At 36.2% G+C, this 144,179-nt stretch overlaps 34 non-coding genes across 34 annotated transcripts; all 34 read left to right on the forward strand.

The window, feature by feature from the left end:
- The first annotated feature begins 55 nt into the window (after positions 1–55).
- Positions 56–129, forward strand: Trnai-aau (transfer RNA isoleucine (anticodon AAU)). The gene has a single exon. It is a non-coding gene; the product is annotated as a tRNA-Ile (tRNA).
- Positions 130–4,403: 4,274 nt separating this feature from the next.
- Trnai-aau (transfer RNA isoleucine (anticodon AAU)) lies at positions 4,404–4,477 on the forward strand. The gene has a single exon. It is a non-coding gene; the product is annotated as a tRNA-Ile (tRNA).
- A 4,274-nt stretch (positions 4,478–8,751) lies between these two features.
- Trnai-aau (transfer RNA isoleucine (anticodon AAU)) lies at positions 8,752–8,825 on the forward strand. Its single transcript has one exon. It is a non-coding gene; the product is annotated as a tRNA-Ile (tRNA).
- A 4,274-nt stretch (positions 8,826–13,099) lies between these two features.
- Positions 13,100–13,173, forward strand: Trnai-aau (transfer RNA isoleucine (anticodon AAU)). Its single transcript has one exon. It is a non-coding gene; the product is annotated as a tRNA-Ile (tRNA).
- A 4,274-nt stretch (positions 13,174–17,447) lies between these two features.
- Positions 17,448–17,521, forward strand: Trnai-aau (transfer RNA isoleucine (anticodon AAU)). The gene has a single exon. It is a non-coding gene; the product is annotated as a tRNA-Ile (tRNA).
- Positions 17,522–21,795: 4,274 nt separating this feature from the next.
- Positions 21,796–21,869, forward strand: Trnai-aau (transfer RNA isoleucine (anticodon AAU)). Its single transcript has one exon. It is a non-coding gene; the product is annotated as a tRNA-Ile (tRNA).
- Positions 21,870–26,143: 4,274 nt separating this feature from the next.
- On the forward strand, positions 26,144–26,217 carry Trnai-aau (transfer RNA isoleucine (anticodon AAU)). Its single transcript has one exon. It is a non-coding gene; the product is annotated as a tRNA-Ile (tRNA).
- A 4,276-nt stretch (positions 26,218–30,493) lies between these two features.
- Trnai-aau (transfer RNA isoleucine (anticodon AAU)) lies at positions 30,494–30,567 on the forward strand. Its single transcript has one exon. It is a non-coding gene; the product is annotated as a tRNA-Ile (tRNA).
- Positions 30,568–34,841: 4,274 nt separating this feature from the next.
- On the forward strand, positions 34,842–34,915 carry Trnai-aau (transfer RNA isoleucine (anticodon AAU)). The gene has a single exon. It is a non-coding gene; the product is annotated as a tRNA-Ile (tRNA).
- A 4,274-nt stretch (positions 34,916–39,189) lies between these two features.
- On the forward strand, positions 39,190–39,263 carry Trnai-aau (transfer RNA isoleucine (anticodon AAU)). The gene has a single exon. It is a non-coding gene; the product is annotated as a tRNA-Ile (tRNA).
- Positions 39,264–43,537: 4,274 nt separating this feature from the next.
- Trnai-aau (transfer RNA isoleucine (anticodon AAU)) lies at positions 43,538–43,611 on the forward strand. The gene has a single exon. It is a non-coding gene; the product is annotated as a tRNA-Ile (tRNA).
- Positions 43,612–47,885: 4,274 nt separating this feature from the next.
- On the forward strand, positions 47,886–47,959 carry Trnai-aau (transfer RNA isoleucine (anticodon AAU)). Its single transcript has one exon. It is a non-coding gene; the product is annotated as a tRNA-Ile (tRNA).
- Positions 47,960–52,233: 4,274 nt separating this feature from the next.
- Positions 52,234–52,307, forward strand: Trnai-aau (transfer RNA isoleucine (anticodon AAU)). The gene has a single exon. It is a non-coding gene; the product is annotated as a tRNA-Ile (tRNA).
- A 4,274-nt stretch (positions 52,308–56,581) lies between these two features.
- Positions 56,582–56,655, forward strand: Trnai-aau (transfer RNA isoleucine (anticodon AAU)). Its single transcript has one exon. It is a non-coding gene; the product is annotated as a tRNA-Ile (tRNA).
- A 4,274-nt stretch (positions 56,656–60,929) lies between these two features.
- Positions 60,930–61,003, forward strand: Trnai-aau (transfer RNA isoleucine (anticodon AAU)). The gene has a single exon. It is a non-coding gene; the product is annotated as a tRNA-Ile (tRNA).
- A 4,273-nt stretch (positions 61,004–65,276) lies between these two features.
- Positions 65,277–65,350, forward strand: Trnai-aau (transfer RNA isoleucine (anticodon AAU)). The gene has a single exon. It is a non-coding gene; the product is annotated as a tRNA-Ile (tRNA).
- Positions 65,351–69,624: 4,274 nt separating this feature from the next.
- On the forward strand, positions 69,625–69,698 carry Trnai-aau (transfer RNA isoleucine (anticodon AAU)). The gene has a single exon. It is a non-coding gene; the product is annotated as a tRNA-Ile (tRNA).
- Positions 69,699–73,972: 4,274 nt separating this feature from the next.
- On the forward strand, positions 73,973–74,046 carry Trnai-aau (transfer RNA isoleucine (anticodon AAU)). Its single transcript has one exon. It is a non-coding gene; the product is annotated as a tRNA-Ile (tRNA).
- A 4,273-nt stretch (positions 74,047–78,319) lies between these two features.
- Trnai-aau (transfer RNA isoleucine (anticodon AAU)) lies at positions 78,320–78,393 on the forward strand. Its single transcript has one exon. It is a non-coding gene; the product is annotated as a tRNA-Ile (tRNA).
- A 4,274-nt stretch (positions 78,394–82,667) lies between these two features.
- Trnai-aau (transfer RNA isoleucine (anticodon AAU)) lies at positions 82,668–82,741 on the forward strand. The gene has a single exon. It is a non-coding gene; the product is annotated as a tRNA-Ile (tRNA).
- Positions 82,742–87,015: 4,274 nt separating this feature from the next.
- Trnai-aau (transfer RNA isoleucine (anticodon AAU)) lies at positions 87,016–87,089 on the forward strand. Its single transcript has one exon. It is a non-coding gene; the product is annotated as a tRNA-Ile (tRNA).
- Positions 87,090–91,363: 4,274 nt separating this feature from the next.
- Trnai-aau (transfer RNA isoleucine (anticodon AAU)) lies at positions 91,364–91,437 on the forward strand. The gene has a single exon. It is a non-coding gene; the product is annotated as a tRNA-Ile (tRNA).
- A 4,274-nt stretch (positions 91,438–95,711) lies between these two features.
- On the forward strand, positions 95,712–95,785 carry Trnai-aau (transfer RNA isoleucine (anticodon AAU)). The gene has a single exon. It is a non-coding gene; the product is annotated as a tRNA-Ile (tRNA).
- A 4,274-nt stretch (positions 95,786–100,059) lies between these two features.
- Positions 100,060–100,133, forward strand: Trnai-aau (transfer RNA isoleucine (anticodon AAU)). Its single transcript has one exon. It is a non-coding gene; the product is annotated as a tRNA-Ile (tRNA).
- Positions 100,134–104,407: 4,274 nt separating this feature from the next.
- Trnai-aau (transfer RNA isoleucine (anticodon AAU)) lies at positions 104,408–104,481 on the forward strand. Its single transcript has one exon. It is a non-coding gene; the product is annotated as a tRNA-Ile (tRNA).
- A 4,274-nt stretch (positions 104,482–108,755) lies between these two features.
- On the forward strand, positions 108,756–108,829 carry Trnai-aau (transfer RNA isoleucine (anticodon AAU)). The gene has a single exon. It is a non-coding gene; the product is annotated as a tRNA-Ile (tRNA).
- A 4,274-nt stretch (positions 108,830–113,103) lies between these two features.
- Positions 113,104–113,177, forward strand: Trnai-aau (transfer RNA isoleucine (anticodon AAU)). The gene has a single exon. It is a non-coding gene; the product is annotated as a tRNA-Ile (tRNA).
- Positions 113,178–117,451: 4,274 nt separating this feature from the next.
- Positions 117,452–117,525, forward strand: Trnai-aau (transfer RNA isoleucine (anticodon AAU)). Its single transcript has one exon. It is a non-coding gene; the product is annotated as a tRNA-Ile (tRNA).
- A 4,274-nt stretch (positions 117,526–121,799) lies between these two features.
- On the forward strand, positions 121,800–121,873 carry Trnai-aau (transfer RNA isoleucine (anticodon AAU)). Its single transcript has one exon. It is a non-coding gene; the product is annotated as a tRNA-Ile (tRNA).
- A 4,274-nt stretch (positions 121,874–126,147) lies between these two features.
- Trnai-aau (transfer RNA isoleucine (anticodon AAU)) lies at positions 126,148–126,221 on the forward strand. Its single transcript has one exon. It is a non-coding gene; the product is annotated as a tRNA-Ile (tRNA).
- Positions 126,222–130,495: 4,274 nt separating this feature from the next.
- On the forward strand, positions 130,496–130,569 carry Trnai-aau (transfer RNA isoleucine (anticodon AAU)). Its single transcript has one exon. It is a non-coding gene; the product is annotated as a tRNA-Ile (tRNA).
- Positions 130,570–134,843: 4,274 nt separating this feature from the next.
- Positions 134,844–134,917, forward strand: Trnai-aau (transfer RNA isoleucine (anticodon AAU)). Its single transcript has one exon. It is a non-coding gene; the product is annotated as a tRNA-Ile (tRNA).
- A 4,274-nt stretch (positions 134,918–139,191) lies between these two features.
- Positions 139,192–139,265, forward strand: Trnai-aau (transfer RNA isoleucine (anticodon AAU)). Its single transcript has one exon. It is a non-coding gene; the product is annotated as a tRNA-Ile (tRNA).
- Positions 139,266–143,539: 4,274 nt separating this feature from the next.
- Positions 143,540–143,613, forward strand: Trnai-aau (transfer RNA isoleucine (anticodon AAU)). Its single transcript has one exon. It is a non-coding gene; the product is annotated as a tRNA-Ile (tRNA).
- Positions 143,614–144,179: the final 566 nt, after the last annotated feature.

The raw sequence follows: 144,179 nt of genomic DNA on the forward strand, positions 1-144,179 counted from the left end.
AGTATGTACTCCATCTGTATTTCTAGATTGTGTAGGAGGATTTTGATTAGCAAGTGGCCGCATAGCTCAGTTGGTTAGAGCGTCGTGCTAATAACGCGAAGGTCGTGGGTTCGATCCCCCCTGTGGCCAATAGTTTTCATTTTCGTTACTATTTTCCTCTCTATTTCTTTATTTACCTTTATTTTTTCTCCTTCTCTTTCATTTCTTATCTGGAGTAACGAAATAAAGTCTGTGCTATTATTTTTTAAAAGTTTAACAATTCAATATCAAAACTTTATGTTACCAAAATAATGATTCAATATACGTTATATTTGAGATCTAGAAGGTGAAGTGAAAGATCCACAATCAGCTGAAGCACACTTTGGTATGTGTCTTATCTTCGTTATAGCAGTGAGCACGAGGAGTAATTCATAAGTTTACCTTAAACCTAATATAGAAAGCTATCAGTTAGAACTTTAGGCAAACATGAAAATAAATAATAAACATATTTTGGGGTATTGCACAGTAATAAAGTAAAGGTGTGTTCTCGATGTCTAGATCCGAGCCAGCTTATGAAAAGGTGACTGGATTTTGTGTGCTATAAGTGTGGGGAGAAGAGCCATGTAGCTATGAATAGCAAACGGCAAAGATTTGACAGTTGTGGAAGGTTTTCTTTATGTGTCAATGAAGGATATGCGACAAATGCCACAAGGAAGCCCAAACATGTACATGTTACAGAGAGGACATTGTGGAAGTGAATCCGCAGATTGGTGATGCTAAGAGGGAGGAACAATCATTGGAGTTACAGCTTGCCGAAGATGATGAAGAAGACGTTGAGAATTAAATACAGGATAATTATAGTGAAGAAAGAGGGGAGGAAACTGTGGGAAGCAGAGTCGATAAGACCGAACAAGAAATAGAATCGGAGGAAGAACGAAACAACAGGCGTACTGTTAGTGATAGATCGGTGACGGATCCAGGAAGTGATGACAGTAGGATGGTAGTTGAAGTCGCTGTTGAAAGGCAAACGATGTTCAGAGTTTTCAGGTAAACGGAAATGGAAATAACAGTACTGATATAGACACTTTCAAAGTCATACACAGTTGGAGAAGACGGTTTAATACAGTACCTAGACTGAAAACGAATAGCATGCGTCTCAAATCCATTAAATAATTTCTAGTATTCATGGAAATGATAAAACATGCGACATAATTTAATACTTTAAACACACTAATCATTATAATGGCCTTATATATTGTATCTCTAATTGTAAACGGCATGCTAGATTTGAATAAGCGAAAGTCTGTTTTAGAAATATTTCTAAAAAATAAGAGGCCATATTTTATTATTGCAAGAAGCCTTTTGGGATGATGAGTTTACTGAATGTATCAGAGAAAATGAGATTTGTAATGGTGACATATTTGATAGCAATGCCGTCATTAGGAGGGCTGGTGTTGATGTTTTAGTAGTGAGAGAGGTGAAAAATCAAGTGGCACATGAAATGTTTCATAAGGGTAGAATTTTACATTTAAAATAGATCTTGATGAAGAGTGGTTGATTTAATCAATATTTATGCTCCAAATCTTGTGCGAGTAAGGTATACCTTTTAATGAGATCAAACACATATTTGCATAACAATACTAGCGATAACACTATCTTGGTTGGTGCGTTCAATAACGCTTTATCTGGAATTGATCGACATAACAAAACCTTAACAGGGCTTTCTAAAATTAGTTATGATAGAAATACAAAACGACACACATTGTCGCATTTAACCTACTCGACACACTATTGACATTCGGTCCCAGACTATTTGGAATCAGGTCACAATTAGTACTTCGAGTTCAGTACCCACCATTGTAGTTCTAGCAGTTTTCGTCTATTTTCAGTACATTTTTTCCTCTTATTTTGGTGGGGATAGAAGAGTTATATATATGCATTTCTTGTAGGGATTTAAAGGTAATTGTTTATTCTGAAGAATATGAGTTCTAGGTGTGGTTTTCTCTTTGTATATTGGCGACAGTGACTAGTGTGTTATAAGGCTATGGTGATGGTCCTGAAGTGAAATATGTGTTCTATTTACATGCTGCTCTGTTGACAGTCCAGCCTCTCAAACAAATGCAGGTCAACCTTTGACAAGAACTTCACCGTGATATCATCTTTGACGGTATCTTAAATTAACATATGATTGTATTGATTGTCACACAGTGGAAAGGTCAGTATTGAGAAACAAATGTAGTGAACATATAGAAAACTAAATTGTATTCTATGTCCACGTTGCTGTAAAGGACAAACTGTGCCTCAGCCAACAAAGGCGACACACTATTTGCATCCGGTTCCAGACTGTGCATCTAACTTATTTAGCATTGAACTCTATAACGCAAACCTGGGTATGGTTCCGAACTTTGACTGGATGCACAACATCATTAACACTTCGGTGCGTCAAAATGAACAAATTTGAAAAACTATTAACTTACTTTTCTGTGCAAGATTAGTTTGGAAAATGGGATTATTTGAGTCAGAGGTTATGCGAACTATGATAAATTGAATATTTATGCTGCCGAGTGGTCTAAAGCGCTGTCCGTCACTGATCACTGCCATCTCACCTCTGTCTGCGTGGGTTCGAGTCTCGGGCTCGGCAAATGTGGATACGTGAGAAAGCTTGCCGTTAGCTTCTCGTGGGTCGGTGGTTCTTTCCGGGGTTTTCCCGGTTCTTCCTCCACCATTAATACTGGCCGCCATGTATAGCCTCTCTTGTGCTGAAAAATGGCGTTAAACCCTATAACAACAACAACAATATTTATGCTGATTTTCACAAGCCATTGACCATCAAATATATGGTCTGCATATTTCAAAATATTATATTTCATTATTTTGAGGACTACATTTTGTGAGAAAACACATACAAGCCTGGACGTTGTATAATAAGATGTTTTGGCTTTTATAATTCTTTTGCTTTGTGCTTTTATAATCTAAATAAGAACGGTTGTGGTGAACACACCATTTCTTGACACTACAATACATTGGAGACATCTAGTAGCTGAAGAAGGCGTGAGCTGTCCATATATTCCATTTTATTTGGTCTTTACCCTTGATACGTTACAGTATGACAGTGGAGATCTGATTTTAATCATGCTGAGTTAGGCTTGTCTCTTTTTCTTTCTTGACGATAAATTTACTCTTACTATTATTATTAATATTATCATTATTAAAACTGCTAGGAGTAGCAGTAGTTCATATGTCAGTTCCAGTAGTAGGTAATTATTTACTGGTCAATTTGAATCGATCAGGGCTTTAGGGCGGGATGCTAGATAGTAAATATGCTAGAGCTGAATTTGCATCAGATAACTCCTGAAAGCGTAGTCAACATGATAAAACCTTGCCTATTAGCTTCGTGATCTGTAGATTTCCCACCATGAGGCACACTAGTTTCTGGATACTGTAGGCATGTCTACTTCATTTGTTTCATAATTATCATCATGGTTGCCTGTCGTTTCGCCAAATATTACAGATTGCTTAGCGATTGCTGCTGTTATATTTCTTATCACGTTATACTTTATAGACGAGTGTGTCCTAAGTAAAAATGAACTTGATGAACTTTGGTAAATTATTATTTTAACTTACCATACTGCCAATGTTCATTTCCCAATCAGTTGGTAATAAGAATGCACATTCATAGAAATCAGTATAGAGCATAGCAACTGTTTAACCTCAACAATTTTTGCTGAAATCATATTGTCAAACTGTATATTGAAGTGTCCAAGAGGATAGTAAGATATGTTTTCTTTTATAATTTCCGAATTATGCATTTTACATTGGTTCAATAGATTTTTATAATGATAACACACACGTTGACCATGCGAAGTTCGTGGCTTCGATCGCCCCTTTACCCATACTTATTTTATTTTCTCATACGTCTCTTTCATTTCTATTCTGCAGCACAAATTTCAATTTCCATTTGTAAAGGCACAAAATCTGTACCTAGTTATCTCGTAAAACTATATTATTCAATTCTAAAAGCTGCGTTAGTCTGCTACCCAAAACCTGATTCAGAGGACCATCTAAGATATATATGAGACCTGCAAGTGGAAGTGAGACATCCACGACTAACCAAGAGCCACCTTGGTATGTGTCTTATCTTCGTTCTCTCCAAAAGCTCGAGGAGTAATTTATGACTTTACTTAAAACAACACGCAATGTGTTAACGTTAGCACATTCGGCAATTATGAAAAGACCAATATTTGTTATAATATGGGAGTTATGCATTTTACATTATTTCCATATATTTTATACTATTAACATACACGTTGGCAATGCTTTTACGTACCCTAATTGTGTGGTTCCTTTTGCTAATCATTCATTGTGTGAAAGTATGTACTCCATCTGTATTTCTAGATTGTGTAGGAGGATTTTGATTAGCAAGTGGCCGCATAGCTCAGTTGGTTAGAGCGTCGTGCTAATAACGCGAAGGTCGTGGGTTCGATCCCCCCTGTGGCCAATAGTTTTCATTTTCGTTACTATTTTCCTCTCTATTTCTTTATTTACCTTTATTTTTTCTCCTTCTCTTTCATTTCTTATCTGGAGTAACGAAATAAAGTCTGTGCTATTATTTTTTAAAAGTTTAACAATTCAATATCAAAACTTTATGTTACCAAAATAATGATTCAATATACGTTATATTTGAGATCTAGAAGGTGAAGTGAAAGATCCACAATCAGCTGAAGCACACTTTGGTATGTGTCTTATCTTCGTTATAGCAGTGAGCACGAGGAGTAATTCATAAGTTTACCTTAAACCTAATATAGAAAGCTATCAGTTAGAACTTTAGGCAAACATGAAAATAAATAATAAACATATTTTGGGGTATTGCACAGTAATAAAGTAAAGGTGTGTTCTCGATGTCTAGATCCGAGCCAGCTTATGAAAAGGTGACTGGATTTTGTGTGCTATAAGTGTGGGGAGAAGAGCCATGTAGCTATGAATAGCAAACGGCAAAGATTTGACAGTTGTGGAAGGTTTTCTTTATGTGTCAATGAAGGATATGCGACAAATGCCACAAGGAAGCCCAAACATGTACATGTTACAGAGAGGACATTGTGGAAGTGAATCCGCAGATTGGTGATGCTAAGAGGGAGGAACAATCATTGGAGTTACAGCTTGCCGAAGATGATGAAGAAGACGTTGAGAATTAAATACAGGATAATTATAGTGAAGAAAGAGGGGAGGAAACTGTGGGAAGCAGAGTCGATAAGACCGAACAAGAAATAGAATCGGAGGAAGAACGAAACAACAGGCGTACTGTTAGTGATAGATCGGTGACGGATCCAGGAAGTGATGACAGTAGGATGGTAGTTGAAGTCGCTGTTGAAAGGCAAACGATGTTCAGAGTTTTCAGGTAAACGGAAATGGAAATAACAGTACTGATATAGACACTTTCAAAGTCATACACAGTTGGAGAAGACGGTTTAATACAGTACCTAGACTGAAAACGAATAGCATGCGTCTCAAATCCATTAAATAATTTCTAGTATTCATGGAAATGATAAAACATGCGACATAATTTAATACTTTAAACACACTAATCATTATAATGGCCTTATATATTGTATCTCTAATTGTAAACGGCATGCTAGATTTGAATAAGCGAAAGTCTGTTTTAGAAATATTTCTAAAAAATAAGAGGCCATATTTTATTATTGCAAGAAGCCTTTTGGGATGATGAGTTTACTGAATGTATCACAGAAAATGAGATTTGTAATGGTGACATATTTGATAGCAATGCCGTCATTAGGAGGGCTGGTGTTGATGTTTTAGTAGTGAGAGAGGTGAAAAATCAAGTGGCACATGAAATGTTTCATAAGGGTAGAATTTTACATTTAAAATAGATCTTGATGAAGAGTGGTTGATTTAATCAATATTTATGCTCCAAATCTTGTGCGAGTAAGGTATACCTTTTAATGAGATCAAACACATATTTGCATAACAATACTAGCGATAACACTATCTTGGTTGGTGCGTTCAATAACGCTTTATCTGGAATTGATCGACATAACAAAACCTTAACAGGGCTTTCTAAAATTAGTTATGATAGAAATACAAAACGACACACATTGTCGCATTTAACCTACTCGACACACTATTGACATTCGGTCCCAGACTATTTGGAATCAGGTCACAATTAGTACTTCGAGTTCAGTACCCACCATTGTAGTTCTAGCAGTTTTCGTCTATTTTCAGTACATTTTTTCCTCTTATTTTGGTGGGGATAGAAGAGTTATATATATGCATTTCTTGTAGGGATTTAAAGGTAATTGTTTATTCTGAAGAATATGAGTTCTAGGTGTGGTTTTCTCTTTGTATATTGGCGACAGTGACTAGTGTGTTATAAGGCTATGGTGATGGTCCTGAAGTGAAATATGTGTTCTATTTACATGCTGCTCTGTTGACAGTCCAGCCTCTCAAACAAATGCAGGTCAACCTTTGACAAGAACTTCACCGTGATATCATCTTTGACGGTATCTTAAATTAACATATGATTGTATTGATTGTCACACAGTGGAAAGGTCAGTATTGAGAAACAAATGTAGTGAACATATAGAAAACTAAATTGTATTCTATGTCCACGTTGCTGTAAAGGACAAACTGTGCCTCAGCCAACAAAGGCGACACACTATTTGCATCCGGTTCCAGACTGTGCATCTAACTTATTTAGCATTGAACTCTATAACGCAAACCTGGGTATGGTTCCGAACTTTGACTGGATGCACAACATCATTAACACTTCGGTGCGTCAAAATGAACAAATTTGAAAAACTATTAACTTACTTTTCTGTGCAAGATTAGTTTGGAAAATGGGATTATTTGAGTCAGAGGTTATGCGAACTATGATAAATTGAATATTTATGCTGCCGAGTGGTCTAAAGCGCTGTCCGTCACTGATCACTGCCATCTCACCTCTGTCTGCGTGGGTTCGAGTCTCGGGCTCGGCAAATGTGGATACGTGAGAAAGCTTGCCGTTAGCTTCTCGTGGGTCGGTGGTTCTTTCCGGGGTTTTCCCGGTTCTTCCTCCACCATTAATACTGGCCGCCATGTATAGCCTCTCTTGTGCTGAAAAATGGCGTTAAACCCTATAACAACAACAACAATATTTATGCTGATTTTCACAAGCCATTGACCATCAAATATATGGTCTGCATATTTCAAAATATTATATTTCATTATTTTGAGGACTACATTTTGTGAGAAAACACATACAAGCCTGGACGTTGTATAATAAGATGTTTTGGCTTTTATAATTCTTTTGCTTTGTGCTTTTATAATCTAAATAAGAACGGTTGTGGTGAACACACCATTTCTTGACACTACAATACATTGGAGACATCTAGTAGCTGAAGAAGGCGTGAGCTGTCCATATATTCCATTTTATTTGGTCTTTACCCTTGATACGTTACAGTATGACAGTGGAGATCTGATTTTAATCATGCTGAGTTAGGCTTGTCTCTTTTTCTTTCTTGACGATAAATTTACTCTTACTATTATTATTAATATTATCATTATTAAAACTGCTAGGAGTAGCAGTAGTTCATATGTCAGTTCCAGTAGTAGGTAATTATTTACTGGTCAATTTGAATCGATCAGGGCTTTAGGGCGGGATGCTAGATAGTAAATATGCTAGAGCTGAATTTGCATCAGATAACTCCTGAAAGCGTAGTCAACATGATAAAACCTTGCCTATTAGCTTCGTGATCTGTAGATTTCCCACCATGAGGCACACTAGTTTCTGGATACTGTAGGCATGTCTACTTCATTTGTTTCATAATTATCATCATGGTTGCCTGTCGTTTCGCCAAATATTACAGATTGCTTAGCGATTGCTGCTGTTATATTTCTTATCACGTTATACTTTATAGACGAGTGTGTCCTAAGTAAAAATGAACTTGATGAACTTTGGTAAATTATTATTTTAACTTACCATACTGCCAATGTTCATTTCCCAATCAGTTGGTAATAAGAATGCACATTCATAGAAATCAGTATAGAGCATAGCAACTGTTTAACCTCAACAATTTTTGCTGAAATCATATTGTCAAACTGTATATTGAAGTGTCCAAGAGGATAGTAAGATATGTTTTCTTTTATAATTTCCGAATTATGCATTTTACATTGGTTCAATAGATTTTTATAATGATAACACACACGTTGACCATGCGAAGTTCGTGGCTTCGATCGCCCCTTTACCCATACTTATTTTATTTTCTCATACGTCTCTTTCATTTCTATTCTGCAGCACAAATTTCAATTTCCATTTGTAAAGGCACAAAATCTGTACCTAGTTATCTCGTAAAACTATATTATTCAATTCTAAAAGCTGCGTTAGTCTGCTACCCAAAACCTGATTCAGAGGACCATCTAAGATATATATGAGACCTGCAAGTGGAAGTGAGACATCCACGACTAACCAAGAGCCACCTTGGTATGTGTCTTATCTTCGTTCTCTCCAAAAGCTCGAGGAGTAATTTATGACTTTACTTAAAACAACACGCAATGTGTTAACGTTAGCACATTCGGCAATTATGAAAAGACCAATATTTGTTATAATATGGGAGTTATGCATTTTACATTATTTCCATATATTTTATACTATTAACATACACGTTGGCAATGCTTTTACGTACCCTAATTGTGTGGTTCCTTTTGCTAATCATTCATTGTGTGAAAGTATGTACTCCATCTGTATTTCTAGATTGTGTAGGAGGATTTTGATTAGCAAGTGGCCGCATAGCTCAGTTGGTTAGAGCGTCGTGCTAATAACGCGAAGGTCGTGGGTTCGATCCCCCCTGTGGCCAATAGTTTTCATTTTCGTTACTATTTTCCTCTCTATTTCTTTATTTACCTTTATTTTTTCTCCTTCTCTTTCATTTCTTATCTGGAGTAACGAAATAAAGTCTGTGCTATTATTTTTTAAAAGTTTAACAATTCAATATCAAAACTTTATGTTACCAAAATAATGATTCAATATACGTTATATTTGAGATCTAGAAGGTGAAGTGAAAGATCCACAATCAGCTGAAGCACACTTTGGTATGTGTCTTATCTTCGTTATAGCAGTGAGCACGAGGAGTAATTCATAAGTTTACCTTAAACCTAATATAGAAAGCTATCAGTTAGAACTTTAGACAAACATGAAAATAAATAATAAACATATTTTGGGGTATTGCACAGTAATAAAGTAAAGGTGTGTTCTCGATGTCTAGATCCGAGCCAGCTTATGAAAAGGTGACTGGATTTTGTGTGCTATAAGTGTGGGGAGAAGAGCCATGTAGCTATGAATAGCAAACGGCAAAGATTTGACAGTTGTGGAAGGTTTTCTTTATGTGTCAATGAAGGATATGCGACAAATGCCACAAGGAAGCCCAAACATGTACATGTTACAGAGAGGACATTGTGGAAGTGAATCCGCAGATTGGTGATGCTAAGAGGGAGGAACAATCATTGGAGTTACAGCTTGCCGAAGATGATGAAGAAGACGTTGAGAATTAAATACAGGATAATTATAGTGAAGAAAGAGGGGAGGAAACTGTGGGAAGCAGAGTCGATAAGACCGAACAAGAAATAGAATCGGAGGAAGAACGAAACAACAGGCGTACTGTTAGTGATAGATCGGTGACGGATCCAGGAAGTGATGACAGTAGGATGGTAGTTGAAGTCGCTGTTGAAAGGCAAACGATGTTCAGAGTTTTCAGGTAAACGGAAATGGAAATAACAGTACTGATATAGACACTTTCAAAGTCATACACAGTTGGAGAAGACGGTTTAATACAGTACCTAGACTGAAAACGAATAGCATGCGTCTCAAATCCATTAAATAATTTCTAGTATTCATGGAAATGATAAAACATGCGACATAATTTAATACTTTAAACACACTAATCATTATAATGGCCTTATATATTGTATCTCTAATTGTAAACGGCATGCTAGATTTGAATAAGCGAAAGTCTGTTTTAGAAATATTTCTAAAAAATAAGAGGCCATATTTTATTATTGCAAGAAGCCTTTTGGGATGATGAGTTTACTGAATGTATCACAGAAAATGAGATTTGTAATGGTGACATATTTGATAGCAATGCCGTCATTAGGAGGGCTGGTGTTGATGTTTTAGTAGTGAGAGAGGTGAAAAATCAAGTGGCACATGAAATGTTTCATAAGGGTAGAATTTTACATTTAAAATAGATCTTGATGAAGAGTGGTTGATTTAATCAATATTTATGCTCCAAATCTTGTGCGAGTAAGGTATACCTTTTAATGAGATCAAACACATATTTGCATAACAATACTAGCGATAACACTATCTTGGTTGGTGCGTTCAATAACGCTTTATCTGGAATTGATCGACATAACAAAACCTTAACAGGGCTTTCTAAAATTAGTTATGATAGAAATACAAAACGACACACATTGTCGCATTTAACCTACTCGACACACTATTGACATTCGGTCCCAGACTATTTGGAATCAGGTCACAATTAGTACTTCGAGTTCAGTACCCACCATTGTAGTTCTAGCAGTTTTCGTCTATTTTCAGTACATTTTTTCCTCTTATTTTGGTGGGGATAGAAGAGTTATATATATGCATTTCTTGTAGGGATTTAAAGGTAATTGTTTATTCTGAAGAATATGAGTTCTAGGTGTGGTTTTCTCTTTGTATATTGGCGACAGTGACTAGTGTGTTATAAGGCTATGGTGATGGTCCTGAAGTGAAATATGTGTTCTATTTACATGCTGCTCTGTTGACAGTCCAGCCTCTCAAACAAATGCAGGTCAACCTTTGACAAGAACTTCACCGTGATATCATCTTTGACGGTATCTTAAATTAACATATGATTGTATTGATTGTCACACAGTGGAAAGGTCAGTATTGAGAAACAAATGTAGTGAACATATAGAAAACTAAATTGTATTCTATGTCCACGTTGCTGTAAAGGACAAACTGTGCCTCAGCCAACAAAGGCGACACACTATTTGCATCCGGTTCCAGACTGTGCATCTAACTTATTTAGCATTGAACTCTATAACGCAAACCTGGGTATGGTTCCGAACTTTGACTGGATGCACAACATCATTAACACTTCGGTGCGTCAAAATGAACAAATTTGAAAAACTATTAACTTACTTTTCTGTGCAAGATTAGTTTGGAAAATGGGATTATTTGAGTCAGAGGTTATGCGAACTATGATAAATTGAATATTTATGCTGCCGAGTGGTCTAAAGCGCTGTCCGTCACTGATCACTGCCATCTCACCTCTGTCTGCGTGGGTTCGAGTCTCGGGCTCGGCAAATGTGGATACGTGAGAAAGCTTGCCGTTAGCTTCTCGTGGGTCGGTGGTTCTTTCCGGGGTTTTCCCGGTTCTTCCTCCACCATTAATACTGGCCGCCATGTATAGCCTCTCTTGTGCTGAAAAATGGCGTTAAACCCTATAACAACAACAACAATATTTATGCTGATTTTCACAAGCCATTGACCATCAAATATATGGTCTGCATATTTCAAAATATTATATTTCATTATTTTGAGGACTACATTTTGTGAGAAAACACATACAAGCCTGGACGTTGTATAATAAGATGTTTTGGCTTTTATAATTCTTTTGCTTTGTGCTTTTATAATCTAAATAAGAACGGTTGTGGTGAACACACCATTTCTTGACACTACAATACATTGGAGACATCTAGTAGCTGAAGAAGGCGTGAGCTGTCCATATATTCCATTTTATTTGGTCTTTACCCTTGATACGTTACAGTATGACAGTGGAGATCTGATTTTAATCATGCTGAGTTAGGCTTGTCTCTTTTTCTTTCTTGACGATAAATTTACTCTTACTATTATTATTAATATTATCATTATTAAAACTGCTAGGAGTAGCAGTAGTTCATATGTCAGTTCCAGTAGTAGGTAATTATTTACTGGTCAATTTGAATCGATCAGGGCTTTAGGGCGGGATGCTAGATAGTAAATATGCTAGAGCTGAATTTGCATCAGATAACTCCTGAAAGCGTAGTCAACATGATAAAACCTTGCCTATTAGCTTCGTGATCTGTAGATTTCCCACCATGAGGCACACTAGTTTCTGGATACTGTAGGCATGTCTACTTCATTTGTTTCATAATTATCATCATGGTTGCCTGTCGTTTCGCCAAATATTACAGATTGCTTAGCGATTGCTGCTGTTATATTTCTTATCACGTTATACTTTATAGACGAGTGTGTCCTAAGTAAAAATGAACTTGATGAACTTTGGTAAATTATTATTTTAACTTACCATACTGCCAATGTTCATTTCCCAATCAGTTGGTAATAAGAATGCACATTCATAGAAATCAGTATAGAGCATAGCAACTGTTTAACCTCAACAATTTTTGCTGAAATCATATTGTCAAACTGTATATTGAAGTGTCCAAGAGGATAGTAAGATATGTTTTCTTTTATAATTTCCGAATTATGCATTTTACATTGGTTCAATAGATTTTTATAATGATAACACACACGTTGACCATGCGAAGTTCGTGGCTTCGATCGCCCCTTTACCCATACTTATTTTATTTTCTCATACGTCTCTTTCATTTCTATTCTGCAGCACAAATTTCAATTTCCATTTGTAAAGGCACAAAATCTGTACCTAGTTATCTCGTAAAACTATATTATTCAATTCTAAAAGCTGCGTTAGTCTGCTACCCAAAACCTGATTCAGAGGACCATCTAAGATATATATGAGACCTGCAAGTGGAAGTGAGACATCCACGACTAACCAAGAGCCACCTTGGTATGTGTCTTATCTTCGTTCTCTCCAAAAGCTCGAGGAGTAATTTATGACTTTACTTAAAACAACACGCAATGTGTTAACGTTAGCACATTCGGCAATTATGAAAAGACCAATATTTGTTATAATATGGGAGTTATGCATTTTACATTATTTCCATATATTTTATACTATTAACATACACGTTGGCAATGCTTTTACGTACCCTAATTGTGTGGTTCCTTTTGCTAATCATTCATTGTGTGAAAGTATGTACTCCATCTGTATTTCTAGATTGTGTAGGAGGATTTTGATTAGCAAGTGGCCGCATAGCTCAGTTGGTTAGAGCGTCGTGCTAATAACGCGAAGGTCGTGGGTTCGATCCCCCCTGTGGCCAATAGTTTTCATTTTCGTTACTATTTTCCTCTCTATTTCTTTATTTACCTTTATTTTTTCTCCTTCTCTTTCATTTCTTATCTGGAGTAACGAAATAAAGTCTGTGCTATTATTTTTTAAAAGTTTAACAATTCAATATCAAAACTTTATGTTACCAAAATAATGATTCAATATACGTTATATTTGAGATCTAGAAGGTGAAGTGAAAGATCCACAATCAGCTGAAGCACACTTTGGTATGTGTCTTATCTTCGTTATAGCAGTGAGCACGAGGAGTAATTCATAAGTTTACCTTAAACCTAATATAGAAAGCTATCAGTTAGAACTTTAGGCAAACATGAAAATAAATAATAAACATATTTTGGGGTATTGCACAGTAATAAAGTAAAGGTGTGTTCTCGATGTCTAGATCCGAGCCAGCTTATGAAAAGGTGACTGGATTTTGTGTGCTATAAGTGTGGGGAGAAGAGCCATGTAGCTATGAATAGCAAACGGCAAAGATTTGACAGTTGTGGAAGGTTTTCTTTATGTGTCAATGAAGGATATGCGACAAATGCCACAAGGAAGCCCAAACATGTACATGTTACAGAGAGGACATTGTGGAAGTGAATCCGCAGATTGGTGATGCTAAGAGGGAGGAACAATCATTGGAGTTACAGCTTGCCGAAGATGATGAAGAAGACGTTGAGAATTAAATACAGGATAATTATAGTGAAGAAAGAGGGGAGGAAACTGTGGGAAGCAGAGTCGATAAGACCGAACAAGAAATAGAATCGGAGGAAGAACGAAACAACAGGCGTACTGTTAGTGATAGATCGGTGACGGATCCAGGAAGTGATGACAGTAGGATGGTAGTTGAAGTCGCTGTTGAAAGGCAAACGATGTTCAGAGTTTTCAGGTAAACGGAAATGGAAATAACAGTACTGATATAGACACTTTCAAAGTCATACACAGTTGGAGAAGACGGTTTAATACAGTACCTAGACTGAAAACGAATAGCATGCGTCTCAAATCCATTAAATAATTTCTAGTATTCATGGAAATGATAAAACATGCGACATAATTTAATACTTTAAACACACTAATCATTATAATGGCCTTATATATTGTATCTCTAATTGTAAACGGCATGCTAGATTTGAATAAGCGAAAGTCTGTTTTAGAAATATTTCTAAAAAATAAGAGGCCATATTTTATTATTGCAAGAAGCCTTTTGGGATGATGAGTTTACTGAATGTATCACAGAAAATGAGATTTGTAATGGTGACATATTTGATAGCAATGCCGTCATTAGGAGGGCTGGTGTTGATGTTTTAGTAGTGAGAGAGGTGAAAAATCAAGTGGCACATGAAATGTTTCATAAGGGTAGAATTTTACATTTAAAATAGATCTTGATGAAGAGTGGTTGATTTAATCAATATTTATGCTCCAAATCTTGTGCGAGTAAGGTATACCTTTTAATGAGATCAAACACATATTTGCATAACAATACTAGCGATAACACTATCTTGGTTGGTGCGTTCAATAACGCTTTATCTGGAATTGATCGACATAACAAAACCTTAACAGGGCTTTCTAAAATTAGTTATGATAGAAATACAAAACGACACACATTGTCGCATTTAACCTACTCGACACACTATTGACATTCGGTCCCAGACTATTTGGAATCAGGTCACAATTAGTACTTCGAGTTCAGTACCCACCATTGTAGTTCTAGCAGTTTTCGTCTATTTTCAGTACATTTTTTCCTCTTATTTTGGTGGGGATAGAAGAGTTATATATATGCATTTCTTGTAGGGGTTTAAAGGTAATTGTTTATTCTGAAGAATATGAGTTCTAGGTGTGGTTTTCTCTTTGTATATTGGCGACAGTGACTAGTGTGTTATAAGGCTATGGTGATGGTCCTGAAGTGAAATATGTGTTCTATTTACATGCTGCTCTGTTGACAGTCCAGCCTCTCAAACAAATGCAGGTCAACCTTTGACAAGAACTTCACCGTGATATCATCTTTGACGGTATCTTAAATTAACATATGATTGTATTGATTGTCACACAGTGGAAAGGTCAGTATTGAGAAACAAATGTAGTGAACATATAGAAAACTAAATTGTATTCTATGTCCACGTTGCTGTAAAGGACAAACTGTGCCTCAGCCAACAAAGGCGACACACTATTTGCATCCGGTTCCAGACTGTGCATCTAACTTATTTAGCATTGAACTCTATAACGCAAACCTGGGTATGGTTCCGAACTTTGACTGGATGCACAACATCATTAACACTTCGGTGCGTCAAAATGAACAAATTTGAAAAACTATTAACTTACTTTTCTGTGCAAGATTAGTTTGGAAAATGGGATTATTTGAGTCAGAGGTTATGCGAACTATGATAAATTGAATATTTATGCTGCCGAGTGGTCTAAAGCGCTGTCCGTCACTGATCACTGCCATCTCACCTCTGTCTGCGTGGGTTCGAGTCTCGGGCTCGGCAAATGTGGATACGTGAGAAAGCTTGCCGTTAGCTTCTCGTGGGTCGGTGGTTCTTTCCGGGGTTTTCCCGGTTCTTCCTCCACCATTAATACTGGCCGCCATGTATAGCCTCTCTTGTGCTGAAAAATGGCGTTAAACCCTATAACAACAACAACAATATTTATGCTGATTTTCACAAGCCATTGACCATCAAATATATGGTCTGCATATTTCAAAATATTATATTTCATTATTTTGAGGACTACATTTTGTGAGAAAACACATACAAGCCTGGACGTTGTATAATAAGATGTTTTGGCTTTTATAATTCTTTTGCTTTGTGCTTTTATAATCTAAATAAGAACGGTTGTGGTGAACACACCATTTCTTGACACTACAATACATTGGAGACATCTAGTAGCTGAAGAAGGCGTGAGCTGTCCATATATTCCATTTTATTTGGTCTTTACCCTTGATACGTTACAGTATGACAGTGGAGATCTGATTTTAATCATGCTGAGTTAGGCTTGTCTCTTTTTCTTTCTTGACGATAAATTTACTCTTACTATTATTATTAATATTATCATTATTAAAACTGCTAGGAGTAGCAGTAGTTCATATGTCAGTTCCAGTAGTAGGTAATTATTTACTGGTCAATTTGAATCGATCAGGGCTTTAGGGCGGGATGCTAGATAGTAAATATGCTAGAGCTGAATTTGCATCAGATAACTCCTGAAAGCGTAGTCAACATGATAAAACCTTGCCTATTAGCTTCGTGATCTGTAGATTTCCCACCATGAGGCACACTAGTTTCTGGATACTGTAGGCATGTCTACTTCATTTGTTTCATAATTATCATCATGGTTGCCTGTCGTTTCGCCAAATATTACAGATTGCTTAGCGATTGCTGCTGTTATATTTCTTATCACGTTATACTTTATAGACGAGTGTGTCCTAAGTAAAAATGAACTTGATGAACTTTGGTAAATTATTATTTTAACTTACCATACTGCCAATGTTCATTTCCCAATCAGTTGGTAATAAGAATGCACATTCATAGAAATCAGTATAGAGCATAGCAACTGTTTAACCTCAACAATTTTTGCTGAAATCATATTGTCAAACTGTATATTGAAGTGTCCAAGAGGATAGTAAGATATGTTTTCTTTTATAATTTCCGAATTATGCATTTTACATTGGTTCAATAGATTTTTATAATGATAACACACACGTTGACCATGCGAAGTTCGTGGCTTCGATCGCCCCTTTACCCATACTTATTTTATTTTCTCATACGTCTCTTTCATTTCTATTCTGCAGCACAAATTTCAATTTCCATTTGTAAAGGCACAAAATCTGTACCTAGTTATCTCGTAAAACTATATTATTCAATTCTAAAAGCTGCGTTAGTCTGCTACCCAAAACCTGATTCAGAGGACCATCTAAGATATATATGAGACCTGCAAGTGGAAGTGAGACATCCACGACTAACCAAGAGCCACCTTGGTATGTGTCTTATCTTCGTTCTCTCCAAAAGCTCGAGGAGTAATTTATGACTTTACTTAAAACAACACGCAATGTGTTAACGTTAGCACATTCGGCAATTATGAAAAGACCAATATTTGTTATAATATGGGAGTTATGCATTTTACATTATTTCCATATATTTTATACTATTAACATACACGTTGGCAATGCTTTTACGTACCCTAATTGTGTGGTTCCTTTTGCTAATCATTCATTGTGTGAAAGTATGTACTCCATCTGTATTTCTAGATTGTGTAGGAGGATTTTGATTAGCAAGTGGCCGCATAGCTCAGTTGGTTAGAGCGTCGTGCTAATAACGCGAAGGTCGTGGGTTCGATCCCCCCTGTGGCCAATAGTTTTCATTTTCGTTACTATTTTCCTCTCTATTTCTTTATTTACCTTTATTTTTTCTCCTTCTCTTTCATTTCTTATCTGGAGTAACGAAATAAAGTCTGTGCTATTATTTTTTAAAAGTTTAACAATTCAATATCAAAACTTTATGTTACCAAAATAATGATTCAATATACGTTATATTTGAGATCTAGAAGGTGAAGTGAAAGATCCACAATCAGCTGAAGCACACTTTGGTATGTGTCTTATCTTCGTTATAGCAGTGAGCACGAGGAGTAATTCATAAGTTTACCTTAAACCTAATATAGAAAGCTATCAGTTAGAACTTTAGACAAACATGAAAATAAATAATAAACATATTTTGGGGTATTGCACAGTAATAAAGTAAAGGTGTGTTCTCGATGTCTAGATCCGAGCCAGCTTATGAAAAGGTGACTGGATTTTGTGTGCTATAAGTGTGGGGAGAAGAGCCATGTAGCTATGAATAGCAAACGGCAAAGATTTGACAGTTGTGGAAGGTTTTCTTTATGTGTCAATGAAGGATATGCGACAAATGCCACAAGGAAGCCCAAACATGTACATGTTACAGAGAGGACATTGTGGAAGTGAATCCGCAGATTGGTGATGCTAAGAGGGAGGAACAATCATTGGAGTTACAGCTTGCCGAAGATGATGAAGAAGACGTTGAGAATTAAATACAGGATAATTATAGTGAAGAAAGAGGGGAGGAAACTGTGGGAAGCAGAGTCGATAAGACCGAACAAGAAATAGAATCGGAGGAAGAACGAAACAACAGGCGTACTGTTAGTGATAGATCGGTGACGGATCCAGGAAGTGATGACAGTAGGATGGTAGTTGAAGTCGCTGTTGAAAGGCAAACGATGTTCAGAGTTTTCAGGTAAACGGAAATGGAAATAACAGTACTGATATAGACACTTTCAAAGTCATACACAGTTGGAGAAGACGGTTTAATACAGTACCTAGACTGAAAACGAATAGCATGCGTCTCAAATCCATTAAATAATTTCTAGTATTCATGGAAATGATAAAACATGCGACATAATTTAATACTTTAAACACACTAATCATTATAATGGCCTTATATATTGTATCTCTAATTGTAAACGGCATGCTAGATTTGAATAAGCGAAAGTCTGTTTTAGAAATATTTCTAAAAAATAAGAGGCCATATTTTATTATTGCAAGAAGCCTTTTGGGATGATGAGTTTACTGAATGTATCACAGAAAATGAGATTTGTAATGGTGACATATTTGATAGCAATGCCGTCATTAGGAGGGCTGGTGTTGATGTTTTAGTAGTGAGAGAGGTGAAAAATCAAGTGGCACATGAAATGTTTCATAAGGGTAGAATTTTACATTTAAAATAGATCTTGATGAAGAGTGGTTGATTTAATCAATATTTATGCTCCAAATCTTGTGCGAGTAAGGTATACCTTTTAATGAGATCAAACACATATTTGCATAACAATACTAGCGATAACACTATCTTGGTTGGTGCGTTCAATAACGCTTTATCTGGAATTGATCGACATAACAAAACCTTAACAGGGCTTTCTAAAATTAGTTATGATAGAAATACAAAACGACACACATTGTCGCATTTAACCTACTCGACACACTATTGACATTCGGTCCCAGACTATTTGGAATCAGGTCACAATTAGTACTTCGAGTTCAGTACCCACCATTGTAGTTCTAGCAGTTTTCGTCTATTTTCAGTACATTTTTTCCTCTTATTTTGGTGGGGATAGAAGAGTTATATATATGCATTTCTTGTAGGGATTTAAAGGTAATTGTTTATTCTGAAGAATATGAGTTCTAGGTGTGGTTTTCTCTTTGTATATTGGCGACAGTGACTAGTGTGTTATAAGGCTATGGTGATGGTCCTGAAGTGAAATATGTGTTCTATTTACATGCTGCTCTGTTGACAGTCCAGCCTCTCAAACAAATGCAGGTCAACCTTTGACAAGAACTTCACCGTGATATCATCTTTGACGGTATCTTAAATTAACATATGATTGTATTGATTGTCACACAGTGGAAAGGTCAGTATTGAGAAACAAATGTAGTGAACATATAGAAAACTAAATTGTATTCTATGTCCACGTTGCTGTAAAGGACAAACTGTGCCTCAGCCAACAAAGGCGACACACTATTTGCATCCGGTTCCAGACTGTGCATCTAACTTATTTAGCATTGAACTCTATAACGCAAACCTGGGTATGGTTCCGAACTTTGACTGGATGCACAACATCATTAACACTTCGGTGCGTCAAAATGAACAAATTTGAAAAACTATTAACTTACTTTTCTGTGCAAGATTAGTTTGGAAAATGGGATTATTTGAGTCAGAGGTTATGCGAACTATGATAAATTGAATATTTATGCTGCCGAGTGGTCTAAAGCGCTGTCCGTCACTGATCACTGCCATCTCACCTCTGTCTGCGTGGGTTCGAGTCTCGGGCTCGGCAAATGTGGATACGTGAGAAAGCTTGCCGTTAGCTTCTCGTGGGTCGGTGGTTCTTTCCGGGGTTTTCCCGGTTCTTCCTCCACCATTAATACTGGCCGCCATGTATAGCCTCTCTTGTGCTGAAAAATGGCGTTAAACCCTATAACAACAACAACAATATTTATGCTGATTTTCACAAGCCATTGACCATCAAATATATGGTCTGCATATTTCAAAATATTATATTTCATTATTTTGAGGACTACATTTTGTGAGAAAACACATACAAGCCTGGACGTTGTATAATAAGATGTTTTGGCTTTTATAATTCTTTTGCTTTGTGCTTTTATAATCTAAATAAGAACGGTTGTGGTGAACACACCATTTCTTGACACTACAATACATTGGAGACATCTAGTAGCTGAAGAAGGCGTGAGCTGTCCATATATTCCATTTTATTTGGTCTTTACCCTTGATACGTTACAGTATGACAGTGGAGATCTGATTTTAATCATGCTGAGTTAGGCTTGTCTCTTTTTCTTTCTTGACGATAAATTTACTCTTACTATTATTATTAATATTATCATTATTAAAACTGCTAGGAGTAGCAGTAGTTCATATGTCAGTTCCAGTAGTAGGTAATTATTTACTGGTCAATTTGAATCGATCAGGGCTTTAGGGCGGGATGCTAGATAGTAAATATGCTAGAGCTGAATTTGCATCAGATAACTCCTGAAAGCGTAGTCAACATGATAAAACCTTGCCTATTAGCTTCGTGATCTGTAGATTTCCCACCATGAGGCACACTAGTTTCTGGATACTGTAGGCATGTCTACTTCATTTGTTTCATAATTATCATCATGGTTGCCTGTCGTTTCGCCAAATATTACAGATTGCTTAGCGATTGCTGCTGTTATATTTCTTATCACGTTATACTTTATAGACGAGTGTGTCCTAAGTAAAAATGAACTTGATGAACTTTGGTAAATTATTATTTTAACTTACCATACTGCCAATGTTCATTTCCCAATCAGTTGGTAATAAGAATGCACATTCATAGAAATCAGTATAGAGCATAGCAACTGTTTAACCTCAACAATTTTTGCTGAAATCATATTGTCAAACTGTATATTGAAGTGTCCAAGAGGATAGTAAGATATGTTTTCTTTTATAATTTCCGAATTATGCATTTTACATTGGTTCAATAGATTTTTATAATGATAACACACACGTTGACCATGCGAAGTTCGTGGCTTCGATCGCCCCTTTACCCATACTTATTTTATTTTCTCATACGTCTCTTTCATTTCTATTCTGCAGCACAAATTTCAATTTCCATTTGTAAAGGCACAAAATCTGTACCTAGTTATCTCGTAAAACTATATTATTCAATTCTAAAAGCTGCGTTAGTCTGCTACCCAAAACCTGATTCAGAGGACCATCTAAGATATATATGAGACCTGCAAGTGGAAGTGAGACATCCACGACTAACCAAGAGCCACCTTGGTATGTGTCTTATCTTCGTTCTCTCCAAAAGCTCGAGGAGTAATTTATGACTTTACTTAAAACAACACGCAATGTGTTAACGTTAGCACATTCGGCAATTATGAAAAGACCAATATTTGTTATAATATGGGAGTTATGCATTTTACATTATTTCCATATATTTTATACTATTAACATACACGTTGGCAATGCTTTTACGTACCCTAATTGTGTGGTTCCTTTTGCTAATCATTCATTGTGTGAAAGTATGTACTCCATCTGTATTTCTAGATTGTGTAGGAGGATTTTGATTAGCAAGTGGCCGCATAGCTCAGTTGGTTAGAGCGTCGTGCTAATAACGCGAAGGTCGTGGGTTCGATCCCCCCTGTGGCCAATAGTTTTCATTTTCGTTACTATTTTCCTCTCTATTTCTTTATTTACCTTTATTTTTTCTCCTTCTCTTTCATTTCTTATCTGGAGTAACGAAATAAAGTCTGTGCTATTATTTTTTAAAAGTTTAACAATTCAATATCAAAACTTTATGTTACCAAAATAATGATTCAATATACGTTATATTTGAGATCTAGAAGGTGAAGTGAAAGATCCACAATCAGCTGAAGCACACTTTGGTATGTGTCTTATCTTCGTTATAGCAGTGAGCACGAGGAGTAATTCATAAGTTTACCTTAAACCTAATATAGAAAGCTGTCAGTTAGAACTTTAGGCAAACATGAAAATAAATAATAAACATATTTTGGGGTATTGCACAGTAATAAAGTAAAGGTGTGTTCTCGATGTCTAGATCCGAGCCAGCTTATGAAAAGGTGACTGGATTTTGTGTGCTATAAGTGTGGGGAGAAGAGCCATGTAGCTATGAATAGCAAACGGCAAAGATTTGACAGTTGTGGAAGGTTTTCTTTATGTGTCAATGAAGGATATGCGACAAATGCCACAAGGAAGCCCAAACATGTACATGTTACAGAGAGGACATTGTGGAAGTGAATCCGCAGATTGGTGATGCTAAGAGGGAGGAACAATCATTGGAGTTACAGCTTGCCGAAGATGATGAAGAAGACGTTGAGAATTAAATACAGGATAATTATAGTGAAGAAAGAGGGGAGGAAACTGTGGGAAGCAGAGTCGATAAGACCGAACAAGAAATAGAATCGGAGGAAGAACGAAACAACAGGCGTACTGTTAGTGATAGATCGGTGACGGATCCAGGAAGTGATGACAGTAGGATGGTAGTTGAAGTCGCTGTTGAAAGGCAAACGATGTTCAGAGTTTTCAGGTAAACGGAAATGGAAATAACAGTACTGATATAGACACTTTCAAAGTCATACACAGTTGGAGAAGACGGTTTAATACAGTACCTAGACTGAAAACGAATAGCATGCGTCTCAAATCCATTAAATAATTTCTAGTATTCATGGAAATGATAAAACATGCGACATAATTTAATACTTTAAACACACTAATCATTATAATGGCCTTATATATTGTATCTCTAATTGTAAACGGCATGCTAGATTTGAATAAGCGAAAGTCTGTTTTAGAAATATTTCTAAAAAATAAGAGGCCATATTTTATTATTGCAAGAAGCCTTTTGGGATGATGAGTTTACTGAATGTATCACAGAAAATGAGATTTGTAATGGTGACATATTTGATAGCAATGCCGTCATTAGGAGGGCTGGTGTTGATGTTTTAGTAGTGAGAGAGGTGAAAAATCAAGTGGCACATGAAATGTTTCATAAGGGTAGAATTTTACATTTAAAATAGATCTTGATGAAGAGTGGTTGATTTAATCAATATTTATGCTCCAAATCTTGTGCGAGTAAGGTATACCTTTTAATGAGATCAAACACATATTTGCATAACAATACTAGCGATAACACTATCTTGGTTGGTGAGTTCAATAACGCTTTATCTGGAATTGATCGACATAACAAAACCTTAACAGGGCTTTCTAAAATTAGTTATGATAGAAATACAAAACGACACACATTGTCGCATTTAACCTACTCGACACACTATTGACATTCGGTCCCAGACTATTTGGAATCAGGTCACAATTAGTACTTCGAGTTCAGTACCCACCATTGTAGTTCTAGCAGTTTTCGTCTATTTTCAGTACATTTTTTCCTCTTATTTTGGTGGGGATAGAAGAGTTATATATATGCATTTCTTGTAGGGATTTAAAGGTAATTGTTTATTCTGAAGAATATGAGTTCTAGGTGTGGTTTTCTCTTTGTATATTGGCGACAGTGACTAGTGTGTTATAAGGCTATGGTGATGGTCCTGAAGTGAAATATGTGTTCTATTTACATGCTGCTCTGTTGACAGTCCAGCCTCTCAAACAAATGCAGGTCAACCTTTGACAAGAACTTCACCGTGATATCATCTTTGACGGTATCTTAAATTAACATATGATTGTATTGATTGTCACACAGTGGAAAGGTCAGTATTGAGAAACAAATGTAGTGAACATATAGAAAACTAAATTGTATTCTATGTCCACGTTGCTGTAAAGGACAAACTGTGCCTCAGCCAACAAAGGCGACACACTATTTGCATCCGGTTCCAGACTGTGCATCTAACTTATTTAGCATTGAACTCTATAACGCAAACCTGGGTATGGTTCCGAACTTTGACTGGATGCACAACATCATTAACACTTCGGTGCGTCAAAATGAACAAATTTGGAAAACTATTAACTTACTTTTCTATGCAAGATTAGTTTGGAAAATGGGATTATTTGAGTTAGAGGTTATGCGAACTATGATAAATTGAATATTTATGCTGCCGAGTGGTCTAAAGCGCTGTCCGTCACTGATCACTGCCATCTCACCTCTGTCTGCGTGGGTTCGAGTCTCGGGCTCGTCAAATGTAGATACGTGAGAAAGCTTGCCGGTAGCTTCTTGTGGGTCGGTGGTTCTTTCCGGGGTTTTCCCGGTTCTTCCTCCACCATTAATACTGGCCGCCATGTATAGCCTATCTTGTGCTGAAAAATGGCGTTAAACCCTATAACAACAACAACAATATTTATGCTGATTTTCACAAGCCATTGACCATCAAATATATGGTCTGCATATTTTAAAATATTATATTTCATTATTTTGAGGACTACATTTTGTGAGAAAACACATACAAGCCTGGACGTTGTATAATAAGATGTTTTGGCTTTTATAATTCTTTTGCTTTGTGCTTTTATAATCTAAATAAGAACGGTTGTGGTGAACACACCATTTCTTGACACTACAATACATTGGAGACATCTAGTAGCTGAAGAAGGCGTGAGCTGTCCATATATTCCATTTTATTTGGTCTTTACCCTTGATACGTTACAGTATGACAGTGGAGATCTGATTTTAATCATGCTGAGTTAGGCTTGTCTCTTTTTCTTTCTTGACGATAAATTTACTCTTACTATTATTATTAATATTATCATTATTAAAACTGCTAGGAGTAGCAGTAGTTCATATGTCAGTTCCAGTAGTAGGTAATTATTTACTGGTCAATTTGAATCGATCAGGGCTTTAGGGCGGGATGCTAGATAGTAAATATGCTAGAGCTGAATTTGCATCAGATAACTCCTGAAAGCATAGTCAACATGATAAAACCTTGCCTATTAGCTTCGTGATCTGTAGATTTCCCACTATGAGGCACACTAGTTTCTGGATACTGTAGGCATGTCTACTTCATTTGTTTCATAATTATCATCATGGTTGCCTGTCGTTTCGCCAAATATTACAGATTGCTTAGCGATTGCTGCTGTTATATTACTTATCACGTTATACTTTATAGACGAGTGTGTCCTAAGTAAAAATGAACTTGATGAACTTTGGTAAATTATTATTTTAACTTACCATACTGCCAATGTTCATTTCCCAATCAGTTGGTAATAAGAATGCACATTCATAGAAATCAGTATAGAGCATAGCAACTGTTTAACCTCAACAATTTTTGCTGAAATCATATTGTCAAACTGTATATTGAAGTGTCCAAGAGGATAGTAAGATATGTTTTCTTTTATAATTTCCGAATTATGCATTTTACATTGGTTCAATAGATTTTTATAATGATAACACACACGTTGACCATGCGAAGTTCGTGGCTTCGATCGCCCCTTTGGCCATACTTATTTTATTTTCTCATACGTCTCTTTCATTTCTATTCTGCAGCACAAATTTCAATTTCCATTTGTAAAGGCACAAAATCTGTACCTAGTTATCTCGTAAAACTATATTATTCAATTCTAAAAGCTGCGTTAGTCTGCTACCCAAAACCTGATTCAGAGGACCATCTAAGATATATATGAGACCTGCAAGTGGAAGTGAGACATCCACGACTAACCAAGAGCCACCTTGGTATGTGTCTTATCTTCGTTCTCTCCAAAAGCTCGAGGAGTAATTTATGACTTTACTTAAAACAACACGCAATGTGTTAACGTTAGCACATTCGGCAATTATGAAAAGACCAATATTTGTTATAATATGGGAGTTATGCATTTTACATTATTTCCATATATTTTATACTATTAACATACACGTTGGCAATGCTTTTACGTACCCTAATTGTGTGGTTCCTTTTGCTAATCATTCATTGTGTGAAAGTATGTACTCCATCTGTATTTCTAGATTGTGTAGGAGGATTTTGATTAGCAAGTGGCCGCATAGCTCAGTTGGTTAGAGCGTCGTGCTAATAACGCGAAGGTCGTGGGTTCGATCCCCCCTGTGGCCAATAGTTTTCATTTTCGTTACTATTTTCCTCTCTATTTCTTTATTTACCTTTATTTTTTCTCCTTCTCTTTCATTTCTTATCTGGAGTAACGAAATAAAGTCTGTGCTATTATTTTTTAAAAGTTTAACAATTCAATATCAAAACTTTATGTTACCAAAATCATGATTCAATATACGTTATATTTGAGATCTAGAAGGTGAAGTGAAAGATCCACAATCAGCTGAAGCACACTTTGGTATGTGTCTTATCTTCGTTATAGCAGTGAGCACGAGGAGTAATTCATAAGTTTACCTTAAACCTAATATAGAAAGCTATCAGTTAGAACTTTAGGCAAACATGAAAATAAATAATAAACATATTTTGGGGTATTGCACAGTAATAAAGTAAAGGTGTGTTCTCGATGTCTAGATCCGAGCCAGCTTATGAAAAGGTGACTGGATTTTGTGTGCTATAAGTGTGGGGAGAAGAGCCATGTAGCTATGAATAGCAAACGGCAAAGATTTGACAGTTGTGGAAGGTTTTCTTTATGTGTCAATGAAGGATATGCGACAAATGCCACAAGGAAGCCCAAACATGTACATGTTACAGAGAGGACATTGTGGAAGTGAATCCGCAGATTGGTGATGCTAAGAGGGAGGAACAATCATTGGAGTTACAGCTTGCCGAAGATGATGAAGAAGACGTTGAGAATTAAATACAGGATAATTATAGTGAAGAAAGAGGGGAGGAAACTGTGGGAAGCAGAGTCGATAAGACCGAACAAGAAATAGAATCGGAGGAAGAACGAAACAACAGGCGTACTGTTAGTGATAGATCGGTGACGGATCCAGGAAGTGATGACAGTAGGATGGTAGTTGAAGTCGCTGTTGAAAGGCAAACGATGTTCAGAGTTTTCAGGTAAACGGAAATGGAAATAACAGTACTGATATAGACACTTTCAAAGTCATACACAGTTGGAGAAGACGGTTTAATACAGTACCTAGACTGAAAACGAATAGCATGCGTCTCAAATCCATTAAATAATTTCTAGTATTCATGGAAATGATAAAACATGCGACATAATTTAATACTTTAAACACACTAATCATTATAATGGCCTTATATATTGTATCTCTAATTGTAAACGGCATGCTAGATTTGAATAAGCGAAAGTCTGTTTTAGAAATATTTCTAAAAAATAAGAGGCCATATTTTATTATTGCAAGAAGCCTTTTGGGATGATGAGTTTACTGAATGTATCACAGAAAATGAGATTTGTAATGGTGACATATTTGATAGCAATGCCGTCATTAGGAGGGCTGGTGTTAATGTTTTAGTAGTGAGAGAGGTGAAAAATCAAGTGGCACATGAAATGTTTCATAAGGGTAGAATTTTACATTTAAAATAGATCTTGATGAAGAGTGGTTGATTTAATCAATATTTATGCTCCAAATCTTGTGCGAGTAAGGTATACCTTTCAATGAGATCAAACACATATTTGCATAACAATACTAGCGATAACACTATCTTGGTTGGTGAGTTCAATAACGCTTTATCTGGAATTGATCGACATAACAAAACCTTAACAGGGCTTTCTAAAATTAGTTATGATAGAAATACAAAACGACACACATTGTCGCATTTAACCTACTCGACACACTATTGACATTCGGTCCCAGACTATTTGGAATCAGGTCACAATTAGTACTTCGAGTTCAGTACCCACCATTGTAGTTCTAGCAGTTTTCGTCTATTTTCAGTACATTTTTTCCTCTTATTTTGGTGGGGATAGAAGAGTTATATATATATGCATTTCTTGTAGGGATTTAAAGGTAATTGTTTATTCTGAAGAATATGAGTTCTAGGTGTGGTTTTCTCTTTGTATTTTGGCGACAGTGACTAGTGTGTTATAAGGCTTTGGTGATGGTCCTGAAGTGAAATATGTGTTCTATTTACATGCTGCTCTGTTGACAGTCCAGCCTCTCAAACAAATGCAGGTCAACCTTTGACAAGAACTTCACCGTGATATCATCTTTGACGGTATCTTAAATTAACATATGATTGTATTGATTGTCACACAGTGGAAAGGTCAGTATTGAGAAACAAATGTAGTGAACATATAGCAAAATAAATTGTATTCTATGTCCACGTTGCTGTAAAGGACAAACTGTGCCTCAGCCAACAAAGGCGACACACTATTTGCATCCGGTTCCAGACTGTGCATCTAACTTATTTAGCATTGAACTCTATAACGCAAACCTGGGTATGGTTCCGAACTTTGACTGGATGCACAACATCATTAACACTTCGGTGCGTCAAAATGAACAAATTTGGAAAACTATTAACTTACTTTTCTATGCAAGATTAGTTTGGAAAATGGGATTATTTGAGTTAGAGGTTATGCGAACTATGATAAATTGAATATTTATGCTGCCGAGTGGTCTAAAGCGCTGTCCGTCACTGATCACTGCCATCTCACCTCTGTCTGCGTGGGTTCGAGTCTCGGGCTCGTCAAATGTAGATACGTGAGAAAGCTTGCCGGTAGCTTCTTGTGGGTCGGTGGTTCTTTCCGGGGTTTTCCCGGTTCTTCCTCCACCATTAATACTGGCCGCCATGTATAGCCTATCTTGTGCTGAAAAATGGCGTTAAACCCTATAACAACAACAACAATATTTATGCTGATTTTCACAAGCCATTGACCATCAAATATATGGTCTGCATATTTTAAAATATTATATTTCATTATTTTGAGGACTACATTTTGTGAGAAAACACATACAAGCCTGGACGTTGTATAATAAGATGTTTTGGCTTTTATAATTCTTTTGCTTTGTGCTTTTATAATCTAAATAAGAACGGTTGTGGTGAACACACCATTTCTTGACACTACAATACATTGGAGACATCTAGTAGCTGAAGAAGGCGTGAGCTGTCCATATATTCCATTTTATTTGGTCTTTACCCTTGATACGTTACAGTATGACAGTGGAGATCTGATTTTAATCATGCTGAGTTAGGCTTGTCTCTTTTTCTTTCTTGACGATAAATTTACTCTTACTATTATTATTAATATTATCATTATTAAAACTGCTAGGAGTAGCAGTAGTTCATATGTCAGTTCCAGTAGTAGGTAATTATTTACTGGTCAATTTGAATCGATCAGGGCTTTAGGGCGGGATGCTAGATAGTAAATATGCTAGAGCTGAATTTGCATCAGATAACTCCTGAAAGCGTAGTCAACATGATAAAACCTTGCCTATTAGCTTCGTGATCTGTAGATTTCCCACTATGAGGCACACTAGTTTCTGGATACTGTAGGCATGTCTACTTCATTTGTTTCATAATTATCATCATGGTTGCCTGTCGTTTCGCCAAATATTACAGATTGCTTAGCGATTGCTGCTGTTATATTTCTTATCACGTTATACTTTATAGACGAGTGTGTCCTAAGTAAAAATGAACTTGATGAACTTTGGTAAATTATTATTTTAACTTACTATACTGCCAATGTTCATTTCCCAATCAGTTGGTAATAAGAATGCACATTCATAGAAATCAGTATAGAGCATAGCAACTGTTTAACCTCAACAATTTTTGCTGAAATCATATTGTCAAACTGTATATTGAAGTGTCCAAGAGGATAGTAAGATATGTTTTCTTTTATAATTTCCGAATTATGCATTTTACATTGGTTCAATAGATTTTTATAATGATAACACACACGTTGACCATGCGAAGTTCGTGGCTTCGATCGCCCCTTTGGCCATACTTATTTTATTTTCTCATACGTCTCTTTCATTTCTATTCTGCAGCACAAATTTCAATTTCCATTTGTAAAGGCACAAAATCTGTACCTAGTTATCTCGTAAAACTATATTATTCAATTCTAAAAGCTGCGTTAGTCTGCTACCCAAAACCTGATTCAGAGGACCATCTAAGATATATATGAGACCTGCAAGTGGAAGTGAGACATCCACGACTAACCAAGAGCCACCTTGGTATGTGTCTTATCTTCGTTCTCTCCAAAAGCTCGAGGAGTAATTTATGACTTTACTTAAAACAACACGCAATGTGTTAACGTTAGCACATTCGGCAATTATGAAAAGACCAATATTTGTTATAATATGGGAGTTATGCATTTTACATTATTTCCATATATTTTATACTATTAACATACACGTTGGCAATGCTTTTACGTACCCTAATTGTGTGGTTCCTTTTGCTAATCATTCATTGTGTGAAAGTATGTACTCCATCTGTATTTCTAGATTGTGTAGGAGGATTTTGATTAGCAAGTGGCCGCATAGCTCAGTTGGTTAGAGCGTCGTGCTAATAACGCGAAGGTCGTGGGTTCGATCCCCCCTGTGGCCAATAGTTTTCATTTTCGTTACTATTTTCCTCTCTATTTCTTTATTTACCTTTATTTTTTCTCCTTCTCTTTCATTTCTTATCTGGAGTAACGAAATAAAGTCTGTGCTATTATTTTTTAAAAGTTTAACAATTCAATATCAAAACTTTATGTTACCAAAATCATGATTCAATATACGTTATATTTGAGATCTAGAAGGTGAAGTGAAAGATCCACAATCAGCTGAAGCACACTTTGGTATGTGTCTTATCTTCGTTATAGCAGTGAGCACGAGGAGTAATTCATAAGTTTACCTTAAACCTAATATAGAAAGCTATCAGTTAGAACTTTAGGCAAACATGAAAATAAATAATAAACATATTTTGGGGTATTGCACAGTAATAAAGTAAAGGTGTGTTCTCGATGTCTAGATCCGAGCCAGCTTATGAAAAGGTGACTGGATTTTGTGTGCTATAAGTGTGGGGAGAAGAGCCATGTAGCTATGAATAGCAAACGGCAAAGATTTGACAGTTGTGGAAGGTTTTCTTTATGTGTCAATGAAGGATATGCGACAAATGCCACAAGGAAGCCCAAACATGTACATGTTACAGAGAGGACATTGTGGAAGTGAATCCGCAGATTGGTGATGCTAAGAGGGAGGAACAATCATTGGAGTTACAGCTTGCCGAAGATGATGAAGAAGACGTTGAGAATTAAATACAGGATAATTATAGTGAAGAAAGAGGGGAGGAAACTGTGGGAAGCAGAGTCGATAAGACCGAACAAGAAATAGAATCGGAGGAAGAACGAAACAACAGGCGTACTGTTAGTGATAGATCGGTGACGGATCCAGGAAGTGATGACAGTAGGATGGTAGTTGAAGTCGCTGTTGAAAGGCAAACGATGTTCAGAGTTTTCAGGTAAACGGAAATGGAAATAACAGTACTGATATAGACACTTTCAAAGTCATACACAGTTGGAGAAGACGGTTTAATACAGTACCTAGACTGAAAACGAATAGCATGCGTCTCAAATCCATTAAATAATTTCTAGTATTCATGGAAATGATAAAACATGCGACATAATTTAATACTTTAAACACACTAATCATTATAATGGCCTTATATATTGTATCTCTAATTGTAAACGGCATGCTAGATTTGAATAAGCGAAAGTCTGTTTTAGAAATATTTCTAAAAAATAAGAGGCCATATTTTATTATTGCAAGAAGCCTTTTGGGATGATGAGTTTACTGAATGTATCACAGAAAATGAGATTTGTAATGGTGACATATTTGATAGCAATGCCGTCATTAGGAGGGCTGGTGTTGATGTTTTAGTAGTGAGAGAGGTGAAAAATCAAGTGGCACATGAAATGTTTCATAAGGGTAGAATTTTACATTTAAAATAGATCTTGATGAAGAGTGGTTGATTTAATCAATATTTATGCTCCAAATCTTGTGCGAGTAAGGTATACCTTTCAATGAGATCAAACACATATTTGCATAACAATACTAGCGATAACACTATCTTGGTTGGTGAGTTCAATAACGCTTTATCTGGAATTGATCGACATAACAAAACCTTAACAGGGCTTTCTAAAATTAGTTATGATAGAAATACAAAACGACACACATTGTCGCATTTAACCTACTCGACACACTATTGACATTCGGTCCCAGACTATTTGGAATCAGGTCACAATTAGTACTTCGAGTTCAGTACCCACCATTGTAGTTCTAGCAGTTTTCGTCTATTTTCAGTACATTTTTTCCTCTTATTTTGGTGGGGATAGAAGAGTTATATATATGCATTTCTTGTAGGGATTTAAAGGTAATTGTTTATTCTGAAGAATATGAGTTCTAGGTGTGGTTTTCTCTTTGTATTTTGGCGACAGTGACTAGTGTGTTATAAGGCTTTGGTGATGGTCCTGAAGTGAAATATGTGTTCTATTTACATGCTGCTCTGTTGACAGTCCAGCCTCTCAAACAAATGCAGGTCAACCTTTGACAAGAACTTCACCGTGATATCATCTTTGACGGTATCTTAAATTAACATATGATTGTATTGATTGTCACACAGTGGAAAGGTCAGTATTGAGAAACAAATGTAGTGAACATATAGCAAAATAAATTGTATTCTATGTCCACGTTGCTGTAAAGGACAAACTGTGCCTCAGCCAACAAAGGCGACACACTATTTGCATCCGGTTCCAGACTGTGCATCTAACTTATTTAGCATTGAACTCTATAACGCAAACCTGGGTATGGTTCCGAACTTTGACTGGATGCACAACATCATTAACACTTCGGTGCGTCAAAATGAACAAATTTGGAAAACTATTAACTTACTTTTCTATGCAAGATTAGTTTGGAAAATGGGATTATTTGAGTTAGAGGTTATGCGAACTATGATAAATTGAATATTTATGCTGCCGAGTGGTCTAAAGCGCTGTCCGTCACTGATCACTGCCATCTCACCTCTGTCTGCGTGGGTTCGAGTCTCGGGCTCGTCAAATGTAGATACGTGAGAAAGCTTGCCGGTAGCTTCTTGTGGGTCGGTGGTTCTTTCCGGGGTTTTCCCGGTTCTTCCTCCACCATTAATACTGGCCGCCATGTATAGCCTATCTTGTGCTGAAAAATGGCGTTAAACCCTATAACAACAACAACAATATTTATGCTGATTTTCACAAGCCATTGACCATCAAATATATGGTCTGCATATTTTAAAATATTATATTTCATTATTTTGAGGACTACATTTTGTGAGAAAACACATACAAGCCTGGACGTTGTATAATAAGATGTTTTGGCTTTTATAATTCTTTTGCTTTGTGCTTTTATAATCTAAATAAGAACGGTTGTGGTGAACACACCATTTCTTGACACTACAATACATTGGAGACATCTAGTAGCTGAAGAAGGCGTGAGCTGTCCATATATTCCATTTTATTTGGTCTTTACCCTTGATACGTTACAGTATGACAGTGGAGATCTGATTTTAATCATGCTGAGTTAGGCTTGTCTCTTTTTCTTTCTTGACGATAAATTTACTCTTACTATTATTATTAATATTATCATTATTAAAACTGCTAGGAGTAGCAGTAGTTCATATGTCAGTTCCAGTAGTAGGTAATTATTTACTGGTCAATTTGAATCGATCAGGGCTTTAGGGCGGGATGCTAGATAGTAAATATGCTAGAGCTGAATTTGCATCAGATAACTCCTGAAAGCGTAGTCAACATGATAAAACCTTGCCTATTAGCTTCGTGATCTGTAGATTTCCCACTATGAGGCACACTAGTTTCTGGATACTGTAGGCATGTCTACTTCATTTGTTTCATAATTATCATCATGGTTGCCTGTCGTTTCGCCAAATATTACAGATTGCTTAGCGATTGCTGCTGTTATATTTCTTATCACGTTATACTTTATAGACGAGTGTGTCCTAAGTAAAAATGAACTTGATGAACTTTGGTAAATTATTATTTTAACTTACTATACTGCCAATGTTCATTTCCCAATCAGTTGGTAATAAGAATGCACATTCATAGAAATCAGTATAGAGCATAGCAACTGTTTAACCTCAACAATTTTTGCTGAAATCATATTGTCAAACTGTATATTGAAGTGTCCAAGAGGATAGTAAGATATGTTTTCTTTTATAATTTCCGAATTATGCATTTTACATTGGTTCAATAGATTTTTATAATGATAACACACACGTTGACCATGCGAAGTTCGTGGCTTCGATCGCCCCTTTGGCCATACTTATTTTATTTTCTCATACGTCTCTTTCATTTCTATTCTGCAGCACAAATTTCAATTTCCATTTGTAAAGGCACAAAATCTGTACCTAGTTATCTCGTAAAACTATATTATTCAATTCTAAAAGCTGCGTTAGTCTGCTACCCAAAACCTGATTCAGAGGACCATCTAAGATATATATGAGACCTGCAAGTGGAAGTGAGACATCCACGACTAACCAAGAGCCACCTTGGTATGTGTCTTATCTTCGTTCTCTCCAAAAGCTCGAGGAGTAATTTATGACTTTACTTAAAACAACACGCAATGTGTTAACGTTAGCACATTCGGCAATTATGAAAAGACCAATATTTGTTATAATATGGGAGTTATGCATTTTACATTATTTCCATATATTTTATACTATTAACATACACGTTGGCAATGCTTTTACGTACCCTAATTGTGTGGTTCCTTTTGCTAATCATTCATTGTGTGAAAGTATGTACTCCATCTGTATTTCTAGATTGTGTAGGAGGATTTTGATTAGCAAGTGGCCGCATAGCTCAGTTGGTTAGAGCGTCGTGCTAATAACGCGAAGGTCGTGGGTTCGATCCCCCCTGTGGCCAATAGTTTTCATTTTCGTTACTATTTTCCTCTCTATTTCTTTATTTACCTTTATTTTTTCTCCTTCTCTTTCATTTCTTATCTGGAGTAACGAAATAAAGTCTGTGCTATTATTTTTTAAAAGTTTAACAATTCAATATCAAAACTTTATGTTACCAAAATCATGATTCAATATACGTTATATTTGAGATCTAGAAGGTGAAGTGAAAGATCCACAATCAGCTGAAGCACACTTTGGTATGTGTCTTATCTTCGTTATAGCAGTGAGCACGAGGAGTAATTCATAAGTTTACCTTAAACCTAATATAGAAAGCTATCAGTTAGAACTTTAGGCAAACATGAAAATAAATAATAAACATATTTTGGGGTATTGCACAGTAATAAAGTAAAGGTGTGTTCTCGATGTCTAGATCCGAGCCAGCTTATGAAAAGGTGACTGGATTTTGTGTGCTATAAGTGTGGGGAGAAGAGCCATGTAGCTATGAATAGCAAACGGCAAAGATTTGACAGTTGTGGAAGGTTTTCTTTATGTGTCAATGAAGGATATGCGACAAATGCCACAAGGAAGCCCAAACATGTACATGTTACAGAGAGGACATTGTGGAAGTGAATCCGCAGATTGGTGATGCTAAGAGGGAGGAACAATCATTGGAGTTACAGCTTGCCGAAGATGATGAAGAAGACGTTGAGAATTAAATACAGGATAATTATAGTGAAGAAAGAGGGGAGGAAACTGTGGGAAGCAGAGTCGATAAGACCGAACAAGAAATAGAATCGGAGGAAGAACGAAACAACAGGCGTACTGTTAGTGATAGATCGGTGACGGATCCAGGAAGTGATGACAGTAGGATGGTAGTTGAAGTCGCTGTTGAAAGGCAAACGATGTTCAGAGTTTTCAGGTAAACGGAAATGGAAATAACAGTACTGATATAGACACTTTCAAAGTCATACACAGTTGGAGAAGACGGTTTAATACAGTACCTAGACTGAAAACGAATAGCATGCGTCTCAAATCCATTAAATAATTTCTAGTATTCATGGAAATGATAAAACATGCGACATAATTTAATACTTTAAACACACTAATCATTATAATGGCCTTATATATTGTATCTCTAATTGTAAACGGCATGCTAGATTTGAATAAGCGAAAGTCTGTTTTAGAAATATTTCTAAAAAATAAGAGGCCATATTTTATTATTGCAAGAAGCCTTTTGGGATGATGAGTTTACTGAATGTATCACAGAAAATGAGATTTGTAATGGTGACATATTTGATAGCAATGCCGTCATTAGGAGGGCTGGTGTTGATGTTTTAGTAGTGAGAGAGGTGAAAAATCAAGTGGCACATGAAATGTTTCATAAGGGTAGAATTTTACATTTAAAATAGATCTTGATGAAGAGTGGTTGATTTAATCAATATTTATGCTCCAAATCTTGTGCGAGTAAGGTATACCTTTCAATGAGATCAAACACATATTTGCATAACAATACTAGCGATAACACTATCTTGGTTGGTGAGTTCAATAACGCTTTATCTGGAATTGATCGACATAACAAAACCTTAACAGGGCTTTCTAAAATTAGTTATGATAGAAATACAAAACGACACACATTGTCGCATTTAACCTACTCGACACACTATTGACATTCGGTCCCAGACTATTTGGAATCAGGTCACAATTAGTACTTCGAGTTCAGTACCCACCATTGTAGTTCTAACAGTTTTCGTCTATTTTCAGTACATTTTTTCCTCTTATTTTGGTGGGGATAGAAGAGTTATATATATGCATTTCTTGTAGGGATTTAAAGGTAATTGTTTATTCTGAAGAATATGAGTTCTAGGTGTGGTTTTCTCTTTGTATTTTGGCGACAGTGACTAGTGTGTTATAAGGCTTTGGTGATGGTCCTGAAGTGAAATATGTGTTCTATTTACATGCTGCTCTGTTGACAGTCCAGCCTCTCAAACAAATGCAGGTCAACCTTTGACAAGAACTTCACCGTGATATCATCTTTGACGGTATCTTAAATTAACATATGATTGTATTGATTGTCACACAGTGGAAAGGTCAGTATTGAGAAACAAATGTAGTGAACATATAGCAAAATAAATTGTATTCTATGTCCACGTTGCTGTAAAGGACAAACTGTGCCTCAGCCAACAAAGGCGACACACTATTTGCATCCGGTTCCAGACTGTGCATCTAACTTATTTAGCATTGAACTCTATAACGCAAACCTGGGTATGGTTCCGAACTTTGACTGGATGCACAACATCATTAACACTTCGGTGCGTCAAAATGAACAAATTTGGAAAACTATTAACTTACTTTTCTATGCAAGATTAGTTTGGAAAATGGGATTATTTGAGTTAGAGGTTATGCGAACTATGATAAATTGAATATTTATGCTGCCGAGTGGTCTAAAGCGCTGTCCGTCACTGATCACTGCCATCTCACCTCTGTCTGCGTGGGTTCGAGTCTCGGGCTCGTCAAATGTAGATACGTGAGAAAGCTTGCCGGTAGCTTCTTGTGGGTCGGTGGTTCTTTCCGGGGTTTTCCCGGTTCTTCCTCCACCATTAATACTGGCCGCCATGTATAGCCTCTCTTGTGCTGAAAAATGGCGTTAAACCCTATAACAACAACAACAATATTTATGCTGATTTTCACAAGCCATTGACCATCAAATATATGGTCTGCATATTTTAAAATATTATATTTCATTATTTTGAGGACTACATTTTGTGAGAAAACACATACAAGCCTGGACGTTGTATAATAAGATGTTTTGGCTTTTATAATTCTTTTGCTTTGTGCTTTTATAATCTAAATAAGAACGGTTGTGGTGAACACACCATTTCTTGACACTACAATACATTGGAGACATCTAGTAGCTGAAGAAGGCGTGAGCTGTCCATATATTCCATTTTATTTGGTCTTTACCCTTGATACGTTACAGTATGACAGTGGAGATCTGATTTTAATCATGCTGAGTTAGGCTTGTCTCTTTTTCTTTCTTGACGATAAATTTACTCTTACTATTATTATTAATATTATCATTATTAAAACTGCTAGGAGTAGCAGTAGTTCATATGTCAGTTCCAGTAGTAGGTAATTATTTACTGGTCAATTTGAATCGATCAGGGCTTTAGGGCGGGATGCTAGATAGTAAATATGCTAGAGCTGAATTTGCATCAGATAACTCCTGAAAGCGTAGTCAACATGATAAAACCTTGCCTATTAGCTTCGTGATCTGTAGATTTCCCACTATGAGGCACACTAGTTTCTGGATACTGTAGGCATGTCTACTTCATTTGTTTCATAATTATCATCATGGTTGCCTGTCGTTTCGCCAAATATTACAGATTGCTTAGCGATTGCTGCTGTTATATTTCTTATCACGTTATACTTTATAGACGAGTGTGTCCTAAGTAAAAATGAACTTGATGAACTTTGGTAAATTATTATTTTAACTTACTATACTGCCAATGTTCATTTCCCAATCAGTTGGTAATAAGAATGCACATTCATAGAAATCAGTATAGAGCATAGCAACTGTTTAACCTCAACAATTTTTGCTGAAATCATATTGTCAAACTGTATATTGAAGTGTCCAAGAGGATAGTAAGATATGTTTTCTTTTATAATTTCCGAATTATGCATTTTACATTGGTTCAATAGATTTTTATAATGATAACACACACGTTGACCATGCGAAGTTCGTGGCTTCGATCGCCCCTTTGGCCATACTTATTTTATTTTCTCATACGTCTCTTTCATTTCTATTCTGCAGCACAAATTTCATTTTCCATTTGTAAATTCACAAAATCTGTACCTAGTTATCTCCTAAAACTATATTATTCAATTCTAAAAGCTGCGTTAGTCTGCTACCCAAAACCTGATTCAGAGGACTATCTAAGATATATATGAGACCTGCAAGTGGAAGTGAGACATCCACGACTAACCAAGAGCCACCTTGGTATGTGTCTTATCTTCGTTCTCTCCAAAAGCTCGAGGAGTAATTTATGACTTTACTTAAAACAACACGCAATGTGTTAACGTTAGCACATTCGGCAATTATGAAAAGACCAATATTTGTTATAATATGGGAGTTATGCATTTTACATTATTTCCATATATTTTATACTATTAACATACACGTTGGCAATGCTTTTACGTACCCTAATTGTGTGGTTCCTTTTGCTAATCATTCATTGTGTGAAAGTATGTACTCCATCTGTATTTCTAGATTGTGTAGGAGGATTTTGATTAGCAAGTGGCCGCATAGCTCAGTTGGTTAGAGCGTCGTGCTAATAACGCGAAGGTCGTGGGTTCGATCCCCCCTGTGGCCAATAGTTTTCATTTTCGTTACTATTTTCCTCTCTATTTCTTTATTTACCTTTATTTTTTCTCCTTCTCTTTCATTTCTTATCTGGAGTAACGAAATAAAGTCTGTGCTATTATTTTTTAAAAGTTTAACAATTCAATATCAAAACTTTATGTTACCAAAATCATGATTCAATATACGTTATATTTGAGATCTAGAAAGTGAAGTGAAAGATCCACAATCAGCTGAAGCACACTTTGGTATGTGTCTTATCTTCGTTATAGCAGTGAGCACGAGGAGTAATTCATAAGTTTACCTTAAACCTAATATAGAAAGCTATCAGTTAGAACTTTAGGCAAACATGAAAATAAATAATAAACATATTTTGGGGTATTGCACAGTAATAAAGTAAAGGTGTGTTCTCGATGTCTAGATCCGAGCCAGCTTATGAAAAGGTGACTGGATTTTGTGTGCTATAAGTGTGGGGAGAAGAGCCATGTAGCTATGAATAGCAAACGGCAAAGATTTGACACTTGTGGAAGGTTTTCTTTATGTGTCAATGAAGGATATGCGACAAATGCCACAAGGAAGCCCAAACATGTACATGTTACAGAGAGGACATTGTGGAAGTGAATCCGCAGATTGGTGATGCTAAGAGGGAGGAACAATCATTGGAGTTACAGCTTGCCGAAGATGATGAAGAAGACGTTGAGAATTAAATACAGGATAATTATAGTGAAGAAAGAGGGGAGGAAACTGTGGGAAGCAGAGTCGATAAGACCGAACAAGAAATAGAATCGGAGGAAGAACGAAACAACAGGCGTACTGTTAGTGATAGATCGGTGACGGATCCAGGAAGTGATGACAGTAGGATGGTAGTTGAAGTCGCTGTTGAAAGGCAAACGATGTTCAGAGTTTTCAGGTAAACGGAAATGGAAATAACAGTACTGATATAGACACTTTCAAAGTCATACACAGTTGGAGAAGACGGTTTAATACAGTACCTAGACTGAAAACGAATAGCATGCGTCTCAAATCCATTAAATAATTTCTAGTATTCATGGAAATGATAAAACATGCGACATAATTTAATACTTTAAACACACTAATCATTATAATGGCCTTATATATTGTATCTCTAATTGTAAACGGCATGCTAGATTTGAATAAGCGAAAGTCTGTTTTAGAAATATTTCTAAAAAATAAGAGGCCATATTTTATTATTGCAAGAAGCCTTTTGGGATGATGAGTTTACTGAATGTATCACAGAAAATGAGATTTGTAATGGTGACATATTTGATAGCAATGCCGTCATTAGGAGGGCTGGTGTTGATGTTTTAGTAGTGAGAGAGGTGAAAAATCAAGTGGCACATGAAATGTTTCATAAGGGTAGAATTTTACATTTAAAATAGATCTTGATGAAGAGTGGTTGATTTAATCAATATTTATGCTCCAAATCTTGTGCGAGTAAGGTATACCTTTTAATGAGATCAAACACATATTTGCATAACAATACTAGCGATAACACTATCTTGGTTGGTGAGTTCAATAACGCTTTATCTGGAATTGATCGACATAACAAAACCTTAACAGGGCTTTCTAAAATTAGTTATGATAGAAATACAAAACGACACACATTGTCGCATTTAACCTACTCGACACACTATTGACATTCGGTCCCAGACTATTTGGAATCAGGTCACAATTAGTACTTCGAGTTCAGTACCCACCATTGTAGTTCTAGCAGTTTTCGTCTATTTTCAGTACATTTTTTCCTCTTATTTTGGTGGGGATAGAAGGGTTATATATATGCATTTCTTGTAGGGATTTAAAGGTAATTGTTTATTCTGAAGAATATGAGTTCTAGGTGTGGTTTTCTCTTTGTATTTTGGCGACAGTGACTAGTGTGTTATAAGGCTTTGGTGATGGTCCTGAAGTGAAATATGTGTTCTATTTACATGCTGCTCTGTTGACAGTCCAGCCTCTCAAACAAATGCAGGTCAACCTTTGACAAGAACTTCACCGTGATATCATCTTTGACGGTATCTTAAATTAACATATGATTGTATTGATTGTCACACAGTGGAAAGGTCAGTATTGAGAAACAAATGTAGTGAACATATAGAAAAATAAATTGTATTCTATGTCCACGTTGCTGTAAAGGACAAACTGTGCCTCAGCCAACAAAGGCGACACACTATTTGCATCCGGTTCCAGACTGTGCATCTAACTTATTTAGCATTGAACTCTATAACGCAAACCTGGGTATGGTTCCGAACTTTGACTGGATGCACAACATCATTAACACTTCGGTGCGTCAAAATGAACAAATTTGAAAAACTATTAACTTACTTTTCTGTGCAAGATTAGTTTGGAAAATGGGATTATTTGAGTCAGAGGTTATGCGAACTATGATAAATTGAATATTTATGCTGCCGAGTGGTCTAAAGCGCTGTCCGTCACTGATCACTGCCATCTCACCTCTGTCTGCGTGGGTTCGAGTCTCGGGCTCGGCAAATGTGGATACGTGAGAAAGCTTGCCGTTAGCTTCTCGTGGGTCGGTGGTTCTTTCCGGGGTTTTCCCGGTTCTTCCTCCACCATTAATACTGGCCGCCATGTATAGCCTCTCTTGTGCTGAAAAATGGCGTTAAACCCTATAACAACAACAACAATATTTATGCTGATTTTCACAAGCCATTGACCATCAAATATATGGTCTGCATATTTCAAAATATTATATTTCATTATTTTGAGGACTACATTTTGTGAGAAAACACATACAAGCCTGGACGTTGTATAATAAGATGTTTTGGCTTTTATAATTCTTTTGCTTTGTGCTTTTATAATCTAAATAAGAACGGTTGTGGTGAACACACCATTTCTTGACACTACAATACATTGGAGACATCTAGTAGCTGAAGAAGGCGTGAGCTGTCCATATATTCCATTTTATTTGGTCTTTACCCTTGATACGTTACAGTATGACAGTGGAGATCTGATTTTAATCATGCTGAGTTAGGCTTGTCTCTTTTTCTTTCTTGACGATAAATTTACTCTTACTATTATTATTAATATTATCATTATTAAAACTGCTAGGAGTAGCAGTAGTTCATATGTCAGTTCCAGTAGTAGGTAATTATTTACTGGTCAATTTGAATCGATCAGGGCTTTAGGGCGGGATGCTAGATAGTAAATATGCTAGAGCTGAATTTGCATCAGATAACTCCTGAAAGCGTAGTCAACATGATAAAACCTTGCCTATTAGCTTCGTGATCTGTAGATTTCCCACCATGAGGCACACTAGTTTCTGGATACTGTAGGCATGTCTACTTCATTTGTTTCATAATTATCATCATGGTTGCCTGTCGTTTCGCCAAATATTACAGATTGCTTAGCGATTGCTGCTGTTATATTTCTTATCACGTTATACTTTATAGACGAGTGTGTCCTAAGTAAAAATGAACTTGATGAACTTTGGTAAATTATTATTTTAACTTACCATACTGCCAATGTTCATTTCCCAATCAGTTGGTAATAAGAATGCACATTCATAGAAATCAGTATAGAGCATAGCAACTGTTTAACCTCAACAATTTTTGCTGAAATCATATTGTCAAACTGTATATTGAAGTGTCCAAGAGGATAGTAAGATATGTTTTCTTTTATAATTTCCGAATTATGCATTTTACATTGGTTCAATAGATTTTTATAATGATAACACACACGTTGACCATGCGAAGTTCGTGGCTTCGATCGCCCCTTTGGCCATACTTATTTTATTTTCTCATACGTCTCTTTCATTTCTATTCTGCAGCACAAATTTCAATTTCCATTTGTAAAGGCACAAAATCTGTACCTAGTTATCTCCTAAAACTATATTATTCAATTCTAAAAGCTGCGTTAGTCTGCTACCCAAAACCTGATTCAGAGGACCATCTAAGATATATATGAGACCTGCAAGTGGAAGTGAGACATCCACGACTAACCAAGAGCCACCTTGGTATGTGTCTTATCTTCGTTCTCTCCAAAAGCTCGAGGAGTAATTTATGACTTTACTTAAAACAACACGCAATGTGTTAACGTTAGCACATTCGGCAATTATGAAAAGACCAATATTTGTTATAATATGGGAGTTATGCATTTTACATTATTTCCATATATTTTATACTATTAACATACACGTTGGCAATGCTTTTACGTACCCTAATTGTGTGGTTCCTTTTGCTAATCATTCATTGTGTGAAAGTATGTACTCCATCTGTATTTCTAGATTGTGTAGGAGGATTTTGATTAGCAAGTGGCCGCATAGCTCAGTTGGTTAGAGCGTCGTGCTAATAACGCGAAGGTCGTGGGTTCGATCCCCCCTGTGGCCAATAGTTTTCATTTTCGTTACTATTTTCCTCTCTATTTCTTTATTTACCTTTATTTTTTCTCCTTCTCTTTCATTTCTTATCTGGAGTAACGAAATAAAGTCTGTGCTATTATTTTTTAAAAGTTTAACAATTCAATATCAAAACTTTATGTTACCAAAATCATGATTCAATATACGTTATATTTGAGATCTAGAAGGTGAAGTGAAAGATCCACAATCAGCTGAAGCACACTTTGGTATGTGTCTTATCTTCGTTATAGCAGTGAGCACGAGGAGTAATTCATAAGTTTACCTTAAACCTAATATAGAAAGCTATCAGTTAGAACTTTAGGCAAACATGAAAATAAATAATAAACATATTTTGGGGTATTGCACAGTAATAAAGTAAAGGTGTGTTCTCGATGTCTAGATCCGAGCCAGCTTATGAAAAGGTGACTGGATTTTGTGTGCTATAAGTGTGGGGAGAAGAGCCATGTAGCTATGAATAGCAAACGGCAAAGATTTGACAGTTGTGGAAGGTTTTCTTTATGTGTCAATGAAGGATATGCGACAAATGCCACAAGGAAGCCCAAACATGTACATGTTACAGAGAGGACATTGTGGAAGTGAATCCGCAGATTGGTGATGCTAAGAGGGAGGAACAATCATTGGAGTTACAGCTTGCCGAAGATGATGAAGAAGACGTTGAGAATTAAATACAGGATAATTATAGTGAAGAAAGAGGGGAGGAAACTGTGGGAAGCAGAGTCGATAAGACCGAACAAGAAATAGAATCGGAGGAAGAACGAAACAACAGGCGTACTGTTAGTGATAGATCGGTGACGGATCCAGGAAGTGATGACAGTAGGATGGTAGTTGAAGTCGCTGTTGAAAGGCAAACGATGTTCAGAGTTTTCAGGTAAACGGAAATGGAAATAACAGTACTGATATAGACACTTTCAAAGTCATACACAGTTGGAGAAGACGGTTTAATACAGTACCTAGACTGAAAACGAATAGCATGCGTCTCAAATCCATTAAATAATTTCTAGTATTCATGGAAATGATAAAACATGCGACATAATTTAATACTTTAAACACACTAATCATTATAATGGCCTTATATATTGTATCTCTAATTGTAAACGGCATGCTAGATTTGAATAAGCGAAAGTCTGTTTCAGAAATATTTCTAAAAAATAAGAGGCCATATTTTATTATTGCAAGAAGCCTTTTGGGATGATGAGTTTACTGAATGTATCACAGAAAATGAGATTTGTAATGGTGACATATTTGATAGCAATGCCGTCATTAGGAGGGCTGGTGTTGATGTTTTAGTAGTGAGAGAGGTGAAAAATCAAGTGGCACATGAAATGTTTCATAAGGGTAGAATTTTACATTTAAAATAGATCTTGATGAAGAGTGGTTGATTTAATCAATATTTATGCTCCAAATCTTGTGCGAGTAAGGTATACCTTTTAATGAGATCAAACACATATTTGCATAACAATACTAGCGATAACACTATCTTGGTTGGTGAGTTCAATAACGCTTTATCTGGAATTGATCGACATAACAAAACCTTAACAGGGCTTTCTAAAATTAGTTATGATAGAAATACAAAACGACACACATTGTCGCATTTAACCTACTCGACACACTATTGACATTCGGTCCCAGACTATTTGGAATCAGGTCACAATTAGTACTTCGAGTTCAGTACCCACCATTGTAGTTCTAGCAGTTTTCGTCTATTTTCAGTACATTTTTTCCTCTTATTTTGGTGGGGATAGAAGAGTTATATATATGCATTTCTTGTAGGGATTTAAAGGTAATTGTTTATTCTGAAGAATATGAGTTCTAGGTGTGGTTTTCTCTTTGTATTTTGGCGACAGTGACTAGTGTGTTATAAGGCTATGGTGATGGTCCTGAAGTGAAATATGTGTTCTATTTACATGCTGCTCTGTTGACAGTCCAGCCTCTCAAACAAATGCAGGTCAACCTTTGACAAGAACTTCACCGTGATATCATCTTTGACGGTATCTTAAATTAACATATGATTGTATTGATTGTCACACAGTGGAAAGGTCAGTATTGAGAAACAAATGTAGTGAACATATAGAAAAATAAATTGTATTCTATGTCCACGTTGCTGTAAAGGACAAACTGTGCCTCAGCCAACAAAGGCGACACACTATTTGCATCCGGTTCCAGACTGTGCATCTAACTTATTTAGCATTGAACTCTATAACGCAAACCTGGGTATGGTTCCGAACTTTGACTGGATGCACAACATCATTAACACTTCGGTGCGTCAAAATGAACAAATTTGAAAAACTATTAACTTACTTTTCTGTGCAAGATTAGTTTGGAAAATGGGATTATTTGAGTCAGAGGTTATGCGAACTATGATAAATTGAATATTTATGCTGCCGAGTGGTCTAAAGCGCTGTCCGTCACTGATCACTGCCATCTCACCTCTGTCTGCGTGGGTTCGAGTCTCGGGCTCGGCAAATGTGGATACGTGAGAAAGCTTGCCGTTAGCTTCTCGTGGGTCGGTGGTTCTTTCCGGGGTTTTCCCGGTTCTTCCTCCACCATTAATACTGGCCGCCATGTATAGCCTCTCTTGTGCTGAAAAATGGCGTTAAACCCTATAACAACAACAACAATATTTATGCTGATTTTCACAAGCCATTGACCATCAAATATATGGTCTGCATATTTCAAAATATTATATTTCATTATTTTGAGGACTACATTTTGTGAGAAAACACATACAAGCCTGGACGTTGTATAATAAGATGTTTTGGCTTTTATAATTCTTTTGCTTTGTGCTTTTATAATCTAAATAAGAACGGTTGTGGTGAACACACCATTTCTTGACACTACAATACATTGGAGACATCTAGTAGCTGAAGAAGGCGTGAGCTGTCCATATATTCCATTTTATTTGGTCTTTACCCTTGATACGTTACAGTATGACAGTGGAGATCTGATTTTAATCATGCTGAGTTAGGCTTGTCTCTTTTTCTTTCTTGACGATAAATTTACTCTTACTATTATTATTAATATTATCATTATTAAAACTGCTAGGAGTAGCAGTAGTTCATATGTCAGTTCCAGTAGTAGGTAATTATTTACTGGTCAATTTGAATCGATCAGGGCTTTAGGGCGGGATGCTAGATAGTAAATATGCTAGAGCTGAATTTGCATCAGATAACTCCTGAAAGCGTAGTCAACATGATAAAACCTTGCCTATTAGCTTCGTGATCTGTAGATTTCCCACCATGAGGCACACTAGTTTCTGGATACTGTAGGCATGTCTACTTCATTTGTTTCATAATTATCATCATGGTTGCCTGTCGTTTCGCCAAATATTACAGATTGCTTAGCGATTGCTGCTGTTATATTTCTTATCACGTTATACTTTATAGACGAGTGTGTCCTAAGTAAAAATGAACTTGATGAACTTTGGTAAATTATTATTTTAACTTACCATACTGCCAATGTTCATTTCCCAATCAGTTGGTAATAAGAATGCACATTCATAGAAATCAGTATAGAGCATAGCAACTGTTTAACCTCAACAATTTTTGCTGAAATCATATTGTCAAACTGTATATTGAAGTGTCCAAGAGGATAGTAAGATATGTTTTCTTTTATAATTTCCGAATTATGCATTTTACATTGGTTCAATAGATTTTTATAATGATAACACACACGTTGACCATGCGAAGTTCGTGGCTTAGATCGCCCCTTTGGCCATACTTATTTTATTTTCTCATACGTCTCTTTCATTTCTATTCTGCAGCACAAATTTCAATTTCCATTTGTAAAGGCACAAAATCTGTACCTAGTTATCTCCTAAAACTATATTATTCAATTCTAAAAGCTGCGTTAGTCTGCTACCCAAAACCTGATTCAGAGGACCATCTAAGATATATATGAGACCTGCAAGTGGAAGTGAGACATCCACGACTAACCAAGAGCCACCTTGGTATGTGTCTTATCTTCGTTCTCTCCAAAAGCTCGAGGAGTAATTTATGACTTTACTTAAAACAACACGCAATGTGTTAACGTTAGCACATTCGGCAATTATGAAAAGACCAATATTTGTTATAATATGGGAGTTATGCATTTTACATTATTTCCATATATTTTATACTATTAACATACACGTTGGCAATGCTTTTACGTACCCTAATTGTGTGGTTCCTTTTGCTAATCATTCATTGTGTGAAAGTATGTACTCCATCTGTATTTCTAGATTGTGTAGGAGGATTTTGATTAGCAAGTGGCCGCATAGCTCAGTTGGTTAGAGCGTCGTGCTAATAACGCGAAGGTCGTGGGTTCGATCCCCCCTGTGGCCAATAGTTTTCATTTTCGTTACTATTTTCCTCTCTATTTCTTTATTTACCTTTATTTTTTCTCCTTCTCTTTCATTTCTTATCTGGAGTAACGAAATAAAGTCTGTGCTATTATTTTTTAAAAGTTTAACAATTCAATATCAAAACTTTATGTTACCAAAATCATGATTCAATATACGTTATATTTGAGATCTAGAAGGTGAAGTGAAAGATCCACAATCAGCTGAAGCACACTTTGGTATGTGTCTTATCTTCGTTATAGCAGTGAGCACGAGGAGTAATTCATAAGTTTACCTTAAACCTAATATAGAAAGCTATCAGTTAGAACTTTAGGCAAACATGAAAATAAATAATAAACATATTTTGGGGTATTGCACAGTAATAAAGTAAAGGTGTGTTCTCGATGTCTAGATCCGAGCCAGCTTATGAAAAGGTGACTGGATTTTGTGTGCTATAAGTGTGGGGAGAAGAGCCATGTAGCTATGAATAGCAAACGGCAAAGATTTGACAGTTGTGGAAGGTTTTCTTTATGTGTCAATGAAGGATATGCGACAAATGCCACAAGGAAGCCCAAACATGTACATGTTACAGAGAGGACATTGTGGAAGTGAATCCGCAGATTGGTGATGCTAAGAGGGAGGAACAATCATTGGAGTTACAGCTTGCCGAAGATGATGAAGAAGACGTTGAGAATTAAATACAGGATAATTATAGTGAAGAAAGAGGGGAGGAAACTGTGGGAAGCAGAGTCGATAAGACCGAACAAGAAATAGAATCGGAGGAAGAACGAAACAACAGGCGTACTGTTAGTGATAGATCGGTGACGGATCCAGGAAGTGATGACAGTAGGATGGTAGTTGAAGTCGCTGTTGAAAGGCAAACGATGTTCAGAGTTTTCAGGTAAACGGAAATGGAAATAACAGTACTGATATAGACACTTTCAAAGTCATACACAGTTGGAGAAGACGGTTTAATACAGTACCTAGACTGAAAACGAATAGCATGCGTCTCAAATCCATTAAATAATTTCTAGTATTCATGGAAATGATAAAACATGCGACATAATTTAATACTTTAAACACACTAATCATTATAATGGCCTTATATATTGTATCTCTAATTGTAAACGGCATGCTAGATTTGAATAAGCGAAAGTCTGTTTTAGAAATATTTCTAAAAAATAAGAGGCCATATTTTATTATTGCAAGAAGCCTTTTGGGATGATGAGTTTACTGAATGTATCACAGAAAATGAGATTTGTAATGGTGACATATTTGATAGCAATGCCGTCATTAGGAGGGCTGGTGTTGATGTTTTAGTAGTGAGAGAGGTGAAAAATCAAGTGGCACATGAAATGTTTCATAAGGGTAGAATTTTACATTTAAAATAGATCTTGATGAAGAGTGGTTGATTTAATCAATATTTATGCTCCAAATCTTGTGCGAGTAAGGTATACCTTTTAATGAGATCAAACACATATTTGCATAACAATACTAGCGATAACACTATCTTGGTTGGTGAGTTCAATAACGCTTTATCTGGAATTGATCGACATAACAAAACCTTAACAGGGCTTTCTAAAATTAGTTATGATAGAAATACAAAACGACACACATTGTCGCATTTAACCTACTCGACACACTATTGACATTCGGTCCCAGACTATTTGGAATCAGGTCACAATTAGTACTTCGAGTTCAGTACCCACCATTGTAGTTCTAGCAGTTTTCGTCTATTTTCAGTACATTTTTTCCTCTTATTTTGGTGGGGATAGAAGAGTTATATATATGCATTTCTTGTAGGGATTTAAAGGTAATTGTTTATTCTGAAGAATATGAGTTCTAGGTGTGGTTTTCTCTTTGTATTTTGGCGACAGTGACTAGTGTGTTATAAGGCTATGGTGATGGTCCTGAAGTGAAATATGTGTTCTATTTACATGCTGCTCTGTTGACAGTCCAGCCTCTCAAACAAATGCAGGTCAACCTTTGACAAGAACTTCACCGTGATATCATCTTTGACGGTATCTTAAATTAACATATGATTGTATTGATTGTCACACAGTGGAAAGGTCAGTATTGAGAAACAAATGTAGTGAACATATAGAAAAATAAATTGTATTCTATGTCCACGTTGCTGTAAAGGACAAACTGTGCCTCAGCCAACAAAGGCGACACACTATTTGCATCCGGTTCCAGACTGTGCATCTAACTTATTTAGCATTGAACTCTATAACGCAAACCTGGGTATGGTTCCGAACTTTGACTGGATGCACAACATCATTAACACTTCGGTGCGTCAAAATGAACAAATTTGAAAAACTATTAACTTACTTTTCTGTGCAAGATTAGTTTGGAAAATGGGATTATTTGAGTCAGAGGTTATGCGAACTATGATAAATTGAATATTTATGCTGCCGAGTGGTCTAAAGCGCTGTCCGTCACTGATCACTGCCATCTCACCTCTGTCTGCGTGGGTTCGAGTCTCGGGCTCGGCAAATGTGGATACGTGAGAAAGCTTGCCGTTAGCTTCTCGTGGGTCGGTGGTTCTTTCCGGGGTTTTCCCGGTTCTTCCTCCACCATTAATACTGGCCGCCATGTATAGCCTCTCTTGTGCTGAAAAATGGCGTTAAACCCTATAACAACAACAACAATATTTATGCTGATTTTCACAAGCCATTGACCATCAAATATATGGTCTGCATATTTCAAAATATTATATTTCATTATTTTGAGGACTACATTTTGTGAGAAAACACATACAAGCCTGGACGTTGTATAATAAGATGTTTTGGCTTTTATAATTCTTTTGCTTTGTGCTTTTATAATCTAAATAAGAACGGTTGTGGTGAACACACCATTTCTTGACACTACAATACATTGGAGACATCTAGTAGCTGAAGAAGGCGTGAGCTGTCCATATATTCCATTTTATTTGGTCTTTACCCTTGATACGTTACAGTATGACAGTGGAGATCTGATTTTAATCATGCTGAGTTAGGCTTGTCTCTTTTTCTTTCTTGACGATAAATTTACTCTTACTATTATTATTAATATTATCATTATTAAAACTGCTAGGAGTAGCAGTAGTTCATATGTCAGTTCCAGTAGTAGGTAATTATTTACTGGTCAATTTGAATCGATCAGGGCTTTAGGGCGGGATGCTAGATAGTAAATATGCTAGAGCTGAATTTGCATCAGATAACTCCTGAAAGCGTAGTCAACATGATAAAACCTTGCCTATTAGCTTCGTGATCTGTAGATTTCCCACCATGAGGCACACTAGTTTCTGGATACTGTAGGCATGTCTACTTCATTTGTTTCATAATTATCATCATGGTTGCCTGTCGTTTCGCCAAATATTACAGATTGCTTAGCGATTGCTGCTGTTATATTTCTTATCACGTTATACTTTATAGACGAGTGTGTCCTAAGTAAAAATGAACTTGATGAACTTTGGTAAATTATTATTTTAACTTACCATACTGCCAATGTTCATTTCCCAATCAGTTGGTAATAAGAATGCACATTCATAGAAATCAGTATAGAGCATAGCAACTGTTTAACCTCAACAATTTTTGCTGAAATCATATTGTCAAACTGTATATTGAAGTGTCCAAGAGGATAGTAAGATATGTTTTCTTTTATAATTTCCGAATTATGCATTTTACATTGGTTCAATAGATTTTTATAATGATAACACACACGTTGACCATGCGAAGTTCGTGGCTTAGATCGCCCCTTTGGCCATACTTATTTTATTTTCTCATACGTCTCTTTCATTTCTATTCTGCAGCACAAATTTCAATTTCCATTTGTAAAGGCACAAAATCTGTACCTAGTTATCTCCTAAAACTATATTATTCAATTCTAAAAGCTGCGTTAGTCTGCTACCCAAAACCTGATTCAGAGGACCATCTAAGATATATATGAGACCTGCAAGTGGAAGTGAGACATCCACGACTAACCAAGAGCCACCTTGGTATGTGTCTTATCTTCGTTCTCTCCAAAAGCTCGAGGAGTAATTTATGACTTTACTTAAAACAACACGCAATGTGTTAACGTTAGCACATTCGGCAATTATGAAAAGACCAATATTTGTTATAATATGGGAGTTATGCATTTTACATTATTTCCATATATTTTATACTATTAACATACACGTTGGCAATGCTTTTACGTACCCTAATTGTGTGGTTCCTTTTGCTAATCATTCATTGTGTGAAAGTATGTACTCCATCTGTATTTCTAGATTGTGTAGGAGGATTTTGATTAGCAAGTGGCCGCATAGCTCAGTTGGTTAGAGCGTCGTGCTAATAACGCGAAGGTCGTGGGTTCGATCCCCCCTGTGGCCAATAGTTTTCATTTTCGTTACTATTTTCCTCTCTATTTCTTTATTTACCTTTATTTTTTCTCCTTCTCTTTCATTTCTTATCTGGAGTAACGAAATAAAGTCTGTGCTATTATTTTTTAAAAGTTTAACAATTCAATATCAAAACTTTATGTTACCAAAATCATGATTCAATATACGTTATATTTGAGATCTAGAAGGTGAAGTGAAAGATCCACAATCAGCTGAAGCACACTTTGGTATGTGTCTTATCTTCGTTATAGCAGTGAGCACGAGGAGTAATTCATAAGTTTACCTTAAACCTAATATAGAAAGCTATCAGTTAGAACTTTAGGCAAACATGAAAATAAATAATAAACATATTTTGGGGTATTGCACAGTAATAAAGTAAAGGTGTGTTCTCGATGTCTAGATCCGAGCCAGCTTATGAAAAGGTGACTGGATTTTGTGTGCTATAAGTGTGGGGAGAAGAGCCATGTAGCTATGAATAGCAAACGGCAAAGATTTGACAGTTGTGGAAGGTTTTCTTTATGTGTCAATGAAGGATATGCGACAAATGCCACAAGGAAGCCCAAACATGTACATGTTACAGAGAGGACATTGTGGAAGTGAATCCGCAGATTGGTGATGCTAAGAGGGAGGAACAATCATTGGAGTTACAGCTTGCCGAAGATGATGAAGAAGACGTTGAGAATTAAATACAGGATAATTATAGTGAAGAAAGAGGGGAGGAAACTGTGGGAAGCAGAGTCGATAAGACCGAACAAGAAATAGAATCGGAGGAAGAACGAAACAACAGGCGTACTGTTAGTGATAGATCGGTGACGGATCCAGGAAGTGATGACAGTAGGATGGTAGTTGAAGTCGCTGTTGAAAGGCAAACGATGTTCAGAGTTTTCAGGTAAACGGAAATGGAAATAACAGTACTGATATAGACACTTTCAAAGTCATACACAGTTGGAGAAGACGGTTTAATACAGTACCTAGACTGAAAACGAATAGCATGCGTCTCAAATCCATTAAATAATTTCTAGTATTCATGGAAATGATAAAACATGCGACATAATTTAATACTTTAAACACACTAATCATTATAATGGCCTTATATATTGTATCTCTAATTGTAAACGGCATGCTAGATTTGAATAAGCGAAAGTCTGTTTTAGAAATATTTCTAAAAAATAAGAGGCCATATTTTATTATTGCAAGAAGCCTTTTGGGATGATGAGTTTACTGAATGTATCAGAGAAAATGAGATTTGTAATGGTGACATATTTGATAGCAATGCCGTCATTAGGAGGGCTGGTGTTGATGTTTTAGTAGTGAGAGAGGTGAAAAATCAAGTGGCACATGAAATGTTTCATAAGGGTAGAATTTTACATTTAAAATAGATCTTGATGAAGAGTGGTTGATTTAATCAATATTTATGCTCCAAATCTTGTGCGAGTAAGGTATACCTTTTAATGAGATCAAACACATATTTGCATAACAATACTAGCGATAACACTATCTTGGTTGGTGAGTTCAATAACGCTTTATCTGGAATTGATCGACATAACAAAACCTTAACAGGGCTTTCTAAAATTAGTTATGATAGAAATACAAAACGACACACATTGTCGCATTTAACCTACTCGACACACTATTGACATTCGGTCCCAGACTATTTGGAATCAGGTCACAATTAGTACTTCGAGTTCAGTACCCACCATTGTAGTTCTAGCAGTTTTCGTCTATTTTCAGTACATTTTTTCCTCTTATTTTGGTGGGGATAGAAGAGTTATATATATGCATTTCTTGTAGGGATTTAAAGGTAATTGTTTATTCTGAAGAATATGAGTTCTAGGTGTGGTTTTCTCTTTGTATTTTGGCGACAGTGACTAGTGTGTTATAAGGCTATGGTGATGGTCCTGAAGTGAAATATGTGTTCTATTTACATGCTGCTCTGTTGACAGTCCAGCCTCTCAAACAAATGCAGGTCAACCTTTGACAAGAACTTCACCGTGATATCATCTTTGACGGTATCTTAAATTAACATATGATTGTATTGATTGTCACACAGTGGAAAGGTCAGTATTGAGAAACAAATGTAGTGAACATATAGAAAAATAAATTGTATTCTATGTCCACGTTGCTGTAAAGGACAAACTGTGCCTCAGCCAACAAAGGCGACACACTATTTGCATCCGGTTCCAGACTGTGCATCTAACTTATTTAGCATTGAACTCTATAACGCAAACCTGGGTATGGTTCCGAACTTTGACTGGATGCACAACATCATTAACACTTCGGTGCGTCAAAATGAACAAATTTGAAAAACTATTAACTTACTTTTCTGTGCAAGATTAGTTTGGAAAATGGGATTATTTGAGTCAGAGGTTATGCGAACTATGATAAATTGAATATTTATGCTGCCGAGTGGTCTAAAGCGCTGTCCGTCACTGATCACTGCCATCTCACCTCTGTCTGCGTGGGTTCGAGTCTCGGGCTCGGCAAATGTGGATACGTGAGAAAGCTTGCCGTTAGCTTCTCGTGGGTCGGTGGTTCTTTCCGGGGTTTTCCCGGTTCTTCCTCCACCATTAATACTGGCCGCCATGTATAGCCTCTCTTGTGCTGAAAAATGGCGTTAAACCCTATAACAACAACAACAATATTTATGCTGATTTTCACAAGCCATTGACCATCAAATATATGGTCTGCATATTTCAAAATATTATATTTCATTATTTTGAGGACTACATTTTGTGAGAAAACACATACAAGCCTGGACGTTGTATAATAAGATGTTTTGGCTTTTATAATTCTTTTGCTTTGTGCTTTTATAATCTAAATAAGAACGGTTGTGGTGAACACACCATTTCTTGACACTACAATACATTGGAGACATCTAGTAGCTGAAGAAGGCGTGAGCTGTCCATATATTCCATTTTATTTGGTCTTTACCCTTGATACGTTACAGTATGACAGTGGAGATCTGATTTTAATCATGCTGAGTTAGGCTTGTCTCTTTTTCTTTCTTGACGATAAATTTACTCTTACTATTATTATTAATATTATCATTATTAAAACTGCTAGGAGTAGCAGTAGTTCATATGTCAGTTCCAGTAGTAGGTAATTATTTACTGGTCAATTTGAATCGATCAGGGCTTTAGGGCGGGATGCTAGATAGTAAATATGCTAGAGCTGAATTTGCATCAGATAACTCCTGAAAGCGTAGTCAACATGATAAAACCTTGCCTATTAGCTTCGTGATCTGTAGATTTCCCACCATGAGGCACACTAGTTTCTGGATACTGTAGGCATGTCTACTTCATTTGTTTCATAATTATCATCATGGTTGCCTGTCGTTTCGCCAAATATTACAGATTGCTTAGCGATTGCTGCTGTTATATTTCTTATCACGTTATACTTTATAGACGAGTGTGTCCTAAGTAAAAATGAACTTGATGAACTTTGGTAAATTATTATTTTAACTTACCATACTGCCAATGTTCATTTCCCAATCAGTTGGTAATAAGAATGCACATTCATAGAAATCAGTATAGAGCATAGCAACTGTTTAACCTCAACAATTTTTGCTGAAATCATATTGTCAAACTGTATATTGAAGTGTCCAAGAGGATAGTAAGATATGTTTTCTTTTATAATTTCCGAATTATGCATTTTACATTGGTTCAATAGATTTTTATAATGATAACACACACGTTGACCATGCGAAGTTCGTGGCTTCGATCGCCCCTTTGGCCATACTTATTTTATTTTCTCATACGTCTCTTTCATTTCTATTCTGCAGCACAAATTTCAATTTCCATTTGTAAAGGCACAAAATCTGTACCTAGTTATCTCGTAAAACTATATTATTCAATTCTAAAAGCTGCGTTAGTCTGCTACCCAAAACCTGATTCAGAGGACCATCTAAGATATATATGAGACCTGCAAGTGGAAGTGAGACATCCACGACTAACCAAGAGCCACCTTGGTATGTGTCTTATCTTCGTTCTCTCCAAAAGCTCGAGGAGTAATTTATGACTTTACTTAAAACAACACGCAATGTGTTAACGTTAGCACATTCGGCAATTATGAAAAGACCAATATTTGTTATAATATGGGAGTTATGCATTTTACATTATTTCCATATATTTTATACTATTAACATACACGTTGGCAATGCTTTTACGTACCCTAATTGTGTGGTTCCTTTTGCTAATCATTCATTGTGTGAAAGTATGTACTCCATCTGTATTTCTAGATTGTGTAGGAGGATTTTGATTAGCAAGTGGCCGCATAGCTCAGTTGGTTAGAGCGTCGTGCTAATAACGCGAAGGTCGTGGGTTCGATCCCCCCTGTGGCCAATAGTTTTCATTTTCGTTACTATTTTCCTCTCTATTTCTTTATTTACCTTTATTTTTTCTCCTTCTCTTTCATTTCTTATCTGGAGTAACGAAATAAAGTCTGTGCTATTATTTTTTAAAAGTTTAACAATTCAATATCAAAACTTTATGTTACCAAAATCATGATTCAATATACGTTATATTTGAGATCTAGAAGGTGAAGTGAAAGATCCACAATCAGCTGAAGCACACTTTGGTATGTGTCTTATCTTCGTTATAGCAGTGAGCACGAGGAGTAATTCATAAGTTTACCTTAAACCTAATATAGAAAGCTATCAGTTAGAACTTTAGGCAAACATGAAAATAAATAATAAACATATTTTGGGGTATTGCACAGTAATAAAGTAAAGGTGTGTTCTCGATGTCTAGATCCGAGCCAGCTTATGAAAAGGTGACTGGATTTTGTGTGCTATAAGTGTGGGGAGGAGAACCATGTAGCTATGAATAGCAAACGGCAAAGATTTGACACTTGTGGAAGGTTTTCTTTATGTGTCAATGAAGGATATGCGACAAATGCCACAAGGAAGCCCAAACATGTACATGTTACAGAGAGGACATTGTGGAAGTGAATCCGCAGATTGGTGATGCTAAGAGGGAGGAACAATCATTGGAGTTACAGCTTGCCGAAGATGATGAAGAAGACGTTGAGAATTAAATACAGGATAATTATAGTGAAGAAAGAGGGGAGGAAACTGTGGGAAGCAGAGTCGATAAGACCGAACAAGAAATAGAATCGGAGGAAGAACGAAACAACAGGCGTACTGTTAGTGATAGATCGGTGACGGATCCAGGAAGTGATGACAGTAGGATGGTAGTTGAAGTCGCTGTTGAAAGGCAAACGATGTTCAGAGTTTTCAGGTAAACGGAAATGGAAATAACAGTACTGATATAGACACTTTCAAAGTCATACACAGTTGGAGAAGACGGTTTAATACAGTACCTAGACTGAAAACGAATAGCATGCGTCTCAAATCCATTAAATAATTTCTAGTATTCATGGAAATGATAAAACATGCGACATAATTTAATACTTTAAACACACTAATCATTATAATGGCCTTATATATTGTATCTCTAATTGTAAACGGCATGCTAGATTTGAATAAGCGAAAGTCTGTTTTAGAAATATTTTTAAAAAATAAGAGGCCATATTTTATTATTGCAAGAAGCCTTTTGGGATGATGAGTTTACTGAATGTATCAGAGAAAATGAGATTTGTAATGGTGACATATTTGATAGCAATGCCGTCATTAGGAGGGCTGGTGTTGATGTTTTAGTAGTGAGAGAGGTGAAAAATCAAGTGGCACATGAAATGTTTCATAAGGGTAGAATTTTACATTTAAAATAGATCTTGATGAAGAGTGGTTGATTTAATCAATATTTATGCTCCAAATCTTGTGCGAGTAAGGTATACCTTTTAATGAGATCAAACACATATTTGCATAACAATACTAGCGATAACACTATCTTGGTTGGTGAGTTCAATAACGCTTTATCTGGAATTGATCGACATAACAAAACCTTAACAGGGCTTTCTAAAATTAGTTATGATAGAAATACAAAACGACACACATTGTCGCATTTAACCTACTCGACACACTATTGACATTCGGTCCCAGACTATTTGGAATCAGGTCACAATTAGTACTTCGAGTTCAGCACCCACCATTGTAGTTCTAGCAGTTTTCGTCTATTTTCAGTACATTTTTTCCTCTTATTTTGGTGGGGATAGAAGAGTTATATATATGCATTTCTTGTAGGGATTTAAAGGTAATTGTTTATTCTGAAGAATATGAGTTCTAGGTGTGGTTTTCTCTTTGTATTTTGGCGACAGTGACTAGTGTGTTATAAGGCTATGGTGATGGTCCTGAAGTGAAATATGTGTTCTATTTACATGCTGCTCTGTTGACAGTCCAGCCTCTCAAACAAATGCAGGTCAACCTTTGACAAGAACTTCACCGTGATATCATCTTTGACGGTATCTTAAATTAACATATGATTGTATTGATTGTCACACAGTGGAAAGGTCAGTATTGAGAAACAAATGTAGTGAACATATAGAAAAATAAATTGTATTCTATGTCCACGTTGCTGTAAAGGACAAACTGTGCCTCAGCCAACAAAGGCGACACACTATTTGCATCCGGTTCCAGACTGTGCATCTAACTTATTTAGCATTGAACTCTATAACGCAAACCTGGGTATGGTTCCGAACTTTGACTGGATGCACAACATCATTAACACTTCGGTGCGTCAAAATGAACAAATTTGAAAAACTATTAACTTACTTTTCTGTGCAAGATTAGTTTGGAAAATGGGATTATTTGAGTCAGAGGTTATGCGAACTATGATAAATTGAATATTTATGCTGCCGAGTGGTCTAAAGCGCTGTCCGTCACTGATCACTGCCATCTCACCTCTGTCTGCGTGGGTTCGAGTCTCGGGCTCGGCAAATGTGGATACGTGAGAAAGCTTGCCGTTAGCTTCTCGTGGGTCGGTGGTTCTTTCCGGGGTTTTCCCGGTTCTTCCTCCACCATTAATACTGGCCGCCATGTATAGCCTCTCTTGTGCTGAAAAATGGCGTTAAACCCTATAACAACAACAACAATATTTATGCTGATTTTCACAAGCCATTGACCATCAAATATATGGTCTGCATATTTCAAAATATTATATTTCATTATTTTGAGGACTACATTTTGTGAGAAAACACATACAAGCCTGGACGTTGTATAATAAGATGTTTTGGCTTTTATAATTCTTTTGCTTTGTGCTTTTATAATCTAAATAAGAACGGTTGTGGTGAACACACCATTTCTTGACACTACAATACATTGGAGACATCTAGTAGCTGAAGAAGGCGTGAGCTGTCCATATATTCCATTTTATTTGGTCTTTACCCTTGATACGTTACAGTATGACAGTGGAGATCTGATTTTAATCATGCTGAGTTAGGCTTGTCTCTTTTTCTTTCTTGACGATAAATTTACTCTTACTATTATTATTAATATTATCATTATTAAAACTGCTAGGAGTAGCAGTAGTTCATATGTCAGTTCCAGTAGTAGGTAATTATTTACTGGTCAATTTGAATCGATCAGGGCTTTAGGGCGGGATGCTAGATAGTAAATATGCTAGAGCTGAATTTGCATCAGATAACTCCTGAAAGCGTAGTCAACATGATAAAACCTTGCCTATTAGCTTCGTGATCTGTAGATTTCCCACCATGAGGCACACTAGTTTCTGGATACTGTAGGCATGTCTACTTCATTTGTTTCATAATTATCATCATGGTTGCCTGTCGTTTCGCCAAATATTACAGATTGCTTAGCGATTGCTGCTGTTATATTTCTTATCACGTTATACTTTATAGACGAGTGTGTCCTAAGTAAAAATGAACTTGATGAACTTTGGTAAATTATTATTTTAACTTACCATACTGCCAATGTTCATTTCCCAATCAGTTGGTAATAAGAATGCACATTCATAGAAATCAGTATAGAGCATAGCAACTGTTTAACCTCAACAATTTTTGCTGAAATCATATTGTCAAACTGTATATTGAAGTGTCCAAGAGGATAGTAAGATATGTTTTCTTTTATAATTTCCGAATTATGCATTTTACATTGGTTCAATAGATTTTTATAATGATAACACACACGTTGACCATGCGAAGTTCGTGGCTTCGATCGCCCCTTTGGCCATACTTATTTTATTTTCTCATACGTCTCTTTCATTTCTATTCTGCAGCACAAATTTCAATTTCCATTTGTAAAGGCACAAAATCTGTACCTAGTTATCTCGTAAAACTATATTATTCAATTCTAAAAGCTGCGTTAGTCTGCTACCCAAAACCTGATTCAGAGGACCATCTAAGATATATATGAGACCTGCAAGTGGAAGTGAGACATCCACGACTAACCAAGAGCCACCTTGGTATGTGTCTTATCTTCGTTCTCTCCAAAAGCTCGAGGAGTAATTTATGACTTTACTTAAAACAACACGCAATGTGTTAACGTTAGCACATTCGGCAATTATGAAAAGACCAATATTTGTTATAATATGGGAGTTATGCATTTTACATTATTTCCATATATTTTATACTATTAACATACACGTTGGCAATGCTTTTACGTACCCTAATTGTGTGGTTCCTTTTGCTAATCATTCATTGTGTGAAAGTATGTACTCCATCTGTATTTCTAGATTGTGTAGGAGGATTTTGATTAGCAAGTGGCCGCATAGCTCAGTTGGTTAGAGCGTCGTGCTAATAACGCGAAGGTCGTGGGTTCGATCCCCCCTGTGGCCAATAGTTTTCATTTTCGTTACTATTTTCCTCTCTATTTCTTTATTTACCTTTATTTTTTCTCCTTCTCTTTCATTTCTTATCTGGAGTAACGAAATAAAGTCTGTGCTATTATTTTTTAAAAGTTTAACAATTCAATATCAAAACTTTATGTTACCAAAATCATGATTCAATATACGTTATATTTGAGATCTAGAAGGTGAAGTGAAAGATCCACAATCAGCTGAAGCACACTTTGGTATGTGTCTTATCTTCGTTATAGCAGTGAGCACGAGGAGTAATTCATAAGTTTACCTTAAACCTAATATAGAAAGCTATCAGTTAGAACTTTAGGCAAACATGAAAATAAATAATAAACATATTTTGGGGTATTGCACAGTAATAAAGTAAAGGTGTGTTCTCGATGTCTAGATCCGAGCCAGCTTATGAAAAGGTGACTGGATTTTGTGTGCTATAAGTGTGGGGAGGAGAACCATGTAGCTATGAATAGCAAACGGCAAAGATTTGACACTTGTGGTAGGTTTTCTTTATGTGTCAATGAAGGATATGCGACAAATGCCACAAGGAAGCCCAAACATGTACATGTTACAGAGAGGACATTGTGGAAGTGAATCCGCAGATTGGTGATGCTAAGAGGGAGGAACAATCATTGGAGTTACAGCTTGCCGAAGATGATGAAGAAGACGTTGAGAATTAAATACAGGATAATTATAGTGAAGAAAGAGGGGAGGAAACTGTGGGAAGCAGAGTCGATAAGACCGAACAAGAAATAGAATCGGAGGAAGAACGAAAACAACAGGCGTACTGTTAGTGATAGATCGGTGACGGATCCAGGAAGTGATGACAGTAGGATGGTAGTTGAAGTCGCTGTTGAAAGGCAAACGATGTTCAGAGTTTTCAGGTAAACGGAAATGGAAATAACAGTACTGATATAGACACTTTCAAAGTCATACACAGTTGGAGAAGACGGTTTAATACAGTACCTAGACTGAAAACGAATAGCATGCGTCTCAAATCCATTAAATAATTTCTAGTATTCATGGAAATGATAAAACATGCGACATAATTTAATACTTTAAACACACTAATCATTATAATGGCCTTATATATTGTATCTCTAATTGTAAACGGCATGCTAGATTTGAATAAGCGAAAGTCTGTTTTAGAAATATTTCTAAAAAATAAGAGGCCATATTTTATTATTGCAAGAAGCCTTTTGGGATGATGAGTTTACTGAATGTATCAGAGAAAATGAGATTTGTAATGGTGACATATTTGATAGCAATGCCGTCATTAGGAGGGCTGGTGTTGATGTTTTAGTAGTGAGAGAGGTGAAAAATCAAGTGGCACATGAAATGTTTCATAAGGGTAGAATTTTACATTTAAAATAGATCTTGATGAAGAGTGGTTGATTTAATCAATATTTATGCTCCAAATCTTGTGCGAGTAAGGTATACCTTTTAATGAGATCAAACACATATTTGCATAACAATACTAGCGATAACACTATCTTGGTTGGTGAGTTCAATAACGCTTTATCTGGAATTGATCGACATAACAAAACCTTAACAGGGCTTTCTAAAATTAGTTATGATAGAAATACAAAACGACACACATTGTCGCATTTAACCTACTCGACACACTATTGACATTCGGTCCCAGACTATTTGAATCAGGTCACAATTAGTACTTCGAGTTCAGTACCCACCATTGTAGTTCTAGCAGTTTTCGTCTATTTTCAGTACATTTTTTCCTCTTATTTTGGTGGGGATAGAAGAGTTATATATATGCATTTCTTGTAGGGATTTAAAGGTAATTGTTTATTCTGAAGAATATGAGTTCTAGGTGTGGTTTTCTCTTTGTATTTTGGCGACAGTGACTAGTGTGTTATAAGGCTATGGTGATGGTCCTGAAGTGAAATATGTGTTCTATTTACATGCTGCTCTGTTGACAGTCCAGCCTCTCAAACAAATGCAGGTCAACCTTTGACAAGAACTTCACCGTGATATCATCTTTGACGGTATCTTAAATTAACATATGATTGTATTGATTGTCACACAGTGGAAAGGTCAGTATTGAGAAACAAATGTAGTGAACATATAGAAAAATAAATTGTATTCTATGTCCACGTTGCTGTAAAGGACAAACTGTGCCTCAGCCAACAAAGGCGACACACTATTTGCATCCGGTTCCAGACTGTGCATCTAACTTATTTAGCATTGAACTCTATAACGCAAACCTGGGTATGGTTCCGAACTTTGACTGGATGCACAACATCATTAACACTTCGGTGCGTCAAAATGAACAAATTTGAAAAACTATTAACTTACTTTTCTGTGCAAGATTAGTTTGGAAAATGGGATTATTTGAGTCAGAGGTTATGCGAACTATGATAAATTGAATATTTATGCTGCCGAGTGGTCTAAAGCGCTGTCCGTCACTGATCACTGCCATCTCACCTCTGTCTGCGTGGGTTCGAGTCTCGGGCTCGGCAAATGTGGATACGTGAGAAAGCTTGCCGTTAGCTTCTCGTGGGTCGGTGGTTCTTTCCGGGGTTTTCCCGGTTCTTCCTCCACCATTAATACTGGCCGCCATGTATAGCCTCTCTTGTGCTGAAAAATGGCGTTAAACCCTATAACAACAACAACAATATTTATGCTGATTTTCACAAGCCATTGACCATCAAATATATGGTCTGCATATTTTAAAATATTATATTTCATTATTTTGAGGACTACATTTTGTGAGAAAACACATACAAGCCTGGACGTTGTATAATAAGATGTTTTGGCTTTTATAATTCTTTTGCTTTGTGCTTTTATAATCTAAATAAGAACGGTTGTGGTGAACACACCATTTCTTGACACTACAATACATTGGAGACATCTAGTAGCTGAAGAAGGCGTGAGCTGTCCATATATTCCATTTTATTTGGTCTTTACCCTTGATACGTTACAGTATGACAGTGGAGATCTGATTTTAATCATGCTGAGTTAGGCTTGTCTCTTTTCTTTCTTGACGATAAATTTACTCTTACTATTATTATTAATATTATCATTATTAAAACTGCTAGGAGTAGCAGTAGTTCATATGTCAGTTCCAGTAGTAGGTAATTATTTACTGGTCAATTTGAATCGATCAGGGCTTTAGGGCGGGATGCTAGATAGTAAATATGCTAGAGCTGAATTTGCATCAGATAACTCCTGAAAGCGTAGTCAACATGATAAAACCTTGCCTATTAGCTTCGTGATCTGTAGATTTCCCACCATGAGGCACACTAGTTTCTGGATACTGTAGGCATGTCTACTTCATTTGTTTCATAATTATCATCATGGTTGCCTGTCGTTTCGCCAAATATTACAGATTGCTTAGCGATTGCTGCTGTTATATTTCTTATCACGTTATACTTTATAGACGAGTGTGTCCTAAGTAAAAATGAACTTGATGAACTTTGGTAAATTATTATTTTAACTTACCATACTGCCAATGTTCATTTCCCAATCAGTTGGTAATAAGAATGCACATTCATAGAAATCAGTATAGAGCATAGCAACTGTTTAACCTCAACAATTTTTGCTGAAATCATATTGTCAAACTGTATATTGAAGTGTCCAAGAGGATAGTAAGATATGTTTTCTTTTATAATTTCCGAATTATGCATTTTACATTGGTTCAATAGATTTTTATAATGATAACACACACGTTGACCATGCGAAGTTCGTGGCTTCGATCGCCCCTTTGGCCATACTTATTTTATTTTCTCATACGTCTCTTTCATTTCTATTCTGCAGCACAAATTTCAATTTCCATTTGTAAAGGCACAAAATCTGTACCTAGTTATCTCGTAAAACTATATTATTCAATTCTAAAAGCTGCGTTAGTCTGCTACCCAAAACCTGATTCAGAGGACCATCTAAGATATATATGAGACCTGCAAGTGGAAGTGAGACATCCACGACTAACCAAGAGCCACCTTGGTATGTGTCTTATCTTCGTTCTCTCCAAAAGCTCGAGGAGTAATTTATGACTTTACTTAAAACAACACGCAATGTGTTAACGTTAGCACATTCGGCAATTATGAAAAGACCAATATTTGTTATAATATGGGAGTTATGCATTTTACATTATTTCCATATATTTTATACTATTAACATACACGTTGGCAATGCTTTTACGTACCCTAATTGTGTGGTTCCTTTTGCTAATCATTCATTGTGTGAAAGTATGTACTCCATCTGTATTTCTAGATTGTGTAGGAGGATTTTGATTAGCAAGTGGCCGCATAGCTCAGTTGGTTAGAGCGTCGTGCTAATAACGCGAAGGTCGTGGGTTCGATCCCCCCTGTGGCCAATAGTTTTCATTTTCGTTACTATTTTCCTCTCTATTTCTTTATTTACCTTTATTTTTTCTCCTTCTCTTTCATTTCTTATCTGGAGTAACGAAATAAAGTCTGTGCTATTATTTTTTAAAAGTTTAACAATTCAATATCAAAACTTTATGTTACCAAAATCATGATTCAATATACGTTATATTTGAGATCTAGAAGGTGAAGTGAAAGATCCACAATCAGCTGAAGCACACTTTGGTATGTGTCTTATCTTCGTTATAGCAGTGAGCACGAGGAGTAATTCATAAGTTTACCTTAAACCTAACATAGAAAGCTATCAGTTAGAACTTTAGGCAAACATGAAAATAAATAATAAACATATTTTGGGGTATTGCACAGTAATAAAGTAAAGGTGTGTTCTCGATGTCTAGATCCGAGCCAGCTTATGAAAAGGTGACTGGATTTTGTGTGCTATAAGTGTGGGGAGAAGAGCCATGTAGCTATGAATAGCAAACGGCAAAGATTTGACACTTGTGGAAGGTTTTCTTTATGTGTCAATGAAGGATATGCGACAAATGCCACAAGGAAGCCCAAACATGTACATGTTACAGAGAGGACATTGTGGAAGTGAATCCGCAGATTGGTGATGCTAAGAGGGAGGAACAATCATTGGAGTTACAGCTTGCCGAAGATGATGAAGAAGACGTTGAGAATTAAATACAGGATAATTATAGTGAAGAAAGAGGGGAGGAAACTGTGGGAAGCAGAGTCGATAAGACCGAACAAGAAATAGAATCGGAGGAAGAACGAAACAACAGGCGTACTGTTAGTGATAGATCGGTGACGGATCCAGGAAGTGATGACAGTAGGATGGTAGTTGAAGTCGCTGTTGAAAGGCAAACGATGTTCAGAGTTTTCAGGTAAACGGAAATGGAAATAACAGTACTGATATAGACACTTTCAAAGTCATACACAGTTGGAGAAGACGGTTTAATACAGTACCTAGACTGAAAACGAATAGCATGCGTCTCAAATCCATTAAATAATTTCTAGTATTCATGGAAATGATAAAACATGCGACATAATTTAATACTTTAAACACACTAATCATTATAATGGCCTTATATATTGTATCTCTAATTGTAAACGGCATGCTAGATTTGAATAAGCGAAAGTCTGTTTTAGAAATATTTCTAAAAAATAAGAGGCCATATTTTATTATTGCAAGAAGCCTTTTGGGATGATGAGTTTACTGAATGTATCACAGAAAATGAGATTTGTAATGGTGACATATTTGATAGCAATGCCGTCATTAGGAGGGCTGGTGTTGATGTTTTAGTAGTGAGAGAGGTGAAAAATCAAGTGGCACATGAAATGTTTCATAAGGGTAGAATTTTACATTTAAAATAGATCTTGATGAAGAGTGGTTGATTTAATCAATATTTATGCTCCAAATCTTGTGCGAGTAAGGTATACCTTTTAATGAGATCAAACACATATTTGCATAACAATACTAGCGATAACACTATCTTGGTTGGTGAGTTCAATAACGCTTTATCTGGAATTGATCGACATAACAAAACCTTAACAGGGCTTTCTAAAATTAGTTATGATAGAAATACAAAACGACACACATTGTCGCATTTAACCTACTCGACACACTATTGACATTCGGTCCCAGACTATTTGGAATCAGGTCACAATTAGTACTTCGAGTTCAGTACCCACCATTGTAGTTCTAGCAGTTTTCGTCTATTTTCAGTACATTTTTTCCTCTTATTTTGGTGGGGATAGAAGAGTTATATATATGCATTTCTTGTAGGGATTTAAAGGTAATTGTTTATTCTGAAGAATATGAGTTCTAGGTGTGGTTTTCTCTTTGTATTTTGGCGACAGTGACTAGTGTGTTATAAGGCTATGGTGATGGTCCTGAAGTGAAATATGTGTTCTATTTACATGCTGCTCTGTTGACAGTCCAGCCTCTCAAACAAATGCAGGTCAACCTTTGACAAGAACTTCACCGTGATATCATCTTTGACGGTATCTTAAATTAACATATGATTGTATTGATTGTCACACAGTGGAAAGGTCAGTATTGAGAAACAAATGTAGTGAACATATAGAAAAATAAATTGTATTCTATGTCCACGTTGCTGTAAAGGACAAACTGTGCCTCAGCCAACAAAGGCGACACACTATTTGCATCCGGTTCCAGACTGTGCATCTAACTTATTTAGCATTGAACTCTATAACGCAAACCTGGGTATGGTTCCGAACTTTGACTGGATGCACAACATCATTAACACTTCGGTGCGTCAAAATGAACAAATTTGAAAAACTATTAACTTACTTTTCTGTGCAAGATTAGTTTGGAAAATGGGATTATTTGAGTCAGAGGTTATGCGAACTATGATAAATTGAATATTTATGCTGCCGAGTGGTCTAAAGCGCTGTCCGTCACTGATCACTGCCATCTCACCTCTGTCTGCGTGGGTTCGAGTCTCGGGCTCGGCAAATGTGGATACGTGAGAAAGCTTGCCGTTAGCTTCTCGTGGGTCGGTGGTTCTTTCCGGGGTTTTCCCGGTTCTTCCTCCACCATTAATACTGGCCGCCATGTATAGCCTCTCTTGTGCTGAAAAATGGCGTTAAACCCTATAACAACAACAACAATATTTATGCTGATTTTCACAAGCCATTGACCATCAAATATATGGTCTGCATATTTCAAAATATTATATTTCATTATTTTGAGGACTACATTTTGTGAGAAAACACATACAAGCCTGGACGTTGTATAATAAGATGTTTTGGCTTTTATAATTCTTTTGCTTTGTGCTTTTATAATCTAAATAAGAACGGTTGTGGTGAACACACCATTTCTTGACACTACAATACATTGGAGACATCTAGTAGCTGAAGAAGGCGTGAGCTGTCCATATATTCCATTTTATTTGGTCTTTACCCTTGATACGTTACAGTATGACAGTGGAGATCTGATTTTAATCATGCTGAGTTAGGCTTGTCTCTTTTTCTTTCTTGACGATAAATTTACTCTTACTATTATTATTAATATTATCATTATTAAAACTGCTAGGAGTAGCAGTAGTTCATATGTCAGTTCCAGTAGTAGGTAATTATTTACTGGTCAATTTGAATCGATCAGGGCTTTAGGGCGGGATGCTAGATAGTAAATATGCTAGAGCTGAATTTGCATCAGATAACTCCTGAAAGCGTAGTCAACATGATAAAACCTTGCCTATTAGCTTCGTGATCTGTAGATTTCCCACCATGAGGCACACTAGTTTCTGGATACTGTAGGCATGTCTACTTCATTTGTTTCATAATTATCATCATGGTTGCCTGTCGTTTCGCCAAATATTACAGATTGCTTAGCGATTGCTGCTGTTATATTTCTTATCACGTTATACTTTATAGACGAGTGTGTCCTAAGTAAAAATGAACTTGATGAACTTTGGTAAATTATTATTTTAACTTACCATACTGCCAATGTTCATTTCCCAATCAGTTGGTAATAAGAATGCACATTCATAGAAATCAGTATAGAGCATAGCAACTGTTTAACCTCAACAATTTTTGCTGAAATCATATTGTCAAACTGTATATTGAAGTGTCCAAGAGGATAGTAAGATATGTTTTCTTTTATAATTTCCGAATTATGCATTTTACATTGGTTCAATAGATTTTTATAATGATAACACACACGTTGACCATGCGAAGTTCGTGGCTTCGATCGCCCCTTTGGCCATACTTATTTTATTTTCTCATACGTCTCTTTCATTTCTATTCTGCAGCACAAATTTCAATTTCCATTTGTAAAGGCACAAAATCTGTACCTAGTTATCTCGTAAAACTATATTATTCAATTCTAAAAGCTGCGTTAGTCTGCTACCCAAAACCTGATTCAGAGGACCATCTAAGATATATATGAGACCTGCAAGTGGAAGTGAGACATCCACGACTAACCAAGAGCCACCTTGGTATGTGTCTTATCTTCGTTCTCTCCAAAAGCTCGAGGAGTAATTTATGACTTTACTTAAAACAACACGCAATGTGTTAACGTTAGCACATTCGGCAATTATGAAAAGACCAATATTTGTTATAATATGGGAGTTATGCATTTTACATTATTTCCATATATTTTATACTATTAACATACACGTTGGCAATGCTTTTACGTACCCTAATTGTGTGGTTCCTTTTGCTAATCATTCATTGTGTGAAAGTATGTACTCCATCTGTATTTCTAGATTGTGTAGGAGGATTTTGATTAGCAAGTGGCCGCATAGCTCAGTTGGTTAGAGCGTCGTGCTAATAACGCGAAGGTCGTGGGTTCGATCCCCCCTGTGGCCAATAGTTTTCATTTTCGTTACTATTTTCCTCTCTATTTCTTTATTTACCTTTATTTTTTCTCCTTCTCTTTCATTTCTTATCTGGAGTAACGAAATAAAGTCTGTGCTATTATTTTTTAAAAGTTTAACAATTCAATATCAAAACTTTATGTTACCAAAATCATGATTCAATATACGTTATATTTGAGATCTAGAAGGTGAAGTGAAAGATCCACAATCAGCTGAAGCACACTTTGGTATGTGTCTTATCTTCGTTATAGCAGTGAGCACGAGGAGTAATTCATAAGTTTACCTTAAACCTAACATAGAAAGCTATCAGTTAGAACTTTAGGCAAACATGAAAATAAATAATAAACATATTTTGGGGTATTGCACAGTAATAAAGTAAAGGTGTGTTCTCGATGTCTAGATCCGAGCCAGCTTATGAAAAGGTGACTGGATTTTGTGTGCTATAAGTGTGGGGAGAAGAGCCATGTAGCTATGAATAGCAAACGGCAAAGATTTGACACTTGTGGAAGGTTTTCTTTATGTGTCAATGAAGGATATGCGACAAATGCCACAAGGAAGCCCAAACATGTACATGTTACAGAGAGGACATTGTGGAAGTGAATCCGCAGATTGGTGATGCTAAGAGGGAGGAACAATCATTGGAGTTACAGCTTGCCGAAGATGATGAAGAAGACGTTGAGAATTAAATACAGGATAATTATAGTGAAGAAAGAGGGGAGGAAACTGTGGGAAGCAGAGTCGATAAGACCGAACAAGAAATAGAATCGGAGGAAGAACGAAACAACAGGCGTACTGTTAGTGATAGATCGGTGACGGATCCAGGAAGTGATGACAGTAGGATGGTAGTTGAAGTCGCTGTTGAAAGGCAAACGATGTTCAGAGTTTTCAGGTAAACGGAAATGGAAATAACAGTACTGATATAGACACTTTCAAAGTCATACACAGTTGGAGAAGACGGTTTAATACAGTACCTAGACTGAAAACGAATAGCATGCGTCTCAAATCCATTAAATAATTTCTAGTATTCATGGAAATGATAAAACATGCGACATAATTTAATACTTTAAACACACTAATCATTATAATGGCCTTATATATTGTATCTCTAATTGTAAACGGCATGCTAGATTTGAATAAGCGAAAGTCTGTTTTAGAAATATTTCTAAAAAATAAGAGGCCATATTTTATTATTGCAAGAAGCCTTTTGGGATGATGAGTTTACTGAATGTATCACAGAAAATGAGATTTGTAATTGTGACATATTTGATAGCAATGCCGTCATTAGGAGGGCTGGTGTTGATGTTTTAGTAGTGAGAGAGGTGAAAAATCAAGTGGCACATGAAATGTTTCATAAGGGTAGAATTTTACATTTAAAATAGATCTTGATGAAGAGTGGTTGATTTAATCAATATTTATGCTCCAAATCTTGTGCGAGTAAGGTATACCTTTTAATGAGATCAAACACATATTTGCATAACAATACTAGCGATAACACTATCTTGGTTGGTGAGTTCAATAACGCTTTATCTGGAATTGATCGACATAACAAAACCTTAACAGGGCTTTCTAAAATTAGTTATGATAGAAATACAAAACGACACACATTGTCGCATTTAACCTACTCGACACACTATTGACATTCGGTCCCAGACTATTTGGAATCAGGTCACAATTAGTACTTCGAGTTCAGTACCCACCATTGTAGTTCTAGCAGTTTTCGTCTATTTTCAGTACATTTTTTCCTCTTATTTTGGTGGGGATAGAAGAGTTATATATATGCATTTCTTGTAGGGATTTAAAGGTAATTGTTTATTCTGAAGAATATGAGTTCTAGGTGTGGTTTTCTCTTTGTATTTTGGCGACAGTGACTAGTGTGTTATAAGGCTATGGTGATGGTCCTGAAGTGAAATATGTGTTCTATTTACATACTGCTCTGTTGACAGTCCAGCCTCTCAAACAAATGCATGTCAACCTTTGACAAGAACTTCACCGTGATATCATCTTTGACGGTATCTTAAATTAACATATGATTGTATTGATTGTCACACAGTGGAAAGGTCAGTATTGAGAAACAAATGTAGTGAACATATAGAAAAATAAATTGTATTCTATGTCCACGTTGCTGTAAAGGACAAACTGTGCCTCAGCCAACAAAGGCGACACACTATTTGCATCCGGTTCCAGACTGTGCATCTAACTTATTTAGCATTGAACTCTATAACGCAAACCTGGGTATGGTTCCGAACTTTGACTGGATGCACAACATCATTAACACTTCGGTGCGTCAAAATGAACAAATTTGAAAAACTATTAACTTACTTTTCTGTGCAAGATTAGTTTGGAAAATGGGATTATTTGAGTCAGAGGTTATGCGAACTATGATAAATTGAATATTTATGCTGCCGAGTGGTCTAAAGCGCTGTCCGTCACTGATCACTGCCATCTCACCTCTGTCTGCGTGGGTTCGAGTCTCGGGCTCGGCAAATGTGGATACGTGAGAAAGCTTGCCGTTAGCTTCTCGTGGGTCGGTGGTTCTTTCCGGGGTTTTCCCGGTTCTTCCTCCACCATTAATACTGGCCGCCATGTATAGCCTCTCTTGTGCTGAAAAATGGCGTTAAACCCTATAACAACAACAACAATATTTATGCTGATTTTCACAAGCCATTGACCATCAAATATATGGTCTGCATATTTCAAAATATTATATTTCATTATTTTGAGGACTACATTTTGTGAGAAAACACATACAAGCCTGGACGTTGTATAATAAGATGTTTTGGCTTTTATAATTCTTTTGCTTTGTGCTTTTATAATCTAAATAAGAACGGTTGTGGTGAACACACCATTTCTTGACACTACAATACATTGGAGACATCTAGTAGCTGAAGAAGGCGTGAGCTGTCCATATATTCCATTTTATTTGGTCTTTACCCTTGATACGTTACAGTATGACAGTGGAGATCTGATTTTAATCATGCTGAGTTAGGCTTGTCTCTTTTTCTTTCTTGACGATAAATTTACTCTTACTATTATTATTAATATTATCATTATTAAAACTGCTAGGAGTAGCAGTAGTTCATATGTCAGTTCCAGTAGTAGGTAATTATTTACTGGTCAATTTGAATCGATCAGGGCTTTAGGGCGGGATGCTAGATAGTAAATATGCTAGAGCTGAATTTGCATCAGATAACTCCTGAAAGCGTAGTCAACATGATAAAACCTTGCCTATTAGCTTCGTGATCTGTAGATTTCCCACCATGAGGCACACTAGTTTCTGGATACTGTAGGCATGTCTACTTCATTTGTTTCATAATTATCATCATGGTTGCCTGTCGTTTCGCCAAATATTACAGATTGCTTAGCGATTGCTGCTGTTATATTTCTTATCACGTTATACTTTATAGACGAGTGTGTCCTAAGTAAAAATGAACTTGATGAACTTTGGTAAATTATTATTTTAACTTACCATACTGCCAATGTTCATTTCCCAATCAGTTGGTAATAAGAATGCACATTCATAGAAATCAGTATAGAGCATAGCAACTGTTTAACCTCAACAATTTTTGCTGAAATCATATTGTCAAACTGTATATTGAAGTGTCCAAGAGGATAGTAAGATATGTTTTCTTTTATAATTTCCGAATTATGCATTTTACATTGGTTCAATAGATTTTTATAATGATAACACACACGTTGACCATGCGAAGTTCGTGGCTTCGATCGCCCCTTTGGCCATACTTATTTTATTTTCTCATACGTCTCTTTCATTTCTATTCTGCAGCACAAATTTCAATTTCCATTTGTAAAGGCACAAAATCTGTACCTAGTTATCTCGTAAAACTATATTATTCAATTCTAAAAGCTGCGTTAGTCTGCTACCCAAAACCTGATTCAGAGGACCATCTAAGATATATATGAGACCTGCAAGTGGAAGTGAGACATCCACGACTAACCAAGAGCCACCTTGGTATGTGTCTTATCTTCGTTCTCTCCAAAAGCTCGAGGAGTAATTTATGACTTTACTTAAAACAACACGCAATGTGTTAACGTTAGCACATTCGGCAATTATGAAAAGACCAATATTTGTTATAATATGGGAGTTATGCATTTTACATTATTTCCATATATTTTATACTATTAACATACACGTTGGCAATGCTTTTACGTACCCTAATTGTGTGGTTCCTTTTGCTAATCATTCATTGTGTGAAAGTATGTACTCCATCTGTATTTCTAGATTGTGTAGGAGGATTTTGATTAGCAAGTGGCCGCATAGCTCAGTTGGTTAGAGCGTCGTGCTAATAACGCGAAGGTCGTGGGTTCGATCCCCCCTGTGGCAAATAGTTTTCATTTTCGTTACTATTTTCCTCTCTATTTCTTTATTTACCTTTATTTTTTCTCCTTCTCTTTCATTTCTTATCTGGAGTAACGAAATAAAGTCTGTGCTATTATTTTTTAAAAGTTTAACAATTCAATATCAAAACTTTATGTTACCAAAATCATGATTCAATATACGTTATATTTGAGATCTAGAAGGTGAAGTGAAAGATCCACAATCAGCTGAAGCACACTTTGGTATGTGTCTTATCTTCGTTATAGCAGTGAGCACGAGGAGTAATTCATAAGTTTACCTTAAACCTAATATAGAAAGCTATCAGTTAGAACTTTAGGCAAACATGAAAATAAATAATAAACATATTTTGGGGTATTGCACAGTAATAAAGTAAAGGTGTGTTCTCGATGTCTAGATCCGAGCCAGCTTATGAAAAGGTGACTGGATTTTGTGTGCTATAAGTGTGGGGAGAAGAGCCATGTAGCTATGAATAGCAAACGGCAAAGATTTGACACTTGTGGAAGGTTTTCTTTATGTGTCAATGAAGGATATGAGACAAATGCCACAAGGAAGCCCAAACATGTACATGTTACAGAGAGGACATTGTGGAAGTGAATCCGCAGATTGGTGATGCTAAGAGGGAGGAACAATCATTGGAGTTACAGCTTGCCGAAGATGATGAAGAAGACGTTGAGAATTAAATACAGGATAATTATAGTGAAGAAAGAGGGGAGGAAACTGTGGGAAGCAGAGTCGATAAGACCGAACAAGAAATAGAATCGGAGGAAGAACGAAACAACAGGCGTACTGTTAGTGATAGATCGGTGACGGATCCAGGAAGTGATGACAGTAGGATGGTAGTTGAAGTCGCTGTTGAAAGGCAAACGATGTTCAGAGTTTTCAGGTAAACGGAAATGGAAATAACAGTACTGATATAGACACTTTCAAAGTCATACACAGTTGGAGAAGACGGTTTAATACAGTACCTAGACTGAAAACGAATAGCATGCGTCTCAAATCCATTAAATAATTTCTAGTATTCATGGAAATGATAAAACATGCGACATAATTTAATACTTTAAACACACTAATCATTATAATGGCCTTATATATTGTATCTCTAATTGTAAACGGCATGCTAGATTTGAATAAGCGAAAGTCTGTTTTAGAAATATTTCTAAAAAATAAGAGGCCATATTTTATTATTGCAAGAAGCCTTTTGGGATGATGAGTTTACTGAATGTATCACAGAAAATGAGATTTGTAATGGTGACATATTTGATAGCAATGCCGTCATTAGGAGGGCTGGTGTTGATGTTTTAGTAGTGAGAGAGGTGAAAAATCAAGTGGCACATGAAATGTTTCATAAGGGTAGAATTTTACATTTAAAATAGATCTTGATGAAGAGTGGTTGATTTAATCAATATTTATGCTCCAAATCTTGTGCGAGTAAGGTATACCTTTTAATGAGATCAAACACATATTTGCATAACAATACTAGCGATAACACTATCTTGGTTGGTGAGTTCAATAACGCTTTATCTGGAATTGATCGACATAACAAAACCTTAACAGGGCTTTCTAAAATTAGTTATGATAGAAATACAAAACGACACACATTGTCGCATTTAACCTACTCGACACACTATTGACATTCGGTCCCAGACTATTTGGAATCAGGTCACAATTAGTACTTCGAGTTCAGTACCCACCATTGTAGTTCTAGCAGTTTTCGTCTATTTTCAGTACATTTTTTCCTCTTATTTTGGTGGGGATAGAAGAGTTATATATATGCATTTCTTGTAGGGATTTAAAGGTAATTGTTTATTCTGAAGAATATGAGTTCTAGGTGTGGTTTTCTCTTTGTATTTTGGCGACAGTGACTAGTGTGTTATAAGGCTTTGGTGATGGTCCTGAAGTGAAATATGTGTTCTATTTACATGCTGCTCTGTTGACAGTCCAGCCTCTCAAACAAATGCAGGTCAACCTTTGACAAGAACTTCACCGTGATATCATCTTTGACGGTATCTTAAATTAACATATGATTGTATTGATTGTCACACAGTGGAAAGGTCAGTATTGAGAAACAAATGTAGTGAACATATAGCAAAATAAATTGTATTCTATGTCCACGTTGCTGTAAAGGACAAACTGTGCCTCAGCCAACAAAGGCGACACACTATTTGCATCCGGTTCCAGACTGTGCATCTAACTTATTTAGCATTGAACTCTATAACGCAAACCTGGGTATGGTTCCGAACTTTGACTGGATGCACAACATCATTAACACTTCGGTGCGTCAAAATGAACAAATTTGGAAAACTATTAACTTACTTTTCTATGCAAGATTAGTTTGGAAAATGGGATTATTTGAGTTAGAGGTTATGCGAACTATGATAAATTGAATATTTATGCTGCCGAGTGGTCTAAAGCGCTGTCCGTCACTGATCACTGCCATCTCACCTCTGTCTGCGTGGGTTCGAGTCTCGGGCTCGTCAAATGTAGATACGTGAGAAAGCTTGCCGGTAGCTTCTTGTGGGTCGGTGGTTCTTTCCGGGGTTTTCCCGGTTCTTCCTCCACCATTAATACTGGCCGCCATGTATAGCCTATCTTGTGCTGAAAAATGGCGTTAAACCCTATAACAACAACAACAATATTTATGCTGATTTTCACAAGCCATTGACCATCAAATATATGGTCTGCATATTTTAAAATATTATATTTCATTATTTTGAGGACTACATTTTGTGAGAAAACACATACAAGCCTGGACGTTGTATAATAAGATGTTTTGGCTTTTATAATTCTTTTGCTTTGTGCTTTTATAATCTAAATAAGAACGGTTGTGGTGAACACACCATTTCTTGACACTACAATACATTGGAGACATCTAGTAGCTGAAGAAGGCGTGAGCTGTCCATATATTCCATTTTATTTGGTCTTTACCCTTGATACGTTACAGTATGACAGTGGAGATCTGATTTTAATCATGCTGAGTTAGGCTTGTCTCTTTTTCTTTCTTGACGATAAATTTACTCTTACTATTATTATTAATATTATCATTATTAAAACTGCTAGGAGTAGCAGTAGTTCATATGTCAGTTCCAGTAGTAGGTAATTATTTACTGGTCAATTTGAATCGATCAGGGCTTTAGGGCGGGATGCTAGATAGTAAATATGCTAGAGCTGAATTTGCATCAGATAACTCCTGAAAGCGTAGTCAACATGATAAAACCTTGCCTATTAGCTTCGTGATCTGTAGATTTCCCACCATGAGGCACACTAGTTTCTGGATACTGTAGGCATGTCTACTTCATTTGTTTCATAATTATCATCATGGTTGCCTGTCGTTTCGCCAAATATTACAGATTGCTTAGCGATTGCTGCTGTTATATTTCTTATCACGTTATACTTTATAGACGAGTGTGTCCTAAGTAAAAATGAACTTGATGAACTTTGGTAAATTATTATTTTAACTTACCATACTGCCAATGTTCATTTCCCAATCAGTTGGTAATAAGAATGCACATTCATAGAAATCAGTATAGAGCATAGCAACTGTTTAACCTCAACAATTTTTGCTGAAATCATATTGTCAAACTGTATATTGAAGTGTCCAAGAGGATAGTAAGATATGTTTTCTTTTATAATTTCCGAATTATGCATTTTACATTGGTTCAATAGATTTTTATAATGATAACACACACGTTGACCATGCGAAGTTCGTGGCTTCGATCGCCCCTTTGGCCATACTTATTTTATTTTCTCATACGTCTCTTTCATTTCTATTCTGCAGCACAAATTTCAATTTCCATTTGTAAAGGCACAAAATCTGTACCTAGTTATCTCGTAAAACTATATTATTCAATTCTAAAAGCTGCGTTAGTCTGCTACCCAAAACCTGATTCAGAGGACCATCTAAGATATATATGAGACCTGCAAGTGGAAGTGAGACATCCACGACTAACCAAGAGCCACCTTGGTATGTGTCTTATCTTCGTTCTCTCCAAAAGCTCGAGGAGTACTTTATGACTTTACTTAAACAACACGCAATGTGTTAACGTTAGCACATTCGGCAATTATGAAAAGACCAATATTTGTTATAATATGGGAGTTATGCATTTTACATTATTTCCATATATTTTATACTATTAACATACACGTTGGCAATGCTTTTACGTACCCTAATTGTGTGGTTCCTTTTGCTAATCATTCATTGTGTGAAAGTATGTACTCCATCTGTATTTCTAGATTGTGTAGGAGGATTTTGATTAGCAAGTGGCCGCATAGCTCAGTTGGTTAGAGCGTCGTGCTAATAACGCGAAGGTCGTGGGTTCGATCCCCCCTGTGGCCAATAGTTTTCATTTTCGTTACTATTTTCCTCTCTATTTCTTTATTTACCTTTATTTTTTCTCCTTCTCTTTCATTTCTTATCTGGAGTAACGAAATAAAGTCTGTGCTATTATTTTTTAAAAGTTTAACAATTCAATATCAAAACTTTATGTTACCAAAATCATGATTCAATATACGTTATATTTGAGATCTAGAAGGTGAAGTGAAAGATCCACAATCAGCTGAAGCACACTTTGGTATGTGTCTTATCTTCGTTATAGCAGTGAGCACGAGGAGTAATTCATAAGTTTACCTTAAACCTAATATAGAAAGCTATCAGTTAGAACTTTAGGCAAACATGAAAATAAATAATAAACATATTTTGGGGTATTGCACAGTAATAAAGTAAAGGAGTGTTCTCGATGTCTAGATCCGAGCCAGCTTATGAAAAGGTGACTGGATTTTGTGTGCTATAAGTGTGGGGAGAAGAGCCATGTAGCTATGAATAGCAAACGGCAAAGATTTGACACTTGTGGAAGGTTTTCTTTATGTGTCAATGAAGGATATGCGACAAATGCCACAAGGAAGCCCAAACATGTACATGTTACAGAGAGGACATTGTGGAAGTGAATCCGCAGATTGGTGATGCTAAGAGGGAGGAACAATCATTGGAGTTACAGCTTGCCGAAGATGATGAAGAAGACGTTGAGAATTAAATACAGGATAATTATAGTGAAGAAAGAGGGGAGGAAACTGTGGGAAGCAGAGTCGATAAGACCGAACAAGAAATAGAATCGGAGGAAGAACGAAACAACAGGCGTACTGTTAGTGATAGATCGGTGACGGATCCAGGAAGTGATGACAGTAGGATGGTAGTTGAAGTCGCTGTTGAAAGGCAAACGATGTTCAGAGTTTTCAGGTAAACGGAAATGGAAATAACAGTACTGATATAGACACTTTCAAAGTCATACACAGTTGGAGAAGACGGTTTAATACAGTACCTAGACTGAAAACGAATAGCATGCGTCTCAAATCCATTAAATAATTTCTAGTATTCATGGAAATGATAAAACATGCGACATAATTTAATACTTTAAACACACTAATCATTATAATGGCCTTATATATTGTATCTCTAATTGTAAACGGCATGCTAGATTTGAATAAGCGAAAGTCTGTTTTAGAAATATTTCTAAAAAATAAGAGGCCATATTTTATTATTGCAAGAAGCCTTTTGGGATGATGAGTTTACTGAATGTATCACAGAAAATGAGATTTGTAATGGTGACATATTTGATAGCAATGCCGTCATTAGGAGGGCTGGTGTTGATGTTTTAGTAGTGAGAGAGGTGAAAAATCAAGTGGCACATGAAATGTTTCATAAGGGTAGAATTTTACATTTAAAATAGATCTTGATGAAGAGTGGTTGATTTAATCAATATTTATGCTCCAAATCTTGTGCGAGTAAGGTATACCTTTTAATGAGATCAAACACATATTTGCATAACAATACTAGCGATAACACTATCTTGGTTGGTGAGTTCAATAACGCTTTATCTGGAATTGATCGACATAACAAAACCTTAACAGGGCTTTCTAAAATTAGTTATGATAGAAATACAAAACGACACACATTGTCGCATTTAACCTACTCGACACACTATTGACATTCGGTCCCAGACTATTTGGAATCAGGTCACAATTAGTACTTCGAGTTCAGTACCCACCATTGTAGTTCTAGCAGTTTTCGTCTATTTTCAGTACATTTTTTCCTCTTATTTTGGTGGGGATAGAAGAGTTATATATATGCATTTCTTGTAGGGATTTAAAGGTAATTGTTTATTCTGAAGAATATGAGTTCTAGGTGTGGTTTTCTCTTTGTATTTTGGCGACAGTGACTAGTGTGTTATAAGGCTATGGTGATGGTCCTGAAGTGAAATATGTGTTCTATTTACATGCTGCTCTGTTGACAGTCCAGCCTCTCAAACAAATGCAGGTCAACCTTTGACAAGAACTTCACCGTGATATCATCTTTGACGGTATCTTAAATTAACATATGATTGTATTGATTGTCACACAGTGGAAAGGTCAGTATTGAGAAACAAATGTAGTGAACATATAGAAAAATAAATTGTATTCTATGTCCACGTTGCTGTAAAGGACAAACTGTGCCTCAGCCAACAAAGGCGACACACTATTTGCATCCGGTTCCAGACTGTGCATCTAACTTATTTAGCATTGAACTCTATAACGCAAACCTGGGTATGGTTCCGAACTTTGACTGGATGCACAACATCATTAACACTTCGGTGCGTCAAAATGAACAAATTTGAAAAACTATTAACTTACTTTTCTGTGCAAGATTAGTTTGGAAAATGGGATTATTTGAGTCAGAGGTTATGCGAACTATGATAAATTGAATATTTATGCTGCCGAGTGGTCTAAAGCGCTGTCCGTCACTGATCACTGCCATCTCACCTCTGTCTGCGTGGGTTCGAGTCTCGGGCTCGGCAAATGTGGATACGTGAGAAAGCTTGCCGTTAGCTTCTCGTGGGTCGGTGGTTCTTTCCGGGGTTTTCCCGGTTCTTCCTCCACCATTAATACTGGCCGCCATGTATAGCCTCTCTTGTGCTGAAAAATGGCGTTAAACCCTATAACAACAACAACAATATTTATGCTGATTTTCACAAGCCATTGACCATCAAATATATGGTCTGCATATTTCAAAATATTATATTTCATTATTTTGAGGACTACATTTTGTGAGAAAACACATACAAGCCTGGACGTTGTATAATAAGATGTTTTGGCTTTTATAATTCTTTTGCTTTGTGCTTTTATAATCTAAATAAGAACGGTTGTGGTGAACACACCATTTCTTGACACTACAATACATTGGAGACATCTAGTAGCTGAAGAAGGCGTGAGCTGTCCATATATTCCATTTTATTTGGTCTTTACCCTTGATACGTTACAGTATGACAGTGGAGATCTGATTTTAATCATGCTGAGTTAGGCTTGTCTCTTTTTCTTTCTTGACGATAAATTTACTCTTACTATTATTATTAATATTATCATTATTAAAACTGCTAGGAGTAGCAGTAGTTCATATGTCAGTTCCAGTAGTAGGTAATTATTTACTGGTCAATTTGAATCGATCAGGGCTTTAGGGCGGGATGCTAGATAGTAAATATGCTAGAGCTGAATTTGCATCAGATAACTCCTGAAAGCGTAGTCAACATGATAAAACCTTGCCTATTAGCTTCGTGATCTGTAGATTTCCCACCATGAGGCACACTAGTTTCTGGATACTGTAGGCATGTCTACTTCATTTGTTTCATAATTATCATCATGGTTGCCTGTCGTTTCGCCAAATATTACAGATTGCTTAGCGATTGCTGCTGTTATATTTCTTATCACGTTATACTTTATAGACGAGTGTGTCCTAAGTAAAAATGAACTTGATGAACTTTGGTAAATTATTATTTTAACTTACCATACTGCCAATGTTCATTTCCCAATCAGTTGGTAATAAGAATGCACATTCATAGAAATCAGTATAGAGCATAGCAACTGTTTAACCTCAACAATTTTTGCTGAAATCATATTGTCAAACTGTATATTGAAGTGTCCAAGAGGATAGTAAGATATGTTTTCTTTTATAATTTCCGAATTATGCATTTTACATTGGTTCAATAGATTTTTATAATGATAACACACACGTTGACCATGCGAAGTTCGTGGCTTCGATCGCCCCTTTGGCCATACTTATTTTATTTTCTCATACGTCTCTTTCATTTCTATTCTGCAGCACAAATTTCAATTTCCATTTGTAAAGGCACAAAATCTGTACCTAGTTATCTCGTAAAACTATATTATTCAATTCTAAAAGCTGCGTTAGTCTGCTACCCAAAACCTGATTCAGAGGACCATCTAAGATATATATGAGACCTGCAAGTGGAAGTGAGACATCCACGACTAACCAAGAGCCACCTTGGTATGTGTCTTATCTTCGTTCTCTCCAAAAGCTCGAGGAGTAATTTATGACTTTACTTAAAACAACACGCAATGTGTTAACGTTAGCACATTCGGCAATTATGAAAAGACCAATATTTGTTATAATATGGGAGTTATGCATTTTACATTATTTCCATATATTTTATACTATTAACATACACGTTGGCAATGCTTTTACGTACCCTAATTGTGTGGTTCCTTTTGCTAATCATTCATTGTGTGAAAGTATGTACTCCATCTGTATTTCTAGATTGTGTAGGAGGATTTTGATTAGCAAGTGGCCGCATAGCTCAGTTGGTTAGAGCGTCGTGCTAATAACGCGAAGGTCGTGGGTTCGATCCCCCCTGTGGCAAATAGTTTTCATTTTCGTTACTATTTTCCTCTCTATTTCTTTATTTACCTTTATTTTTTCTCCTTCTCTTTCATTTCTTATCTGGAGTAACGAAATAAAGTCTGTGCTATTATTTTTTAAAAGTTTAACAATTCAATATCAAAACTTTATGTTACCAAAATCATGATTCAATATACGTTATATTTGAGATCTAGAAGGTGAAGTGAAAGATCCACAATCAGCTGAAGCACACTTTGGTATGTGTCTTATCTTCGTTATAGCAGTGAGCACGAGGAGTAATTCATAAGTTTACCTTAAACCTAATATAGAAAGCTATCAGTTAGAACTTTAGGCAAACATGAAAATAAATAATAAACATATTTTGGGGTATTGCACAGTAATAAAGTAAAGGAGTGTTCTCGATGTCTAGATCCGAGCCAGCTTATGAAAAGGTGACTGGATTTTGTGTGCTATAAGTGTGGGGAGAAGAGCCATGTAGCTATGAATAGCAAACGGCAAAGATTTGACACTTGTGGAAGGTTTTCTTTATGTGTCAATGAAGGATATGCGACAAATGCCACAAGGAAGCCCAAACATGTACATGTTACAGAGAGGACATTGTGGAAGTGAATCCGCAGATTGGTGATGCTAAGAGGGAGGAACAATCATTGGAGTTACAGCTTGCCGAAGATGATGAAGAAGACGTTGAGAATTAAATACAGGATAATTATAGTGAAGAAAGAGGGGAGGAAACTGTGGGAAGCAGAGTCGATAAGACCGAACAAGAAATAGAATCGGAGGAAGAACGAAACAACAGGCGTACTGTTAGTGATAGATCGGTGACGGATCCAGGAAGTGATGACAGTAGGATGGTAGTTGAAGTCGCTGTTGAAAGGCAAACGATGTTCAGAGTTTTCAGGTAAACGGAAATGGAAATAACAGTACTGATATAGACACTTTCAAAGTCATACACAGTTGGAGAAGACGGTTTAATACAGTACCTAGACTGAAAACGAATAGCATGCGTCTCAAATCCATTAAATAATTTCTAGTATTCATGGAAATGATAAAACATGCGACATAATTTAATACTTTAAACACACTAATCATTATAATGGCCTTATATATTGTATCTCTAATTGTAAACGGCATGCTAGATTTGAATAAGCGAAAGTCTGTTTTAGAAATATTTCTAAAAAATAAGAGGCCATATTTTATTATTGCAAGAAGCCTTTTGGGATGATGAGTTTACTGAATGTATCACAGAAAATGAGATTTGTAATGGTGACATATTTGATAGCAATGCCGTCATTAGGAGGGCTGGTGTTGATGTTTTAGTAGTGAGAGAGGTGAAAAATCAAGTGGCACATGAAATGTTTCATAAGGGTAGAATTTTACATTTAAAATAGATCTTGATGAAGAGTGGTTGATTTAATCAATATTTATGCTCCAAATCTTGTGCGAGTAAGGTATACCTTTTAATGAGATCAAACACATATTTGCATAACAATACTAGCGATAACACTATCTTGGTTGGTGAGTTCAATAACGCTTTATCTGGAATTGATCGACATAACAAAACCTTAACAGGGCTTTCTAAAATTAGTTATGATAGAAATACAAAACGACACACATTGTCGCATTTAACCTACTCGACACACTATTGACATTCGGTCCCAGACTATTTGGAATCAGGTCACAATTAGTACTTCGAGTTCAGTACCCACCATTGTAGTTCTAGCAGTTTTCGTCTATTTTCAGTACATTTTTTCCTCTTATTTTGGTGGGGATAGAAGAGTTATATATATGCATTTCTTGTAGGGATTTAAAGGTAATTGTTTATTCTGAAGAATATGAGTTCTAGGTGTGGTTTTCTCTTTGTATTTTGGCGACAGTGACTAGTGTGTTATAAGGCTATGGTGATGGTCCTGAAGTGAAATATGTGTTCTATTTACATGCTGCTCTGTTGACAGTCCAGCCTCTCAAACAAATGCAGGTCAACCTTTGACAAGAACTTCACCGTGATATCATCTTTGACGGTATCTTAAATTAACATATGATTGTATTGATTGTCACACAGTGGAAAGGTCAGTATTGAGAAACAAATGTAGTGAACATATAGAAAAATAAATTGTATTCTATGTCCACGTTGCTGTAAAGGACAAACTGTGCCTCAGCCAACAAAGGCGACACACTATTTGCATCCGGTTCCAGACTGTGCATCTAACTTATTTAGCATTGAACTCTATAACGCAAACCTGGGTATGGTTCCGAACTTTGACTGGATGCACAACATCATTAACACTTCGGTGCGTCAAAATGAACAAATTTGAAAAACTATTAACTTACTTTTCTGTGCAAGATTAGTTTGGAAAATGGGATTATTTGAGTCAGAGGTTATGCGAACTATGATAAATTGAATATTTATGCTGCCGAGTGGTCTAAAGCGCTGTCCGTCACTGATCACTGCCATCTCACCTCTGTCTGCGTGGGTTCGAGTCTCGGGCTCGGCAAATGTGGATACGTGAGAAAGCTTGCCGTTAGCTTCTCGTGGGTCGGTGGTTCTTTCCGGGGTTTTCCCGGTTCTTCCTCCACCATTAATACTGGCCGCCATGTATAGCCTCTCTTGTGCTGAAAAATGGCGTTAAACCCTATAACAACAACAACAATATTTATGCTGATTTTCACAAGCCATTGACCATCAAATATATGGTCTGCATATTTCAAAATATTATATTTCATTATTTTGAGGACTACATTTTGTGAGAAAACACATACAAGCCTGGACGTTGTATAATAAGATGTTTTGGCTTTTATAATTCTTTTGCTTTGTGCTTTTATAATCTAAATAAGAACGGTTGTGGTGAACACACCATTTCTTGACACTACAATACATTGGAGACATCTAGTAGCTGAAGAAGGCGTGAGCTGTCCATATATTCCATTTTATTTGGTCTTTACCCTTGATACGTTACAGTATGACAGTGGAGATCTGATTTTAATCATGCTGAGTTAGGCTTGTCTCTTTTTCTTTCTTGACGATAAATTTACTCTTACTATTATTATTAATATTATCATTATTAAAACTGCTAGGAGTAGCAGTAGTTCATATGTCAGTTCCAGTAGTAGGTAATTATTTACTGGTCAATTTGAATCGATCAGGGCTTTAGGGCGGGATGCTAGATAGTAAATATGCTAGAGCTGAATTTGCATCAGATAACTCCTGAAAGCGTAGTCAACATGATAAAACCTTGCCTATTAGCTTCGTGATCTGTAGATTTCCCACCATGAGGCACACTAGTTTCTGGATACTGTAGGCATGTCTACTTCATTTGTTTCATAATTATCATCATGGTTGCCTGTCGTTTCGCCAAATATTACAGATTGCTTAGCGATTGCTGCTGTTATATTTCTTATCACGTTATACTTTATAGACGAGTGTGTCCTAAGTAAAAATGAACTTGATGAACTTTGGTAAATTATTATTTTAACTTACCATACTGCCAATGTTCATTTCCCAATCAGTTGGTAATAAGAATGCACATTCATAGAAATCAGTATAGAGCATAGCAACTGTTTAACCTCAACAATTTTTGCTGAAATCATATTGTCAAACTGTATATTGAAGTGTCCAAGAGGATAGTAAGATATGTTTTCTTTTATAATTTCCGAATTATGCATTTTACATTGGTTCAATAGATTTTTATAATGATAACACACACGTTGACCATGCGAAGTTCGTGGCTTCGATCGCCCCTTTGGCCATACTTATTTTATTTTCTCATACGTCTCTTTCATTTCTATTCTGCAGCACAAATTTCAATTTCCATTTGTAAAGGCACAAAATCTGTACCTAGTTATCTCGTAAAACTATATTATTCAATTCTAAAAGCTGCGTTAGTCTGCTACCCAAAACCTGATTCAGAGGACCATCTAAGATATATATGAGACCTGCAAGTGGAAGTGAGACATCCACGACTAACCAAGAGCCACCTTGGTATGTGTCTTATCTTCGTTCTCTCCAAAAGCTCGAGGAGTAATTTATGACTTTACTTAAAACAACACGCAATGTGTTAACGTTAGCACATTCGGCAATTATGAAAAGACCAATATTTGTTATAATATGGGAGTTATGCATTTTACATTATTTCCATATATTTTATACTATTAACATACACGTTGGCAATGCTTTTACGTACCCTAATTGTGTGGTTCCTTTTGCTAATCATTCATTGTGTGAAAGTATGTACTCCATCTGTATTTCTAGATTGTGTAGGAGGATTTTGATTAGCAAGTGGCCGCATAGCTCAGTTGGTTAGAGCGTCGTGCTAATAACGCGAAGGTCGTGGGTTCGATCCCCCCTGTGGCAAATAGTTTTCATTTTCGTTACTATTTTCCTCTCTATTTCTTTATTTACCTTTATTTTTTCTCCTTCTCTTTCATTTCTTATCTGGAGTAACGAAATAAAGTCTGTGCTATTATTTTTTAAAAGTTTAACAATTCAATATCAAAACTTTATGTTACCAAAATCATGATTCAATATACGTTATATTTGAGATCTAGAAGGTGAAGTGAAAGATCCACAATCAGCTGAAGCACACTTTGGTATGTGTCTTATCTTCGTTATAGCAGTGAGCACGAGGAGTAATTCATAAGTTTACCTTAAACCTAATATAGAAAGCTATCAGTTAGAACTTTAGGCAAACATGAAAATAAATAATAAACATATTTTGGGGTATTGCACAGTAATAAAGTAAAGGTGTGTTCTCGATGTCTAGATCCGAGCCAGCTTATGAAAAGGTGACTGGATTTTGTGTGCTATAAGTGTGGGGAGAAGAGCCATGTAGCTATGAATAGCAAACGGCAAAGATTTGACACTTGTGGAAGGTTTTCTTTATGTGTCAATGAAGGATATGCGACAAATGCCACAAGGAAGCCCAAACATGTACATGTTACAGAGAGGACATTGTGGAAGTGAATCCGCAGATTGGTGATGCTAAGAGGGAGGAACAATCATTGGAGTTACAGCTTGCCGAAGATGATGAAGAAGACGTTGAGAATTAAATACAGGATAATTATAGTGAAGAAAGAGGGGAGGAAACTGTGGGAAGCAGAGTCGATAAGACCGAACAAGAAATAGAATCGGAGGAAGAACGAAACAACAGGCGTACTGTTAGTGATAGATCGGTGACGGATCCAGGAAGTGATGACAGTAGGATGGTAGTTGAAGTCGCTGTTGAAAGGCAAACGATGTTCAGAGTTTTCAGGTAAACGGAAATGGAAATAACAGTACTGATATAGACACTTTCAAAGTCATACACAGTTGGAGAAGACGGTTTAATACAGTACCTAGACTGAAAACGAATAGCATGCGTCTCAAATCCATTAAATAATTTCTAGTATTCATGGAAATGATAAAACATGCGACATAATTTAATACTTTAAACACACTAATCATTATAATGGCCTTATATATTGTATCTCTAATTGTAAACGGCATGCTAGATTTGAATAAGCGAAAGTCTGTTTTAGAAATATTTCTAAAAAATAAGAGGCCATATTTTATTATTGCAAGAAGCCTTTTGGGATGATGAGTTTACTGAATGTATCACAGAAAATGAGATTTGTAATGGTGACATATTTGATAGCAATGCCGTCATTAGGAGGGCTGGTGTTGATGTTTTAGTAGTGAGAGAGGTGAAAAATCAAGTGGCACATGAAATGTTTCATAAGGGTAGAATTTTACATTTAAAATAGATCTTGATGAAGAGTGGTTGATTTAATCAATATGTATGCTCCAAATCTTGTGCGAGTAAGGTATACCTTTTAATGAGATCAAACACATATTTGCATAACAATACTAGCGATAACACTATCTTGGTTGGTGAGTTCAATAACGCTTTATCTGGAATTGATCGACATAACAAAACCTTAACAGGGCTTTCTAAAATTAGTTATGATAGAAATACAAAACGACACACATTGTCGCATTTAACCTACTCGACACACTATTGACATTCGGTCCCAGACTATTTGGAATCAGGTCACAATTAGTACTTCGAGTTCAGTACCCACCATTGTAGTTCTAGCAGTTCTCGTCTATTTTCAGTACATTTTTTCCTCTTATTTTGGTGGGGATAGAAGAGTTATATATATGCATTTCTTGTAGGGATTTAAAGGTAATTGTTTATTCTGAAGAATATGAGTTCTAGGTGTGGTTTTCTCTTTGTATTTTGGCGACAGTGACTAGTGTGTTATAAGGCTTTGGTGATGGTCCTGAAGTGAAATATGTGTTCTATTTACATGCTGCTCTGTTGACAGTCCAGCCTCTCAAACAAATGCAGGTCAACCTTTGACAAGAACTTCACCGTGATATCATCTTTGACGGTATCTTAAATTAACATATGATTGTATTGATTGTCACACAGTGGAAAGGTCAGTATTGAGAAACAAATGTAGTGAACATATAGCAAAATAAATTGTATTCTATGTCCACGTTGCTGTAAAGGACAAACTGTGCCTCAGCCAACAAAGGCGACACACTATTTGCATCCGGTTCCAGACTGTGCATCTAACTTATTTAGCATTGAACTCTATAACGCAAACCTGGGTATGGTTCCGAACTTTGACTGGATGCACAACATCATTAACACTTCGGTGCGTCAAAATGAACAAATTTGAAAAACTATTAACTTACTTTTCTGTGCAAGATTAGTTTGGAAAATGGGATTATTTGAGTCAGAGGTTATGCGAACTATGATAAATTGAATATTTATGCTGCCGAGTGGTCTAAAGCGCTGTCCGTCACTGATCACTGCCATCTCACCTCTGTCTGCGTGGGTTCGAGTCTCGGGCTCGGCAAATGTGGATACGTGAGAAAGCTTGCCGTTAGCTTCTCGTGGGTCGGTGGTTCTTTCCGGGGTTTTCCCGGTTCTTCCTCCACCATTAATACTGGCCGCCATGTATAGCCTCTCTTGTGCTGAAAAATGGCGTTAAACCCTATAACAACAACAACAATATTTATGCTGATTTTCACAAGCCATTGACCATCAAATATATGGTCTGCATATTTCAAAATATTATATTTCATTATTTTGAGGACTACATTTTGTGAGAAAACACATACAAGCCTGGACGTTGTATAATAAGATGTTTTGGCTTTTATAATTCTTTTGCTTTGTGCTTTTATAATCTAAATAAGAACGGTTGTGGTGAACACACCATTTCTTGACACTACAATACATTGGAGACATCTAGTAGCTGAAGAAGGCGTGAGCTGTCCATATATTCCATTTTATTTGGTCTTTACCCTTGATACGTTACAGTATGACAGTGGAGATCTGATTTTAATCATGCTGAGTTAGGCTTGTCTCTTTTTCTTTCTTGACGATAAATTTACTCTTACTATTATTATTAATATTATCATTATTAAAACTGCTAGGAGTAGCAGTAGTTCATATGTCAGTTCCAGTAGTAGGTAATTATTTACTGGTCAATTTGAATCGATCAGGGCTTTAGGGCGGGATGCTAGATAGTAAATATGCTAGAGCTGAATTTGCATCAGATAACTCCTGAAAGCGTAGTCAACATGATAAAACCTTGCCTATTAGCTTCGTGATCTGTAGATTTCCCACCATGAGGCACACTAGTTTCTGGATACTGTAGGCATGTCTACTTCATTTGTTTCATAATTATCATCATGGTTGCCTGTCGTTTCGCCAAATATTACAGATTGCTTAGCGATTGCTGCTGTTATATTTCTTATCACGTTATACTTTATAGACGAGTGTGTCCTAAGTAAAAATGAACTTGATGAACTTTGGTAAATTATTATTTTAACTTACCATACTGCCAATGTTCATTTCCCAATCAGTTGGTAATAAGAATGCACATTCATAGAAATCAGTATAGAGCATAGCAACTGTTTAACCTCAACAATTTTTGCTGAAATCATATTGTCAAACTGTATATTGAAGTGTCCAAGAGGATAGTAAGATATGTTTTCTTTTATAATTTCCGAATTATGCATTTTACATTGGTTCAATAGATTTTTATAATGATAACACACACGTTGACCATGCGAAGTTCGTGGCTTCGATCGCCCCTTTGGCCATACTTATTTTATTTTCTCATACGTCTCTTTCATTTCTATTCTGCAGCACAAATTTCAATTTCCATTTGTAAAGGCACAAAATCTGTACCTAGTTATCTCGTAAAACTATATTATTCAATTCTAAAAGCTGCGTTAGTCTGCTACCCAAAACCTGATTCAGAGGACCATCTAAGATATATATGAGACCTGCAAGTGGAAGTGAGACATCCACGACTAACCAAGAGCCACCTTGGTATGTGTCTTATCTTCGTTCTCTCCAAAAGCTCGAGGAGTAATTTATGACTTTACTTAAAACAACACGCAATGTGTTAACGTTAGCACATTCGGCAATTATGAAAAGACCAATATTTGTTATAATATGGGAGTTATGCATTTTACATTATTTCCATATATTTTATACTATTAACATACACGTTGGCAATGCTTTTACGTACCCTAATTGTGTGGTTCCTTTTGCTAATCATTCATTGTGTGAAAGTATGTACTCCATCTGTATTTCTAGATTGTGTAGGAGGATTTTGATTAGCAAGTGGCCGCATAGCTCAGTTGGTTAGAGCGTCGTGCTAATAACGCGAAGGTCGTGGGTTCGATCCCCCCTGTGGCAAATAGTTTTCATTTTCGTTACTATTTTCCTCTCTATTTCTTTATTTACCTTTATTTTTTCTCCTTCTCTTTCATTTCTTATCTGGAGTAACGAAATAAAGTCTGTGCTATTATTTTTTAAAAGTTTAACAATTCAATATCAAAACTTTATGTTACCAAAATCATGATTCAATATACGTTATATTTGAGATCTAGAAGGTGAAGTGAAAGATCCACAATCAGCTGAAGCACACTTTGGTATGTGTCTTATCTTCGTTATAGCAGTGAGCACGAGGAGTAATTCATAAGTTTACCTTAAACCTAATATAGAAAGCTATCAGTTAGAACTTTAGGCAAACATGAAAATAAATAATAAACATATTTTGGGGTATTGCACAGTAATAAAGTAAAGGTGTGTTCTCGATGTCTAGATCCGAGCCAGCTTATGAAAAGGTGACTGGATTTTGTGTGCTATAAGTGTGGGGAGAAGAGCCATGTAGCTATGAATAGCAAACGGCAAAGATTTGACACTTGTGGAAGGTTTTCTTTATGTGTCAATGAAGGATATGCGACAAATGCCACAAGGAAGCCCAAACATGTACATGTTACAGAGAGGACATTGTGGAAGTGAATCCGCAGATTGGTGATGCTAAGAGGGAGGAACAATCATTGGAGTTACAGCTTGCCGAAGATGATGAAGAAGACGTTGAGAATTAAATACAGGATAATTATAGTGAAGAAAGAGGGGAGGAAACTGTGGGAAGCAGAGTCGATAAGACCGAACAAGAAATAGAATCGGAGGAAGAACGAAACAACAGGCGTACTGTTAGTGATAGATCGGTGACGGATCCAGGAAGTGATGACAGTAGGATGGTAGTTGAAGTCGCTGTTGAAAGGCAAACGATGTTCAGAGTTTTCAGGTAAACGGAAATGGAAATAACAGTACTGATATAGACACTTTCAAAGTCATACACAGTTGGAGAAGACGGTTTAATACAGTACCTAGACTGAAAACGAATAGCATGCGTCTCAAATCCATTAAATAATTTCTAGTATTCATGGAAATGATAAAACATGCGACATAATTTAATACTTTAAACACACTAATCATTATAATGGCCTTATATATTGTATCTCTAATTGTAAACGGCATGCTAGATTTGAATAAGCGAAAGTCTGTTTTAGAAATATTTCTAAAAAATAAGAGGCCATATTTTATTATTGCAAGAAGCCTTTTGGGATGATGAGTTTACTGAATGTATCACAGAAAATGAGATTTGTAATGGTGACATATTTGATAGCAATGCCGTCATTAGGAGGGCTGGTGTTGATGTTTTAGTAGTGAGAGAGGTGAAAAATCAAGTGGCACATGAAATGTTTCATAAGGGTAGAATTTTACATTTAAAATAGATCTTGATGAAGAGTGGTTGATTTAATCAATATTTATGCTCCAAATCTTGTGCGAGTAAGGTATACCTTTTAATGAGATCAAACACATATTTGCATAACAATACTAGCGATAACACTATCTTGGTTGGTGAGTTCAATAACGCTTTATCTGGAATTGATCGACATAACAAAACCTTAACAGGGCTTTCTAAAATTAGTTATGATAGAAATACAAAACGACACACATTGTCGCATTTAACCTACTCGACACACTATTGACATTCGGTCCCAGACTATTTGGAATCAGGTCACAATTAGTACTTCGAGTTCAGTACCCACCATTGTAGTTCTAGCAGTTTTCGTCTATTTTCAGTACATTTTTTCCTCTTATTTTGGTGGGGATAGAAGAGTTATATATATGCATTTCTTGTAGGGATTTAAAGGTAATTGTTTATTCTGAAGAATATGAGTTCTAGGTGTGGTTTTCTCTTTGTATTTTGGCGACAGTGACTAGTGTGTTATAAGGCTATGGTGATGGTCCTGAAGTGAAATATGTGTTCTATTTACATGCTGCTCTGTTGACAGTCCAGCCTCTCAAACAAATGCAGGTCAACCTTTGACAAGAACTTCACCGTGATATCATCTTTGACGGTATCTTAAATTAACATATGATTGTATTGATTGTCACACAGTGGAAAGGTCAGTATTGAGAAACAAATGTAGTGAACATATAGAAAAATAAATTGTATTCTATGTCCACGTTGCTGTAAAGGACAAACTGTGCCTCAGCCAACAAAGGCGACACACTATTTGCATCCGGTTCCAGACTGTGCATCTAACTTATTTAGCATTGAACTCTATAACGCAAACCTGGGTATGGTTCCGAACTTTGACTGGATGCACAACATCATTAACACTTCGGTGCGTCAAAATGAACAAATTTGAAAAACTATTAACTTACTTTTCTGTGCAAGATTAGTTTGGAAAATGGGATTATTTGAGTCAGAGGTTATGCGAACTATGATAAATTGAATATTTATGCTGCCGAGTGGTCTAAAGCGCTGTCCGTCACTGATCACTGCCATCTCACCTCTGTCTGCGTGGGTTCGAGTCTCGGGCTCGGCAAATGTGGATACGTGAGAAAGCTTGCCGTTAGCTTCTCGTGGGTCGGTGGTTCTTTCCGGGGTTTTCCCGGTTCTTCCTCCACCATTAATACTGGCCGCCATGTATAGCCTCTCTTGTGCTGAAAAATGGCGTTAAACCCTATAACAACAACAACAATATTTATGCTGATTTTCACAAGCCATTGACCATCAAATATATGGTCTGCATATTTCAAAATATTATATTTCATTATTTTGAGGACTACATTTTGTGAGAAAACACATACAAGCCTGGACGTTGTATAATAAGATGTTTTGGCTTTTATAATTCTTTTGCTTTGTGCTTTTATAATCTAAATAAGAACGGTTGTGGTGAACACACCATTTCTTGACACTACAATACATTGGAGACATCTAGTAGCTGAAGAAGGCGTGAGCTGTCCATATATTCCATTTTATTTGGTCTTTACCCTTGATACGTTACAGTATGACAGTGGAGATCTGATTTTAATCATGCTGAGTTAGGCTTGTCTCTTTTTCTTTCTTGACGATAAATTTACTCTTACTATTATTATTAATATTATCATTATTAAAACTGCTAGGAGTAGCAGTAGTTCATATGTCAGTTCCAGTAGTAGGTAATTATTTACTGGTCAATTTGAATCGATCAGGGCTTTAGGGCGGGATGCTAGATAGTAAATATGCTAGAGCTGAATTTGCATCAGATAACTCCTGAAAGCGTAGTCAACATGATAAAACCTTGCCTATTAGCTTCGTGATCTGTAGATTTCCCACCATGAGGCACACTAGTTTCTGGATACTGTAGGCATGTCTACTTCATTTGTTTCATAATCATCATCATGGTTGCCTGTCGTTTCGCCAAATATTACAGATTGCTTAGCGATTGCTGCTATTATATTTCTTATCACGTTATACTTTATAGACGAGTGTGTCCTAAGTAAAAATGAACTTGATGAACTTTGGTAAATTATTATTTTAACTTACCATACTGCCAATGTTCATTTCCCAAGCAATTGGTAATAAGAATGCACATTCAAAAAAATCAGTATAGAGCATAGCAACTGTTTAACCTCAACAATTTTTGCTGAAATCATATTGTCAAACTGTATATTGAAGTGTCCAAGAGGATAGTAAGATATGTTTTCTTTTATAATTTCCGAATTATGCATTTTACATTGGTTCAATAGATTTTTATAATGATAACACACACGTTGACCATGCGAAGTTCGTGGCTTCGATCGCCCCTTTGGCCATACTTATTTTATTTTCTCATACGTCTCTTTCATTTCTATTCTGCAGCACAAATTTCAATTTCCATTTGTAAAGGCACAAAATCTGTACCTAGTTATCTCGTAAAACTATATTATTCAATTCTAAAAGCTGCGTTAGTCTGCTACCCAAAACCTGATTCAGAGGACCATCTAAGATATATATGAGACCTGCAAGTGGAAGTGAGACATCCACGACTAACCAAGAGCCACCTTGGTATGTGTCTTATCTTCGTTCTCTCCAAAAGCTCGAGGAGTAATTTATGACTTTACTTAAAACAACACGCAATGTGTTAACGTTAGCACATTCGGCAATTATGAAAAGACCAATATTTGTTATAATATGGGAGTTATGCATTTTACATTATTTCCATATATTTTATACTATTAACATACACGTTGGCAATGCTTTTACGTACCCTAATTGTGTGGTTCCTTTTGCTAATCATTCATTGTGTGAAAGTATGTACTCCATCTGTATTTCTAGATTGTGTAGGAGGATTTTGATTAGCAAGTGGCCGCATAGCTCAGTTGGTTAGAGCGTCGTGCTAATAACGCGAAGGTCGTGGGTTCGATCCCCCCTGTGGCAAATAGTTTTCATTTTCGTTACTATTTTCCTCTCTATTTCTTTATTTACCTTTATTTTTTCTCCTTCTCTTTCATTTCTTATCTGGAGTAACGAAATAAAGTCTGTGCTATTATTTTTTAAAAGTTTAACAATTCAATATCAAAACTTTATGTTACCAAAATCATGATTCAATATACGTTATATTTGAGATCTAGAAGGTGAAGTGAAAGATCCACAATCAGCTGAAGCACACTTTGGTATGTGTCTTATCTTCGTTATAGCAGTGAGCACGAGGAGTAATTCATAAGTTTACCTTAAACCTAATATAGAAAGCTATCAGTTAGAACTTTAGGCAAACATGAAAATAAATAATAAACATATTTTGGGGTATTGCACAGTAATAAAGTAAAGGAGTGTTCTCGATGTCTAGATCCGAGCCAGCTTATGAAAAGGTGACTGGATTTTGTGTGCTATAAGTGTGGGGAGAAGAGCCATGTAGCTATGAATAGCAAACGGCAAAGATTTGACAGTTGTGGAAGGTTTTCTTTATGTGTCAATGAAGGATATGCGACAAATGCCACAAGGAAGCCCAAACATGTACATGTTACAGAGAGGACATTGTGGAAGTGAATCCGCAGATTGGTGATGCTAAGAGGGAGGAACAATCATTGGAGTTACAGCTTGCCGAAGATGATGAAGAAGACGTTGAGAATTAAATACAGGATAATTATAGTGAAGAAAGAGGGGAGGAAACTGTGGGAAGCAGAGTCGATAAGACCGAACAAGAAATAGAATCGGAGGAAGAACGAAACAACAGGCGTACTGTTAGTGATAGATCGGTGACGGATCCAGGAAGTGATGACAGTAGGATGGTAGTTGAAGTCGCTGTTGAAAGGCAAACGATGTTCAGAGTTTTCAGGTAAACGGAAATGGAAATAACAGTACTGATATAGACACTTTCAAAGTCATACACAGTTGGAGAAGACGGTTTAATACAGTACCTAGACTGAAAACGAATAGCATGCGTCTCAAATCCATTAAATAATTTCTAGTATTCATGGAAATGATAAAACATGTGACATAATTTAATACTTTAAACACACTAATCATTATAATGGCCTTATATATTGTATCTCTAATTGTAAACGGCATGCTAGATTTGAATAAGCGAAAGTCTGTTTTAGAAATATTTCTAAAAAATAAGAGGCCATATTTTATTATTGCAAGAAGCCTTTTGGGATGATGAGTTTACTGAATGTATCACAGAAAATGAGATTTGTAATGGTGACATATTTGATAGCAATGCCGTCATTAGGAGGGCTGGTGTTGATGTTTTAGTAGTGAGAGAGGTGAAAAATCAAGTGGCACATGAAATGTTTCATAAGGGTAGAATTTTACATTTAAAATAGATCTTGATGAAGAGTGGTTGATTTAATCAATATTTATGCTCCAAATCTTGTGCGAGTAAGGTATACCTTTTAATGAGATCAAACACATATTTGCATAACAATACTAGCGATAACACTATCTTGGTTGGTGAGTTCAATAACGCTTTATCTGGAATTGATCGACATAACAAAACCTTAACAGGGCTTTCTAAAATTAGTTATGATAGAAATACAAAACGACACACATTGTCGCATTTAACCTACTCGACACACTATTGACATTCGGTCCCAGACTATTTGGAATCAGGTCACAATTAGTACTTCGAGTTCAGTACCCACCATTGTAGTTCTAGCAGTTTTCGTCTATTTTCAGTACATTTTTTCCTCTTATTTTGGTGGGGATAGAAGAGTTATATATATGCATTTCTTGTAGGGATTTAAAGGTAATTGTTTATTCTGAAGAATATGAGTTCTAGGTGTGGTTTTCTCTTTGTATTTTGGCGACAGTGACTAGTGTGTTATAAGGCTATGGTGATGGTCCTGAAGTGAAATATGTGTTCTATTTACATGCTGCTCTGTTGACAGTCCAGCCTCTCAAACAAATGCAGGTCAACCTTTGACAAGAACTTCACCGTGATATCATCTTTGACGGTATCTTAAATTAACATATGATTGTATTGATTGTCACACAGTGGAAAGGTCAGTATTGAGAAACAAATGTAGTGAACATATAGAAAAATAAATTGTATTCTATGTCCACGTTGCTGTAAAGGACAAACTGTGCCTCAGCCAACAAAGGCGACACACTATTTGCATCCGGTTCCAGACTGTGCATCTAACTTATTTAGCATTGAACTCTATAACGCAAACCTGGGTATGGTTCCGAACTTTGACTGGATGCACAACATCATTAACACTTCGGTGCGTCAAAATGAACAAATTTGAAAAACTATTAACTTACTTTTCTGTGCAAGATTAGTTTGGAAAATGGGATTATTTGAGTCAGAGGTTATGCGAACTATGATAAATTGAATATTTATGCTGCCGAGTGGTCTAAAGCGCTGTCCGTCACTGATCACTGCCATCTCACCTCTGTCTGCGTGGGTTCGAGTCTCGGGCTCGGCAAATGTGGATACGTGAGAAAGCTTGCCGTTAGCTTCTCGTGGGTCGGTGGTTCTTTCCGGGGTTTTCCCGGTTCTTCCTCCACCATTAATACTGGCCGCCATGTATAGCCTCTCTTGTGCTGAAAAATGGCGTTAAACCCTATAACAACAACAACAATATTTATGCTGATTTTCACAAGCCATTGACCATCAAATATATGGTCTGCATATTTCAAAATATTATATTTCATTATTTTGAGGACTACATTTTGTGAGAAAACACATACAAGCCTGGACGTTGTATAATAAGATGTTTTGGCTTTTATAATTCTTTTGCTTTGTGCTTTTATAATCTAAATAAGAACGGTTGTGGTGAACACACCATTTCTTGACACTACAATACATTGGAGACATCTAGTAGCTGAAGAAGGCGTGAGCTGTCCATATATTCCATTTTATTTGGTCTTTACCCTTGATACGTTACAGTATGACAGTGGAGATCTGATTTTAATCATGCTGAGTTAGGCTTGTCTCTTTTTCTTTCTTGACGATAAATTTACTCTTACTATTATTATTAATATTATCATTATTAAAACTGCTAGGAGTAGCAGTAGTTCATATGTCAGTTCCAGTAGTAGGTAATTATTTACTGGTCAATTTGAATCGATCAGGGCTTTAGGGCGGGATGCTAGATAGTAAATATGCTAGAGCTGAATTTGCATCAGATAACTCCTGAAAGCGTAGTCAACATGATAAAACCTTGCCTATTAGCTTCGTGATCTGTAGATTTCCCACCATGAGGCACACTAGTTTCTGGATACTGTAGGCATGTCTACTTCATTTGTTTCATAATTATCATCATGGTTGCCTGTCGTTTCGCCAAATATTACAGATTGCTTAGCGATTGCTGCTGTTATATTTCTTATCACGTTATACTTTATAGACGAGTGTGTCCTAAGTAAAAATGAACTTGATGAACTTTGGTAAATTATTATTTTAACTTACCATACTGCCAATGTTCATTTCCCAATCAGTTGGTAATAAGAATGCACATTCATAGAAATCAGTATAGAGCATAGCAACTGTTTAACCTCAACAATTTTTGCTGAAATCATATTGTCAAACTGTATATTGAAGTGTCCAAGAGGATAGTAAGATATGTTTTCTTTTATAATTTCCGAATTATGCATTTTACATTGGTTCAATAGATTTTTATAATGATAACACACACGTTGACCGTGCGAAGTTCGTGGCTTCGATCGCCCCTTTGGCCATACTTATTTTATTTTCTCATACGTCTCTTTCATTTCTATTCTGCAGCACAAATTTCAATTTCCATTTGTAAAGGCACAAAATCTGTACCTAGTTATCTCGTAAAACTATATTATTCAATTCTAAAAGCTGCGTTAGTCTGCTACCCAAAACCTGATTCAGAGGACCATCTAAGATATATATGAGACCTGCAAGTGGAAGTGAGACATCCACGACTAACCAAGAGCCACCTTGGTATGTGTCTTATCTTCGTTCTCTCCAAAAGCTCGAGGAGTAATTTATGACTTTACTTAAAACAACACGCAATGTGTTAACGTTAGCACATTCGGCAATTATGAAAAGACCAATATTTGTTATAATATGGGAGTTATGCATTTTACATTATTTCCATATATTTTATACTATTAACATACACGTTGGCAATGCTTTTACGTACCCTAATTGTGTGGTTCCTTTTGCTAATCATTCATTGTGTGAAAGTATGTACTCCATCTGTATTTCTAGATTGTGTAGGAGGATTTTGATTAGCAAGTGGCCGCATAGCTCAGTTGGTTAGAGCGTCGTGCTAATAACGCGAAGGTCGTGGGTTCGATCCCCCCTGTGGCAAATAGTTTTCATTTTCGTTACTATTTTCCTCTCTATTTCTTTATTTACCTTTATTTTTTCTCCTTCTCTTTCATTTCTTATCTGGAGTAACGAAATAAAGTCTGTGCTATTATTTTTTAAAAGTTTAACAATTCAATATCAAAACTTTATGTTACCAAAATCATGATTCAATATACGTTATATTTGAGATCTAGAAGGTGAAGTGAAAGATCCACAATCAGCTGAAGCACACTTTGGTATGTGTCTTATCTTCGTTATAGCAGTGAGCACGAGGAGTAATTCATAAGTTTACCTTAAACCTAATATAGAAAGCTATCAGTTAGAACTTTAGGCAAACATGAAAATAAATAATAAACATATTTTGGGGTATTGCACAGTAATAAAGTAAAGGTGTGTTCTCGATGTCTAGATCCGAGCCAGCTTATGAAAAGGTGACTGGATTTTGTGTGCTATAAGTGTGGGGAGAAGAGCCATGTAGCTATGAATAGCAAACGGCAAAGATTTGACACTTGTGGAAGGTTTTCTTTATGTGTCAATGAAGGATATGCGACAAATGCCACAAGGAAGCCCAAACATGTACATGTTACAGAGAGGACATTGTGGAAGTGAATCCGCAGATTGGTGATGCTAAGAGGGAGGAACAATCATTGGAGTTACAGCTTGCCGAAGATGATGAAGAAGACGTTGAGAATTAAATACAGGATAATTATAGTGAAGAAAGAGGGGAGGAAACTGTGGGAAGCAGAGTCGATAAGACCGAACAAGAAATAGAATCGGAGGAAGAACGAAACAACAGGCGTACTGTTAGTGATAGATCGGTGACGGATCCAGGAAGTGATGACAGTAGGATGGTAGTTGAAGTCGCTGTTGAAAGGCAAACGATGTTCAGAGTTTTCAGGTAAACGGAAATGGAAATAACAGTACTGATATAGACACTTTCAAAGTCATACACAGTTGGAGAAGACGGTTTAATACAGTACCTAGACTGAAAACGAATAGCATGCGTCTCAAATCCATTAAATAATTTCTAGTATTCATGGAAATGATAAAACATGCGACATAATTTAATACTTTAAACACACTAATCATTATAATGGCCTTATATATTGTATCTCTAATTGTAAACGGCATGCTAGATTTGAATAAGCGAAAGTCTGTTTTAGAAATATTTCTAAAAAATAAGAGGCCATATTTTATTATTGCAAGAAGCCTTTTGGGATGATGAGTTTACTGAATGTATCACAGAAAATGAGATTTGTAATGGTGACATATTTGATAGCAATGCCGTCATTAGGAGGGCTGGTGTTGATGTTTTAGTAGTGAGAGAGGTGAAAAATCAAGTGGCACATGAAATGTTTCATAAGGGTAGAATTTTACATTTAAAATAGATCTTGATGAAGAGTGGTTGATTTAATCAATATGTATGCTCCAAATCTTGTGCGAGTAAGGTATACCTTTTAATGAGATCAAACACATATTTGCATAACAATACTAGCGATAACACTATCTTGGTTGGTGAGTTCAATAACGCTTTATCTGGAATTGATCGACATAACAAAACCTTAACAGGGCTTTCTAAAATTAGTTATGATAGAAATACAAAACGACACACATTGTCGCATTTAACCTACTCGACACACTATTGACATTCGGTCCCAGACTATTTGGAATCAGGTCACAATTAGTACTTCGAGTTCAGTACCCACCATTGTAGTTCTAGCAGTTCTCGTCTATTTTCAGTACATTTTTTCCTCTTATTTTGGTGGGGATAGAAGAGTTATATATATGCATTTCTTGTAGGGATTTAAAGGTAATTGTTTATTCTGAAGAATATGAGTTCTAGGTGTGGTTTTCTCTTTGTATTTTGGCGACAGTGACTAGTGTGTTATAAGGCTTTGGTGATGGTCCTGAAGTGAAATATGTGTTCTATTTACATGCTGCTCTGTTGACAGTCCAGCCTCTCAAACAAATGCAGGTCAACCTTTGACAAGAACTTCACCGTGATATCATCTTTGACGGTATCTTAAATTAACATATGATTGTATTGATTGTCACACAGTGGAAAGGTCAGTATTGAGAAACAAATGTAGTGAACATATAGCAAAATAAATTGTATTCTATGTCCACGTTGCTGTAAAGGACAAACTGTGCCTCAGCCAACAAAGGCGACACACTATTTGCATCCGGTTCCAGACTGTGCATCTAACTTATTTAGCATTGAACTCTATAACGCAAACCTGGGTATGGTTCCGAACTTTGACTGGATGCACAACATCATTAACACTTCGGTGCGTCAAAATGAACAAATTTGGAAAACTATTAACTTACTTTTCTATGCAAGATTAGTTTGGAAAATGGGATTATTTGAGTTAGAGGTTATGCGAACTATGATAAATTGAATATTTATGCTGCCGAGTGGTCTAAAGCGCTGTCCGTCACTGATCACTGCCATCTCACCTCTGTCTGCGTGGGTTCGAGTCTCGGGCTCGTCAAATGTAGATACGTGAGAAAGCTTGCCGGTAGCTTCTTGTGGGTCGGTGGTTCTTTCCGGGGTTTTCCCGGTTCTTCCTCCACCATTAATACTGGCCGCCATGTATAGCCTATCTTGTGCTGAAAAATGGCGTTAAACCCTATAACAACAACAACAATATTTATGCTGATTTTCACAAGCCATTGACCATCAAATATATGGTCTGCATATTTTAAAATATTATATTTCATTATTTTGAGGACTACATTTTGTGAGAAAACACATACAAGCCTGGACGTTGTATAATAAGATGTTTTGGCTTTTATAATTCTTTTGCTTTGTGCTTTTATAATCTAAATAAGAACGGTTGTGGTGAACACACCATTTCTTGACACTACAATACATTGGAGACATCTAGTAGCTGAAGAAGGCGTGAGCTGTCCATATATTCCATTTTATTTGGTCTTTACCCTTGATACGTTACAGTATGACAGTGGAGATCTGATTTTAATCATGCTGAGTTAGGCTTGTCTCTTTTTCTTTCTTGACGATAAATTTACTCTTACTATTATTATTAATATTATCATTATTAAAACTGCTAGGAGTAGCAGTAGTTCATATGTCAGTTCCAGTAGTAGGTAATTATTTACTGGTCAATTTGAATCGATCAGGGCTTTAGGGCGGGATGCTAGATAGTAAATATGCTAGAGCTGAATTTGCATCAGATAACTCCTGAAAGCGTAGTCAACATGATAAAACCTTGCCTATTAGCTTCGTGATCTGTAGATTTCCCACCATGAGGCACACTAGTTTCTGGATACTGTAGGCATGTCTACTTCATTTGTTTCATAATTATCATCATGGTTGCCTGTCGTTTCGCCAAATATTACAGATTGCTTAGCGATTGCTGCTGTTATATTTCTTATCACGTTATACTTTATAGACGAGTGTGTCCTAAGTAAAAATGAACTTGATGAACTTTGGTAAATTATTATTTTAACTTACCATACTGCCAATGTTCATTTCCCAATCAGTTGGTAATAAGAATGCACATTCATAGAAATCAGTATAGAGCATAGCAACTGTTTAACCTCAACAATTTTTGCTGAAATCATATTGTCAAACTGTATATTGAAGTGTCCAAGAGGATAGTAAGATATGTTTTCTTTTATAATTTCCGAATTATGCATTTTACATTGGTTCAATAGATTTTTATAATGATAACACACACGTTGACCATGCGAAGTTCGTGGCTTCGATCGCCCCTTTGGCCATACTTATTTTATTTTCTCATACGTCTCTTTCATTTCTATTCTGCAGCACAAATTTCAATTTCCATTTGTAAAGGCACAAAATCTGTACCTAGTTATCTCGTAAAACTATATTATTCAATTCTAAAAGCTGCGTTAGTCTGCTACCCAAAACCTGATTCAGAGGACCATCTAAGATATATATGAGACCTGCAAGTGGAAGTGAGACATCCACGACTAACCAAGAGCCACCTTGGTATGTGTCTTATCTTCGTTCTCTCCAAAAGCTCGAGGAGTAATTTATGACTTTACTTAAAACAACACGCAATGTGTTAACGTTAGCACATTCGGCAATTATGAAAAGACCAATATTTGTTATAATATGGGAGTTATGCATTTTACATTATTTCCATATATTTTATACTATTAACATACACGTTGGCAATGCTTTTACGTACCCTAATTGTGTGGTTCCTTTTGCTAATCATTCATTGTGTGAAAGTATGTACTCCATCTGTATTTCTAGATTGTGTAGGAGGATTTTGATTAGCAAGTGGCCGCATAGCTCAGTTGGTTAGAGCGTCGTGCTAATAACGCGAAGGTCGTGGGTTCGATCCCCCCTGTGGCCAATAGTTTTCATTTTCGTTACTATTTTCCTCTCTATTTCTTTATTTACCTTTATTTTTTCTCCTTCTCTTTCATTTCTTATCTGGAGTAACGAAATAAAGTCTGTGCTATTATTTTTTAAAAGTTTAACAATTCAATATCAAAACTTTATGTTACCAAAATCATGATTCAATATACGTTATATTTGAGATCTAGAAGGTGAAGTGAAAGATCCACAATCAGCTGAAGCACACTTTGGTATGTGTCTTATCTTCGTTATAGCAGTGAGCACGAGGAGTAATTCATAAGTTTACCTTAAACCTAATATAGAAAGCTATCAGTTAGAACTTTAGGCAAACATGAAAATAAATAATAAACATATTTTGGGGTATTGCACAGTAATAAAGTAAAGGTGTGTTCTCGATGTCTAGATCCGAGCCAGCTTATGAAAAGGTGACTGGATTTTGTGTGCTATAAGTGTGGGGAGGAGAACCATGTAGCTATGAATAGCAAACGGCAAAGATTTGACACTTGTGGAAGGTTTTCTTTATGTGTCAATGAAGGATATGCGACAAATGCCACAAGGAAGCCCAAACATGTACATGTTACAGAGAGGACATTGTGGAAGTGAATCCGCAGATTGGTGATGCTAAGAGGGAGGAACAATCATTGGAGTTACAGCTTGCCGAAGATGATGAAGAAGACGTTGAGAATTAAATACAGGATAATTATAGTGAAGAAAGAGGGGAGGAAACTGTGGGAAGCAGAGTCGATAAGACCGAACAAGAAATAGAATCGGAGGAAGAACGAAACAACAGGCGTACTGTTAGTGATAGATCGGTGACGGATCCAGGAAGTGATGACAGTAGGATGGTAGTTGAAGTCGCTGTTGAAAGGCAAACGATGTTCAGAGTTTTCAGGTAAACGGAAATGGAAATAACAGTACTGATATAGACACTTTCAAAGTCATACACAGTTGGAGAAGACGGTTTAATACAGTACCTAGACTGAAAACGAATAGCATGCGTCTCAAATCCATTAAATAATTTCTAGTATTCATGGAAATGATAAAACATGCGACATAATTTAATACTTTAAACACACTAATCATTATAATGGCCTTATATATTGTATCTCTAATTGTAAACGGCATGCTAGATTTGAATAAGCGAAAGTCTGTTTTAGAAATATTTCTAAAAAATAAGAGGCCATATTTTATTATTGCAAGAAGCCTTTTGGGATGATGAGTTTACTGAATGTATCACAGAAAATGAGATTTGTAATGGTGACATATTTGATAGCAATGCCGTCATTAGGAGGGCTGGTGTTGATGTTTTAGTAGTGAGAGAGGTGAAAAATCAAGTGGCACATGAAATGTTTCATAAGGGTAGAATTTTACATTTAAAATAGATCTTGATGAAGAGTGGTTGATTTAATCAATATTTATGCTCCAAATCTTGTGCGAGTAAGGTATACCTTTTAATGAGATCAAACACATATTTGCATAACAATACTAGCGATAACACTATCTTGGTTGGTGAGTTCAATAACGCTTTATCTGGAATTGATCGACATAACAAAACCTTAACAGGGCTTTCTAAAATTAGTTATGATAGAAATACAAAACGACACACATTGTCGCATTTAACCTACTCGACACACTATTGACATTCGGTCCCAGACTATTTGGAATCAGGTCACAATTAGTACTTCGAGTTCAGTACCCACCATTGTAGTTCTAGCAGTTTTCGTCTATTTTCAGTACATTTTTTCCTCTTATTTTGGTGGGGATAGAAGAGTTATATATATGCATTTCTTGTAGGGATTTAAAGGTAATTGTTTATTCTGAAGAATATGAGTTCTAGGTGTGGTTTTCTCTTTGTATTTTGGCGACAGTGACTAGTGTGTTATAAGGCTTTGGTGATGGTCCTGAAGTGAAATATGTGTTCTATTTACATGCTGCTCTGTTGACAGTCCAGCCTCTCAAACAAATGCAGGTCAACCTTTGACAAGAACTTCACCGTGATATCATCTTTGACGGTATCTTAAATTAACATATGATTGTATTGATTGTCACACAGTGGAAAGGTCAGTATTGAGAAACAAATGTAGTGAACATATAGAAAAATAAATTGTATTCTATGTCCACGTTGCTGTAAAGGACAAACTGTGCCTCAGCCAACAAAGGCGACACACTATTTGCATCCGGTTCCAGACTGTGCATCTAACTTATTTAGCATTGAACTCTATAACGCAAACCTGGGTATGGTTCCGAACTTTGACTGGATGCACAACATCATTAACACTTCGGTGCGTCAAAATGAACAAATTTGAAAAACTATTAACTTACTTTTCTGTGCAAGATTAGTTTGGAAAATGGGATTATTTGAGTCAGAGGTTATGCGAACTATGATAAATTGAATATTTATGCTGCCGAGTGGTCTAAAGCGCTGTCCGTCACTGATCACTGCCATCTCACCTCTGTCTGCGTGGGTTCGAGTCTCGGGCTCGGCAAATGTGGATACGTGAGAAAGCTTGCCGTTAGCTTCTCGTGGGTCGGTGGTTCTTTCCGGGGTTTTCCCGGTTCTTCCTCCACCATTAATACTGGCCGCCATGTATAGCCTCTCTTGTGCTGAAAAATGGCGTTAAACCCTATAACAACAACAACAATATTTATGCTGATTTTCACAAGCCATTGACCATCAAATATATGGTCTGCATATTTCAAAATATTATATTTCATTATTTTGAGGACTACATTTTGTGAGAAAACACATACAAGCCTGGACGTTGTATAATAAGATGTTTTGGCTTTTATAATTCTTTTGCTTTGTGCTTTTATAATCTAAATAAGAACGGTTGTGGTGAACACACCATTTCTTGACACTACAATACATTGGAGACATCTAGTAGCTGAAGAAGGCGTGAGCTGTCCATATATTCCATTTTATTTGGTCTTTACCCTTGATACGTTACAGTATGACAGTGGAGATCTGATTTTAATCATGCTGAGTTAGGCTTGTCTCTTTTTCTTTCTTGACGATAAATTTACTCTTACTATTATTATTAATATTATCATTATTAAAACTGCTAGGAGTAGCAGTAGTTCATATGTCAGTTCCAGTAGTAGGTAATTATTTACTGGTCAATTTGAATCGATCAGGGCTTTAGGGCGGGATGCTAGATAGTAAATATGCTAGAGCTGAATTTGCATCAGATAACTCCTGAAAGCGTAGTCAACATGATAAAACCTTGCCTATTAGCTTCGTGATCTGTAGATTTCCCACCATGAGGCACACTAGTTTCTGGATACTGTAGGCATGTCTACTTCATTTGTTTCATAATTATCATCATGGTTGCCTGTCGTTTCGCCAAATATTACAGATTGCTTAGCGATTGCTGCTGTTATATTTCTTATCACGTTATACTTTATAGACGAGTGTGTCCTAAGTAAAAATGAACTTGATGAACTTTGGTAAATTATTATTTTAACTTACCATACTGCCAATGTTCATTTCCCAATCAGTTGGTAATAAGAATGCACATTCATAGAAATCAGTATAGAGCATAGCAACTGTTTAACCTCAACAATTTTTGCTGAAATCATATTGTCAAACTGTATATTGAAGTGTCCAAGAGGATAGTAAGATATGTTTTCTTTTATAATTTCCGAATTATGCATTTTACATTGGTTCAATAGATTTTTATAATGATAACACACACGTTGACCATGCGAAGTTCGTGGCTTCGATCGCCCCTTTGGCCATACTTATTTTATTTTCTCATACGTCTCTTTCATTTCTATTCTGCAGCACAAATTTCAATTTCCATTTGTAAAGGCACAAAATCTGTACCTAGTTATCTCGTAAAACTATATTATTCAATTCTAAAAGCTGCGTTAGTCTGCTACCCAAAACCTGATTCAGAGGACCATCTAAGATATATATGAGACCTGCAAGTGGAAGTGAGACATCCACGACTAACCAAGAGCCACCTTGGTATGTGTCTTATCTTCGTTCTCTCCAAAAGCTCGAGGAGTAATTTATGACTTTACTTAAAACAACACGCAATGTCTTAACGTTAGCACATTCGGCAATTATGAAAAGACCAATATTTGTTATAATATGGGAGTTATGCATTTTACATTATTTCCATATATTTTATACTATTAACATACACGTTGGCAATGCTTTTACGTACCCTAATTGTGTGGTTCCTTTTGCTAATCATTCATTGTGTGAAAGTATGTACTCCATCTGTATTTCTAGATTGTGTAGGAGGATTTTGATTAGCAAGTGGCCGCATAGCTCAGTTGGTTAGAGCGTCGTGCTAATAACGCGAAGGTCGTGGGTTCGATCCCCCCTGTGGCAAATAGTTTTCATTTTCGTTACTATTTTCCTCTCTATTTCTTTATTTACCTTTATTTTTTCTCCTTCTCTTTCATTTCTTATCTGGAGTAACGAAATAAAGTCTGTGCTATTATTTTTTAAAAGTTTAACAATTCAATATCAAAACTTTATGTTACCAAAATCATGATTCAATATACGTTATATTTGAGATCTAGAAGGTGAAGTGAAAGATCCACAATCAGCTGAAGCACACTTTGGTATGTGTCTTATCTTCGTTATAGCAGTGAGCACGAGGAGTAATTCATAAGTTTACCTTAAACCTAATATAGAAAGCTATCAGTTAGAACTTTAGGCAAACATGAAAATAAATAATAAACATATTTTGGGGTATTGCACAGTAATAAAGTAAAGGTGTGTTCTCGATGTCTAGATCCGAGCCAGCTTATGAAAAGGTGACTGGATTTTGTGTGCTATAAGTGTGGGGAGAAGAGCCATGTAGCTATGAATAGCAAACGGCAAAGATTTGACACTTGTGGAAGGTTTTCTTTATGTGTCAATGAAGGATATGCGACAAATGCCACAAGGAAGCCCAAACATGTACATGTTACAGAGAGGACATTGTGGAAGTGAATCCGCAGATTGGTGATGCTAAGAGGGAGGAACAATCATTGGAGTTACAGCTTGCCGAAGATGATGAAGAAGACGTTGAGAATTAAATACAGGATAATTATAGTGAAGAAAGAGGGGAGGAAACTGTGGGAAGCAGAGTCGATAAGACCGAACAAGAAATAGAATCGGAGGAAGAACGAAACAACAGGCGTACTGTTAGTGATAGATCGGTGACGGATCCAGGAAGTGATGACAGTAGGATGGTAGTTGAAGTCGCTGTTGAAAGGCAAACGATGTTCAGAGTTTTCAGGTAAACGGAAATGGAAATAACAGTACTGATATAGACACTTTCAAAGTCATACACAGTTGGAGAAGACGGTTTAATACAGTACCTAGACTGAAAACGAATAGCATGCGTCTCAAATCCATTAAATAATTTCTAGTATTCATGGAAATGATAAAACATGCGACATAATTTAATACTTTAAACACACTAATCATTATAATGGCCTTATATATTGTATCTCTAATTGTAAACGGCATGCTAGATTTGAATAAGCGAAAGTCTGTTTTAGAAATATTTCTAAAAAATAAGAGGCCATATTTTATTATTGCAAGAAGCCTTTTGGGATGATGAGTTTACTGAATGTATCACAGAAAATGAGATTTGTAATGGTGACATATTTGATAGCAATGCCGTCATTAGGAGGGCTGGTGTTGATGTTTTAGTAGTGAGAGAGGTGAAAAATCAAGTGGCACATGAAATGTTTCATAAGGGTAGAATTTTACATTTAAAATAGATCTTGATGAAGAGTGGTTGATTTAATCAATATTTATGCTCCAAATCTTGTGCGAGTAAGGTATACCTTTTAATGAGATCAAACACATATTTGCATAACAATACTAGCGATAACACTATCTTGGTTGGTGAGTTCAATAACGCTTTATCTGGAATTGATCGACATAACAAAACCTTAACAGGGCTTTCTAAAATTAGTTATGATAGAAATACAAAACGACACACATTGTCGCATTTAACCTACTCGACACACTATTGACATTCGGTCCCAGACTATTTGGAATCAGGTCACAATTAGTACTTCGAGTTCAGTACCCACCATTGTAGTTCTAGCAGTTTTCGTCTATTTTCAGTACATTTTTTCCTCTTATTTTGGTGGGGATAGAAGAGTTATATATATGCATTTCTTGTAGGGATTTAAAGGTAATTGTTTATTCTGAAGAATATGAGTTCTAGGTGTGGTTTTCTCTTTGTATTTTGGCGACAGTGACTAGTGTGTTATAAGGCTTTGGTGATGGTCCTGAAGTGAAATATGTGTTCTATTTACATGCTGCTCTGTTGACAGTCCAGCCTCTCAAACAAATGCAGGTCAACCTTTGACAAGAACTTCACCGTGATATCATCTTTGACGGTATCTTAAATTAACATATGATTGTATTGATTGTCACACAGTGGAAAGGTCAGTATTGAGAAACAAATGTAGTGAACATATAGCAAAATAAATTGTATTCTATGTCCACGTTGCTGTAAAGGACAAACTGTGCCTCAGCCAACAAAGGCGACACACTATTTGCATCCGGTTCCAGACTGTGCATCTAACTTATTTAGCATTGAACTCTATAACGCAAACCTGGGTATGGTTCCGAACTTTGACTGGATGCACAACATCATTAACACTTCGGTGCGTCAAAATGAACAAATTTGGAAAACTATTAACTTACTTTTCTATGCAAGATTAGTTTGGAAAATGGGATTATTTGAGTTAGAGGTTATGCGAACTATGATAAATTGAATATTTATGCTGCCGAGTGGTCTAAAGCGCTGTCCGTCACTGATCACTGCCATCTCACCTCTGTCTGCGTGGGTTCGAGTCTCGGGCTCGTCAAATGTAGATACGTGAGAAAGCTTGCCGGTAGCTTCTTGTGGGTCGGTGGTTCTTTCCGGGGTTTTCCCGGTTCTTCCTCCACCATTAATACTGGCCGCCATGTATAGCCTATCTTGTGCTGAAAAATGGCGTTAAACCCTATAACAACAACAACAATATTTATGCTGATTTTCACAAGCCATTGACCATCAAATATATGGTCTGCATATTTTAAAATATTATATTTCATTATTTTGAGGACTACATTTTGTGAGAAAACACATACAAGCCTGGACGTTGTATAATAAGATGTTTTGGCTTTTATAATTCTTTTGCTTTGTGCTTTTATAATCTAAATAAGAACGGTTGTGGTGAACACACCATTTCTTGACACTACAATACATTGGAGACATCTAGTAGCTGAAGAAGGCGTGAGCTGTCCATATATTCCATTTTATTTGGTCTTTACCCTTGATACGTTACAGTATGACAGTGGAGATCTGATTTTAATCATGCAGAGTTAGGCTTGTCTCTTTTTCTTTCTTGACGATAAATTTACTCTTACTATTATTATTAATATTATCATTATTAAAACTGCTAGGAGTAGCAGTAGTTCATATGTCAGTTCCAGTAGTAGGTAATTATTTACTGGTCAATTTGAATCGATCAGGGCTTTAGGGCGGGATGCTAGATAGTAAATATGCTAGAGCTGAATTTGCATCAGATAACTCCTGAAAGCGTAGTCAACATGATAAAACCTTGCCTATTAGCTTCGTGATCTGTAGATTTCCCACCATGAGGCACACTAGTTTCTGGATACTGTAGGCATGTCTACTTCATTTGTTTCATAATTATCATCATGGTTGCCTGTCGTTTCGCCAAATATTACAGATTGCTTAGCGATTGCTGCTGTTATATTTCTTATCACGTTATACTTTATAGACGAGTGTGTCCTAAGTAAAAATGAACTTGATGAACTTTGGTAAATTATTATTTTAACTTACCATACTGCCAATGTTCATTTCCCAATCAGTTGGTAATAAGAATGCACATTCATAGAAATCAGTATAGAGCATAGCAACTGTTTAACCTCAACAATTTTTGCTGAAATCATATTGTCAAACTGTATATTGAAGTGTCCAAGAGGATAGTAAGATATGTTTTCTTTTATAATTTCCGAATTATGCATTTTACATTGGTTCAATAGATTTTTATAATGATAACACACACGTTGACCATGCGAAGTTCGTGGCTTCGATCGCCCCTTTGGCCATACTTATTTTATTTTCTCATACGTCTCTTTCATTTCTATTCTGCAGCACAAATTTCAATTTCCATTTGTAAAGGCACAAAATCTGTACCTAGTTATCTCGTAAAACTATATTATTCAATTCTAAAAGCTGCGTTAGTCTGCTACCCAAAACCTGATTCAGAGGACCATCTAAGATATATATGAGACCTGCAAGTGGAAGTGAGACATCCACGACTAACCAAGAGCCACCTTGGTATGTGTCTTATCTTCGTTCTCTCCAAAAGCTCGAGGAGTAATTTATGACTTTACTTAAAACAACACGCAATGTCTTAACGTTAGCACATTCGGCAATTATGAAAAGACCAATATTTGTTATAATATGGGAGTTATGCATTTTACATTATTTCCATATATTTTATACTATTAACATACACGTTGGCAATGCTTTTACGTACCCTAATTGTGTGGTTCCTTTTGCTAATCATTCATTGTGTGAAAGTATGTACTCCATCTGTATTTCTAGATTGTGTAGGAGGATTTTGATTAGCAAGTGGCCGCATAGCTCAGTTGGTTAGAGCGTCGTGCTAATAACGCGAAGGTCGTGGGTTCGATCCCCCCTGTGGCAAATAGTTTTCATTTTCGTTACTATTTTCCTCTCTATTTCTTTATTTACCTTTATTTTTTCTCCTTCTCTTTCATTTCTTATCTGGAGTAACGAAATAAAGTCTGTGCTATTATTTTTTAAAAGTTTAACAATTCAATATCAAAACTTTATGTTACCAAAATCATGATTCAATATACGTTATATTTGAGATCTAGAAGGTGAAGTGAAAGATCCACAATCAGCTGAAGCACACTTTGGTATGTGTCTTATCTTCGTTATAGCAGTGAGCACGAGGAGTAATTCATAAGTTTACCTTAAACCTAATATAGAAAGCTATCAGTTAGAACTTTAGGCAAACATGAAAATAAATAATAAACATATTTTGGGGTATTGCACAGTAATAAAGTAAAGGTGTGTTCTCGATGTCTAGATCCGAGCCAGCTTATGAAAAGGTGACTGGATTTTGTGTGCTATAAGTGTGGGGAGAAGAGCCATGTAGCTATGAATAGCAAACGGCAAAGATTTGACACTTGTGGAAGGTTTTCTTTATGTGTCAATGAAGGATATGCGACAAATGCCACAAGGAAGCCCAAACATGTACATGTTACAGAGAGGACATTGTGGAAGTGAATCCGCAGATTGGTGATGCTAAGAGGGAGGAACAATCATTGGAGTTACAGCTTGCCGAAGATGATGAAGAAGACGTTGAGAATTAAATACAGGATAATTATAGTGAAGAAAGAGGGGAGGAAACTGTGGGAAGCAGAGTCGATAAGACCGAACAAGAAATAGAATCGGAGGAAGAACGAAACAACAGGCGTACTGTTAGTGATAGATCGGTGACGGATCCAGGAAGTGATGACAGTAGGATGGTAGTTGAAGTCGCTGTTGAAAGGCAAACGATGTTCAGAGTTTTCAGGTAAACGGAAATGGAAATAACAGTACTGATATAGACACTTTCAAAGTCATACACAGTTGGAGAAGACGGTTTAATACAGTACCTAGACTGAAAACGAATAGCATGCGTCTCAAATCCATTAAATAATTTCTAGTATTCATGGAAATGATAAAACATGCGACATAATTTAATACTTTAAACACACTAATCATTATAATGGCCTTATATATTGTATCTCTAATTGTAAACGGCATGCTAGATTTGAATAAGCGAAAGTCTGTTTTAGAAATATTTCTAAAAAATAAGAGGCCATATTTTATTATTGCAAGAAGCCTTTTGGGATGATGAGTTTACTGAATGTATCACAGAAAATGAGATTTGTAATGGTGACATATTTGATAGCAATGCCGTCATTAGGAGGGCTGGTGTTGATGTTTTAGTAGTGAGAGAGGTGAAAAATCAAGTGGCACATGAAATGTTTCATAAGGGTAGAATTTTACATTTAAAATAGATCTTGATGAAGAGTGGTTGATTTAATCAATATTTATGCTCCAAATCTTGTGCGAGTAAGGTATACCTTTTAATGAGATCAAACACATATTTGCATAACAATACTAGCGATAACACTATCTTGGTTGGTGAGTTCAATAACGCTTTATCTGGAATTGATCGACATAACAAAACCTTAACAGGGCTTTCTAAAATTAGTTATGATAGAAATACAAAACGACACACATTGTCGCATTTAACCTACTCGACACACTATTGACATTCGGTCCCAGACTATTTGGAATCAGGTCACAATTAGTACTTCGAGTTCAGTACCCACCATTGTAGTTCTAGCAGTTTTCGTCTATTTTCAGTACATTTTTTCCTCTTATTTTGGTGGGGATAGAAGAGTTATATATATGCATTTCTTGTAGGGATTTAAAGGTAATTGTTTATTCTGAAGAATATGAGTTCTAGGTGTGGTTTTCTCTTTGTATTTTGGCGACAGTGACTAGTGTGTTATAAGGCTTTGGTGATGGTCCTGAAGTGAAATATGTGTTCTATTTACATGCTGCTCTGTTGACAGTCCAGCCTCTCAAACAAATGCAGGTCAACCTTTGACAAGAACTTCACCGTGATATCATCTTTGACGGTATCTTAAATTAACATATGACTGTATTGATTGTCACACAGTGGAAAGGTCAGTATTGAGAAACAAATGTAGTGAACATATAGCAAAATAAATTGTATTCTATGTCCACGTTGCTGTAAAGGACAAACTGTGCCTCAGCCAACAAAGGCGACACACTATTTGCATCCGGTTCCAGACTGTGCATCTAACTTATTTAGCATTGAACTCTATAACGCAAACCTGGGTATGGTTCCGAACTTTGACTGGATGCACAACATCATTAACACTTCGGTGCGTCAAAATGAACAAATTTGGAAAACTATTAACTTACTTTTCTATGCAAGATTAGTTTGGAAAATGGGATTATTTGAGTTAGAGGTTATGCGAACTATGATAAATTGAATATTTATGCTGCCGAGTGGTCTAAAGCGCTGTCCGTCACTGATCACTGCCATCTCACCTCTGTCTGCGTGGGTTCGAGTCTCGGGCTCGTCAAATGTAGATACGTGAGAAAGCTTGCCGGTAGCTTCTTGTGGGTCGGTGGTTCTTTCCGGGGTTTTCCCGGTTCTTCCTCCACCATTAATACTGGCCGCCATGTATAGCCTATCTTGTGCTGAAAAATGGCGTTAAACCCTATAACAACAACAACAATATTTATGCTGATTTTCACAAGCCATTGACCATCAAATATATGGTCTGCATATTTTAAAATATTATATTTCATTATTTTGAGGACTACATTTTGTGAGAAAACACATACAAGCCTGGACGTTGTATAATAAGATGTTTTGGCTTTTATAATTCTTTTGCTTTGTGCTTTTATAATCTAAATAAGAACGGTTGTGGTGAACACACCATTTCTTGACACTACAATACATTGGAGACATCTAGTAGCTGAAGAAGGCGTGAGCTGTCCATATATTCCATTTTATTTGGTCTTTACCCTTGATACGTTACAGTATGACAGTGGAGATCTGATTTTAATCATGCAGAGTTAGGCTTGTCTCTTTTTCTTTCTTGACGATAAATTTACTCTTACTATTATTATTAATATTATCATTATTAAAACTGCTAGGAGTAGCAGTAGTTCATATGTCAGTTCCAGTAGTAGGTAATTATTTACTGGTCAATTTGAATCGATCAGGGCTTTAGGGCGGGATGCTAGATAGTAAATATGCTAGAGCTGAATTTGCATCAGATAACTCCTGAAAGCGTAGTCAACATGATAAAACCTTGCCTATTAGCTTCGTGATCTGTAGATTTCCCACCATGAGGCACACTAGTTTCTGGATACTGTAGGCATGTCTACTTCATTTGTTTCATAATTATCATCATGGTTGCCTGTCGTTTCGCCAAATATTACAGATTGCTTAGCGATTGCTGCTGTTATATTTCTTATCACGTTATACTTTATAGACGAGTGTGTCCTAAGTAAAAATGAACTTGATGAACTTTGGTAAATTATTATTTTAACTTACCATACTGCCAATGTTCATTTCCCAATCAGTTGGTAATAAGAATGCACATTCATAGAAATCAGTATAGAGCATAGCAACTGTTTAACCTCAACAATTTTTGCTGAAATCATATTGTCAAACTGTATATTGAAGTGTCCAAGAGGATAGTAAGATATGTTTTCTTTTATAATTTCCGAATTATGCATTTTACATTGGTTCAATAGATTTTTATAATGATAACACACACGTTGACCATGCGAAGTTCGTGGCTTCGATCGCCCCTTTGGCCATACTTATTTTATTTTCTCATACGTCTCTTTCATTTCTATTCTGCAGCACAAATTTCAATTTCCATTTGTAAAGGCACAAAATCTGTACCTAGTTATCTCGTAAAACTATATTATTCAATTCTAAAAGCTGCGTTAGTCTGCTACCCAAAACCTGATTCAGAGGACCATCTAAGATATATATGAGACCTGCAAGTGGAAGTGAGACATCCACGACTAACCAAGAGCCACCTTGGTATGTGTCTTATCTTCGTTCTCTCCAAAAGCTCGAGGAGTAATTTATGACTTTACTTAAAACAACACGCAATGTCTTAACGTTAGCACATTCGGCAATTATGAAAAGACCAATATTTGTTATAATATGGGAGTTATGCATTTTACATTATTTCCATATATTTTATACTATTAACATACACGTTGGCAATGCTTTTACGTACCCTAATTGTGTGGTTCCTTTTGCTAATCATTCATTGTGTGAAAGTATGTACTCCATCTGTATTTCTAGATTGTGTAGGAGGATTTTGATTAGCAAGTGGCCGCATAGCTCAGTTGGTTAGAGCGTCGTGCTAATAACGCGAAGGTCGTGGGTTCGATCCCCCCTGTGGCAAATAGTTTTCATTTTCGTTACTATTTTCCTCTCTATTTCTTTATTTACCTTTATTTTTTCTCCTTCTCTTTCATTTCTTATCTGGAGTAACGAAATAAAGTCTGTGCTATTATTTTTTAAAAGTTTAACAATTCAATATCAAAACTTTATGTTACCAAAATCATGATTCAATATACGTTATATTTGAGATCTAGAAGGTGAAGTGAAAGATCCACAATCAGCTGAAGCACACTTTGGTATGTGTCTTATCTTCGTTATAGCAGTGAGCACGAGGAGTAATTCATAAGTTTACCTTAAACCTAATATAGAAAGCTATCAGTTAGAACTTTAGGCAAACATGAAAATAAATAATAAACATATTTTGGGGTATTGCACAGTAATAAAGTAAAGGTGTGTTCTCGATGTCTAGATCCGAGCCAGCTTATGAAAAGGTGACTGGATTTTGTGTGCTATAAGTGTGGGGAGAAGAGCCATGTAGCTATGAATAGCAAACGGCAAAGATTTGACACTTGTGGAAGGTTTTCTTTATGTGTCAATGAAGGATATGCGACAAATGCCACAAGGAAGCCCAAACATGTACATGTTACAGAGAGGACATTGTGGAAGTGAATCCGCAGATTGGTGATGCTAAGAGGGAGGAACAATCATTGGAGTTACAGCTTGCCGAAGATGATGAAGAAGACGTTGAGAATTAAATACAGGATAATTATAGTGAAGAAAGAGGGGAGGAAACTGTGGGAAGCAGAGTCGATAAGACCGAACAAGAAATAGAATCGGAGGAAGAACGAAACAACAGGCGTACTGTTAGTGATAGATCGGTGACGGATCCAGGAAGTGATGACAGTAGGATGGTAGTTGAAGTCGCTGTTGAAAGGCAAACGATGTTCAGAGTTTTCAGGTAAACGGAAATGGAAATAACAGTACTGATATAGACACTTTCAAAGTCATACACAGTTGGAGAAGACGGTTTAATACAGTACCTAGACTGAAAACGAATAGCATGCGTCTCAAATCCATTAAATAATTTCTAGTATTCATGGAAATGATAAAACATGCGACATAATTTAATACTTTAAACACACTAATCATTATAATGGCCTTATATATTGTATCTCTAATTGTAAACGGCATGCTAGATTTGAATAAGCGAAAGTCTGTTTTAGAAATATTTCTAAAAAATAAGAGGCCATATTTTATTATTGCAAGAAGCCTTTTGGGATGATGAGTTTACTGAATGTATCACAGAAAATGAGATTTGTAATGGTGACATATTTGATAGCAATGCCGTCATTAGGAGGGCTGGTGTTGATGTTTTAGTAGTGAGAGAGGTGAAAAATCAAGTGGCACATGAAATGTTTCATAAGGGTAGAATTTTACATTTAAAATAGATCTTGATGAAGAGTGGTTGATTTAATCAATATTTATGCTCCAAATCTTGTGCGAGTAAGGTATACCTTTTAATGAGATCAAACACATATTTGCATAACAATACTAGCGATAACACTATCTTGGTTGGTGAGTTCAATAACGCTTTATCTGGAATTGATCGACATAACAAAACCTTAACAGGGCTTTCTAAAATTAGTTATGATAGAAATACAAAACGACACACATTGTCGCATTTAACCTACTCGACACACTATTGACATTCGGTCCCAGACTATTTGGAATCAGGTCACAATTAGTACTTCGAGTTCAGTACCCACCATTGTAGTTCTAGCAGTTTTCGTCTATTTTCAGTACATTTTTTCCTCTTATTTTGGTGGGGATAGAAGAGTTATATATATGCATTTCTTGTAGGGATTTAAAGGTAATTGTTTATTCTGAAGAATATGAGTTCTAGGTGTGGTTTTCTCTTTGTATTTTGGCGACAGTGACTAGTGTGTTATAAGGCTTTGGTGATGGTCCTGAAGTGAAATATGTGTTCTATTTACATGCTGCTCTGTTGACAGTCCAGCCTCTCAAACAAATGCAGGTCAACCTTTGACAAGAACTTCACCGTGATATCATCTTTGACGGTATCTTAAATTAACATATGACTGTATTGATTGTCACACAGTGGAAAGGTCAGTATTGAGAAACAAATGTAGTGAACATATAGCAAAATAAATTGTATTCTATGTCCACGTTGCTGTAAAGGACAAACTGTGCCTCAGCCAACAAAGGCGACACACTATTTGCATCCGGTTCCAGACTGTGCATCTAACTTATTTAGCATTGAACTCTATAACGCAAACCTGGGTATGGTTCCGAACTTTGACTGGATGCACAACATCATTAACACTTCGGTGCGTCAAAATGAACAAATTTGGAAAACTATTAACTTACTTTTCTATGCAAGATTAGTTTGGAAAATGGGATTATTTGAGTTAGAGGTTATGCGAACTATGATAAATTGAATATTTATGCTGCCGAGTGGTCTAAAGCGCTGTCCGTCACTGATCACTGCCATCTCACCTCTGTCTGCGTGGGTTCGAGTCTCGGGCTCGTCAAATGTAGATACGTGAGAAAGCTTGCCGGTAGCTTCTTGTGGGTCGGTGGTTCTTTCCGGGGTTTTCCCGGTTCTTCCTCCACCATTAATACTGGCCGCCATGTATAGCCTATCTTGTGCTGAAAAATGGCGTTAAACCCTATAACAACAACAACAATATTTATGCTGATTTTCACAAGCCATTGACCATCAAATATATGGTCTGCATATTTTAAAATATTATATTTCATTATTTTGAGGACTACATTTTGTGAGAAAACACATACAAGCCTGGACGTTGTATAATAAGATGTTTTGGCTTTTATAATTCTTTTGCTTTGTGCTTTTATAATCTAAATAAGAACGGTTGTGGTGAACACACCATTTCTTGACACTACAATACATTGGAGACATCTAGTAGCTGAAGAAGGCGTGAGCTGTCCATATATTCCATTTTATTTGGTCTTTACCCTTGATACGTTACAGTATGACAGTGGAGATCTGATTTTAATCATGCAGAGTTAGGCTTGTCTCTTTTTCTTTCTTGACGATAAATTTACTCTTACTATTATTATTAATATTATCATTATTAAAACTGCTAGGAGTAGCAGTAGTTCATATGTCAGTTCCAGTAGTAGGTAATTATTTACTGGTCAATTTGAATCGATCAGGGCTTTAGGGCGGGATGCTAGATAGTAAATATGCTAGAGCTGAATTTGCATCAGATAACTCCTGAAAGCGTAGTCAACATGATAAAACCTTGCCTATTAGCTTCGTGATCTGTAGATTTCCCACCATGAGGCACACTAGTTTCTGGATACTGTAGGCATGTCTACTTCATTTGTTTCATAATTATCATCATGGTTGCCTGTCGTTTCGCCAAATATTACAGATTGCTTAGCGATTGCTGCTGTTATATTTCTTATCACGTTATACTTTATAGACGAGTGTGTCCTAAGTAAAAATGAACTTGATGAACTTTGGTAAATTATTATTTTAACTTACCATACTGCCAATGTTCATTTCCCAATCAGTTGGTAATAAGAATGCACATTCATAGAAATCAGTATAGAGCATAGCAACTGTTTAACCTCAACAATTTTTGCTGAAATCATATTGTCAAACTGTATATTGAAGTGTCCAAGAGGATAGTAAGATATGTTTTCTTTTATAATTTCCGAATTATGCATTTTACATTGGTTCAATAGATTTTTATAATGATAACACACACGTTGACCATGCGAAGTTCGTGGCTTCGATCGCCCCTTTGGCCATACTTATTTTATTTTCTCATACGTCTCTTTCATTTCTATTCTGCAGCACAAATTTCAATTTCCATTTGTAAAGGCACAAAATCTGTACCTAGTTATCTCGTAAAACTATATTATTCAATTCTAAAAGCTGCGTTAGTCTGCTACCCAAAACCTGATTCAGAGGACCATCTAAGATATATATGAGACCTGCAAGTGGAAGTGAGACATCCACGACTAACCAAGAGCCACCTTGGTATGTGTCTTATCTTCGTTCTCTCCAAAAGCTCGAGGAGTAATTTATGACTTTACTTAAAACAACACGCAATGTCTTAACGTTAGCACATTCGGCAATTATGAAAAGACCAATATTTGTTATAATATGGGAGTTATGCATTTTACATTATTTCCATATATTTTATACTATTAACATACACGTTGGCAATGCTTTTACGTACCCTAATTGTGTGGTTCCTTTTGCTAATCATTCATTGTGTGAAAGTATGTACTCCATCTGTATTTCTAGATTGTGTAGGAGGATTTTGATTAGCAAGTGGCCGCATAGCTCAGTTGGTTAGAGCGTCGTGCTAATAACGCGAAGGTCGTGGGTTCGATCCCCCCTGTGGCCAATAGTTTTCATTTTCGTTACTATTTTCCTCTCTATTTCTTTATTTACCTTTATTTTTTCTCCTTCTCTTTCATTTCTTATCTGGAGTAACGAAATAAAGTCTGTGCTATTATTTTTTAAAAGTTTAACAATTCAATATCAAAACTTTATGTTACCAAAATCATGATTCAATATACGTTATATTTGAGATCTAGAAGGTGAAGTGAAAGATCCACAATCAGCTGAAGCACACTTTGGTATGTGTCTTATCTTCGTTATAGCAGTGAGCACGAGGAGTAATTCATAAGTTTACCTTAAACCTAATATAGAAAGCTATCAGTTAGAACTTTAGGCAAACATGAAAATAAATAATAAACATATTTTGGGGTATTGCACAGTAATAAAGTAAAGGTGTGTTCTCGATGTCTAGATCCGAGCCAGCTTATGAAAAGGTGACTGGATTTTGTGTGCTATAAGTGTGGGGAGAAGAGCCATGTAGCTATGAATAGCAAACGGCAAAGATTTGACACTTGTGGAAGGTTTTCTTTATGTGTCAATGAAGGATATGCGACAAATGCCACAAGGAAGCCCAAACATGTACATGTTACAGAGAGGACATTGTGGAAGTGAATCCGCAGATTGGTGATGCTAAGAGGGAGGAACAATCATTGGAGTTACAGCTTGCCGAAGATGATGAAGAAGACGTTGAGAATTAAATACAGGATAATTATAGTGAAGAAAGAGGGGAGGAAACTGTGGGAAGCAGAGTCGATAAGACCGAACAAGAAATAGAATCGGAGGAAGAACGAAACAACAGGCGTACTGTTAGTGATAGATCGGTGACGGATCCAGGAAGTGATGACAGTAGGATGGTAGTTGAAGTCGCTGTTGAAAGGCAAACGATGTTCAGAGTTTTCAGGTAAACGGAAATGGAAATAACAGTACTGATATAGACACTTTCAAAGTCATACACAGTTGGAGAAGACGGTTTAATACAGTACCTAGACTGAAAACGAATAGCATGCGTCTCAAATCCATTAAATAATTTCTAGTATTCATGGAAATGATAAAACATGCGACATAATTTAATACTTTAAACACACTAATCATTATAATGGCCTTATATATTGTATCTCTAATTGTAAACGGCATGCTAGATTTGAATAAGCGAAAGTCTGTTTTAGAAATATTTCTAAAAAATAAGAGGCCATATTTTATTATTGCAAGAAGCCTTTTGGGATGATGAGTTTACTGAATGTATCACAGAAAATGAGATTTGTAATGGTGACATATTTGATAGCAATGCCGTCATTAGGAGGGCTGGTGTTGATGTTTTAGTAGTGAGAGAGGTGAAAAATCAAGTGGCACATGAAATGTTTCATAAGGGTAGAATTTTACATTTAAAATAGATCTTGATGAAGAGTGGTTGATTTAATCAATATTTATGCTCCAAATCTTGTGCGAGTAAGGTATACCTTTTAATGAGATCAAACACATATTTGCATAACAATACTAGCGATAACACTATCTTGGTTGGTGAGTTCAATAACGCTTTATCTGGAATTGATCGACATAACAAAACCTTAACAGGGCTTTCTAAAATTAGTTATGATAGAAATACAAAACGACACACATTGTCGCATTTAACCTACTCGACACACTATTGACATTCGGTCCCAGACTATTTGGAATCAGGTCACAATTAGTACTTCGAGTTCAGTACCCACCATTGTAGTTCTAGCAGTTCTCGTCTATTTTCAGTACATTTTTTCCTCTTATTTTGGTGGGGATAGAAGAGTTATATATATGCATTTCTTGTAGGGATTTAAAGGTAATTGTTTATTCTGAAGAATATGAGTTCTAGGTGTGGTTTTCTCTTTGTATTTTGGCGACAGTGACTAGTGTGTTATAAGGCTTTGGTGATGGTCCTGAAGTGAAATATGTGTTCTATTTACATGCTGCTCTGTTGACAGTCCAGCCTCTCAAACAAATGCAGGTCAACCTTTGACAAGAACTTCACCGTGATATCATCTTTGACGGTATCTTAAATTAACATATGATTGTATTGATTGTCACACAGTGGAAAGGTCAGTATTGAGAAACAAATGTAGTGAACATATAGCAAAATAAATTGTATTCTATGTCCACGTTGCTGTAAAGGACAAACTGTGCCTCAGCCAACAAAGGCGACACACTATTTGCATCCGGTTCCAGACTGTGCATCTAACTTATTTAGCATTGAACTCTATAACGCAAACCTGGGTATGGTTCCGAACTTTGACTGGATGCACAACATCATTAACACTTCGGTGCGTCAAAATGAACAAATTTGGAAAACTATTAACTTACTTTTCTATGCAAGATTAGTTTGGAAAATGGGATTATTTGAGTTAGAGGTTATGCGAACTATGATAAATTGAATATTTATGCTGCCGAGTGGTCTAAAGCGCTGTCCGTCACTGATCACTGCCATCTCACCTCTGTCTGCGTGGGTTCGAGTCTCGGGCTCGTCAAATGTAGATACGTGAGAAAGCTTGCCGGTAGCTTCTTGTGGGTCGGTGGTTCTTTCCGGGGTTTTCCCGGTTCTTCCTCCACCATTAATACTGGCCGCCATGTATAGCCTATCTTGTGCTGAAAAATGGCGTTAAACCCTATAACAACAACAACAATATTTATGCTGATTTTCACAAGCCATTGACCATCAAATATATGGTCTGCATATTTTAAAATATTATATTTCATTATTTTGAGGACTACATTTTGTGAGAAAACACATACAAGCCTGGACGTTGTATAATAAGATGTTTTGGCTTTTATAATTCTTTTGCTTTGTGCTTTTATAATCTAAATAAGAACGGTTGTGGTGAACACACCATTTCTTGACACTACAATACATTGGAGACATCTAGTAGCTGAAGAAGGCGTGAGCTGTCCATATATTCCATTTTATTTGGTCTTTACCCTTGATACGTTACAGTATGACAGTGGAGATCTGATTTTAATCATGCAGAGTTAGGCTTGTCTCTTTTTCTTTCTTGACGATAAATTTACTCTTACTATTATTATTAATATTATCATTATTAAAACTGCTAGGAGTAGCAGTAGTTCATATGTCAGTTCCAGTAGTAGGTAATTATTTACTGGTCAATTTGAATCGATCAGGGCTTTAGGGCGGGATGCTAGATAGTAAATATGCTAGAGCTGAATTTGCATCAGATAACTCCTGAAAGCGTAGTCAACATGATAAAACCTTGCCTATTAGCTTCGTGATCTGTAGATTTCCCACCATGAGGCACACTAGTTTCTGGATACTGTAGGCATGTCTACTTCATTTGTTTCATAATTATCATCATGGTTGCCTGTCGTTTCGCCAAATATTACAGATTGCTTAGCGATTGCTGCTGTTATATTTCTTATCACGTTATACTTTATAGACGAGTGTGTCCTAAGTAAAAATGAACTTGATGAACTTTGGTAAATTATTATTTTAACTTACCATACTGCCAATGTTCATTTCCCAATCAGTTGGTAATAAGAATGCACATTCATAGAAATCAGTATAGAGCATAGCAACTGTTTAACCTCAACAATTTTTGCTGAAATCATATTGTCAAACTGTATATTGAAGTGTCCAAGAGGATAGTAAGATATGTTTTCTTTTATAATTTCCGAATTATGCATTTTACATTGGTTCAATAGATTTTTATAATGATAACACACACGTTGACCATGCGAAGTTCGTGGCTTCGATCGCCCCTTTGGCCATACTTATTTTATTTTCTCATACGTCTCTTTCATTTCTATTCTGCAGCACAAATTTCAATTTCCATTTGTAAAGGCACAAAATCTGTACCTAGTTATCTCGTAAAACTATATTATTCAATTCTAAAAGCTGCGTTAGTCTGCTACCCAAAACCTGATTCAGAGGACCATCTAAGATATATATGAGACCTGCAAGTGGAAGTGAGACATCCACGACTAACCAAGAGCCACCTTGGTATGTGTCTTATCTTCGTTCTCTCCAAAAGCTCGAGGAGTAATTTATGACTTTACTTAAAACAACACGCAATGTCTTAACGTTAGCACATTCGGCAATTATGAAAAGACCAATATTTGTTATAATATGGGAGTTATGCATTTTACATTATTTCCATATATTTTATACTATTAACATACACGTTGGCAATGCTTTTACGTACCCTAATTGTGTGGTTCCTTTTGCTAATCATTCATTGTGTGAAAGTATGTACTCCATCTGTATTTCTAGATTGTGTAGGAGGATTTTGATTAGCAAGTGGCCGCATAGCTCAGTTGGTTAGAGCGTCGTGCTAATAACGCGAAGGTCGTGGGTTCGATCCCCCCTGTGGCAAATAGTTTTCATTTTCGTTACTATTTTCCTCTCTATTTCTTTATTTACCTTTATTTTTTCTCCTTCTCTTTCATTTCTTATCTGGAGTAACGAAATAAAGTCTGTGCTATTATTTTTTAAAAGTTTAACAATTCAATATCAAAACTTTATGTTACCAAAATCATGATTCAATATACGTTATATTTGAGATCTAGAAGGTGAAGTGAAAGATCCACAATCAGCTGAAGCACACTTTGGTATGTGTCTTATCTTCGTTATAGCAGTGAGCACGAGGAGTAATTCATAAGTTTACCTTAAACCTAATATAGAAAGCTATCAGTTAGAACTTTAGGCAAACATGAAAATAAATAATAAACATATTTTGGGGTATTGCACAGTAATAAAGTAAAGGTGTGTTCTCGATGTCTAGATCCGAGCCAGCTTATGAAAAGGTGACTGGATTTTGTGTGCTATAAGTGTGGGGAGAAGAGCCATGTAGCTATGAATAGCAAACGGCAAAGATTTGACACTTGTGGAAGGTTTTCTTTATGTGTCAATGAAGGATATGCGACAAATGCCACAAGGAAGCCCAAACATGTACATGTTACAGAGAGGACATTGTGGAAGTGAATCCGCAGATTGGTGATGCTAAGAGGGAGGAACAATCATTGGAGTTACAGCTTGCCGAAGATGATGAAGAAGACGTTGAGAATTAAATACAGGATAATTATAGTGAAGAAAGAGGGGAGGAAACTGTGGGAAGCAGAGTCGATAAGACCGAACAAGAAATAGAATCGGAGGAAGAACGAAACAACAGGCGTACTGTTAGTGATAGATCGGTGACGGATCCAGGAAGTGATGACAGTAGGATGGTAGTTGAAGTCGCTGTTGAAAGGCAAACGATGTTCAGAGTTTTCAGGTAAACGGAAATGGAAATAACAGTACTGATATAGACACTTTCAAAGTCATACACAGTTGGAGAAGACGGTTTAATACAGTACCTAGACTGAAAACGAATAGCATGCGTCTCAAATCCATTAAATAATTTCTAGTATTCATGGAAATGATAAAACATGCGACATAATTTAATACTTTAAACACACTAATCATTATAATGGCCTTATATATTGTATCTCTAATTGTAAACGGCATGCTAGATTTGAATAAGCGAAAGTCTGTTTTAGAAATATTTCTAAAAAATAAGAGGCCATATTTTATTATTGCAAGAAGCCTTTTGGGATGATGAGTTTACTGAATGTATCACAGAAAATGAGATTTGTAATGGTGACATATTTGATAGCAATGCCGTCATTAGGAGGGCTGGTGTTGATGTTTTAGTAGTGAGAGAGGTGAAAAATCAAGTGGCACATGAAATGTTTCATAAGGGTAGAATTTTACATTTAAAATAGATCTTGATGAAGAGTGGTTGATTTAATCAATATTTATGCTCCAAATCTTGTGCGAGTAAGGTATACCTTTTAATGAGATCAAACACATATTTGCATAACAATACTAGCGATAACACTATCTTGGTTGGTGAGTTCAATAACGCTTTATCTGGAATTGATCGACATAACAAAACCTTAACAGGGCTTTCTAAAATTAGTTATGATAGAAATACAAAACGACACACATTGTCGCATTTAACCTACTCGACACACTATTGACATTCGGTCCCAGACTATTTGGAATCAGGTCACAATTAGTACTTCGAGTTCAGTACCCACCATTGTAGTTCTAGCAGTTCTCGTCTATTTTCAGTACATTTTTTCCTCTTATTTTGGTGGGGATAGAAGAGTTATATATATGCATTTCTTGTAGGGATTTAAAGGTAATTGTTTATTCTGAAGAATATGAGTTCTAGGTGTGGTTTTCTCTTTGTATTTTGGCGACAGTGACTAGTGTGTTATAAGGCTTTGGTGATGGTCCTGAAGTGAAATATGTGTTCTATTTACATGCTGCTCTGTTGACAGTCCAGCCTCTCAAACAAATGCAGGTCAACCTTTGACAAGAACTTCACCGTGATATCATCTTTGACGGTATCTTAAATTAACATATGATTGTATTGATTGTCACACAGTGGAAAGGTCAGTATTGAGAAACAAATGTAGTGAACATATAGCAAAATAAATTGTATTCTATGTCCACGTTGCTGTAAAGGACAAACTGTGCCTCAGCCAACAAAGGCGACACACTATTTGCATCCGGTTCCAGACTGTGCATCTAACTTATTTAGCATTGAACTCTATAACGCAAACCTGGGTATGGTTCCGAACTTTGACTGGATGCACAACATCATTAACACTTCGGTGCGTCAAAATGAACAAATTTGGAAAACTATTAACTTACTTTTCTATGCAAGATTAGTTTGGAAAATGGGATTATTTGAGTTAGAGGTTATGCGAACTATGATAAATTGAATATTTATGCTGCCGAGTGGTCTAAAGCGCTGTCCGTCACTGATCACTGCCATCTCACCTCTGTCTGCGTGGGTTCGAGTCTCGGGCTCGTCAAATGTAGATACGTGAGAAAGCTTGCCGGTAGCTTCTTGTGGGTCGGTGGTTCTTTCCGGGGTTTTCCCGGTTCTTCCTCCACCATTAATACTGGCCGCCATGTATAGCCTATCTTGTGCTGAAAAATGGCGTTAAACCCTATAACAACAACAACAATATTTATGCTGATTTTCACAAGCCATTGACCATCAAATATATGGTCTGCATATTTTAAAATATTATATTTCATTATTTTGAGGACTACATTTTGTGAGAAAACACATACAAGCCTGGACGTTGTATAATAAGATGTTTTGGCTTTTATAATTCTTTTGCTTTGTGCTTTTATAATCTAAATAAGAACGGTTGTGGTGAACACACCATTTCTTGACACTACAATACATTGGAGACATCTAGTAGCTGAAGAAGGCGTGAGCTGTCCATATATTCCATTTTATTTGGTCTTTACCCTTGATACGTTACAGTATGACAGTGGAGATCTGATTTTAATCATGCAGAGTTAGGCTTGTCTCTTTTTCTTTCTTGACGATAAATTTACTCTTACTATTATTATTAATATTATCATTATTAAAACTGCTAGGAGTAGCAGTAGTTCATATGTCAGTTCCAGTAGTAGGTAATTATTTACTGGTCAATTTGAATCGATCAGGGCTTTAGGGCGGGATGCTAGATAGTAAATATGCTAGAGCTGAATTTGCATCAGATAACTCCTGAAAGCGTAGTCAACATGATAAAACCTTGCCTATTAGCTTCGTGATCTGTAGATTTCCCACCATGAGGCACACTAGTTTCTGGATACTGTAGGCATGTCTACTTCATTTGTTTCATAATTATCATCATGGTTGCCTGTCGTTTCGCCAAATATTACAGATTGCTTAGCGATTGCTGCTGTTATATTTCTTATCACGTTATACTTTATAGACGAGTGTGTCCTAAGTAAAAATGAACTTGATGAACTTTGGTAAATTATTATTTTAACTTACCATACTGCCAATGTTCATTTCCCAATCAGTTGGTAATAAGAATGCACATTCATAGAAATCAGTATAGAGCATAGCAACTGTTTAACCTCAACAATTTTTGCTGAAATCATATTGTCAAACTGTATATTGAAGTGTCCAAGAGGATAGTAAGATATGTTTTCTTTTATAATTTCCGAATTATGCATTTTACATTGGTTCAATAGATTTTTATAATGATAACACACACGTTGACCATGCGAAGTTCGTGGCTTCGATCGCCCCTTTGGCCATACTTATTTTATTTTCTCATACGTCTCTTTCATTTCTATTCTGCAGCACAAATTTCAATTTCCATTTGTAAAGGCACAAAATCTGTACCTAGTTATCTCGTAAAACTATATTATTCAATTCTAAAAGCTGCGTTAGTCTGCTACCCAAAACCTGATTCAGAGGACCATCTAAGATATATATGAGACCTGCAAGTGGAAGTGAGACATCCACGACTAACCAAGAGCCACCTTGGTATGTGTCTTATCTTCGTTCTCTCCAAAAGCTCGAGGAGTAATTTATGACTTTACTTAAAACAACACGCAATGTCTTAACGTTAGCACATTCGGCAATTATGAAAAGACCAATATTTGTTATAATATGGGAGTTATGCATTTTACATTATTTCCATATATTTTATACTATTAACATACACGTTGGCAATGCTTTTACGTACCCTAATTGTGTGGTTCCTTTTGCTAATCATTCATTGTGTGAAAGTATGTACTCCATCTGTATTTCTAGATTGTGTAGGAGGATTTTGATTAGCAAGTGGCCGCATAGCTCAGTTGGTTAGAGCGTCGTGCTAATAACGCGAAGGTCGTGGGTTCGATCCCCCCTGTGGCAAATAGTTTTCATTTTCGTTACTATTTTCCTCTCTATTTCTTTATTTACCTTTATTTTTTCTCCTTCTCTTTCATTTCTTATCTGGAGTAACGAAATAAAGTCTGTGCTATTATTTTTTAAAAGTTTAACAATTCAATATCAAAACTTTATGTTACCAAAATCATGATTCAATATACGTTATATTTGAGATCTAGAAGGTGAAGTGAAAGATCCACAATCAGCTGAAGCACACTTTGGTATGTGTCTTATCTTCGTTATAGCAGTGAGCACGAGGAGTAATTCATAAGTTTACCTTAAACCTAATATAGAAAGCTATCAGTTAGAACTTTAGGCAAACATGAAAATAAATAATAAACATATTTTGGGGTATTGCACAGTAATAAAGTAAAGGTGTGTTCTCGATGTCTAGATCCGAGCCAGCTTATGAAAAGGTGACTGGATTTTGTGTGCTATAAGTGTGGGGAGAAGAGCCATGTAGCTATGAATAGCAAACGGCAAAGATTTGACACTTGTGGAAGGTTTTCTTTATGTGTCAATGAAGGATATGCGACAAATGCCACAAGGAAGCCCAAACATGTACATGTTACAGAGAGGACATTGTGGAAGTGAATCCGCAGATTGGTGATGCTAAGAGGGAGGAACAATCATTGGAGTTACAGCTTGCCGAAGATGATGAAGAAGACGTTGAGAATTAAATACAGGATAATTATAGTGAAGAAAGAGGGGAGGAAACTGTGGGAAGCAGAGTCGATAAGACCGAACAAGAAATAGAATCGGAGGAAGAACGAAACAACAGGCGTACTGTTAGTGATAGATCGGTGACGGATCCAGGAAGTGATGACAGTAGGATGGTAGTTGAAGTCGCTGTTGAAAGGCAAACGATGTTCAGAGTTTTCAGGTAAACGGAAATGGAAATAACAGTACTGATATAGACACTTTCAAAGTCATACACAGTTGGAGAAGACGGTTTAATACAGTACCTAGACTGAAAACGAATAGCATGCGTCTCAAATCCATTAAATAATTTCTAGTATTCATGGAAATGATAAAACATGCGACATAATTTAATACTTTAAACACACTAATCATTATAATGGCCTTATATATTGTATCTCTAATTGTAAACGGCATGCTAGATTTGAATAAGCGAAAGTCTGTTTTAGAAATATTTCTAAAAAATAAGAGGCCATATTTTATTATTGCAAGAAGCCTTTTGGGATGATGAGTTTACTGAATGTATCACAGAAAATGAGATTTGTAATGGTGACATATTTGATAACAATGCCGTCATTAGGAGGGCTGGTGTTGATGTTTTAGTAGTGAGAGAGGTGAAAAATCAAGTGGCACATGAAATGTTTCATAAGGGTAGAATTTTACATTTAAAATAGATCTTGATGAAGAGTGGTTGATTTAATCAATATTTATGCTCCAAATCTTGTGCGAGTAAGGTATACCTTTTAATGAGATCAAACACATATTTGCATAACAATACTAGCGATAACACTATCTTGGTTGGTGAGTTCAATAACGCTTTATCTGGAATTGATCGACATAACAAAACCTTAACAGGGCTTTCTAAAATTAGTTATGATAGAAATACAAAACGACACACATTGTCGCATTTAACCTACTCGACACACTATTGACATTCGGTCCCAGACTATTTGGAATCAGGTCACAATTAGTACTTCGAGTTCAGTACCCACCATTGTAGTTCTAGCAGTTCTCGTCTATTTTCAGTACATTTTTTCCTCTTATTTTGGTGGGGATAGAAGAGTTATATATATGCATTTCTTGTAGGGATTTAAAGGTAATTGTTTATTCTGAAGAATATGAGTTCTAGGTGTGGTTTTCTCTTTGTATTTTGGCGACAGTGACTAGTGTGTTATAAGGCTTTGGTGATGGTCCTGAAGTGAAATATGTGTTCTATTTACATGCTGCTCTGTTGACAGTCCAGCCTCTCAAACAAATGCAGGTCAACCTTTGACAAGAACTTCACCGTGATATCATCTTTGACGGTATCTTAAATTAACATATGATTGTATTGATTGTCACACAGTGGAAAGGTCAGTATTGAGAAACAAATGTAGTGAACATATAGCAAAATAAATTGTATTCTATGTCCACGTTGCTGTAAAGGACAAACTGTGCCTCAGCCAACAAAGGCGACACACTATTTGCATCCGGTTCCAGACTGTGCATCTAACTTATTTAGCATTGAACTCTATAACGCAAACCTGGGTATGGTTCCGAACTTTGACTGGATGCACAACATCATTAACACTTCGGTGCGTCAAAATGAACAAATTTGGAAAACTATTAACTTACTTTTCTATGCAAGATTAGTTTGGAAAATGGGATTATTTGAGTTAGAGGTTATGCGAACTATGATAAATTGAATATTTATGCTGCCGAGTGGTCTAAAGCGCTGTCCGTCACTGATCACTGCCATCTCACCTCTGTCTGCGTGGGTTCGAGTCTCGGGCTCGTCAAATGTAGATACGTGAGAAAGCTTGCCGGTAGCTTCTTGTGGGTCGGTGGTTCTTTCCGGGGTTTTCCCGGTTCTTCCTCCACCATTAATACTGGCCGCCATGTATAGCCTATCTTGTGCTGAAAAATGGCGTTAAACCCTATAACAACAACAACAATATTTATGCTGATTTTCACAAGCCATTGACCATCAAATATATGGTCTGCATATTTTAAAATATTATATTTCATTATTTTGAGGACTACATTTTGTGAGAAAACACATACAAGCCTGGACGTTGTATAATAAGATGTTTTGGCTTTTATAATTCTTTTGCTTTGTGCTTTTATAATCTAAATAAGAACGGTTGTGGTGAACACACCATTTCTTGACACTACAATACATTGGAGACATCTAGTAGCTGAAGAAGGCGTGAGCTGTCCATATATTCCATTTTATTTGGTCTTTACCCTTGATACGTTACAGTATGACAGTGGAGATCTGATTTTAATCATGCAGAGTTAGGCTTGTCTCTTTTTCTTTCTTGACGATAAATTTACTCTTACTATTATTATTAATATTATCATTATTAAAACTGCTAGGAGTAGCAGTAGTTCATATGTCAGTTCCAGTAGTAGGTAATTATTTACTGGTCAATTTGAATCGATCAGGGCTTTAGGGCGGGATGCTAGATAGTAAATATGCTAGAGCTGAATTTGCATCAGATAACTCCTGAAAGCGTAGTCAACATGATAAAACCTTGCCTATTAGCTTCGTGATCTGTAGATTTCCCACCATGAGGCACACTAGTTTCTGGATACTGTAGGCATGTCTACTTCATTTGTTTCATAATTATCATCATGGTTGCCTGTCGTTTCGCCAAATATTACAGATTGCTTAGCGATTGCTGCTGTTATATTTCTTATCACGTTATACTTTATAGACGAGTGTGTCCTAAGTAAAAATGAACTTGATGAACTTTGGTAAATTATTATTTTAACTTACCATACTGCCAATGTTCATTTCCCAATCAGTTGGTAATAAGAATGCACATTCATAGAAATCAGTATAGAGCATAGCAACTGTTTAACCTCAACAATTTTTGCTGAAATCATATTGTCAAACTGTATATTGAAGTGTCCAAGAGGATAGTAAGATATGTTTTCTTTTATAATTTCCGAATTATGCATTTTACATTGGTTCAATAGATTTTTATAATGATAACACACACGTTGACCATGCGAAGTTCGTGGCTTCGATCGCCCCTTTGGCCATACTTATTTTATTTTCTCATACGTCTCTTTCATTTCTATTCTGCAGCACAAATTTCAATTTCCATTTGTAAAGGCACAAAATCTGTACCTAGTTATCTCGTAAAACTATATTATTCAATTCTAAAAGCTGCGTTAGTCTGCTACCCAAAACCTGATTCAGAGGACCATCTAAGATATATATGAGACCTGCAAGTGGAAGTGAGACATCCACGACTAACCAAGAGCCACCTTGGTATGTGTCTTATCTTCGTTCTCTCCAAAAGCTCGAGGAGTAATTTATGACTTTACTTAAAACAACACGCAATGTCTTAACGTTAGCACATTCGGCAATTATGAAAAGACCAATATTTGTTATAATATGGGAGTTATGCATTTTACATTATTTCCATATATTTTATACTATTAACATACACGTTGGCAATGCTTTTACGTACCCTAATTGTGTGGTTCCTTTTGCTAATCATTCATTGTGTGAAAGTATGTACTCCATCTGTATTTCTAGATTGTGTAGGAGGATTTTGATTAGCAAGTGGCCGCATAGCTCAGTTGGTTAGAGCGTCGTGCTAATAACGCGAAGGTCGTGGGTTCGATCCCCCCTGTGGCCAATAGTTTTCATTTTCGTTACTATTTTCCTCTCTATTTCTTTATTTACCTTTATTTTTTCTCCTTCTCTTTCATTTCTTATCTGGAGTAACGAAATAAAGTCTGTGCTATTATTTTTTAAAAGTTTAACAATTCAATATCAAAACTTTATGTTACCAAAATCATGATTCAATATACGTTATATTTGAGATCTAGAAGGTGAAGTGAAAGATCCACAATCAGCTGAAGCACACTTTGGTATGTGTCTTATCTTCGTTATAGCAGTGAGCACGAGGAGTAATTCATAAGTTTACCTTAAACCTAATATAGAAAGCTATCAGTTAGAACTTTAGGCAAACATGAAAATAAATAATAAACATATTTTGGGGTATTGCACAGTAATAAAGTAAAGGTGTGTTCTCGATGTCTAGATCCGAGCCAGCTTATGAAAAGGTGACTGGATTTTGTGTGCTATAAGTGTGGGGAGAAGAGCCATGTAGCTATGAATAGCAAACGGCAAAGATTTGACACTTGTGGAAGGTTTTCTTTATGTGTCAATGAAGGATATGCGACAAATGCCACAAGGAAGCCCAAACATGTACATGTTACAGAGAGGACATTGTGGAAGTGAATCCGCAGATTGGTGATGCTAAGAGGGAGGAACAATCATTGGAGTTACAGCTTGCCGAAGATGATGAAGAAGACGTTGAGAATTAAATACAGGATAATTATAGTGAAGAAAGAGGGGAGGAAACTGTGGGAAGCAGAGTCGATAAGACCGAACAAGAAATAGAATCGGAGGAAGAACGAAACAACAGGCGTACTGTTAGTGATAGATCGGTGACGGATCCAGGAAGTGATGACAGTAGGATGGTAGTTGAAGTCGCTGTTGAAAGGCAAACGATGTTCAGAGTTTTCAGGTAAACGGAAATGGAAATAACAGTACTGATATAGACACTTTCAAAGTCATACACAGTTGGAGAAGACGGTTTAATACAGTACCTAGACTGAAAACGAATAGCATGCGTCTCAAATCCATTAAATAATTTCTAGTATTCATGGAAATGATAAAACATGCGACATAATTTAATACTTTAAACACACTAATCATTATAATGGCCTTATATATTGTATCTCTAATTGTAAACGGCATGCTAGATTTGAATAAGCGAAAGTCTGTTTTAGAAATATTTCTAAAAAATAAGAGGCCATATTTTATTATTGCAAGAAGCCTTTTGGGATGATGAGTTTACTGAATGTATCACAGAAAATGAGATTTGTAATGGTGACATATTTGATAGCAATGCCGTCATTAGGAGGGCTGGTGTTGATGTTTTAGTAGTGAGAGAGGTGAAAAATCAAGTGGCACATGAAATGTTTCATAAGGGTAGAATTTTACATTTAAAATAGATCTTGATGAAGAGTGGTTGATTTAATCAATATTTATGCTCCAAATCTTGTGCGAGTAAGGTATACCTTTTAATGAGATCAAACACATATTTGCATAACAATACTAGCGATAACACTATCTTGGTTGGTGAGTTCAATAACGCTTTATCTGGAATTGATCGACATAACAAAACCTTAACAGGGCTTTCTAAAATTAGTTATGATAGAAATACAAAACGACACACATTGTCGCATTTAACCTACTCGACACACTATTGACATTCGGTCCCAGACTATTTGGAATCAGGTCACAATTAGTACTTCGAGTTCAGTACCCACCATTGTAGTTCTAGCAGTTCTCGTCTATTTTCAGTACATTTTTTCCTCTTATTTTGGTGGGGATAGAAGAGTTATATATATGCATTTCTTGTAGGGATTTAAAGGTAATTGTTTATTCTGAAGAATATGAGTTCTAGGTGTGGTTTTCTCTTTGTATTTTGGCGACAGTGACTAGTGTGTTATAAGGCTTTGGTGATGGTCCTGAAGTGAAATATGTGTTCTATTTACATGCTGCTCTGTTGACAGTCCAGCCTCTCAAACAAATGCAGGTCAACCTTTGACAAGAACTTCACCGTGATATCATCTTTGACGGTATCTTAAATTAACATATGATTGTATTGATTGTCACACAGTGGAAAGGTCAGTATTGAGAAACAAATGTAGTGAACATATAGCAAAATAAATTGTATTCTATGTCCACGTTGCTGTAAAGGACAAACTGTGCCTCAGCCAACAAAGGCGACACACTATTTGCATCCGGTTCCAGACTGTGCATCTAACTTATTTAGCATTGAACTCTATAACGCAAACCTGGGTATGGTTCCGAACTTTGACTGGATGCACAACATCATTAACACTTCGGTGCGTCAAAATGAACAAATTTGGAAAACTATTAACTTACTTTTCTATGCAAGATTAGTTTGGAAAATGGGATTATTTGAGTTAGAGGTTATGCGAACTATGATAAATTGAATATTTATGCTGCCGAGTGGTCTAAAGCGCTGTCCGTCACTGATCACTGCCATCTCACCTCTGTCTGCGTGGGTTCGAGTCTCGGGCTCGTCAAATGTAGATACGTGAGAAAGCTTGCCGGTAGCTTCTTGTGGGTCGGTGGTTCTTTCCGGGGTTTTCCCGGTTCTTCCTCCACCATTAATACTGGCCGCCATGTATAGCCTATCTTGTGCTGAAAAATGGCGTTAAACCCTATAACAACAACAACAATATTTATGCTGATTTTCACAAGCCATTGACCATCAAATATATGGTCTGCATATTTTAAAATATTATATTTCATTATTTTGAGGACTACATTTTGTGAGAAAACACATACAAGCCTGGACGTTGTATAATAAGATGTTTTGGCTTTTATAATTCTTTTGCTTTGTGCTTTTATAATCTAAATAAGAACGGTTGTGGTGAACACACCATTTCTTGACACTACAATACATTGGAGACATCTAGTAGCTGAAGAAGGCGTGAGCTGTCCATATATTCCATTTTATTTGGTCTTTACCCTTGATACGTTACAGTATGACAGTGGAGATCTGATTTTAATCATGCTGAGTTAGGCTTGTCTCTTTTTCTTTCTTGACGATAAATTTACTCTTACTATTATTATTAATATTATCATTATTAAAACTGCTAGGAGTAGCAGTAGTTCATATGTCAGTTCCAGTAGTAGGTAATTATTTACTGGTCAATTTGAATCGATCAGGGCTTTAGGGCGGGATGCTAGATAGTAAATATGCTAGAGCTGAATTTGCATCAGATAACTCCTGAAAGCGTAGTCAACATGATAAAACCTTGCCTATTAGCTTCGTGATCTGTAGATTTCCCACCATGAGGCACACTAGTTTCTGGATACTGTAGGCATGTCTACTTCATTTGTTTCATAATTATCATCATGGTTGCCTGTCGTTTCGCCAAATATTACAGATTGCTTAGCGATTGCTGCTGTTATATTTCTTATCACGTTATACTTTATAGACGAGTGTGTCCTAAGTAAAAATGAACTTGATGAACTTTGGTAAATTATTATTTTAACTTACCATACTGCCAATGTTCATTTCCCAATCAGTTGGTAATAAGAATGCACATTCATAGAAATCAGTATAGAGCATAGCAACTGTTTAACCTCAACAATTTTTGCTGAAATCATATTGTCAAACTGTATATTGAAGTGTCCAAGAGGATAGTAAGATATGTTTTCTTTTATAACTTCCGAATTATGCATTTTACATTGGTTCAATAGATTTTTATAATGATAACACACACGTTGACCATGCGAAGTTCGTGGCTTCGATCGCCCCTTTGGCCATACTTATTTTATTTTCTCATACGTCTCTTTCATTTCTATTCTGCAGCACAAATTTCAATTTCCATTTGTAAAGGCACAAAATCTGTACCTAGTTATCTCGTAAAACTATATTATTCAATTCTAAAAGCTGCGTTAGTCTGCTACCCAAAACCTGATTCAGAGGACCATCTAAGATATATATGAGACCTGCAAGTGGAAGTGAGACATCCACGACTAACCAAGAGCCACCTTGGTATGTGTCTTATCTTCGTTCTCTCCAAAAGCTCGAGGAGTAATTTATGACTTTACTTAAAACAACACGCAATGTGTTAACGTTAGCACATTCGGCAATTATGAAAAGACCAATATTTGTTATAATATGGGAGTTATGCATTTTACATTATTTCCATATATTTTATACTATTGACATACACGTTGGCAATGCTTTTACGTACCCTAATTGTGTGGTTCCTTTTGCTAATCATTCATTGTGTGAAAGTATGTACTCCATCTGTATTTCTAGATTGTGTAGGAGGATTTTGATTAGCAAGTGGCCGCATAGCTCAGTTGGTTAGAGCGTCGTGCTAATAACGCGAAGGTCGTGGGTTCGATCCCCCCTGTGGCCAATAGTTTTCATTTTCGTTACTATTTTCCTCTCTATTTCTTTATTTACCTTTATTTTTTCTCCTTCTCTTTCATTTCTTATCTGGAGTAACGAAATAAAGTCTGTGCTATTATTTTTTAAAAGTTTAACAATTCAATATCAAAACTTTATGTTACCAAAATCATGATTCAATATACGTTATATTTGAGATCTAGAAGGTGAAGTGAAAGATCCACAATCAGCTGAAGCACACTTTGGTATGTGTCTTATCTTCGTTATAGCAGTGAGCACGAGGAGTAATTCATAAGTTTACCTTAAACCTAATATAGAAAGCTATCAGTTAGAACTTTAGGCAAACATGAAAATAAATAATAAACATATTTTGGGGTATTGCACAGTAATAAAGTAAAGGTGTGTTCTCGATGTCTAGATCCGAGCCAGCTTATGAAAAGGTGACTGGATTTTGTGTGCTATAAGTGTGGGGAGAAGAGCCATGTAGCTATGAATAGCAAACGGCAAAGATTTGACACTTGTGGAAGGTTTTCTTTATGTGTCAATGAAGGATATGCGACAAATGCCACAAGGAAGCCCAAACATGTACATGTTACAGAGAGGACATTGTGGAAGTGAATCCGCAGATTGGTGATGCTAAGAGGGAGGAACAATCATTGGAGTTACAGCTTGCCGAAGATGATGAAGAAGACGTTGAGAATTAAATACAGGATAATTATAGTGAAGAAAGAGGGGAGGAAACTGTGGGAAGCAGAGTCGATAAGACCGAACAAGAAATAGAATCGGAGGAAGAACGAAACAACAGGCGTACTGTTAGTGATAGATCGGTGACGGATCCAGGAAGTGATGACAGTAGGATGGTAGTTGAAGTCGCTGTTGAAAGGCAAACGATGTTCAGAGTTTTCAGGTAAACGGAAATGGAAATAACAGTACTGATATAGACACTTTCAAAGTCATACACAGTTGGAGAAGACGGTTTAATACAGTACCTAGACTGAAAACGAATAGCATGCGTCTCAAATCCATTAAATAATTTCTAGTATTCATGGAAATGATAAAACATGCGACATAATTTAATACTTTAAACACACTAATCATTATAATGGCCTTATATATTGTATCTCTAATTGTAAACGGCATGCTAGATTTGAATAAGCGAAAGTCTGTTTTAGAAATATTTCTAAAAAATAAGAGGCCATATTTTATTATTGCAAGAAGCCTTTTGGGATGATGAGTTTACTGAATGTATCAGAGAAAATGAGATTTGTAATGGTGACATATTTGATAGCAATGCCGTCATTAGGAGGGCTGGTGTTGATGTTTTAGTAGTGAGAGAGGTGAAAAATCAAGTGGCACATGAAATGTTTCATAAGGGTAGAATTTTACATTTAAAATAGATCTTGATGAAGAGTGGTTGATTTAATCAATATTTATGCTCCAAATCTTGTGCGAGTAAGGTATACCTTTTAATGAGATCAAACACATATTTGCATAACAATACTAGCGATAACACTATCTTGGTTGGTGAGTTCAATAACGCTTTATCTGGAATTGATCGACATAACAAAACCTTAACAGGGCTTTCTAAAATTAGTTATGATAGAAATACAAAACGACACACATTGTCGCATTTAACCTACTCGACACACTATTGACATTCGGTCCCAGACTATTTGGAATCAGGTCACAATTAGTACTTCGAGTTCAGTACCCACCATTGTAGTTCTAGCAGTTCTCGTCTATTTTCAGTACATTTTTTCCTCTTATTTTGGTGGGGATAGAAGAGTTATATATATGCATTTCTTGTAGGGATTTAAAGGTAATTGTTTATTCTGAAGAATATGAGTTCTAGGTGTGGTTTTCTCTTTGTATTTTGGCGACAGTGACTAGTGTGTTATAAGGCTTTGGTGATGGTCCTGAAGTGAAATATGTGTTCTATTTACATGCTGCTCTGTTGACAGTCCAGCCTCTCAAACAAATGCAGGTCAACCTTTGACAAGAACTTCACCGTGATATCATCTTTGACGGTATCTTAAATTAACATATGATTGTATTGATTGTCACACAGTGGAAAGGTCAGTATTGAGAAACAAATGTAGTGAACATATAGCAAAATAAATTGTATTCTATGTCCACGTTGCTGTAAAGGACAAACTGTGCCTCAGCCAACAAAGGCGACACACTATTTGCATCCGGTTCCAGACTGTGCATCTAACTTATTTAGCATTGAACTCTATAACGCAAACCTGGGTATGGTTCCGAACTTTGACTGGATGCACAACATCATTAACACTTCGGTGCGTCAAAATGAACAAATTTGGAAAACTATTAACTTACTTTTCTATGCAAGATTAGTTTGGAAAATGGGATTATTTGAGTTAGAGGTTATGCGAACTATGATAAATTGAATATTTATGCTGCCGAGTGGTCTAAAGCGCTGTCCGTCACTGATCACTGCCATCTCACCTCTGTCTGCGTGGGTTCGAGTCTCGGGCTCGTCAAATGTAGATACGTGAGAAAGCTTGCCGGTAGCTTCTTGTGGGTCGGTGGTTCTTTCCGGGGTTTTCCCGGTTCTTCCTCCACCATTAATACTGGCCGCCATGTATAGCCTATCTTGTGCTGAAAAATGGCGTTAAACCCTATAACAACAACAACAATATTTATGCTGATTTTCACAAGCCATTGACCATCAAATATATGGTCTGCATATTTTAAAATATTATATTTCATTATTTTGAGGACTACATTTTGTGAGAAAACACATACAAGCCTGGACGTTGTATAATAAGATGTTTTGGCTTTTATAATTCTTTTGCTTTGTGCTTTTATAATCTAAATAAGAACGGTTGTGGTGAACACACCATTTCTTGACACTACAATACATTGGAGACATCTAGTAGCTGAAGAAGGCGTGAGCTGTCCATATATTCCATTTTATTTGGTCTTTACCCTTGATACGTTACAGTATGACAGTGGAGATCTGATTTTAATCATGCTGAGTTAGGCTTGTCTCTTTTTCTTTCTTGACGATAAATTTACTCTTACTATTATTATTAATATTATCATTATTAAAACTGCTAGGAGTAGCAGTAGTTCATATGTCAGTTCCAGTAGTAGGTAATTATTTACTGGTCAATTTGAATCGATCAGGGCTTTAGGGCGGGATGCTAGATAGTAAATATGCTAGAGCTGAATTTGCATCAGATAACTCCTGAAAGCGTAGTCAACATGATAAAACCTTGCCTATTAGCTTCGTGATCTGTAGATTTCCCACCATGAGGCACACTAGTTTCTGGATACTGTAGGCATGTCTACTTCATTTGTTTCATAATTATCATCATGGTTGCCTGTCGTTTCGCCAAATATTACAGATTGCTTAGCGATTGCTGCTGTTATATTTCTTATCACGTTATACTTTATAGACGAGTGTGTCCTAAGTAAAAATGAACTTGATGAACTTTGGTAAATTATTATTTTAACTTACCATACTGCCAATGTTCATTTCCCAATCAGTTGGTAATAAGAATGCACATTCATAGAAATCAGTATAGAGCATAACAACTGTTTAACCTCAACAATTTTTGCTGAAATCATATTGTCAAACTGTATATTGAAGTGTCCAAGAGGATAGTAAGATATGTTTTCTTTTATAATTTCCGAATTATGCATTTTACATTGGTTCAATAGATTTTTATAATGATAACACACACGTTGACCATGCGAAGTTCGTGGCTTCGATCGCCCCTTTGGCCATACTTATTTTATTTTCTCATACGTCTCTTTCATTTCTATTCTGCAGCACAAATTTCAATTTCCATTTGTAAAGGCACAAAATCTGTACCTAGTTATCTCGTAAAACTATATTATTCAATTCTAAAAGCTGCGTTAGTCTGCTACCCAAAACCTGATTCAGAGGACCATCTAAGATATATATGAGACCTGCAAGTGGAAGTGAGACATCCACGACTAACCAAGAGCCACCTTGGTATGTGTCTTATCTTCGTTCTCTCCAAAAGCTCGAGGAGTAATTTATGACTTTACTTAAAACAACACGCAATGTCTTAACGTTAGCACATTCGGCAATTATGAAAAGACCAATATTTGTTATAATATGGGAGTTATGCATTTTACATTATTTCCATATATTTTATACTATTAACATACACGTTGGCAATGCTTTTACGTACCCTAATTGTGTGGTTCCTTTTGCTAATCATTCATTGTGTGAAAGTATGTACTCCATCTGTATTTCTAGATTGTGTAGGAGGATTTTGATTAGCAAGTGGCCGCATAGCTCAGTTGGTTAGAGCGTCGTGCTAATAACGCGAAGGTCGTGGGTTCGATCCCCCCTGTGGCCAATAGTTTTCATTTTCGTTACTATTTTCCTCTCTATTTCTTTATTTACCTTTATTTTTTCTCCTTCTCTTTCATTTCTTATCTGGAGTAACGAAATAAAGTCTGTGCTATTATTTTTTAAAAGTTTAACAATTCAATATCAAAACTTTATGTCACCAAAATCATGATTCAATATACGTTGTATTTGAGATCTAGAGGGTGAAGTGAAAGATCCACAATCAGCTGAAGCACACTTTGGTATGTGTCTTGTCTTCGTTATAGCAGTGAGCACGAGGAGTAATTCATAAGTTTACCTTAAACCTAATATAGAAAGCTATCAGTTAGAACTTTAGGCAAACATGAAAATAAATAATAAACATATTTTGGGGTATTGCACAGTAATAAAGTAAAGGTGTGTTCTCGATGTCTAGATCCGAGCCAGCTTATCAAAAGGTGACTGGATTTTGTGTGCTATAAGTGTGGGGAGAAGGGCCATGTAGCTATGAATAGCAAACGGCAAAGATTTGACAGTTGTGGAAGGTTTTCTTTATGTGTCAATGAAGGATATGCGACAAATGCCACAAGGAAG

Source organism: Sinohyriopsis cumingii, chromosome 14, assembly GCF_028554795.1.
Source record: "Sinohyriopsis cumingii isolate HCF-2022 chromosome 14, ASM2855479v2, whole genome shotgun sequence".
Classification (NCBI taxonomy): Eukaryota; Metazoa; Mollusca; class Bivalvia; order Unionida; family Unionidae; genus Sinohyriopsis; species Sinohyriopsis cumingii.